The sequence below is a fragment of the Castor canadensis genome, chromosome 4 (assembly GCF_047511655.1).
Source record: "Castor canadensis chromosome 4, mCasCan1.hap1v2, whole genome shotgun sequence".
Taxonomy (NCBI): Eukaryota; Metazoa; Chordata; class Mammalia; order Rodentia; family Castoridae; genus Castor; species Castor canadensis.
The window spans coordinates 114,236,412-114,364,288 of NC_133389.1; the positions used below are offsets into that span (position 1 = coordinate 114,236,412).

General features: G+C 37.2%; 1 protein-coding gene across 2 annotated transcripts; it reads right to left on the reverse strand.

The window, feature by feature from the left end:
* Nucleotides 1-1,952: 1,952 nt before the first annotated feature.
* Ly75 (lymphocyte antigen 75) lies at nt 1,953-90,778 on the reverse strand. 2 transcript variants are annotated; one of them, XM_020181747.2, is made up of 35 exons: nt 90,590-90,778; nt 84,591-84,962; nt 79,924-80,094; nt 76,533-76,697; nt 68,756-68,866; nt 67,367-67,507; nt 61,737-61,928; nt 60,579-60,736; nt 59,231-59,341; nt 58,467-58,555; nt 58,173-58,342; nt 55,866-56,065; nt 53,924-54,066; nt 45,598-45,679; nt 43,071-43,139; nt 40,028-40,142; nt 36,046-36,081; nt 35,153-35,328; nt 34,453-34,520; nt 34,090-34,169; nt 32,690-32,829; nt 30,932-31,037; nt 30,456-30,616; nt 26,420-26,549; nt 25,044-25,270; nt 20,860-21,025; nt 18,794-18,961; nt 17,346-17,462; nt 16,724-16,918; nt 14,587-14,813; nt 12,157-12,325; nt 10,245-10,394; nt 7,395-7,517; nt 5,437-5,604; nt 1,953-3,658 (listed from the first exon to the last, which is right to left on the reverse strand). In XM_020181747.2, exons 1-35 carry the CDS (start codon nt 90,681-90,683, stop codon nt 3,474-3,476), a joined length of 5,175 nt encoding a protein of 1,724 aa, XP_020037336.2. In that variant the 5' UTR covers nt 90,684-90,778; the 3' UTR covers nt 1,953-3,473. The 2 variants fall into 2 exon arrangements, with proteins under 2 accessions (XP_020037336.2, XP_073927018.1); XM_074070917.1 differs by lacking the exon at nt 10,245-10,394.
* Nucleotides 90,779-127,877: the final 37,099 nt, after the last annotated feature.

The window sequence follows — 127,877 nt, forward strand, 5'->3', positions numbered from 1 at the left end:
GAACTTTGATCACAAGATAAAAGCTAGTGTACACAAGGGAGATATGAGGATAGATAAGACAGCTAAAAAAATTAGCTAGCATTTGTTGCCCTTAACGCAGAGAAACTAAAGCAGGTACCTTAAAAGCAACAGAGGCCAATAGGAGAAGGGGACCAGGAACTAGAGAAAAGGTGAGATCAAAAAGAACCTAGAAGGTAACACACATGCACAGGAAATTAATGTGAGTCAACTCCCTGTATAGCTATCCTTTTCTCAACTAGGAAAAATCCTTGTTCCTTCCTATTATTGCTTATACTCTATCTTCAACAAAATTAGAAATAAGGGCAAAATAGTTTCTGCCGGGTATGGAGGGGGTGGGTGGGAGAGGGAGGAGGCGGAGTGGGTGGTAAGGGAGGGGGTGGGGGTAGGGAGGAGAAATGACCCAAGCATTGTATGTACATATGAATAACAATAAAAAAAATATGAATTTCTTTCCCACCTCCTTCAGAAAACAAAAGACCTTTACCCTTACTTGTCTCTCTACCTATGGCCTATGTCAGTCACCATACTTCTCAAAATAGCTCCATACTTCCATTCTCACCATTCTTCTCAAAATCTTGTTTCCCAGTTCTTAATCTTCCTTTTACTTTTCATGTCCATTCCATCTGGATTGTTGTTCCACCATTTTGCTGAATTCTTACTGACTAAAATCACCAATGTTTTCCTAATTCCTTTAGCTGTTTAGCAATTAGATCAATATCAACTTGATCCTACATTGTATTAAAAGATTACTTGGCCAAGGAATCAATCCCCCAGGATTCTAGCCGCTCACCCTCCCTACTCCAGGCTCACCAGTGGGGAAAAAATAGGATGAAAGGAAAAGGCTGAAGCAAAAAGGACAAAGACTTGAAATAATCAGGTTGGCAGTTGGAGATAGTGTGATTCATGAGAATTCTGTGGTAAAACAGAGAATTGTTAGATTGGGGAGATGAGAAGGAATATTTGAAGATGACCTCTGTGTTTCTAGTTTAGAGGCAAAGAGTATGCCTTCATATTACTGAAAGAAAATATAAGAAGAACTGGTTGGGAGATAGGAAAGAATGGAAAAAAGAGAAATATATATATATAAATTTAGTGAAAAACAGATATAGTAAGAATATTTTAATTTAGAATATTCAGGGAATTATAGATAATGGTATAGATGAGGTCTAGTAAAAAAAGGCTTTATTTTGAGAACTAATACAGATTTGTTTTCTTAAGCACAATAGTTGTTTTGAACTAATTAATAACAATTGTATATTTGCTTTTCCAAGAGAATTTTGGGATTAAATGAGACTATGATGAAGGAACCTGGAGCTCTGATTTTCTCCAGAAAAATCTTGGCAGTGAGGTCAGGATTGGGAATTGGAGACTACAAGAGCCACTTGCAGTGAAAACATGTAGTCGAAGAAGCAGGGGGGAAGAAGGGGGAATATGGGTATCACTTCTGTATTTGTCCCCTATGCCTTATCAATTCACTTGCTTTTTAGGTTCCTGGTTTTAAGAGATCAGTTTTGTCAGGCCTTGTGCAGTTGGCTGGATTAGTTAGGGAAGAGGAATGATCTGTCTTTAGTTGTTCTGAGACAGCTGAACAGGGGAGATGAAGAGAGAAACCACCAAGGGGCAGCTGTGGGCTTGTTGAGAAGGACTTTCACATACATCACAGATCCTTCAGTGGGTAGGTGGAAATCTGAGCCTAGAACTCTGTATTTGAACTCAGAGGGAAGGCAGTGAATAGAATCTCCTAAGAGGAGAAATAAGTGGAACACAGATGGGATCTCTGCTGATTCTGATAGGTAAGAGATACTGAGCAAGAGAATTCTGAAAAGATATTAAAATCAAACATTCAGTATGCTTTAATTCAGAATTAAAGAATGCCTTGGTTTATAACAGCTTGACACTTTATTTCTCATAATTACACTGAACACAGTAAGCCCAATCTAGAGATGTTTTTATTCAAGGATCAACTCCAACACTTTTTACTGAAGAGATAAAACAACTTTAATATGGCATCGCCACTATGTACAGATGTACTTTTCACATCAAGTTGGCTGAGTTCTTTGAGGAAACTCTTAATAACTAAAATTTACAGATCACAGTTTGAGAAAACTAAAATCTAAAAGGCATCTTAATAAAATATTTTAAGACAATTGTAGACTACATTAAAACTGTCTTAGAAAATTATTTACAACTTTATGATAGTATAAACATTCCAAACTTAAATCTGTAGATTTTATACAAAAATATTCTAAAGTACAAATATAAGTTAAACACTAAATAAGAAAACATTCACCATGTCTAGTGGATGCTACTATTAAGAATATATTCCAGGTGGTAAAATTAAAAGTAACAACCACAAAACAATGTTTTAATCTTTCAAATTTTTAAATATTTTAGTAGCAATCACAAAGTTTGGAATTTCATTATAAAATTCTCATTTTTACAAATGCAAATTATATAAACAATGTCCTTCACAGACCCCTTCTCTGTTTAGTTCATGTAAAAAGGCAACAAAATAATAAAAAAAAAAGTTAGTCAAAAGATGATGTGCTATGTGAAATGTATAAATTGTAAAACTTTCAGAGTCACATCTCAAGTTGAGTCCTTTAAAAAAAGAGAGTCAAATGTAGTAAATCTGAAAACATAACGCACACTGCTACAGGATACCCAATCTATGCAATCAATAATGTTCTTGCAGTTTAGAAAACATTAACATTAAATATTAAATTTTCTTAAAAGCCATTGTATTAAGAATTATGAACATAAAAATCATTTGTAAAAAAACTATTTGTATATAAATAATCTTGGTCTGAAATATCTTTGGAATAGTATAAAAAGTGTTTTTGCCAAAAGGCACCATCTTACTGTGTAAAAGTATGTCTCATTTCAAAGTAAATTTTCCAAAATGCTTTGATACAAATCACTATTTAGAAACATTAGGATTCTTTACAGTTGGGTTTTTACCTTAAGGTACTAACTTTGCATTTGGCCAGATGCTCTTAAAAACTAAAAGGTAGATGTGTCACCTAGTCATATGCCAGTTTTAATGTTCTAAGAAGTTGTGCTAAAAGATACTTACATTTGAAAAGAAAATACTTAAGTGTTTGATGATGAGTTTGAACTTAATGTTAAAGCTATTAAATAATCAGGTACTTATTGTCTCTCTCTCTCTCTATATATATATCCTAGTTACCAACTACCTTCTTACGGAGAAAATTCATGTTGGTTAATTGTATTACCCTGTAAACAGTTCTAGCTTTGAGTCTTCTCTATTCTATAACTAGAGTTATGGCATTTAGTGAGCAATTAATCATGTGTATCATCGTAAGCAACTAAGCAACTGAAAAAGTACTTAAGCTTCTACTTTGTAACAGAATAAATACTGACACTGGGAAATTTTTAAGTGGCTCATTTTTTTAACACATTGGTGCAAATTAACAAACTTGCAGAAGAATTTAGTCATGGAAAGTAGGAAGCATAATCTCATCTTCATTCACTCCCTGTTCATACCGAACCGAAGAGAAGCCTGCCCAATGGAAACGGTTTCTTTGGCAAAAGAACCAAAGCAGTCCACTGACGAGCGCCAAGACACTCAGCACCACAAATGTGATAGTGATAGTTATTCCTCTGTAATCAGGGCCTGGAATAGGGAAAGGAGTGACACTGAAGGAACAATGCAACAGTGGTGGATACCGTTGATTTTACTTAGTAAGCTGTGGGTCACATACATAAAGACAATAAATACCTGATTGTTTCATAGCTTTAACATTAAATTCAAACACATCATCAAACACTTAAATATTTTCTTTTCAAATGCAAGTATCTCCCTTTTCATTAAAATCTTCTTCATTGCCACAGGAATTTTCTTCCAAAGAAATTAAAGCACTTTCATTATTTTCACTTTCCTTTACCTGCACTCCTTTGGGAACATCACTACTCATATATCATACTCATATCCCATCCTTCCATAGCAAATTGATAAAAGTTATAAAATTTTGTGTTTGTTTTACTAGGGCCAAATAAAGTATTATTTGTTTTAAAAATTATTTAAGCCTCTAAGATGACCTCATTTAGCCCATGGCTATTCAACTTCAAAGTTATCCAAGGCCTGTTTTCTGCATACTGCCTAGATATCTTCATTTCTGTCCTGTATCTTTCTTTGCCAATCCCCCTTCCCCCACGATGGGATGGAACTCAGGGCTTTGCACATACTAGGCAAGTTCTCTACCACTGAGCTACATCCTTGGCTCTTGGCTCACAACTCCTAATGCCATCTCTATGCTGACCACCTATCCCTCTCCTATATTCAACTGCATACTAGACATCTACATATGGATATCCCTTTTCCATGCTGACACCCTAGCCTTGCTGTACCTCCTCCTTCCCTTCCAATCTTCTAGTTGCTTTTTATTACTCAGAATAGAACCAGAACTCTTGACCTTTGCTTCAAACCCCCTAAGTGCCTGGCCTCTGCCTACTTTCCAACTCTTCCCTGAGTTCTCAACCTGGTTCCTCTGCCTGCTGTGCCTTTCTTCTGGTTCTTCTGGGCTGACCTTTCAGAGCTTAGCTTCAGCATCTCCCACTCTTACCTGATAACCTAATCTAGAGTGGCCATCCACCTAATCTTGATCACAGAGTTTATAACTATTTGATATTTTCCTCTCTTCCAAAACTTAACCTGCTTGCGTCCTTCTCTGTCTTCCTCCTCTGAACTGTAAGCTCTGGGAGAACAGTAGCTGATTGGTCTTGTTCACAGGTGCAGCCCAGCATGTGGGAAAGGACACAGGAAATCAATGCTGGTACAAACAGATGCCAGTTACTGCAACTGGATTTCAATCTTTAATGCTCACACACCAAAGAGCAAAGTTTTATGCTAGATGTTTTAAAATGTTAATGAGAAAAAGAGCTCTTTCTCCACAAATGAAGTTAAGTAATATTTTTATAGTTATTTTATGTGGAGAATCATGATAAAAACATAAGTTCAATTTATAATTTCCTACAGAGACTCTGAACATTTTAAGTAGTTAAATGTAGTTTTAGATTATTTTAAAATTAATCATGAGTTTTATGGGACTGGGAAGAAAGAAGCAAAATAACTGCAGAAATAGACCTTTAAGCTTTTGCACAAACTACAGAATAAGAACATTTTTGAAGAAATTATCTCCCCAGTATTCTGGCAGCTTCCATTTTCCCTTAGGAAAGAATTACATACATTTGGAATATTAGCTTCATTTGGGAGCTCTAGAGAATATGTGCATTTCCTGTCTCTTGTTATCTACTTTTCACAGGTAAACTATGATTTAATGAAGATTTTGGATGTATTTTATAAATACTTCAGGACTAAGTACAGAAACTGAGCACCTATTTGAGTTGAGTATTTTTTTCTTGATTTATTCTGCTAAACATTTCCTTACTTACCCAGCGGAACTTTGCAGATGACTCTTCCAAAGCCATGTGAACATTCAACTTTTCTCCAAGTTTCATTTGAAGCTAACAAAACACTACAATTTCCATCAACACTTTTACTTTTATTTTCCCATTTGACAAATGTCACTTCTGATCCATCTAACCAACTCCAAGACTGATCTGAAGAAAAACATTACATCCAACTGTATTATTGCTACTAAATTACTGAGTTAAAAACATGTTGTTCAAATAATTCATTTACTTAGAATGGTGTCCTATGTGATAGCCCCTATTGGAAAATGAAATTCATATAAAGTGAACAAAATTTTAAGTAAGACCTTAGCTGCACTTGTCACATCTGAAGTGCTCAATAACCTTGTATGGTTAGTGACACTATTTGGACAGGGCAGAAATAGAACCCTTCCGACTCTGTAGGAAGTTCTGTTGAACAATGGCGTAAAATATGATGTTTTCATTAACGTGGAATGCTTGCACATTGACTGTGCGAGAGGCCACTTACAGGGATCTGTATTCTCTCTTCTTTTAGAAAACCTATCCTTAAAGGGAGGAGGCCCATAGGGTTTAGGAGGTTCCCCCAACTCCATTTTTGTTTTCCAGCTAAGGTGGCACCACCTTGTGGTAACAAAGTAAACACAATTTACAATTCATTTACACGGCCAAGTTTGAATCCATTCATTTTTTTGAAAAGTATTTAATATTTTAGAATTCACATTTATTTTAATAATTTAAAATTCAACTTTAGCATAGAGCACTATGCTTTAGGGCATAGTGGCTCACACCTACTACGTCTCCAGCTACCCAGGAGATAGCGATCATGAGGATCATGATTTGAGGCCAGTCCAGGCAAAAAGTTAGTGAGTGCACATCTCAATCAATAAGTCAGGTATGGAGTGGGTGCCAGTGGTTCCAACTGTGCAGGAGGCCACAGGCAGGAGGGTCATGGTCTGAGGTCGGCCCCAGGCAAAATGTGAGACCCTATCTGAAAAATACCTAAAGTAAAATAGGGCTGGGAGCATGGCTCAAGTGGCAGAGTACCTGCCTAGCAAGTGGAGGCCCTGAGTTCAAAGCACAGTACTGTCAAAATTAATTAATTAATTAAATACAAAATAGATTTAAACTTTACATAAAGTATGAAGCAGACCTCCTATTCTTCTACCAAATTTGTACTCTTAATTCACTCTGTATCAATTCCAAGTTCACTCAAATTCTTGGCACTTTTACTAAACTTGTTTGAAAAAAATCACGATGAAGACTTCACTTTGATCTGTGGTAAAAATATTCTAAGAGGGAAAGGAACAACAAGGAGATAATCTTCTGAATAATAGTGCTATGAGCAGCAAGTCCATGGGGCAATAGATAGTAGAACTGTAAGGGAAGTAAGGCATGGGTTCTTGTGAGGACATGGGACGCAGGTATTGCTTTAGGAAAAAAAGTGCTGATGGTGATTCAAGGAATAAGACTCTACAACAATTCTTCTTCATTACCAATGATTTACTTACATATTCATTCAAAATTTACAATTCTACTTCATTACCAATAATTTACTTACATATTCATTCAAAATTTACAAGCCTCCAGAACCAGCAGAACTAGCTTAGTGATCAAGAAGCACCTGAGTCTGGGTGAGGTGGTGCAAACCTGTCATCCCAGATATGGTGGAGGTACAAATAAAAGGATTACCATCCAGGCCAGCCAGGGCATAAATGTGCAAGACTCTATTCAAAAAAATAAATAAAGCAAAAAGGCCTGGGGGCATAGCTCAAGTGGTAGAGTACCTGTAATGCAAGCACAAGGCCTGAGTTCAAGCCCTAGTACTATTTCAAAAAAAAAAAGACAGAAAAGAAGCATTTGAATTTGCCACCATTGGACACTTTTCAGCTAGGCTGAGTTGGAATTTAGGACACATTGGAATCCTCTTTGCATACTGCATACACGAATATGACACTTACCAGCAGAATGTTGAAATAATCCAAGCCAAACTCTCATGGTAATATTATTATTTTCCCTCATCAATCTGCTCACAAACTTATTTTCATTTTCATTCTCTATGGTGACAATAGTTGCAGAATGATCTGTTGGAGGAAAACGAATTGCACCTAATTAGCTCTATGTAAACTGGCAAGTACTTTTTTCTGAACTGGCCATTTGAAAAAAAAAAGTCTACCATGAACAAGATCACTGAAAACTCAGACTTTACACAGAGACTGTTTTGAAAAACTGGTATTTATGTCCAAATTTAAAATGCTTCCAAAAATAGAAGTATTTTTTAAAATTGAAATTTTACCTATAGGAATTACATATTTTTCAAAATTTTTACCTGGCAATATTTTTTGATCTTGGAACTGTGTAACCAGAAGAGACATCTGTTTTTAGACAGCTATTCAGAGTAACTGAGACTTGTGATGGTGGAAACATATGTGACCCTATAGATTTTAGCACTCTATCCTCAATAAGCATTTTTTATCACTCAACTTTAGACTTGCTTCTGCTAAACTGAAACTAAACGGAAATAGGTTGGGATATCAGGGAGCAGTAGCCATCCTATAATATTCTTGTGCATAAATGTGTAAGGCACGCTCATCGTAAATTCCTAGAAGTAGTATGAAATTGAATGAATGAGTGAATATTCTTGAAGTTTGATAGGCACCCAAAACCCATGGAGAAAACAGCATTATCACTGCATTAGGCAAGGGATAAAAATAAATAACTAAACTTGGAGGGCTAGTACACTGGCTCAAGTGGTAGAGCACCTTCCTAGCAAGTGCAAAGCCCTGAGTTCAATCTCCAGTACCACCAAAGAAAAAGAAAAAAAAAAAACAAAACAACTAGAATTGTAAAATCAATCCTGTATGGAATCAAACAGTGTTCCTCAACTTCAAGCCTATTTATACTTGAACTAAAGCATTCCTTTTGTGATGGAGAGTTTTCAGAGCCTCCATCACAGTTTTCAGAGCCTTTGCCCCTTTATCGAAGACCACAGTTGCGTAGGTGTTTTATGTTACCTCATTTAATATTATACAAACTAGTAAATAATACCAGGAAGTGTTATCCCTATTTTACAAATGGGGAACCTGACACTCAAGGAGATTAAGTAAATTGTTCAAACTGACATGATTATTCAGTTATAGCATTAGAAACTCATTCTCAATCTTTTTAATAGTAAAGATAATTTTGACAGTTCACATTTTGCAGCATACTGTACTGCATTTGCATATATTATTTCATTTTATTCATTTCTAAAAAACCCAAACTGTACCAACCTTTGAAGTAAGTACTATTTTCATTCTCATTGTTCACATAAGAAAAGAAACAATTATGTTTCTTTTACAATGTCACTTACTTAGGTACATGTGGGAGTTGGGATTTTTTTTTTTCCAATACTAGAGTTTGAACTAAGGTCCTGACACTTGCTAGGCAGGTGCTCTACCGCTCAAGCCCCCACCTCCAGCCCTTTTTGCTCTGGTTATTTTGGAGATAGGAGCTTGCTTTTTGCCCAGGCTAGCTTGGACTACAATCCTCTTGTTTTACACTTACTGCTGATGCTGGGATGACAGGCATGTGCCACCATGCCCTGCTTTTTTCTGTTGAGATACACTCTTGCAATCTTTTTTGCCTAGGCTGGAACTATGATCCTTCTAACTCAGTCTCCCAAGTAGCTAGGATTACAGGTGTGAGCCACCTGCATCAGGCTAGGAGTTGGGATTTGAACCTACACTATAAAGCTTATATGCTTAACCCACATACTATATTTACTGTAAATCATTTTTACTTTCTTCTATAGGAGGTAGAGGCGTCTGACTTTTAGAACATTACATAGATTACAGTAGTGTCCATCATGAGTATACATGTGTAACACACAGTTCTCACCTGAAAGTTCCCATTATGTAGGTAAGCAGTAACTAAAACACTTTTATCAGTCAAATGTCCTCATAGCAGTTAACAAACTAAATTAGCTAAGTGCCATCTGCCTGGTTAAGCTGCTATCTAAGGATATGAATAGTTTTGGTCTTTGAAATACTCCAAATAGTTTCCCTAGAAGTCATTTTATATTTTGACTGAAGGCTAGATTTACCATGAGAGGGAACCAATCATTGTTCCTCCTAAAATGGCTAAACTTGAGGACAAAAGTCCTGTCCCTTATGGTATTAGAAGGATATGGGATAATCCTCCTCAGAATAGATAGGCAATCTGTGCTTTTTTGATTTTATTACCTTATCAGGCTAAGCTTACTTATTAAAAACTATCCAACAGAAAGTCTATAATTTTTTATTTACTTAGCCAGCTTAATAAAAAATTTTGCTTCTCAACAATTTCATCTAAGCCTATCTGGCTATATTTAAAACTGTTCTGGGCAGGAAGCATGGCTCAAGTGGTAGAATACTCGCCTAGTAAGCATGAGGCTCTGAATTTAAACTTGAGTATCAATAAAAAACAAAACCAAGACCAAACAAACAAAAAACCCAGCAGCAACAAAAAACTGTCTCAGTTCATTTGTCACCATTTTTACTTAATAGTTCACCTAGAATTTCTATTTACTTCTTCCCACTTACTTTTACTTTCCCTGTATTTCTTCTCACATTGACAATTTTTAATGACTATTCTAATACTTCACTGAGTTCTTCCATCATAAAATACTTAACCATTTCCCTACTACAGGGCAATTAGGCTATAATACTATTATAAAACAGCTAGTGCTTTAAAAGTATTTTCTAAAATATAATTATGATTTCAAATTACTTCCACATTAAAAAATTCTAAGAATTATTAAGTCAAGGAAAAATCAATGAATTTGAACTCACCAAGTTCTAGACACAATTGTTTGGCCTCTGAGAAACTATGTAATGCCTGGTCAGACATGTAACAGTGATCACCATACTGGATCCACTGTGATCCATTCCCTTTTGCCACTGGGCATCTTGATGAGTATGAATGAGGAGACAGTGCTTTAGCTGTGAAAATGTTAGACACAACTGAAATAATGCATAGAAAAAAAAGTAACCACCTTTCTAAAAATCATGAAGTGCCCCAGTTTAAAACTGTTGCTTTTGTAGGTAAGAAGCATTTAACTCAGTCCACACACCAGAGGAATTCACAGCCATACTCTGTGAATACATTCTAGTTCACTTTTTTGGAATCCCATTTTTATAACAGGATGACAGAGGAGGACAATATTTAGCCTTATAAGAAGGATTTCAACTAAAGTAAAAGCAGCTAGACAGAGTGGGAAAGGAAGCAAATCAGGATACAGGTTGAATAGGTCTGAAATTACTCTGAAATAAAAATTAAGAGTTATTTTTTTCCTTGAATTCCTTTTTATTTTCATAATATAAACCTAAGTTTACCTAGACATATATGACTATTTTTAGAAATCACACCTACAAGTAAAAGCTTGGTAATTTCTTTTATAATTATAATGTATCACCATAGCAAAATCACTCTCAATTCCCCCAAAAAGTAGGTGGTGAGTCTTCTTAGCTTTTCAAAATTTTTTTTTTTTTGTGGTACTGGGCTTGAACTCAGGGCCTACACCTTGAGCTACTCCACCAGCCCTTTTTTTGTGTGATGGGTTTTTTTTGAGATAGAGGCTTATGAACTATTTCCCTGAGCTGGCTTTGAACTGTGATCCTCCTGATCTCTGCCTCCTGAGTAGATAGGATTATAGGTGTGTGCCACAGGCACCTGGCTCCATTTTTAAGTTTTGTAATAGTGTAACATCACCATTATCTGTCTCCAGAACTTTTTTATTTTGTAAAACGGAAAATTTGGGCCCATAAATAACTCCTGAAGCTCCATGTACCTAGAATGGTATCACCATTCTACTTTCTGGTCCTAAAAACTTGAGAATTTTGGGGACTTCATGTAAGTGGAATCATACGGTGTTTGTTATTTTATGACCCCCCAATTTCACTTGGGATACTGTCTTCAAAGTTTAATCATATTGCAACAGGTGTCAAAATTCCCTTCCTTTTTAAGGCTGAATAATATTCGTGTGTGTGTGTGTGTGTGTGTGTACAACATTCTGCTTATCATTCATCCAGTGGTGAACACTGGGTTGCTTCCATCTACTGGCTATTAGGAATTATGTCCCTATGAACATGGTATATCTTGAGTCCTTGTTTCTAATTCTTTTAATTCTTGTTTTCAATTTTTTTTTTCAGTACTGAGGTTTGAACTCAGGGCCTGATGCTTGCTAGGTAAGTACTCTACCACTTGAGCCACTATGCCAACCCTTTAATTCTTTTAAGTATATATCTAAAAGTGGAATTGCTGGATCATACTGTAATCTTATGTTTAAATTTTGAGTGGTCATTTTCCTTTATTCTGTAAAGTCTGTTTCTCTGAGACAGATTTATTTCCTTTCTGCATGCCTTATCATATTTCTAAAAAATTCTACTTATTCTCTGTACCTAACAACTGAGAAGTCAGTCTTCTGTTGTGCCTTTAAAGGAGCATCTCAGTCTGTGGAAAATATTGCTAGATGAAATTTCTCAGATTCTAGAGTAAAATTTTCTTGGTGACAGAACAGCTGAAATTCTTTGGGAAAAATTTCTAGAGAAGATGTACCAAATTTATTTATATTCACAATCTATCAAAAAATTTTTATAGAATTTGTGGATAAGCCTTATTTAAAATCTGTAAAATATTTGTGTATTTAATCATGTGCATAAATGTCATAATTTAGTAAATATATTATTCAAAATGAAGTCTTACATTTTGTAGGTTTGTAACAAATAGCACCATCCTTAACAGAGAAGCATTTTTCATGTTTCCAGATTCCTTTTGGATCCAAGACCACACAATTTCCAGGAGACTTTTGGTCTTTCCATGGGATGTAATCAAATGCAGTGCCATCAGACCATTCGAAACTTGATTCACTTCCCTGTTTTAATATAAAAGAGATAACCTGAGCTCAGATATATAACTTCAAAAAGAACATAAAGAAAAATATACATATTTTAAAAAGTACTGAAGGGAGTATTAATTACTTGATTGCAAACACTGTGGGTCTGGACCTAGCTATAAAATCAAAGATTTGCTTTTGATGCATTGGTTTGGAAAATTTATTTGCTCTGAAAGTTTTTTTGTTTTGTTTTGTTTTTGCAATGCTGGGGTTTGAATTTAGGGATTCATGCTTGCTAAGCAGGTACTCTATCAGTTCAGCCATACCTCCAGCCCCTCTTTGCTCTGGTTATTTTGGAGATAGGGTCTTGCTTTTTGCCTAGGCTGGCCTGGACTGTGATCCTATTTTTTTTCTTCCTTCAATAGCTGGGATGACAGGAGCACCACCATGCTCAGCTTTTTCCATTGAGATGGGGTCTTGAAAATGACACCCCTCCCCTAACTGGTCTGGAATTGCAATCCTCTTGATCTCAGTTTCCCAAGTAGCTGGGATTATAGGCATGAGACACTGGTGCTGAATGCCGTGGCAGAATTTAAGTAGGGCTTTAAATTTAGAGACATAGTTACTATGTGCTGTCTTTGGATTTATTTTTTTTAAGGATGAGTTTATATGACACTTGAAAATAAATAACATGCAAATGGCTTCCATTTATCATAACTACAGATTTACAATCCCAATCCTCATATTGTCCTGAATACTGTTTTCTTAGCTTTGTGGTTTGTGTATCTGGCTACATTTTCTACATTCCAGAGGTCATCAAGCAGCAGGGGGCTAGAAAAGGAAAATACTTCCCAAGAAATTGAAAATGAGAAGACTACTTTCGATATTCCCTTAACTCTATAATCATAATTTGTAACCTTTTCTTTCATTTTCCTCCACTTTGTTCTAAGGATTGTTTAAATGAGGCCTACAATTCCAATCTCAATATATGGTTATTTTTATACACCAGACATTACTGTAAAAACATACATATACTGATTAGTAGGATTCAGATAGTGGCACAAAAGATATGTTTATGAGAAGAATAATTTCTTTTTTTGGCAGTACTGATGTATGCCAATGCAGTCCAAGGATTAATCTTAAGTAGCGCTACTTTGTAGGGGAAAAGGGGGAACAAAGTGTACATTAGTCCTAACTGGGTTAAGAATTTTAGTTGGCCATTTACATAAGTTTTTGTATAAAAATCTCAATGAAAAGGTTGCAGCTAGCACAGTGGCTCAATACTGTAACCCTAGTTACTCAGGAGGTAGAAATTGGAAGGATGGCAGTTCAAGGTCAGTCTGGGCAAAACATTCACAAGACCACATCTCAACCAATGGCTGGACATGGGGGCACATGCTTGTCACCCCCAGCTATGTGGGAAACACAAATAGGAGGATTGTGGTCCAGGCCAGCCTGGGTATAAAGCAAGATCCTATCATTAAAAATAACCAGTGCAAGCTGGGCACCTGTAATCTTAGCTACCCAGGAGGTAGAGATCTGGAGGTTCACAGTTCCAGGTCAGCTTGGGCAAAAAGCTTTTGAGACTCCCATCTCAGCAGGAAAAGCTGGGTATGGTGGTGTGTGGCCTGTCATCCCAGCTACTTTGGAAAGCGTAAGTAGGAGGATGTGGTCCAGGCCAACTCAGGCAAAAAGGGAGAGCCTATCTCAAAAATAACCAGAGGGAAAAAGACTGGCAGTATGGCTCAAGTGGTAGAGTGCCTGCCTAACAAGAGCAAAGCTCTGAGCTTCAAAACCCCAGTACTGCCAAATAAAGTAAATTGAACAAAGAAATAACCAACACCGAAAGGGCTGACAGCCTAGCTCTCAAGTGGGAGAGCACCTGAATAGTAACTGAGGCCCTGATTTGAACCCCCAGTACTGCCAGAATTAGAGAAAGGGTTGCAAAAGTTAAGTGATTTGTTCAAGGTCAATCCAGCACATAAATGGAAGGTGTGCCACTAGTATTGAAATTCAGGTTTGTCTGATTCTTTCTACTTCCTCTTTATGGGCTTTCCAATTGGCTAGACCAAAGGCGATAGAGGTGCTATTGACGTATTAATTCCATTTGTCCTAGTCATTCTACAAATACAGTTTTTAAATGTGTTCCATGTTGTGAAAGGTAAGAACACACTATGCTAAGCCAACCAAGTCCTAGGACTTAATCTGATATAGTGTTTTGAGTTAATATTTTATGTTCAAACTTCCAGTACTCAAAGTAACAGATCTGAGAAGTTTCTGGAAAACAAAGCAAGACTTACGTCATGACTTGAGAGCCCAACCCATAGGGGAAATCCGTCACGTTTTACAATATCTTCCAGAAAGAGCTGGTCATTTTGGTTATGAACACTTGCCAAATGTCCTCCACTTTGAAAACATATGCTTAATGCTTCATACCATGTTACCTTTTTCTGAATAACATTATAGATACCATCTTCATATGGAATGAACTGTGGCAGTGTAGTATTATATTCTTCCTTATAGTTAACTATAATAATTAAAATAATAGTGTTAGTAATTAATCTTAAATTATTTCAAATACATATTTTGGATAAAATGACATGCAACCATTTCAAAAGTTTTTTATTCATAAGTAGGCCAAACACATAGTTTAATTTTCTTATTGTAATAGCACATATAATAGTCTCTTAAATATTATAGATATCTTGTTGAAGTAAAAACGGCATAAACATAGTGTTTCTAAGGAGTTCACATAATAGCTGGAGACAGAAAACAGCAGTGCCTAAAATGACAGTCAAACTATTAACCTCTAGGACATGGAAGACCAACTGTGAAGGCAAGGTTCATCTGTATTAGAGGAGTCAGAAAGCCCCTCATTATTAATGTATGCTAATTGAAAAATAAAATAAAAAATTTAAAAAGAATAACTTTATAATAGAGAAACATAACAAACCAAGTGATAAGGTTAAAATCACCAGTGATAGGACATGTTCTTTTGTTGATCTTGTTTATTTGTTTCAGACAGGGTCTCACTATGTAGCCCAGGCTGGCCTCACACCTACAATCTTCCTGCCTCAACATCCTGAATGCTAAGACATGATGATTGCATATTCCATTTGTATGACATGATGAAAATGACACCTTTCATCTGTGGTCTTCCCCCCTTCTCCAAACTCAAAACTCCCATTTAATCTTAAGAAAAACATCAACCAACTCAAACTAAAAGTTATTCATTCTACAAAATACATAAGGAATGCTTCTTAAAACTGGTAAGGTCATGAAAAACAAGAAAAGTCTAGGGAACCATCCCAGCCAAGAGGAGTCATAAAGTTAATTCCACCAGGTATCCTGAATGGAGTCCTGAGCAGAAAAAGACATGAAGTAAAACTAAGGAAATAAGAATAATGTATGGGTCCTAGTTAATAATGTGCCAATATTGGGTTATTAGTTGTGACAAATGAACCACACTACTGGAAGATGTCAACCATGAAGGAAAGTGGTTGTGGCTTCTATGGGAACTCTCAGTACTGTCTGCACTACTTTTCTGTGAATCTAAAGCTATTCTAAAACAAACATTTTATTAAAATAAAAAGAAAATGCAAGGCTTCTTGGCAAGAAGGAAACATAAATAAAGGTACAAATATGAGGCTGGACATACTCTGTACAGGAGACAATTAAGATATCACCATGAGAAAATGATGCTTGATGAGCAAGAATGGGAAGATGGAGGCTGGGACAAAGCTTAGAAATCAGGAACAGAGGCTGGCTTCTAAAGTCTAAAAAGTTTACCTACACGCAAAGCTATTGATAACAGGGTATCTCTAGAGATGGCTGATGCAAATGGTCTCCAGGATATTATTCTACAGTGCTATGAAGGGAAATTACCAGCAAGGATGCCATTATGAGGGGCTCCATGACAGCAGAGAGCACAGAGCAATGTACTAGCGGTAAGAGCTTTTACACTGTAAAAATTTAAATATAACTTGCTTTTCAAATAGATTTATTTAAGGATTAGGCATGGTTGAAAGACATTCATTTTGAATGCCAAAACTTGACCTCAGAACACTCTCTTATATAGAAATTCTATTCATCCTTCTCTCCATCCTTCAAGGCCCACCAGTGTTACCTTTGGATGGCATTCCTTGTTTTCATTATTCCTATTTTTATTGATTTTTTTGTCTATACCAAATAATATAAAACTAATCTATATTTGATTAAAAAATTAATGCTGTCCTTCCCAATCACATTTTACTCCCAGAGGTCACTACTATGACATCAGTGACCAGACATTTTTGCTCTCTATAGCCTCTGCAGAACCTTGCATGGGACTGAATGCAGAGGAAGCACTCAGATAATGTAACTGCGTGATTCAGAGTGGTGGGGCTAATGGCCTCACACTCTTTCCCTGGAGTGGAAACCAGACCTTAACATACTTACCCATTTCAATCTTACAAGCAAAAATGCTGTGCTGGTGAAAATAAAGTGTTTCTTCAATAGCATTAAAGGGTTGAATATCCCAGAAGCCATCAGTACTCAAACCGGCCAAAAACTTGCCATTTTTTACAGCTGGTCTTCCTGCTCGCCAGTGTGTGTATGACAGTGTGGTCTTATCAAACCACATCAGAGAATTATCTAGAGAAGAACATTTTTTCTATGCTTAGTTAAAATTTATAGTACAAGGTTAATAATTCAAATGGCTAATTTTCTTTCTCCTTTCCCCACATTCTAGAAGGTTGTGTGATTTATGTATAACTCTTTAAAATATTTTCTGATTATAACAGTAAATCATACTTACTTTAGTTTGGAAAATATAAATCATAAACATGAAAATAAAAATTTACCTATAATTATATCATTCAATAATACTTTATTACTTTTCATCAAATATTCATTTCTTTTACATATATGTTTAATTGCATAGAAATGAACGTAAGAATTTTATTAAAAATCATACTTTTGTATATTGATAAAAATGTACTTTGAAGAACTCTACTTCTATAGTTTGATAAGTATGTTATAGTACAGTAGTAATATAGAGAAAATCAGATTTATCACTTACTTTCATAAGTTATTCCTAACATGACCCAAGAAGCCATTGAATTAAAGTACAGAAGTTGCTCAAGAACAAAGTCATTCTCCTTTTCATCTCGAATACTCAGAATATGTGATTTTGAATCTGTTAAACAAAAGTCAGTAATTTTAATAATTACTTATCCATAAGTCATTACTTAATAATACAAATTAAGTAATTAATTAATTACTTAATTTTGTTTGATAGATCAATATTCTTTAAAAACTTAAGTAGTACTGGAAAATTAGAAGGACATAAATTTAAATTATTTAGCCTATAAATGAATAGGCTAAAAAGTTCTCAAACATTTTGATGTTAAATTTGGCAGTGCAGCAGAAACTGGGTAGCTAAGTAGAGAATTTAAGACACGATTTACTTCACTTTCCTTCCCATTTAATGCTCATCTGCAGGTAGTATAAATCCATCCATTATGAATGATATACAAAGACTACCCTATTAAAAAATAAAACTTCTTAGATAGGTCATAACACAGATCTTCCTATTCCTTAGAGGCCACTATTTTTACTTTTTAAAATTTATATTTACTTATTTATTTGCAGTACTGGAGCTTAAACTCAGGGCCTCGCACTTGCTAGGTACATGCTCTACCACTTGAGCCACATCGCCAGCCCTTGGAAATCACTATTGTATGAGTATTTAAAAAGTTTAATATTTCCCAAAGTGTGTTTCTTAGGAAATTAACATGGAGATTTCTCCAAAAAGGTGTACTGGATAAAACATTTAGAAACATTTGGTTAAGCTAGCTCATTTATGTCAGTATTTCTAAAAGCATGTGATAATGTACTTTGATAATGTCCAACAAAAGAGGCATGCAGAGTAGTGTTTCTCAACATTCTTCTTATTTTTTTGTTTTTGTTTTTGCAAGGATGTACATCTCTCAAGACTAGTGCTCTATGGAGAATATTTTGGGAAGTAATGATTTGGTATTTTCCATAAAAATCTTCCACAATGTTTATAGCTCATCAGTTTCATCATTGAAAAGCAGTGAATCTTCAATGTATTTCTTTGGCAATTTCTCCAAAGTCTTGAGAGCTGATAGTATGAAATATGTATTTCTCTTAAGCATGGGTGCTGCTTAGTGGTGCATCTAAGCTTTGGGTTCCTTAAACTAACCTATTTTCACTTTAACCTTAGTCTAACTTGTTTAATGAACATCCAGTTCTCTGCACTCTAGTGATTTCTTTTCCTATTTAAGAGGAATACATCTTGTTTACACGTGTAAAAACAGACTAGGTCTGAAACTGATGAGTAAAGAGGTTATTCCTATGCTCTCCATTGATACACTGTCATTGGTAATATAGAAATTAGAAAATAAATATTTTTAAATTTGTTACTAGTGCTAATTAGAAATATTACAATAGGTGATTTTAAAAATTAGCTTGACATAATATATAGTGATGGTACTATATACTTACTCAGTTTCTGGCATCGAGAATGAACTTCATCCTGTGTTGTGGCCATATGTCTATTCTTCGTTATCATAAAATTGTAGCAAGAGCTCTGAAATGGTATCCAGGGAGTATTTAGAATAGGAGATGGACACTTAACACTCTCAACTGGGTTGACTTCTTTTTCAGTCTCATCTAGAAAAAGAGTTAATGGTAAGAATTCTAATTTCAAAGAACATTTTTTTTCTTTTTTTTGCCACACTAGGGTTTGAACTCAGGGCCTCATGTTTGCTAGGCAGGCACTTTTACTACTTGAGCCACTCCACCAGCAAGAATTGTAATTTCAGATATAAATGTTAAATCCTGTTCATAGTCATTAGGCTTGATTTGTAGGAAATATTCAGGAAGCCAAGAAGTAATAGCCTGGTGATGCTTGTTCCCTGTTTAAACTCAAATATAGTTTATAGAAAGCTGGCTTTCTGTAGGCGGAAGTTATCTGACACAACTTTCTTACCCCTGCTGTGGTGTGGAAGAATATAAACACTGAGATGCTTTTAGGATAAGTACAGCTTCTATCTTCCTGCAGTATCAAATGTCAAGTACAAGGAGGCTTCTTAGAGAAACTATATAAACATATTAATTAATAATAGGCACCTAAGTATAAAATTGAGACTTCTTTGTCAAGTTTCTGCTTATTGATATCTCTAATCTTAAAGAAACACTTTAATGAAATATTTGATATTCTAAGTAAGTTACCACTTTAACCAAACCAAACAGAAATGTCATTTAAAATGTGGTTCTAGGAAATCTGATTTTTTTTTCCTTTTATGAAAAGGCCACATATTCAAGAAGGTGCAAATATAGATATGCTCTACTCAAAATAAATGAAGCTGATTTAATATGCAGTAGAGACCATTCAGTATCTCTACCTCATTAAAAAAAAAATCCCTTCATCTCTGAGGTAGTGTGTTTTTTCTATCACAAATCCACAAATGTGGTTCCCTGACAATTACAAAACCACCTTTCTCTGATTGGGCTAGGATTGCATACCTGACTCTGGCTAAGTCCATCAGATTCTAAGAATCTGAAAAATGGGATTCAGAATCATTAGCACATCTCTAGTTACAAGCATAAATGAAAACTGCAGAGCCACCATGTTCTACTATGAGCAGAGAAAAGCAGAAAGTATGTAAACAGCAGAGTGCAGACACAGAGAGAAACAGAAATGACAGGTGGCAGGGAGTATTTGGCTTGTGTGTGTGTGTGTGTGCAATACTGAAGATTGAACCCAGGGCCTCATGCTGTTAGGCAAGCATTCTATCACTTGGGTCATGGCACCAGCCCCTTTTATTTTTATTTTGTTTTTGAGATGGGGGTTTCAGGAATTCGGCAGCCTCCTACCTCCACATCTGAGTAGCTGGGATTACAGGCATGCATCAGCTCACTCAGGTTTCTCTAGGTTTCTGATTTTGATTCCCAGAAGGCTCAACTCTATCCCTGTTTTTTTTTGGGGGGGGGGAGTCAAAAGACCCTTGTTGGATTAAGTTAACTTAAATTTGTTGCTGTTACTTACAGTCAAATGAATTTTTTTTGTTTGTTTTTGAGACAGTCTTTCTATGTAGCCCATCCTGGCTTTGAACTTGAGATCCTCCTGCCTCTACCTCCTGAGTGCTGGGATAACAGGCATGTACCACCACAACCCAGCCCCAGCTGAATCCTAACAGTGGCTCAGGTAATGTTAGTTATTGGTGTTAAGAATTATAAAAGAAATTCCACATAAATCAGTTTTCTAAAATAATATAAGTACAAAATATGTGGAAAACAAGGCCAAGTAACAATGTGACTCTAAATGTCAATCAATATTGTCAGCTGATATAAAAAAATAAAATACTCCAAAATAAAAATTAATGTCATAATATTTAATAAGTAATAATTCTACTTGAATACAAATTTTGCAACAAACTTTATTGCAAAAAGGACATGGTAATAATTTCTTCATAATTCCAAATCAGATTTTATAAAACTACTCCCTTAAAATTCTGCTACTTAAGAGATTGATAATCTAAGAATTAGAATATTTGAAATTCACATACTTCCTGGGTAGTAGCAAATAGCACCTGATTGGTTATCACTGCAATCAGCTGTTTTCCAGAATCCATCAGTGTCTAACATTACACACTCTTCAAGCTGCTTGTTGTTTTCAGCCCAGCGACTAAAATGGAGTCGTTTTCCATCTGACCAGCCAAAGTTGAGTTCATCCTATAAGAAACAGAAAAGCATTTCAAGTGACAATGCTCACATTATTCCTTTTGTAATATTTTGATCCTTGAGGTCAATTTAATAGCTTTTATTTTATATCTAACATATACTTAAAGAGCATCTACTATGTAGTAAGGACCCTGTCCTAAGTGCTGTATGAACATTGACTTATTTAATCCTCATAACAACTATATAAGAGAGGCACTATTATTTCCATTTTGCAGATGAAGAAAATGGGCCACCAATAACTAGAGTCTCTCATTCTAACCAGTATGCACTGCTGCCTCACACATCATTGGGACTGTTAGTTGTTGGAAACCAGAAAGCTACACTGAAGAGAACACCCACAGAGTGGGAGAAAATATTTGCCAGCTACACATCAGACAAAGGACTGATAACCAGAATATATAGGGAACTTAAAAAACTAAATTCTCCCAAAACTAATGAACCAATAAAGAAATGGGCATGTGAACTAAACAGAACGTTCTCAAAAGAAGAAATTCAAATGGCCAGAAAACACATGAAAAAATGCTCACCATCTCCAGCAATAAAGGAAATGCAAATTAAAACCACACTAAGATTCCACCTCACCCCTGTTAGAATAGCCATCATCAGCAACACCACCAACAACATGTGTTGATGAGGATGCGGGGAAAAAGGAACCCTCTCACACTGTTGGTGGGAATGTAAACTAGTACAACCACTCTGGAAAAAAATTTGGAGGGTATTTAAAAAGCTAAACATTGATCTACCATTTGATCCAGCAATACCACTCTTGGGGATATACCCAAAAGACTGTGACACAGGTTACTCCAGAGGCACCTGCACACCCATGGTTATTGCAGCACTATTCACAGTAGCCAAGTTATGGAAACAGCCAAGATGCCCCACTACTGATGAATGGATCAAGAAAATGTGGTATCTATACACAATGGAATTTTATGCAGCCATGAAGAAGAACGAAATGTTATCATTCGCTGGTAAATGGATGGAATTGGAGAACATCATTCTGAGTGAGGTTAGCCTGGCCCAAAAGACCAAAAATCGTATGTTCTCCCTCATATGCGGACATTAGATCAAGGGCAAACACAACAAGGGGAATAAACTTTGATCACAACATAAAAGCGAGTGTACACAAGGGAGATATGAGGATAGGTAGGACACCTAAAAAATTAGCTAGCATTTGTTGCCCTCAATGCAGAGAAACTAAAGCAGATACCTTAAAAGCAACAGAGGCCAATAGGAGAAGGGGACCAGGAACTAGAGAAAAGGTGAGATCAAAAAGAATTAGCCTAGAAGGTAACACACATGCACAGGAAATCAATGTGAGTCAACTCCCTGTATAGCTATCCTTATCTCAACTAGTAAAAACCCTTGTTCCTTCCTATTATTTCTTATACTCTCTCTTCAACAAAATTAGAGATAAGGGCAAAAGAGTTTCTGCTGGGTATTGAGGGGGTGGGTGGGAGAGGGAGGGGGCAGAGTGGGTGGTAAGGGAGGGGGTGGGGGCAGGGGGAGAAATGACCCAAGCATTGTATGCACATATGAATAATAAAAAAAAAAAGAAAGCTAAATGGAATGAGGATCACTGTAAGCAGGTTTAAATTGGAGACAACATGGCATAGTGGAAAGGCAAAATCACATAATGGCTTAGGGATTAACTGAACTGCGGTCACAACTGGAACCCTGGTCAAGAACAGTTGGATCCATACTGCCTTGCATTCCATCCTGTCCTGTGCTCCCCACCAAATCCTGTCCTTGGGGTTCAGAACTTCCATTCCATTACAGAAAAAATTCTATCACACACTCTCTTTTAAGACCATAAATATCTCTTCACAAAATTCTTCACTTTCACTGATCTTAATTTAAATATGGCTTTTCCAAGGGAAGAATCTCTTTTTAGCACTCACAAGGGAATACTACTCTTCCTTTCTTAGATACCAAAGGGCTATAGGAAGGAGGTAGCAGGTATTTTTACCTCCCTCGAGTATTTCTTGTGAGGTTTATATGCATATTATCATTGCAAACTTCCAGAATCCCTGCCTCTGATCTTCACTGAGGATTTGTCCCCTTGCTTCTTCCTGAAATTCACAAAGATGTTCTGAGGTTTGTTCTGTTTTCCTAGTCTTAATCAATGTTTTGGGGACATTGTAAATGCTTAAGTGACCCACCGCCATGGCCACAGTCTGGACTCTGTAACCCAGAACTGCTGCCCTTAGACACTGTACCATTTTATGTATGAATTTTATATAAAAACAACACGTCTCTCTGTTGCTTTCTCTTCTACCTTTCACTCAGTATCATTTTACTTCTAAAGTAAAAATTTTACATTGTTACTATTCTATTAAAAATTTTTCAATATCCTTCCCACTGCTTTCAACACGAAATGTTATTTATTAACATCCTGTCGTATCCCAAAGATTTAGGACAATTTATGAAGATACTACATAATAAACAACTATATGGAATATGTTAAAATTAAGGGAAAAGGGAGAAGAAAACCATAGGTGGAAACTGAAAGTAAAATATGAAAAAGACCAAAATCATTAAGATGGGGGGAGAAAGTTACTAAACAGTATGACTCCTATTATTTTTAAAATAAACATGTATACAAAGAATAAGCTAGAAGGCATATAGCAAAATATTAAACTACATTTATCTTTAAGCACTTTAATAACAGTAACTTTCACTAATCAAAGGAGAGAGATGGAGGGGGTGAATTCAAGTATGATGTATTTGATACATTGTAAAAACTTTTGTAAATACCACAATGTACGTCCCCACCCAGGATGATAAAAAAAGTGAGTTTAATAAAAGTGACTTGAAGCTATTGTTCAGTGAAAGTATTGTAAGCACATATGTAATATTACAATGTGTCCCCTACAACTATTACATGCTAATAGAATTTTTTTAAAAAGTGACTTCAATTTTGTTCTTTTAATTTACTATATTTTACAAATTTTCTACAGTGACAATATTTCTTTCAAAAGATTGAAGGCAATCAAAACTAGAAAACGTAACAACGTATTACTGCCCTCACAATAGACACAATGACAGGTTTTGCATAGAACTAAATATTGAAGAGAAAGCAAGTAAAGGCAACGTTGTGAAGGAGTGAGCATTGTAAGCCTGGGGAAGCAGCTCGCTGGCCATCTGGCCTGATCTGGGGGTAAATTTTAAAATACTCAGAGACTAGAGACACTACTTTAAGTGACCACTTTAAAACACCACCTTTAATTGAATTTCTGGTAACAATGCTATTTTCTTCATCCATTCTACAGTTCTATTCTGGGTTTGTACTGGAAATAAAGTGTCTTTAGTCACTTTTCTCTATGCATCCCTAGAGCCATCCTGGTATATTGGGCTGTACCAAGGCTGAGAAAAGAGGCAAAAGTGGCCTACAGTCCTATTGTTTCTCAAAAAAAAAAAAAAAAACCCCTATTTGACTACAACCAAAAAGCTCACTTGTGTATACTGGCTCCTATTTGTAGTACACATACATAGGTCAGGGTTAGGAATTAACAGGAGACTGGCATTCTTTAATGGGCTATGAAATGAATAAGAAGTACTCAAGACAGCTAGCCAGCAACAGCATTTGAGATGTGAAACACTATTCTAATGCCTTTTAGAGCAGCTTAACTTCACTCCTCTAATTTTGAAAATTGTCTTCACCATCCACAACTCTTCCACACACCCACCCTAATTGATTTTTAAGTTCTTCCCTTCTTTTCCTCTTTTCTTTGGCTGAGAAAATATGACAACTCCTGATTCCAGCTCAGACTTTGATTAGGGTAAATAAAAAGAAGTGCTTAATTATTTATGTCCATTAGAACATGTTTTTCATCTAAACAAGAAAACACTAGAACTGTACTTGTGGAAAGATAATTGCCACAAAAAAACCCAAACCATATAATCATGAAACTTCCTGGCATAAGATTTTAATACTGGTTCCTTTTGGTCTACAATAAAAATGCTGCATTCCATTGCCTACCCCTGACAGCTGGAACTGAAAACTTACATCTTGACTGGAGAGTCCAATCCAGAAGGAAGAGTTGAGCTGAGCAGCCTGCACAGAGAGGAAGGCCTGCTGGTAAGGGTCTGTGATGCTCACCAGATGCATGTTTTCTTTCAGACATTCCTGTAGAGCGCCATACCAAGTCAGCATCTTCGGGATTATTTTGTACAGGTTATTTAGATACTTTACAGTTTCCGAAGTATTATGCAAGGGCTGTCCAGCTTCAATTTCTGTAATGAAAGAAAACAGTAATAACAACACTGCCTACACACACACACACACACACACACACACACACACACTACAAATCATAGGACTTTTTTTTTTTTTTCCAAATTTCTCCCCTTTACTAATCTGCTTTAGACATTACTTGCCTATATGTGTATTTTAGATTTGGGTGGGAGAATTAGGTATGACATGCTGTATATCTTAGGTAAAACTGATGACCTGTAACATTTTGTTTTTAAAATCACAACAAGATTTTGATTTGGGAAGAAGAAAAGCTGTAAATAAAAGTAGTGTGCAATAAGATTATTATTTCATGTTGACAGCAATAACATGAAACTGAACTGCTCCACCAGAAAGGTATTTAAAAGTGTCCCCTTACAAAGTTTTCATCTGGAGAGCTACCATGAAAAAATGCAGGAAGCCTCTTAAAAGAGAGTACATTTGAATCACTGCCTTATAGTACTTACCTGAATGAGGCAAGTTACCAGTGTGTGGGGGACAGGTGGGTAAAGATTAATTTAGCAAAAGCTCTGCCAAAGCACAGGAAATAGTTACTTAAGATTCCCATTATGTGACTAAAAACCTCTTCTTAAAGTATTTGTTAAAAACTCATTGTAGGCAATATCTTTTCAAAAATACCTTTTCCAAAACATGAATAGTTTCTATTTTTAAGTACACATTTTACTTTTATTTCGATTATAGGAAGACACTGACAATGATTCATAAATAGTGCTTCATATCTTTTTAAAATTAACAGTGAATGCTATACAGTACTGGACTAAATTAAAAATATTGTTTTTATCATTTCCCCAAGATAATTAACTAAAATCTGGAAAATGCCAGAAAGAGCAGAATTCAGCCATATTCACTCTACAAAATTCAATCATAGCTTACTCTCAATAAACAACTATTAACATATTCCATGATATACTGAATTTTTATATTTAACTAAGTATGGTAATGACACTTGAAGAAAAATCACATTTCATTTGAGATAATCTGCTTCATTGAGTCAATACGAATTTATTCATGCTGAAATTTTAAGCTACATGATCACAAATTTATGCGAATTTATTTATATTTTTTTTATAAAAAAAAGAACCATACATATTTATCACATGAAGTACCACAGTTACCTAGGTAATAGATACCTGAGTATTTCTGACAGAGAGACACAAACTGTCTTTCACTGCAGGCAGTAAAATTCCATGTCCCAGTAAAAGGTGACTTTTGGAGGTTGAGTAACAGAGCACAGTGGTAGTGGGACTCCTCGTCAAAGAACTAAACAGAAAGATAAATACATACATGCAATCATGGAACTAATAGTCTGAAGACCCTAGCAGGAAATTTTGGATTCCAAATTGGTGTTTTCCCCCTGTAAAAACTCCAATGAAGGAATTTACCATGATCTTTCTAAGAAAACCCTGACAAACCTTCAAAGCCTGGGAAAAGGCAATTAACTTTAGATATTAAAAAACAAAATAGTGGTAATATTGATAAATACATTTCAAACAGATAAATAAAACTGTTAGAAATAAGACAAAATAACAATGATACTCTGCTATCAGTTTTGACAATTCAAGTAAGCAAAAAGCATGATTATTAACTCAACCTACTAAACATTTATAAACTTTTTGTAATGACAAACTGTACCATATAACAAAGATCTCATATGAAAGTTTTGATCATATACTAGTCACTATAAAAAAACTCTGCATATTAAAAGCATGTAGATTTAATTCTATAATTAATATTATATATGAAAAATATATTCAAAGAACACTGCCCCTATTATTTTTCTGTATGTTTAAAACATATCACTTTTAAAAATAAGAAAAACAAACTTTTACCAAGAGCAACAAAATAAAAAAACAAACAATAAACACCATGTTACTCAATAAATATTGTGTAGATGTTTGCTGAACTACAGACACTGTTCTAAATGTAGTTGTTATATGATGCTTAATGAGGGGAATATTTAATGAGGAGAATGCCTGGACCATGACTCTCCTAATTGTGCTTCCTGCCTAGCTGGGATGACAGGTGCACACACCACACCCAGCTTTTTATTGGTTGAGATGGGGATCTCATGGACTGTTTGCCTGGGCTGGCCTCTAATGGCCATCCTACCTATCTCTGCCCCAAGGGTTACTAGGATTACAAGTATGAGCCACAACACCAGGCTACAGGAAGGACTTGATAAATTTGCAAAGCAAGAACATTCGCACTTGATGAAATATAAACTATTATGTAATTTACAGAAGTTTATTTTCATTAGAAATAAGAAATACAGGGATGGGGTGCAGCTCAGTGGTAGAGTGCTTGCTTAAAATGTGCAGAGGCAGGAGAAGGGTTGGTAGAGGGGAGGAAGGAGAGAGAGAGAGAGAGAGAGAGAGAGAGAGAGAGAGAAAGAGAGAGATTAGTACAAATTTTTAAGAGCTAATGCTCATTAGAGACAATGTGTAGAGGAGCTAAGAACACTGGCTCTGCAGACTCTTGGACCTGGATTTAAACCTCAGTTCTTCTCACACAGGCTCCATGATCCTGTCTGCCATCACATTTCTAAGATTGGATAGAGACAACATACCTATTTCACAGTATTGTACACATTAAATGAAATAATGTGGAGTTTCAGGCACGTATTAATGGCTCAATGCATGTTGGAAAGCATTAGCATGTTTATGAGGATAGAAGGACAATCAGAATCTATTGCTGACAGGAGTATAAACTGACAAACCCTTAAGGAAAGGCAATTTGGTAACCAGAGCAATTCTCTTAAGGAGGTAACCTGAAATATAAGCAATGATTCTACACAAAAATTTTCACTGCAGTACTAGTTATGATTGTGCAAAACTGGAAACGACCTGATAGCCAGCACTGGGTGGGTAAGTAATGGCATTATCAAGAAAAGTGTGCAAATGTTTAAGTGCTTACCACCCCGATGGTGTTAGGGTTTTGAATTCAGGGACTTGTGTTTGGTAGGCAAACTCTCTTCCACTTGACCAATGTCTCTGCCCCTCCCCGCCATTTTTGCTTTAGTTCTCTTTTTTCAGATAGGGTCCCTTACTTTTTGCCCAGGTCAGCCTCAGCCTCAGACCACATTCTTCTTACTTATGCCTCCGATATAGTTGGACTTACAGAGGCAAGAACAACCACACCCAGCTTGTTCTTTGAGATAGGGCTTCACTAACTTTTTCCCCACCAGAGGCTGGCATTGAACTGCAATTCTCTATCTCTCCCTTCCATAGTTAAGATTATAGGCACGAGCCACTGGGCCTGGCCTCAAGTAGATCTTTTATTAGCTTATATAACTACTTATATGATATAACAGTATGTAAGAAAAGTAGAATACATTAGCACTTATGCTGTGATATCATAAATGTCAGGGAAACAACATATAGAAAAGTTCTAGAATGAAATTTGCTGAAATATTCATTGTGATTAGGGCTCAAGTATGATTTGAAACTCATTTAGTAGGTCATGAAAGCAATTCAATGATCCTGGCTGACATATATGATAATGAAAGAGAACAGGATAGAATAGGGTAGGGTAGGATAGGAAATGAGAATGGAATGGAATGGAATGAAAACATCACTATGTATAATCTTTAAAGGTAGGTACTGTTTCCTGAAACTCTGTTTCAATTCAATATTATATCTATATAGGCTGGCCTCAAACTTGCAAACTTCCTACCTCAGCCTAGAATTACAGACACCACAATACTAAACACATACTCATTCCTTTCTCTTCCCTCTCCCTCTTCCTCTTTTTTGAGGACCTAACCCAGGGTCTCATATATACTAGGCAAGTGTACAAGCACTCACCTACATCCCCAACCCAATATATTTCTTAATATGGATTATGACTGAAAGTTTAAAAGCCACTATCCTAAATTTAAGTAGATACAGGGTTGACTTTTCATGTGTGAGAGTGTGTGTCTTTTATTCTTCTTTAACTTCCACATTTTATATTCTAACCAAGTCTTATTTTCATATTTACTTTGTACATTGTTAAACAAAATTCAGTATTCATTTTGCCAGCAATACCAACTTTTTTTTTTTTTATGTTACTAGGGTTTGAACTCATGGCCTTGTGCTTGCTAGGCAAATGCTCTATCACTTGAGCTATGTGCCTAGCACTTTTGCTTTTAATTATTTTTCAAATAGGGTCTCACACTTTACCCAAGGGTTGGCCTGGGACCTTGATCCTCCTACATTAGTTTCCTGAGTAGCTGGCATTACAAATACACACCACCATGCCCGGCTTGTCTGTTGTGATAGGGCCTTATTAACTTTCTTTTTTTTTTTGCCTCAGCTGGCCTCAAATTGAAATTCTCTGATCTCTGCCTCCCAAGTAGCTAGGATTACAGGCATTCACCATCATGCTAGGCCCTCTTAGTTTTTACTTAGGCTATATTTTTGAAAGTTGACTTTTATATTAACTTACCAGTCTTTGTCCTTCATGCAACATGCTCTGAGTCAAGAAAGTAGTCAGGCAAAACAGTGGGCAATAATATCATGATTTCAAACATAACTATTGTCAAAATAGTACTCTGTTTCCTTCTCTTGTTTCTGATTAAAGAAGACATTCACCAGAAATTAAGTCTGTCTTTGTTACATGTAGTTCTTAGGAGAAAATGATCACCAATCACCAATTTTGTCTTTTTTGCCTCAGGAACTGAGGTTGACCTCACACTTCCCAAATGTTCAATAAACATTTATATCTGTTTTTGTTTCTAACCACTACTGCATATGTTTATGTATTGTGAAAGAAGCACTGTGGAATCTGTGTGCTGTGAAAAACCAAGCTATGTACTTCAGGCTGGGTTATGGAGCACATGTTACTGTTCATGTAACATCTTTATTGTGCTATAATTTACACAGGATGCAATTTGCCCATTTAGAGTAACCACTCAATAATTTTTTGTGTATTCAGAGTTGAACAACTGTTACTCCAATCAATTTTAGGATATTTTCACCTCTGTAAAAAAGACATCCATACCCTATGCCGTTATCCCCAATCCTTAAATTGTCCTCATCTTCCAGCAGCCATAATCTGCTTTTTGTCTTTATAAACTTGCCTCCTCTGAACATGTCGTGTAACAGAATCATATCTTAATCGAATCATTTACAGGAGACTCATGTATTTCACAGCACTGTATAGATTATTTACTCAAATAAAATTTACATTTGTTGGTATACTCAGCCTCCGACCAACCAGCAATGGGTGAAAGTTGCTGTATGTCAGCTCTCTGTTATCCATCCATTTGTTTATTCTTTGATAAGCAGTCCAACGCAGACCAATCCATAAATTAGCTTCCATCTCAGGAAGCAAGGATGTAATAAAATCTATTAAAAAAGAGATTTTTTTTTAAAAAAGCATTTGACTTAATTAAAGATATACTTGTACTAAAATGTCAATGAATACCTTTTGCTTATCTTTCAAAATAGCCTACCCACTCTGTAAAAACAGATTATTTTATATGTTACTTCCCCATAGCCTCCCTAAGCTAACGTGACTCCCAGATCAGCATAAAACATGTTTCTTGGTGGATGTGTCTCAGTGTATTGGGTTTGCCTGGAGCTTGTGAAACCCTGGGTTCAATCCCCAGCACTGCAACAAACAAACAAACAAAAAACATGTTTCCCAAACCATTCTGGTACCTTGTTCACTCTGGCTCAACACTGAAGGGAGGGTGCCGCCATAGGAGTGACAGATGTTGCTAGCTTGAGAAAATGTAACAGACTGGGGTTTGATCTTTAGGAAGCACTGTAAACAAAGACACAAAGGAAGCATTAGATTCCAGACACAAAAAAGCACATAAGAAGTAAATATCTCACTTTTAGAGGGTTGTTAATATTCTACTTGTGAGATATGGAATTTACCAAGTAGTACTGCAAGAATTCAGGTTTAAGACTAGAGGTGTGACTCAAGCAGTAGAGCACTTGGTTTGCAAGCACAAAGCCCTGAGTTCAAACCACAGTAGTACAAAAAAAAAGAGAAGGGTGGGGGGAGGGGAGGAGGAGGAGGAAAAGAAGGAGGAGGAGGAGAATAATTCAGGTTTATACTTTAATATAAACAACTGAAGAGTGGTCTTTAAACTATTACAAAATCTCCCACTTATTGAGTACCTCCTATGTGCTAGCTTTGGTAGTGTTATTTAATTTTCACAATTACGGGGAAAACTGGGATACAGGAAAGTTAAATGACTTGACCCGTAAGCAAAATAGCTACAAAGTGGTAGGGTTCTGTTAAATTTGATTTCAAATTCTGTGCTGTTAATCACCTCTCCAAATCAAGAACCACATTTTAAAGGAAGCATCAGTCTTTCTCTGGGCAAGAGATTTAATTCAAGGTGGTGTGTGTGTGTGTGTGTTACTGGATGCTGAACTCATGGCCTTGCACTTGCTAGACAGGTGTTCTATCACTTGTGCCAATCCCAGCCCTTAGCTCAAGTTTACATCAACTATGCAAATTATCAGAGCCCCAGTTCATCTTGGGGAATTAAAAAGATTGTTTTCATTTTTAGAAGTCAAAATAGGGCTGGATGTGCAGCTCAGTGATAGTACAATGTACAAGTTCCTGGGCTAAACCTCTAGCACCAAAAAACCAAACCAAACCATAACAACAACAAAAAACCCTTATATCTAAAGTAAAAATGTACCCATAAATTTACCACAGATGTCTTCAGCTGCCAAACATATCTCTTACTTTTTCTTTTTGACATTACAGTTACTTTAATGTGGAGTGGTATGCCCCAAATGATGTTCCTTAAAACATCCTACAAAATATTGTTTTCACAGAGGGGATTAATCTGATTAAAGTATAATAAAAGTTTTAATATACTGTGGTGATTTCTTCTTAGCAGTCAAATGTATTTCCTAACAGATACATATACCAATATGGATTATGCATCTCAAAGAGACAGACACAGAATGCAGCATTTCCCCAACCTATTTAATCATAAAACTGCCATTTGGAAGCAAAATCAACGACTAATTTTTTGTAGCATATCTGTAGTCTCTGAAGAGTAGTTTGGGAAATGCTGATCTAATTTGATTGGCACATGCTGTTTAGATTTTCTCCTTGAGGGGAAAAAGAAAACAGCAGCCAGAAATTAAGTCAGTTTGCTACATGCCACAGAGATTACTACCCATAGACAGATCAACCTCAGCAATTTGAATGTTGGTAGCAATGGAATAGATATACTGTTCCTGGAAAGACCTACAGGCATAACTAACTTTAGAGTTAGCTACTGATATCACCCATGGTTTCTGGCAGCAGAGAGGATCAGGTGGGATACCAACATATGCAGAAGCCATCTTAGTGAAGCTGTGTGATGGACTGCCCTTCTGCCATAGGCCACACAACCAGCATGAAAGCAATCATTGCTTGCACAATGTAGCAATTCTCTTTTTTACCTTATTCTGAAAAAAAATCCAACTCCCAGAACATTGTACTTTAGCTGAAGAATCTGGACTATATTTTTCTAATGAAGATACATTATATTTTTCGCAGATGAATGGCAACTTGGTATTACAGTCTGTTGGTTTATTTAAGTCTGAGGAAATAAAAGCAGAATTGGAATAGTGAGAATTTTTCATTCATAATTTTTTTTAAAAAGAACTATTACTAAAGAAAGGTTGTTATTTTATTTTTATTTTTTATTTTTGGCTGGAGATTGAAGCCAGAGCTTGCATGTGCTATGCACAGGCTCTACTTCTTAGCTACACCTCCAACCCTAGATCTTTCCCACATGGTAAAATATATTCTCCGTTTTTGCTAGTTATTTCCGTGTTCTATTATTACTCATATTGGTAGTAATATTGCCTATAAAACAATATTGCCTATAAAAAAGTACATGATGGAGCTGATGCGGTGGCCCAAGCCTGTAATGCTAGCTAATTGGGAGATTGGGAGGATCATGGTTCAAGGCCAGTTGAGGCAAAAAGTTTGCAAGATCTCATCTCAACCAATGACTGGGCACTGTGGCACCTGCCTGTCATCCCAGCTACTGTAGGAAGTGCAAATAGGAGAATCGAGGTCCAGATGGCCCAAGCATAAAGGGAGGCCCTGAATTCAACCCCCAGTACTACAAAGGAAGAAGGGCAGGGTGAGGAGGAAGGGAAGGAGGAGGAGGATGGCAGGCTCGGTGTAACTACCACACCACCTGAAGAGTAACAAGAAATAGGAAGCATTTGAAAGATAAGTCTAATGAGGGAGACATAAACTATGTTTTTTTTTTTTTCAGTACTGGGGCTTAAACTCAGGACCTTCACCTTCAGCCACTCCACCAGCCCTATTTTTGTAAAAGGTTTTTCAAGACAGGGTCTCAGGAACTATTTGCCCAGGATGGCTTTGAACCACGATTGTCCTGATCTCTGCCTTCTGAGTAGCTAGGATTACACATGTGAGCTACCAGCACCCAGCACATAAACTATGTTTTAGGACCACAGTGTCTTAAGGCAACTGTCTTAAGCTGTTGCCTATCAAGGAAATTAAACCAGCAATATTGAAAAGCACCTTTATTTGCATATGGAATCTGAACTATTGTCATTAACATAAATCAGAATAAGGTGAAGCTGCCATATATATATATATATATATATATATACTCAAAAAGAAACAAGAGGGCTGGGGGCTTGACTCAAGTGGTAGAGCACCTGCCTAGTAAGCATGAGGCCCAAGTTCAAACTCCAGTACCACTTTAAAAACTAAAAAAGAAAAAGAAAAAAAAAAAGGAAACAAAAGTAAGCTAGTAGCTGAGCCTGAAGTTCACACATTACATAATCAACATTAAAGGATCTGGAGTTAACTTTACCCATAAACCAAGTCTTGGCAGACATGTGCAAGCATTCCTCTCCAAATGTCATAGGAAAGTGGTGCCATGGATGTCGTGAGCTGAAAGTAAATAAGGGATGTGACAATTCATAGTGTATTTAAATCTTCCATTCTTTTTTCTTCTCTAAGCTATTTTAATTTTGAACTTAATGTTAATGCCATCATTTTATACCATCTTTTTCTTGTCATTAACATGTAAAGGATCTTGGTTTTTCTAAAGTAGGCAGTTTATGGATTGGTGTTCAAAATGTTTATAAATAGTAATCCATTTAGTCAAAGGTAATCTGGGACTGCTTCTTTAAAGTGATAAATTTACAAAGGCAGAATCAATGATGTTACGTACTATATAAAATAACGATCGATTGGCTGTTCATTAGTTCTCACCCACCACTTCTGTTCATCACCAGATATCTGAAAAACAAACCAAAAATCCATCCTTACATGTGCTGAATTTTCAAGAAGACTTTATTATCACCACAAATCACTAAAATTTCCAGATATTCTATTATCTGGTCTCAAAAATTACACAAGCCAGGATTTTTCACCAAAAAATTAATTTGACAGACCCTATTTTATATACTTATAGGTTCTAATGCAGGTACAGAAAATATAGTTGCTATCATTGTAGGCATATGCTACTGCAAGTAATGAAACATACATGTTAATTGGGCATGCAGTAAAGTAACTACAAATTTTAAAATATACAATTTTTCTGCCCCAAAGCTATTTTGCATATTTACTTATTATTAGAATCAGAAACTTAACTATGAAGCTTTTAGTTAAAAAAAACATAGTAAGGAATTAGAATCATTTTTATTAGCTACTGACGCTCATGTCATAAACTGGTATTTATCATTAATTGTATACATTTAAAAATATTAAGCAATTCTATTTAACTTTTCAAACATGAAATAATGAATTCAGATGTTAGAAGGAAAATCTTACTTTAGAGAAACATTTAATCTTTGTAGATTTTAGAAATATTTTAATAGAATAAACATGAAAATAAGAACTATATTTTAAAATGAGTTCTTTTAAATTACATTTCCTATTTTGTTTTTGATGGCTTTTAGTCCTGTAAAAGATGTTATGGTAGCAAGAAAGCTGTGATTGCTAGCACAATACAGGACGGCTTCTTCATAGTTCAAGTGAGGATCAGCAACAAACCAATATTCACTTCCTTCAATTATAACTGGAGGCCCATGAATTCCAGCACGCTCTAGAGAAGAAGATCAGAGTTACAACTGTGCCGACCAAACCATACCCTCTAAGCATGGAGTAATGCTCAAAACTAGTCATAAGTAGTAACTGCTATGGTTTACATAGTATCCCCCAAAAGCCCATGTTAAAAGCTCAGTTCTCAGTCCATGACACTATTTGGAGAGGGATGGAACTTTTAAGAAGTAGCCTGGTTGGAAGTCTTCTGATCAGATGAGGTATGTCCTTGAAGGGGATACTGGCACCATGGTGACTCTTTTTCTCTCTTTTGCTCCCTAGCCACCATGAGGTGAAGAGCTTGTTATAGCACATGCTCCTTGCCACAGAATGTACTTTCTGCCTCACCAGATCCAAAAGTGATAGGGCCAACAGACCATGGTCTGAAACCTCCAACATAAATCTTTTCTATTTTTAAGTTATTATCTCAAGTGTTTTGCTAGACTAACAGAAAACTAATGAACATGGTAAGCCATGGAGATTCGTGGCTCTCGTTGGGGCAGTGTTGATTGCAAGGAACTAAGGATTCCTGAGCTAGTGACTCTGCTATTCTCCTGTAGAGAAGGAAAATACAGTCTCATTGTCTCAGCCATTCCATCCACTCCCCTTCATTTTATTTCACATGAAGATGTGATAGAGATGAACCTGGCACTTAAATAATTAACCACATACATTACCAAAAGAAAACAGTTTTGATTAAATTTCAGTTTTCTTAACTCACCAGGATTGTACCAGTCTGGTATCTTTGGAATACTGCCTACATAAGGAAGAAAGCAAATGGCTTAAGTTTAGTACCGGATTACAGATCATGGCTTACCATAACCGGGGCCTTTCATGTAGCTCCAAGGGACTTATAGACTGTAGAGGCTTATTCATTTCTGACCAAACCATTTCATGTCAAATTAAGATCATGTGAGTTGAATTTTATAGATCTTATCCTAAAGCTGCTTCAGTGACAGTCAAAAAAGCAGATCTGCTAAACATTAATAAATTATTACTAGTAGTCTATGGCTGGGGATGTAGATCTGTGGTCAAGAGCTTGCTTAGCATGCGCGAGGCCCTGGCTTCAATCCCTACACACACACACACACACACACACACACACACACACACACACACACACACACAAAATTACTAGTTGTGTTTTGTTTTTTTTTTTGTTTGTTTGTTTTTTGGTAGTACTGGGGTTTGAACTCAGGAATTTGCACTTGCTAGACAGATGCTTGAGTCATGCTTCCAACCCTTTTGGTTCTGGTTATTTTGGAGATAAAGGAGGCCTGGACTGGAATCCTCCTATTTTATGCTTCCCACCATAGCTAGGATGACAGGCATGTACCACTGCCCCCAGCTATTGGTTGAGATTGGGGTCTTGAAAACATTTTGCTCAAGCCGATTTTAAACCATGATCCTACTGAACTTAGTCTCCTAAGGAGCTAGGATTACAGTTCTGAGGCACCAGTGACAGTCAGTAGTCTTTCACTTTGTATCATGGAAGTCACAATCAGGACTAGACAGAATAAATATAGCTAGTAATTAGAAAGAAAAATGAGGAATGATGATATTGTAAATATTACACAGAAGCACTAAGGGGTACACAGTGTTATAGGATTAGGTGATTTAGGAACAAGTCTCTATTCTAATGAAATTTGAGTAGTTGTTCTGTAAAACTGGAGTGATATACTCCCAAGAGGGCATTGGAAAAAATGAACAATGATTCACTATCTAACCTTTTGAAAAGGTGAAATAAAGATAGGAAGAAAATAATAAAATTTCCTTTGGATTCCTGAATGGGAGCAGAGAATTTGGTATGCTAGGTAGATTAAATGTTTTGTTGTTGCTGTTCTTTGGATGAACTATTTAATTCCCTGCCCTTCAATTTTCTACTTGGTGAAAATGAGGCCCAATTCACAGTCAGTGTGAGGATCACATGGCTGCCCCTAAGAAATACCTGGGCAGCGCCAGGCACAGAGCAGCTTACACAACAACAACCCTGGTTACTTCCTGTCCCCTTTCCCTCCTGTTTGTGGATTGCACTGGTTTCAAGTCAAAAGTATAATTAGATTAATCTTAGAAATGACAGGGAAAATAGCTGTTCTTAATTTTGCGGTCATTGGGCCTAATGCATCAGCAGCACCTCTGCAGAGGACTAGCCGTCTATATATCCAGTATCACTGGTTTTTCTCTCTGAGTCAACTCTCTCTGTGTTGGATAATTTCCATCAAGGGGACTTTAAGTCAGTTAAAAATGTACAGTCAAAGACTTTTGTGTGCTCGGGAAGGTATACCTAACCTCTAAGTAACTTCAAATTAGTGGGGAAAGCAGAATGCAAGGTGTTTTTTGGTTTTTTTTTTTTACACAAGATTATGAATATATATGCATAAAGCATCAAGAAATATAATAAAAATAGCTGTGTTTACATAGAGGTATTGTAGGAAATTTCCCTGACACTATTTTTATGAGTCTTATTTTTGACAATTTTCTCAATTAAAAAATACTTAAAAAGAATATATATCCATAGAAATTATGGCTACTTAAAAATTTATAGGCTGTCAAAATATCCCTTTTAGAAAAGAGACAACTAATTAGACTCAGGTAATAAAAAGACAAAGAGAGGCTTGGTGACTTTTTCTGAAAAGGAAATTTTCTTTAAGAAAACTAGAAAAGACAGATTAATACAAGCAGACTTTAGCTGCTCTTATAACCAAGAAAAATATCCAACTATTATTGTATACATTGTAAACACAGAAATTTAGGTACTGTCAAAGGAGAGTTAATAAAATATTTAAACCCTGGATCAAGATGGATGTGGTGGTATGGGCCTATAATCCCAGCTACTCGGGAGCAGAGGTAGAAGGATATCAGTTCAAGGTCAGTCTGGGCAAAAGTACAAGGCTCTGTCTACAAAACAAACTAAAAGAAAAAGGGCTAGGGCCATGGCTCGAGTGGTCCAGTGCTTACCTGGCAATTCCTAGTACTGCAAAAAAATAGAAAAGAAACCAATCCTGGATTAAGCAATCATTGCTATTGCTTCAAATGACTGGGAATTGTTTCAAATGATAGGGAGTTATTTAGTTTTTATTTTGTTTCTTCATGGGGAAAAGGGATACCATACACACACACACACACACACACACACACACACACACACACACACACACACATGTATGTATATATGTATGCTCTTATACTATTAGGGAATAGTATAATAGTTACTGGTTTGTCATTTCTAAGGCTACTCTTGTTTAAACTCTTGGGTCTGATCTACCACTCAAACAGGAGATTGGGGTACCAGCTACCGATGAACACACCTTGGAGGGAACAATGGTTCTTTCTTTTTTCTTTCCTTCCTTCCTTCCTTCCCCCCCGCCCTCCCCCCTTCCTTCCTCCCTCCTTCCCTTCAGGCTAGTTAATCAAATAATCAGGAATAATGAGGCATAATTTCCTCTTTAGGAAACCCCATCAACACACACACTGGCATACACACACACTTTTACTGGTGCCTGACAGTCTGCCTTGGTGAGAGACTTGTCAGTTGTGCCTAACATCACATTGGAAGCTATGCAAAGGCAACTTGATGGTCCTTTTTAGGAAAAAGAATGACTTTGAATAGGCAACTCCATGATGCAAACTGAGTTCTTTGAGAGTTTATAGGAGGAAATACCTTTAGTTTCAATATTCTGCTTATATTCAGTTCAGAAATTCATTTCAGAACTTTGTGTGTTTTCCACTATTTAATTGATCTTATGCTTCCTTAACAATAATTTGTGAAGTAAAATTTTAAAAATATTTTTCTTAATATTTCTATAACATTTTCCTAGTAAAAAGCTAAATAAAAGGATGTCTATTTCTTTCCCTCTCTCTTTCTCTTTGTTTTTTTCCTTCAGTGCTGGCTATTAAACCCAGGGAATTGTGCATGTTAGCCAAAGCACTCTACCACTAAACTATATTCTTGGCCTTTGGTTTTTTGAGACAGGGCCTCACTAAGTAGCCAGACGGTTGTTGAATTTGTAATCCTCCTATTTCAGCCTCTTGAGTGCTGGGATTATAGATATGCGCTACCACACTTAACCTCCTTTTTTTTGGTCACTGATGGCTCTACTACTAATCTAACTGGTTTCCTGAATGTGAACGTCTATAAAGTATCAGCAGTTTTAGAGATCATTGAAATAGCTTCTAAATTTTACATGTACCTGCCAAATTATGATTTCTTGCTTCCTGCCTCATTCTTCTCAATTATTTTCATTTTGTTTTTAATTTTGGGAGAGGGGTATGTCTCAAGTGGTAGAGTGCATGTGTAGCAAGCATGAAGCACTGAGTTCAAACCTCAGTTTTGCCAAAAAGAAAAAAAAAAAAAGGAATGTGCTTCATTTTGCATCAAAGTAAAATTTAAAATGATTCCCTCTACAACATCTCTCCTTTTATTAAAATAATCTTTCATTCTAGTATCTAATTTCCCTAAGTCTTACATTCTATTTCCTATACAAATTCTTCCATGATCAGACAGTAATCACCAAATTGCAATAAGCTAGACTTCTACTAGGAGTGGGAGGGAGTCAGGCAGGGCGATACTGAATATATTAACTGCATCTCATAGGATTTTAAAAATTGCAATTGTAAGCTAAAATGCTCTCATAGGTACTGCTAAGCTCAGCATTCACAATGTTAACATAAGAGGGTTGTGAAAAGGAAAAACAACCACTTACCTTTTGGAATTTGGCAGACCCATTCAAGTTTTGTATCACAAGCAAAAGGCCTCAAATAAATAACCTCCCTGTCATCAAAGAAATGCCAGCTTCTTCGCCATGGCCTGTGAGTTACCTAAAGCAGGAAAAAGATGGCAGATTATCTTGAAAATGATGCACTCCTTATGAAACACTGAGCTGTAAGGCCTATGGGCTTGACCTCTACTTAAATTGTAGCACCTAAGACAGTTGTGGAATAAAGGAACAGATGAATTAATGGGATGTTTAAACAGGAACAGCCTGAGAAAAAAGCTTCAAAGAGAACTGATGAAATATATTATAAGGTCATGTTTATGTCCAAAATTCTAATTATTGTCTTTTTCCCTCCTGGTTTTGTTGACATGAAATAGTAGAATCTCGCACTTTTAAAATTCGGGAAAACCCAAACTAGAAAAGAATATTTCAGTGGTATTCAAGCACCTGACTAACCAGAGCAGATCATAAAGTGACAAAAGTCTGGGCTCATGTATATGAAAAAGAACAATGAAACCTGTTGAAATTTGTTCTATGAAGTAGGGAGGGGAGAAGAGCCAGGATGGAGGGAGTGAATCTAATTAAGATACATTGTAAGCACATATGCAAATGTCACAATGAAACCTTCTTATACAACTAATACATGCTAATAATAATGATAAAAAAATGTCTGGGCTCAGTAGCTCACACTCCATCTTTGGTGTTGCTCTATCATTTCTAGGTTTCTCATCCCAACATGACCCAGTGTGGCTCACTGCAAATTCCAGTCAACAAGTAGGAGAGAAAAAAAAGAGGAAGGCATGACCTGGGAGGGATACCCACTACGTTTTGGACTCTTTTCTCATACGGTCAAAATTCTGGTGGGTATTGTGGCAGGTGAGGTAAGAGTCTCCTTACAGAATATTGCCCTTGCTGGGCTTGTTCCTGATGCAGGTTGCATTGGTGTCCCTTCTGTTTAGTTTTTAGTAGGTTTTCAAACCTCTCCATATGTGTAAATTCTATTTACATAGGACATAGTTTATTGTCTCAGTATTCGTGACACTCCTGACAACTTCCTAAACTTCTATGATGTTTTTATCTTTTCTGTGTTTCATTAGGAAGTCTTTAAAAATGGCATGATACTGTAACAGTTTAATATGGAAGAGTTACTTTGAAAACAGTGTTTTCCAATGGCTTTCTCAATTTTTATTTGCCCCAATCTTTCTGTAATATTTCTAATCTTCATTCTTGGGCTACAGAGAGATAGTATCATCAGTGTCTCCTCCCTCACTTAACTTTTACTTTATATATTGGTAGTTCCCTCAAAACTACTTCTTTGCCCTTTGTTTTTTAAAATATTCATTTTTTTCTTTAACTCTAATCTCTAGACTTCAACTTACTATACAATATATCTTATGCCTAGGTTGGATTTGAACTGTTTAAGCTAAAATATACCATATTCTTTATAAACCACTATACCTTCTGCCTATTTCTGTCTAGTCACACAGCACAGTGGTTAGGGTACTGCACCCAGACATGTTTGAGTTTCAATTTTGTCACTATCTAACCGTGGGGAAGTTACTCAAACCTCATAAGGTTCTGTAAGTATTAAGTGAAATAATATATGTAATATGCCTAACTCAGTGCCTGGCTCACAAAGGAGTCAATAAATTATCACTGCTGCCAACACTGCCATCATTATCGCCATCCTTGTTATTATTCTCTCATTAATAACTTTGTTCTGGCATATGACTTGTGTTTTTCCTGTCAGATCTCTTACCCATTGCTATCACGGCTTGTTTAATTGCCCTTATGTTCTGCTAGACTGAAAGCTCTGTGACTATGCTTTATACCTTGTCATTGTTATATTCCCCAGAGCCTCACAGACCCTAAACGTACTGCTTATGAAATGGATAAGTGAGTGAATTCTGCAACGAAAGATGTCTAGTGAGTCTTTTATGTCTTCTAATCCTATCCGCTGCATCTTGAAATAGGTCTCAAGGTAAATCTCTTCATACAAGAGTATGAAGAGTGTGGTTCATGTCACCCTCCCTCAGAACTTTTTTTTTTTTTAAATGTCCTGTTGACTATCAAAAAACATTCATCACCTTAACCTGGCACTGATTTAATTTCCCAATGTTGTTTTTAACACAGCATCAAATGAAACTTCTTGATGTATATTTTGTTCTCCTTACTGCCCTACCCCCTTCCTTCCACTCCCACCTTATTTTATGCCATCTTCTCATACCATTCCCCACTAGAAAGCTTTGCCCTATCTCTCCTGCACAAATTTTGTTTATCCTTAGAGACCCAGTTCAAGTTCCACCTCTCTTTCTGGAAATAGGTCACAGAGATCATTTCCTATTCTGAGTTGTATTAGCCCTTATAAGCCCACTCATTTAAAACTTGTTACTGCATATTAATGATAAAGCTGTCTTTCTTGAATATGAATTTTATTTTCTCAAATTAAGTACAAGTTAGGCTGCTTCAGGATGTACTTATCTCCTGTTCTTACACTGTACCCAACATCATGCTCCACACACAAAAATCACCCCATGGATGTGCTGCCTGACTTGCACACAATGCCAGATTTTTTTTTTTTTTTTTGTGGTACTGGGGATTGAACCCAGGGCCTCAACCCAAAGCATGCACTTTACCACTGAGGTACAACCTCAGCCCCTGGGATGATGGTGATGATGATGATTTGGTGGTTCTGGAGTTTGGCCTCAGGGTCTTGCAAGCAAATGCTCTGCCACTTGAGCCATGTCTCTAGTCTTTTTTTTTTTACTCTTAACTTTTAGGTTATCTTTCAGATAGGGTCTGACGTTTTTGCCTCGGTCCTGGCCTGAACTACATTCCTCCTACTTATGGCCATCCACGTAGCTGGGATGACAAGTTTTGTTTTGTTGAGAGGGAGGTCTTGCTAAATTTTTGCCCAGGCTGGCCTCAAACTGTGATCCTCCTGCTTTCCACCTCCTGAATACCTGGGATTATAGGTGTGAGCCACCTTGCCCTAATGTTTTTAGTGCAGATTTTCCAGTTCTGTACTGACCTTGACAGCAGCACAGTCTCTGATGTCATAATCCTGCTGAAATTCATTTTCCATGATAATAGTAGACACCTGGGAAGATAAGCGAGCCTTGAGAATTTAAGACTGATGTATAAATATTTGCAATTTAGATGTAATTTTAAGCTGCTTTAATAAGTCAAGCATGTTCATCTGCCTCAGAAAAAAAATTTTCCCTTTTTTTTTTAAATCGGGATGCTAAATCATGAGAGGACTTAGAAAATGTCATAAATTTCCAAACAAGGGAAGCCACAGTTTCAGAAGTGGAGGTTAATGGTGTATTAAGTTCACTGTTGGAGTCAGAGAACCAACAGCTTGCTAAAGAGCCTTTTTTTCCCCCCCTTTGCATGTGTTGCAATGCTGGTCATTTGATCAACTAATTAGATTCACTCCAACTTGAAAATAAAAGCCAGGAATCCTGCATTAAGAAAGAATACAAAAGGAATTGATGCAATGATGGTACAAATATTGAATATGTGAAAAATTTACACCTATAAGTGTTATGTAAAACCTCTCTTTAGGATAATACAAGCATTTGAAATAATATGTAAGGAATTTTTTAGGTTTCCCCAAGCAAATTATTTCTTTGAAGAAAGATCCTTTATTTTTTACATAGCTCATGTTTTTAGATAATAAAAATAAAAGCTTTTCATTATGAAAAAAACAATAAAAAGCAATACAAAGAAAAGCTTGGGAAAAAAGTCATTTGTAGTACCCAAAGATGACCTGTGTTTTATCTTTTTGGACTACAGAAAGCGAAACTACACATATGGTTTTTTGTTTTGCTTTGGGTTTTTTGCTTCCTGTTTTGTTTTTGGAGCGCTGGTGTTTGAACTCAATGCTTTGCAATGCAAAGCAGGCGCTTTACCACTTGAGCCACATCTTCAGTCCATTTTGTTCTAGTGATTTTGGAGATAGGGTCTCATGAACTATTTGCCCAGGCTGGTCTCAAACCATGATTCTCCCAATCTCAGCTTCCCAAGTAGGATCACAGGTGTGAGCCACTAGCAGCTGGCTTGGGATCAACATTTTTAGAGTCTACATGTGAATGAAATCAGGCAGTATTTGTCTTTCTGTGCCTGGCCTATTTTAATTAATACTCACACCTCAAGTTCACCCATATTGTTGCTAGTGGTTGAATAGCATTCCATTGTATATATATATGCACCACAGTTCTTTTATCCATTCATCTGCTGATGGACACTTAGGTTAATTCTCTATGTTGGTTATCGTGAATAATGCTACCATAAACAAACATGGGAGCACAGGTATTCCTTCAAATACTGATTTTATTTCCTTTGACTATACTTCCAGTAGCGGGATTGCTGAATCATATGGTAGTTCTATGTTTAATATTTTGAGCAATGTCCACACTGTTTTCTATAAAGGCTACATTGACGTTTCCACAACAGTTTCTTCACACCCTTGCTGAAACTTTTTATCTTTTGTCTTTTTGTCAACAGACATTTTAACAGATGTGAGATGATATCTAATTGTGATATTGATTTGTATTTCCCTGATGATTAATGATCTTGGGAATGATTTCATGTATCTCTGGGGCACCTGAATATTTTCTTTTGAGAAATGTCTATTCAGGCCATTTGCCCATTTTAACAGATTTATTTGTTCTCTTGTTGCTGAATTGCTTCAGTTTCTTGCAAATTTTCGATATTAACCATTTGTTCTTTTTTTTTCAGTACTAGGGTTTGAACTCAGGGTTTAAAACTTGAGCCACTCCACCAGCCCTTTTTCATGAAGGGTTTTTTGAAATAGGGTCTTGTGAACTATTTGCCTGGGCTGGCTTCGAACCATGATCCTCCAGATCTCTGCCTCTTGAGTAGCTAGAATTACACGTGTAAGCCACTAGAGACTGTCTCTTTGTTGATTGTTTTCTTTGATGTACAGAAACTTTATAGTTTGATGTAATCCCATTTGTCTATTTTTGCTTTTGTTGTTTGTGCTTTTGTAGTCATATCTAAGAAATTACTGCCCAGACCTCTATCACAAAACTTTCCCTCTATGCCATCTTCTAGTAGTTTCATAGTTTGAGGTTTTATGTTTAAGTCTTTAATCCACTTTGAGTTGATTTTTTATATGGTGTGAGATAAGGATCTAATTTCATTATTCTGCATGTGGGTATCCAGTTTTCCCAGTACTGTTTATTAAAGGCATTATCCTTCCTCATTGTGTGTTCTTACCATTTTTGTCAAAAATTATTTGGCTATAAATATGTGAGTTTCTTTCTGGGCTTCCTATTCTTTTCCATTGGTTTATGTGTCTGTTTCTATGGTAATACCCTGATATTTTGGATTCAATAGCTTTGTAATACATATTTTGAAGTTCCATGAATGACTCCTTCAGCTTTGTCCTTTTTACTCAATACTGCTTTGGCTATTCAAGGTCTTTTGTGGCTCCATATGAATTTTGGGTGTGGATTCATTATTTAATAATCAACTTACTTGCTATTCAAACTTGCCTTCCATATCTCCCCAATAATTAAGTTTTAACTTACAGGTGTACGATCACTCCATTGCCAGGACCCTTGTAAATCTGGGCTCCTTTTATTCAAACCTATCCACAGCCAACGCTGGTCACTATGTAAAAAAGAGGCATTATTAAAATTTAAGGACAGCACTTGGTAAAAATATTTAGCACTCACATGTTTGAAGTGATTTAGCCATGTAAATTTATTCAGAAGCTCTTGTCACTAACTGAAAAGTACAGCTTCAAGCTATATAAAGAAATCTTTTGAAATGAAACTGAGGCCTTGGCATAGAGAAGCTACAGAAAAAACATACTTTTAAAAACTAATTTTTAAGGGATTTTTTTTGTATAAAAAGAAAAAAAACTATTCTGCTTTAAACTTTAAGAGGAAAAATAATGTGATTATTCCAAGCTTTTACTACAGTGCTACATATTAGATAATATTTTTAGATGGAGTCAAGTACAATGATGAAATTTTTAAAGTGTTTGTCTAATAACACTACCATATTTTTTTCTTCAAAATGCAAACTATTTGGCTGAATTTTCATTAAATAAAATTTAAAAATAATTAAATTCTTATTGCCCATTAAGTTTAAGGTAAGCAAATACTCAAGTATTTTCTAAGTAGCAAAGAAATATACCAAAGAAATATGATGTAATACTTAAGTGACTATACTTAATACTCATAAGTATTATACGTGTATGGCCACTGCATTGAGCTAGGTGCAATGAGGATACAGGTAAGCACGAGACCTAATATCACAGTCAGTGAGACAAGATATGTATTAACAAGGAAAATATGTAAGATCACTTATGAGAGCTACCAAATACACTGTTCAGAGAAAGAAGTGGTCATTGTGGACTATAGGAAATGACATGAGGTTGGGAGGATAGTCTTCAAAGTATGGCTAACATTTCTTTCTAGCCAAAATCTGAGAGATTACCATGTGCCAGTGCTCAGATTGGCCCAAAGGAAAAAAGAATAGACATCCAAGCAAGAATATGTACACAAACATGGATGCAGGAAAACATCCATGTGATCCCTTCTTCTCAAATAAAACTGATATGCTAGACAGGAAAATATATACAGTATAAATAAAAGTTAAATAACTGAAAAAAATTTCCATCTCCAACTCTACTTGAAATAGACCTTAAAATTTATACTTTTTAGGCTTTAATAAGTAGCTCAATTATATTTCATGTAATTTAACTTTCTGTTGGCACATGGTATCAATGACACATGGGTCAGTACATACATATATGTACATATGGATATATATACATCATATGTATATATACACAAGTATAATATAAATATGATACATATTAAAGAAGAGGTAAAATCCTATCTGTACTATCAAGTTCAGTATAATATATGGAACATATATGAGACTACTGGGAAATATAATCAATGCAGTGTTTTATAAGAGTTTATAGTGAATCAAAGCCTAGAGCAAATTTAGTTTTAAATGAATTTCTTACTTTTTAATAAAATAATTGCTTTCCTTTATCACTTTTCTTTGTTCAACATTCTCTGACAGTTTAAAATTAATCCATACTTATTCATCTTTTCAATCTCACCTTTTTCAACTTATTGCAATGGACTGCTGGAGGTATTTGCTAGCAAGCACAGGCCCTAAGTTCAAACTCCAATATCAGCAACAACAAAAAAATTACTGCAATGGAATATGAGGACTGTCCCTTTTTGTTTTTCACTATTTCATGTATCGTTTTCTTTCACAGAGAAAGATCACTAATTTCTGGGCTTCAGAAGTTAAGTCCAGTTTAAATTTAGTAGCTAGAAAGCAGAATTTGCAATTTGTTGCTTCACCTAATCAGAGCTCTCTTGCAGGCTTCTGAATGTATCATACTGTATGAGTATTGGGTTTCTAAACCACAGGGTCTCAATAATTGCCATATACAGCATAATTAAAGCCAGATGGTTAAAATAAAGAGGAGATTAAATTTCCTTCCTCATACTTACTTGGCAATAAAACTTCTTTTCTCCCAAATCTTTGTGTATTTTATTTGGCCTGGGGAATTAGTAGAAAGTTTTGTTTTTCCCTAATGTAATCATTAAATATTTTACCTTCCTTATACAATCAACAGTACAACTGGGAAGATGATCAAAGGGTATCCATCACCTGCATTCGAGCAGCCTTTGTAGAGGCTGGGCCCCAAACTTTCTAGGTTTCTCTGCTCTCACCCAGTCTCCTATCAGCCAATGCTCCCCCTCCCACGGAGAAACTTCTCTGCCCTCAAGCTCATTTCTGGCTCCTTTGCTAAGTCTCAGAGGATAGTCTCCTAGGGAAAAGAATTTGCCCAATTGTCCAAAATATCTGCAGTGTCTACTGCTTTCTGAGATTAAACTTCATTTCAACCCAGAACTTTAGTTCTCAGCTTCATTTCAAGAGATCCATCAGTATATCAAAAATACAGAAAGGAGTAGCTACTGTGTGTGTGTGATCAGAGGTGCAAAATACTTCCTGAATTATAACTTATTTTGAGTTTGACCAGCTTTAGTTGTAGCCAGATAAAAGGAAGAATAAATTGGAAACCATATTAATCACCACACACCTGTATAACTGGAGGGGGAAATGTGTATCTTGTCATAAATGGTGATCAAACGAAAACATCTCTTTCTCTTTCTAGTTTTCTTCTACTCCAAACATTAAGTATATAGTTTTAAGGCTATTAGGTTGAAGAGATATTGCATAAAAGGTTAATAAGTATAAATGTGTTAAAATTCTTTTTCTCAATCCAATTTCCTGCTGCATCTGGTTGCTAAGGAAAACAATGTATCAGCCATAACCCCCAATAAATACTATTTGATGAGGACTTTTAGTCTGCAAAGCATAGATTTATATCTAAGTCCATTCAAGCTATTCAAAGGAGGTAGTGTACACAGCAGCAATGACACTACAAACAAAGCTTTCTTCTCTAAATACTAGGACTATTTTTGCTCTACAATGGCTTTCCCTGTTAAGCTGCCATTAAGAGTTGCAAAGATCTTACAGTCTTTTTTTTTTTGCAGTACTGAGGCTTGAACTCAGGCCTACACCTTGAGTCACTCCACCAGCCCATTTTTGGGATTGTTTTTTTCGAGATAGGGTCTTGTGAACTATTTGTCCAGGCTGGCTTTCACCCTCGATCCTCCTGATCTCTGCTTCCTGAGTAGCCAGGATCACAGGCATGAGCCACTGGCACTCAGCAGATCTTAAGAGTCTTAATGACTTGGTGTACCATGAATCCTTTTCATTGAAATACAAGTAGAGATGTGGGACATAGATTCTGAGAAGTATAGCAGTAATCTGACTTAACTCCCTGGCATGCAATATAGAATTTGGGTGGCTAATGGACTTCTTGCTGAGAAGGGTCAATTCCTGCAATAAAAACTAAGGCATTCAAGGAGTAAACTTTATATTTTCTAATATAATTGGGTCTGTCTCGTTCCTTTCCTTTAAGTTATGGTTACAATTTCAGTTTTGAAATATGTTCTCCTTCTAAGTACAGTGTAGGTAAATGGTTTCTTTGTTAATGGGGCATTCACTAAGCAGAGTATACAGTCTGTGTAATATGGCATTATGCTGGCTGTTGGGATGAGAGTACAGATAGAACACGGTTCCTGTGATTGAAGGGATTATGGAGATTTGCTTTTTCTCTCTGCATCTCTGTTTTTGAAATTCGATATGCATTACTTCTTTTGTGGGGGAGATACTGGGGTTTGAACTTAGGGCCTCACAATTGCTAGGCAGGCGCCCTACGACTTGAATCACTCTGTCAGTCATTAGTAAGAATTACTTTTGTGATCAGAGAAAATGAAAACATTTTGTCCTGTGAACAAAAAATTTTATAAAATCTATATGTATAGGAATGGAAGAAAATGGGAAAGTTTTTACTAAATGTTAAGTATAACCAGGATTTGAGGTGATGTTAATTTTTTTCATTACCCTTTTTATATTTTCCAAACTTTATATATGAACTTTTATCAATTTTTTAATGGAAGGTGCTCAACAAGTGTGAAAAAAAATAAACAAATTAAGAGAAGTAATTACCTTTCTTTCACGTTAGCTGTTTCCTAATGTAATTCATTCTGTGTATAGATGTGTTTAATGGTTCTATCATACATGCTATTACAATGTTTTCCATTAATTTGATTCCTACAAATATCTGTAACATTATTGCTTAGTACTTATCTATGGCTGCCTGTTCTAATTAGCTACTAACTCCTTGCTTGGAATCTAGAGTTTGTTTGTTCTGTCAGTATTTTACTGAAAGTGACTTACTTTAACAGTGTAATATTGTATGTGTCAAGCTTGAGATCTTGGGCTCATTAGGTTTCCTTGCTCAAAATCCACACTTCAGGGAGGATTAGCATTGTATTTTTAAAAGGTCACCACAAGGACTTTTGTGATTCAAAGGTACACCTGGAGGCTTTATTAGTCTTTACTGAATGTCAGAAATGGGTTTATACCAGTGAAATTAGAAGCTTGTTAATCAGCATGATGTTAGAAATGGGCTCTTATTAGTGAAATTTAAATTACTGAAGATATGGGGATTAGCTAAAATATTTAGAGACACTCTCATAAGGGTATAAGGGTTTGTGAGACCAAAATTCTGTGTCTTTAGAAAAGGTGCCTATGGTTTGATTCCTAACTGGTCCCATGTTCAGTCACTGAGTCAGGTGATTGTTGTGGCCTGATGTCAACCATAATGGGAACAAAATTCTGCCTCTGGTACCTTGTCGCATCTGCTTCAAGTTAACTTGCTATGCACTCAGAACACTTAAAAGGACAGATTGCTGGGATGGGTGTTGTCAGGCTTATAAAGTAGGTCACATAAAATGTTTTGTGCCTGCTTCAATGAATGACTTTGTAGTAAAGACTGCATTTGGACTGAATTTCATTATAGTCTACTCTCAAGTTTGTGAGGCAATAGCTAACAATCTTCTCAAAACACCGAAACAGCAACAACACAATTCCTGTGAGTGAGTATATCCAAACTGTATGCAATGAAAATTTGTACACTGGATTTCTGGTGTAAGGCGATGAAGTCTAGAATACCCGAAATTCTACAGTAGATGCTTAATGCATGCATACTAATGGAACACAGGAATTGTATCTTACATCAGGTTCCCAGCAGACTATGGTGAAACTACTTTTTTAAATGAGAAAAATATAATAGTGGCTATGATAAATCATATCTGGAAAATGTGATTTAAAAAAAAACATTTTAAAAATAGCTCAAAAATATTAGCTCCCAGAGGTAACAACCTTGCCTTTTTCTGATATATTTTTGCAGCCTAGTTTTTAATGAAAGTGTTTTTTATTTTAAAATCTTCCTTTCTCTTCACTTAATATATTATAAACATTTATACAAATAGTATTTTTTTATCTTAATGCAAAAAGTACAAATTTCAAAAAAAAAGATCAACAATAGTACTGATAATAGGGATTGTTAACCTTTTCTGATTTTTGTGGAAATGCATTTAATAATGCTTCATGATTAATTATGATATGGCTATTGATTTGAGCTACTCCATTTTTAACTTAATAAGAATTTATATATTGATCCTATTCATTAAATATATTAAATATATGATTCATTTAAGCTAGAAATAAACAATGGATTTTACCAGATGAGTTTTCAGCATCTATTAAGACAATCACAAGATATTTAATTTATTAACTCATTTGCTATTTGAGCTAATGTGGGACAAGTCCATAATATAATCAATTGACATAGACACTGCAAGGGACTATGGCAAGTTGAAGATGTATATTGTAATAAAAACATGTTGTCAGTTGCTTTAATTTTTAAAGAGACTGATTTTTATTGAAGTGAAATTTTGTGACATTTTGTGTCATCTTTATTCCAGGAAAAGAACATCATACTCTTTGGGCTGGATAGGTACTAATTTATGGCAAGATTTGTTTTAAGTCTCTTTCAACAACACAAAATTGGACTTCATTACTGAATATATTTGTAGATTTGGACTTAACACTGATAATTGATCAAAACTAGTAATGGATAAATTGGGTCCTTTGCCAACTTTATGTTGGGTTTCATCCTTTGTTTCTACTTTCTTTATAATCATCTATATGGGCCTTTCCCCTTCTTCTATCACATATTTAGTAGAAAGATGTACTCATTAACTTAAGTTTTAAAAGTTTATATATTTTGTGTTTCTAAAACATGATTTCCAGAAAAAGTGAGGAATTTATTTTATTTTCATTTTTCTTACAACTGTTTTAACTTTCTACATTCCAGTTTTTATTTATGAACATGTAAACATGGTTTTCTTAAAAAAGTATTATGTTTCTCTTTCAAAGTTAAGAATCATTTCATTCTGTTTATAATTATATCATTCTGTTTTTAATCATAATTATTTAGACTTGGGGCTATGTTTTTGTGTTATATTCTTGCTCTTAATCTTTTTAATAAACTACCTATTCGTGTATTCTTATTTTTTTTATTCATCTTTCAGCTAAAATTTATGGTTGAAATTTTTTTTACAGAAAGGAAAAAGATGGTTCTTTTTTTTTTTTTTTTTTTTTTTGTGGCATTGGGGTTTGAACTCAGGGCCTCACACTTGCTAAGCAGGCATTCTTCCACTTGAGCCACTGCCAGCAAGAATGTAGGTGGTTTATATCGATTAATTTTTTTTTCTGGTACTAGGGCTTGAATTGAAGGCTTCATGCTTAAGAGGCAGGCACTCTATAGCTCAAGCCATACCTCCAGCCCTCAATCTCTTTACCAAAGAATTTACTGGGTACTAAAAATAATACACTGTAAACATTTTCCACCTCAAAACTCTGAAGATATTAGTCTTTAAATGTCTTCTACATTTAATGTTCCAAAGAAGGATAGTTAGATTTTCTTTGTTTTGGTAAGCTGTTTCATTTTTTGCTGTCTTCTCTGAGGCTTTTGTTAAGATTCAAAATGATTGGGAAAATATTCACGTATGTTTCACTATGTTAATTAATCCTAGTATACACTGAATCTTTTAAAAAATATACCCTTGAGTCTTTTTAGTTCAGATAAGTGAGGGAAAAGAAAAATAATTTTGTGGAGTTGAAGCTCCTAAGATCCATGTTTTCTGTATTGTCCTTAACATCAGGAAAACTGGCTAGGAAGACTCCTTCCATCCTAACATTAAAATCACAATGACTGATACAGCTTTGACCACTCTGGAGTTTTGTTTGTTTGTTTATTTGTTTGGTGGGACTGGGGTTTAAACTCAGGGCTTCCCACTTGCAAAGCAGGCAGCTCTATCACTTGAGTCACATCTCCAGTCTAGCTAGCTTTGATCACTTTGGGATTTTCCCATTCCTACTTCTCTTCCTCCATGTAGGTTTCCACCAGGGCGGTTGCTGATAGTTTTTCTAATAGTTTGCCCTACATCTACCTACAAACCCCATACCCATTCCCTTCTGAGTCCCGTCTGAGTGCAAGTTTATGTTTTTTTTTTTTTAATTTGTTTTGTTTGGGGATGCAAATGAAATCCATGCTAACAAAACACTCTATTATTGAGCCACACCCCCAGTCTTGTATGTGTGTTTGTATGTGTGTGTTTATATCAACTAATCTCTTCATAAATGAAGTTAACTGGGGCTAATTAACTTGCTTATTTGTTTGTTGCTATTTTCTGAACATCAGACTCTTTCCTTGATAGGCAAAGATATTCCAAACTCATATCCAAATTCCATTTTCTAGAACTGTGAGCATAGCACAAGTGGCAGAGCCTAGCATGCACAAGGCTGTGGGTTCAATCCCCAGCACCACAAAAAATAAACACAACAAGAGGTCCAAATCCCATTTTCTAGCCTAATTGTATGATTCATTTCTTCTTTTTCTAAATTAATGTATATTAATTATACTAAGGGGTTTCATTGTGATATTTCCATACATGCTTGTAATACATATTGGTCAAATCCACTCCCTCTTACTCTTTCTTCTCCTCCTTCCCCTTATCCATTTCTCCTTGACCATAACTGTACATCCTGTTCTAATATCTTTGCTTATCCTATCTTACCTTTCAAAGTACTATCTACCTTTCTAGAATCAGCCTTCTTCCTGACATTTCCCTGATATACCAGTAACACTTCCTTCCTCCTCTGAGTCTTCCTCATCTAAGTTCTAGATTTTTTGCTATACTTTTTTTTAACCCTGTTTTTGGGCAGGGCCTATGTCACCCTCATCTTCAAATATCTCATAGCATCTTGTACAGAAGAATTCTTGATACTACATGACTGCTAAGCACTAAGTGGCTTCTTAGATGATTAAACATGTCAATTTGCATATCTAGAAGATATCAAAGGTAGCACAGAAGTTGTCATTCTAAGAAGTATTACCTGAACTGTTCCTTCAATAAGTGAAGAAATTCCTTTATTTCATCTATATGACTGAAGCTAGGCAGGTGTGCTCCGAGTGCTTGGCAGAATCTTTCAGCTTCTTCCCAGTTCCTCTTTCTCACAATTCTTTCTATATGGAATATCTTAACAGAATATAATGTTCATTTGTTTTTTGGCATAATATTAAAAAATGAATAGTTTTAAAGTAAATTATAGTTAAATATGTGGGCCCTTGAAATTGATTCTTAGAGGAGTAATGAAGACATAGGTAAATATACTAAGACACATGTCCTTCTCAGAATCAACAGGTGGGCTGCACAGGTGCTGACCACCCGTCAGTGGGATGGCCTTTCTCAGCCATACTGGGGAACTGCTCCAACAAGATACTATGACTTCATGCACTCCTTGAAAGTTAAAATGAACCAGTAGTCAAGTCAGTAAAGTATACATATGAATGCTCTAGAAGTAGACTTTTGTAAGAAATGTACCAACAATACAATTTTGAACATGAGACACTGAGATCTACACTAGAACAGGCCTATTTCAGATGAAGAAGAATCAAAGAGCAAACTATGCTGGTGTATGAACATTGACAGAGGAAGAGAATCAAAACTTTCCATCTTGGACTACTTCTTTGGTTTATGCTAGGTAAGCTTAGGTCAAAGGAACCACAGTTATTTCAAAGAAGAAGAAAGGGGAGGAATGGGAAGAGAAGACAGGACCATATAGGCTGATTATTGGTCCTGTTCTTTAGTTCCCTGTAATAAAATCACAAATTCTTACTTAGCCTCCTGGTGTCTGGCACATACTTCTCTGTACACAGCATTTGGACATGTGACATGTGACTGATGGAATGTTAGTGGAGGTAAAGGCGCGCAGGGGCCTGAAATGTGCTTATGTGGGTGGATTTGTCTTTTTGGAATATACCATGAAAAAAAACAAGTTCCTCTAAAGCAGATACCTTAAAAGCAACTGAGGCCAATAGGAAAAGGGGACCAGGAACTACAGAAATGGTTAGATCAAAAAGAATTAACCTAGAAGGTAACACACACGCACAGGAAATTAAGGTGAGTCAACTCCCTGTATAGCTATCCTTATCTCAACCAGCAAAAACACTTGTTCCTTCCTATTATTGCTTATACTCTCTCTTCAACAAAATTAGAAATAAGGGCAAAAGAGTTTCTGCCGGGTATTGACGGGGTGGGGGTGAGAGGGAGGGGGCGGAGTGGGTGGTAAGGGAGGGGGTGGGGTCATGGAGGAGAAATGACCCAAGCCTTGTATGCACATATGAATAATAAAACAATAAAGAAAAAAAGAAAAAAAAACAAGTTCCTGACAGCTACTGCCTCTTAGCCTGAGCCCTAGAGTAAAGAGCAACAGACCACAGGTCATCGCCTGGAGTCCAGCACAGCTCACCTGCAACTGGAAGCAGAATCAACCATTCATATTAGATCAAACTCTAACTGAGCCAAAGATCTGTGAATGTGAGACTAAATGTTGTTACTACCACTAAGTTTTGGGGTAGTATCTAATGGTTCTTTATGAGACCAGATGACTGATACAGATCCAAATTTATTTATTTATTTTTTTACTTAAGAAGTGACAGAAATTTTAACTTGACAATAATAATTAGAAATTTATGGAATTCTAAGCATAGTGTCAGCATGGCATGCAGCTCACTCAACTTCCCAGAGGGAGAGAACCCTAGGAAAGAGCCCAATCTGGCTCTGTTTCTGCTCTTTCAGGTAGGACATGGGCAGGGTATAAGGACTGAGCTGTCTGACACTACAGATCTTTGATGCCTTGCCAAGGACTCTGTGTTCCCAAACACTTCTGTTAAGTTACCTATGTCCACAGAGAGGAGCATAATTTGTACAAGCACATGAACTAAGATAGTAGAAAGATAACTCTATCGTGAGACTGAATGAGAATGTTACTTTACCTTGTAACAAGAAAGACTGGAGGGGAAACTATGCCAGCCTGCAGGACAGGGGTCATCAGGCTTAGGGGATGCTTCCTCAGGCTCCAGGGGTCCAATTATTTTCTTGCAAATTGAAAGTGCTCTGAAACTTCTGCAGTCCTTCACTTCCCACCTGCCAAGAAACTTTCCAGTAGACATAGCCACGCACCCGCCTGGAGATGCTGGGGTTGAATAGGAAAGTTTAATTAAAAATTAAAACTTTATGTTAAAGTTCAAATATTTTCTGGTGTTTGTTTCTATGCTTAGAGACAAGGTGGGGAGGAAATGTGTTATTAAGAATAATAATGATGATAGGCTATTGTAAAGAATTATTTACTATCTGCAAAACACTATTCTAAAGGGATTAAGTCAATCCCTTACAATAAACTGATAGGGTGGATTTTTTTTTTGTCATAACTGAGATACAGTGAAGACTAAGGGGCTTGTTCAAGCTGTTGACCCTGGATTTAAACTCAATCAGTCTCCTTCCAGGGCACCCCAAATCACTATGCTGGTTCAAAGTAGCCTAACAACTCTGAGCAGTGTTTAAGCAATTTAGTAAGCTTCAAGACAAAACCTTCCCAGACACAGATCCAAAGGAAGGTCTGGTATAAAAATGGTACAAGACATGTGGAAACATGCATTTTTTTACTATTTATGTTATGATAGTCACAATTTTATTTGTTCCTAACAACATTAGAAGGTAATTTGTATTATCAGATCCATTTTTCAAGCAAAGCCTAGATGACTTTGCTTGAAAACCATGCTCATAGTTAGTGAGATGTGAAGTTAGGATTTGAATCTGATTTTTTTCTGAAAAAGACCATGCTATGCTCTCTTTCTTGTTATATCACACTGCTTGAAGTGGGCAGAATAGAAGAAGAGTCACATACATTGGAAAAGTAATGAGGATAACTTCTATCCCTCCAATCAGAGAAGCTGTATGGTCGCATGCCTTATGTTTATACTGGCAGCAAGAGGAACTAGGAACAGAGAAAAGTAGTACCATATCACCCTGGATTGGTGTGCTATTTTTCCTTGTTCAGACTGCCTATCCATGGCTTGCTTATGATAGACCAAGTTGGCTAAGGCTGGGAGTTGTAATGGCAAAGAGCTTAATGGCAGTCTTTCTGACTACAGAACCATGGGAAGAGCTGTGCTAGCTATTTCCTGTGTACCTCTCCAGCCACTGAGAATCCATGAAGAATGTGACATTCACATTCTAAGATGGTTGAGTAACCATTAAAGAAAAAAATTTTTTGAGACAGGCTTGCTATGTATTGCAACTTGGCTTCTAATTTGCCATCCTCCTGCCTCAGCCTCCTGAGTTCTGGAATTATAGGTGTCATCACCATATCTGGCTCTAAGAAATCTATGTTTTATCTGTTAGAATATATCTAATTTAAGTGGAATTTAACCAGGATTAGCAACTATATACTCCATCTACTTCTGTAAGTAAAAAGATGATTTTGTTATTATTAATAACCACTCAAATTGATGGTCATGACCATGTGTCACAAATTTTGTGGGAAATCATTATTTCAAATATTGTGTTCAATTATAAGCTCACACGTTCCAATTTCCATGTTATAAAAATGGTCTTCATGATCACATTTACACCAACTTAAGAAAATATAAATTTGAAGGGAGAAAAGTAGAATGCTTTATAATTGCTATCTTATTCAAAACTAAAATCCTCCAAAAAGTCAGGAGAGGTGGTTTTTACTAATTCAATAACCAGATGAATTTTCCAAGTAAACCACCTTTCTCAGCTGCTGTTTTCTCAACTCTAAACTCAGGATGGACTTCTGAGGCCCCATGTCAAATCTTTTGATTCTATGGCAAATTATGACCAATGCTTCAGGCTGGTTTGGAGAAAGATAAACTAACTTTCAGAATAACTGATTGCACAATATCTTGCCTTTTTAATTCTTACTGAAAATAACAGAAATAAACATTCGATTTTGGAAAATGAAGATAAGAAGCATAGAGATGAAAACAAAGTGTTTCACAATGAAGCTTCTAGATTCTGTTTGAGACTTGTACTGGTGGTTCTAGCTCTGTGGGGTTAGACAGTGATTTTGGAAAAATGAGTCTCCTAACTTTCTTTCATTGGATTATTCTCAAGGATTTAATAGGGAAGACAGAGACATTGCTTCTATTTATGGTCTCAAAGACTCCAGTCTTAAAAATCATCAATTCCCACACATTTTAAAAGTAGGTGAAGGACATATTTGGGAGGAATGCTGTGCTTCAATAGTCACTGTTCTACTTTAAAGGCTCACTCACCTGGCTCAAGAAAATTCCAGTTGGAAAAGGTTACAGCTTGCTTTATTCCACCAACAGTTGCCCAACTATACTCTCCACGGGAATCTACATCTCTCAGGCCAGTCCAGAAGTATTTTCTAAGAGATTTATCATACTTTTTCATCATATCATTCAGGTATTCTTGCTCAAATCTAAAAAAGATGAACCAAACTGCCAATGTTTCATAATCAATAAACTAATTTAAAGATGAAGACTGTTTAGTAAAAGAACCCAAGAGTTAGAAGTTTACTAGTATGTGTTTCCTGATGGTTGTACCTGCTAGTGATAGTCAGGTTGCAGTTCATTCCAAAAGGGACCTCATTCTCATAAATCTTGTAACAGGTTTCTCCATGTCTCTTCCAGTCCTAAGTCAGAGGCGAAATGTCATTATACTGTTTCCCAGACTTAATGATGCCACGCTCTGATAAGCAGGCTTCTGCTACATTGATAACATTTTACAACTTGTGGAAAATGAGGACATAGCCAGTGCGTTCATACATGTGATGGGTGTGGGATACACTGTCATAGGTAACTTCTACAAGACTATGGACCTGGGTCAGACAGGTGTGACATAGTTCTCTTTACCCTTACAGCATAGATCACTATAAGAGTATAATGGTTGTTAATTCAATTATTTTTGAACAGTAATAATATTATTAGAGGAAATAAAGATATCCGCATTGAGGGTAGAAATAATATTTTTATAGAAATTCCTAAGTAGCTAAGTCTCTTTGCTTCTATAAGAACACCAATATGGTATTATTCCTTTATGGCTTACTCTAATGTAAATGAAGAGAAGCTAATAATTTCTTTTCTTTTCCAAGTCTGAATTGTTTTAAGTCTCAACTGCTACCTCTAACCAAGAAGGTGCAATTCTGCTTATGAAAATTCACAAAGGGGGCTGATGGAGTGGCTCAAGTGGTAGAGAACCTCCCTGGCAAGCATAAGGAACTGAGTTCAAACCCCAGTACCACACACACACACACACACACACACACACACACACACACACACACAAATCACAAAGGGATTTTACATACCTCATCTGGAGGACACATCTTATCAGACCTTGCATCATTCATTTTTTCTCCCTTTTTCTTACATACATATTTGAGTTTCTCTTCACATGATTGGACTTTCCATTGACCTAGCTTTTTAAAAAGAGATATGCAGTTCACAGCCTGTTATCTCCCTATCACCTATAGGTTACAGTGTGGATGATTCTATTTTCTTGTAATTATAACAATAAAGCCACCAAAGAATACCTAGTTGAGAAACTGAAGAGAGAAAACTGCATCCCACAGGATTCTAGTCTTTTTCTTCATGACATGGTTAAGAACTTTGAGATACAACTAACCTTCCTGTCTCAGTTTCCTCACATGTGGTGGTTATAAGGGCTGCTCTCTGAGAATACTAGAGTCAAAAGTTTCTTTCAACTCTAGCCTAGACTTCAAAGTTATCTGATATGCTATTTAAAATTAATTTTTCTTAACCAAGTCACTTTACTTTTTTTAAATTAAATTTCAATAAATATACTGTGATAAGGGTAATTTTGAACACTGGAATTCTGTCTAGGTATGCCTTCAGTTCTCTTTTGATGGGACCTTGCTTCCATTTTTGATGCTTTTCTAAAGATATCTTAACTATCCTTTTAAGAGCACCAAATGTGACACCTTTCTAAATACATTTTTACTATGAAACACTTCTGAACACACATCCCATTTATTGTTTCCACTGAAGTCTCTCTAGATGTCTGGGTGACATGGTTGCCCTTAGAATCAATAAGAGACAACTATTCACAGGAAAGTAACACAAAGGTACATATGAACCTATTGGGGGCTCTTAACCTAACTAAGTATGTTCACAAAACATTCAGGCAAATTACAGGAGTAATATTTTTTTTCTGAACGAATTTGGTGCTGTTTTAAAAATTAAAATATTGAAAAAATTATTAAAATATTTATTTAAAATTGAAATACAAGAAAAAGTATTTTCACTTTATCCTCAAAGTTGGACTACTATAAAACTTAATCTGAACATGAAAAGATAGGACTTTTTAAACTGTTGCTACTTGCCAATTACTAGGTAGAGACCGAGGCTCTGCTCCTTAGAGAAAGGAGGGTATTAGAACCAGTCTAGCATAGGAATCTGAGTTCTAAAGAGACTCTCTGTATGTTTCAGAGTAGGTGTTCTCAGACAGGAAATGTGTTCTTAGTAATTGTTCTTTACCTTTCTTTTTTTTCCAGTAGCTATCTGAGTGGCAGCCTACAGGGCTCTTACCTTTTATTTTCTTTCTCAATTTACCCACAAATAATTTAACCAAAGTAATCTTAGTATTTTTATTAGGTATTAAATAAGACTATAAATAAACCACAGGAGGCTTCTTACCTTTCCTAAATAGGAAACACAGTTGGGAGTCTTATTGTAGGGAACATTTGGTTCATTCTCATCCCAGTATGTTAGAGTAACTTCAGTATCATCTGACCACTGAAACAAAGTTGGTTTATCTACATTCCTAAGGCCTGTCCATATCTCTTCTTTGACATCTAAAAGAAAAATGTTTTATTTGTTTGGTTTTACTCAGTAACATTCTTCAATATATACATTGTTATTGATTTTTACATACTGGGGTTTTAAGAAACTTTATGGTATTCTTAATTAGCCTATTGAAATACTTGATGAAGCAGGCAGATTGGGAAATGAAGCCTTCTTTGTTTGACTGTTTTTTTTTTGTTGTTGTTTTAAAGACAGAGTCTCCTTAGGTAGCCCAGGCTAGCCTTGCACTCAAGAGATCCTCCTGCCTCAGCTTTTCTTAGTACTAGGATTATGAACACCAGCCTAGCTTAATGAAGATTTTTCATAGCACTTATGCAAGTAGAATACCAGGAAGAACAGCCATACCAGGATCTGTAAACTGCGTGTTCCTGACATCTGCTGCAGACAAACTTTGCTTTGTGGGGTTAATGAAATTCTATAAATACAATCACAGATATTCTAATTAGAATAGAAATATTGTCCACTGATGCCTTGGAACAACCCCTCTGCCTTCACAAGAAAACAATTAGCACTGTGCTGGCTGGCACAGAACAGGTAACTAGTGTTAGCTGTAATTACTACAGAATCCTAGAAAGAGAGTATAATATAGGCAGATTAGTATATTTTTGTTTACCAGTCATTAGCTTTCACTTAAGTTTTTGGAGGAACTTAAATAGAATTTAGCTTATGGGAAGAAGATTATTTGACCAAGAGTTGTAGTAGCCACTGGGCGTATTATAGCTATTTAAACTCAAATGTAAAGAAATTAAAATGAAATAAAAGTAATAATTTGGTCCCTCAGTTGCTCTAGCTACATTTCAAGAGCTCAAAAGCCTTATGTGGCTGGTAGCAACTGTACTGGACAGTGCAGGCTATAGAACAATGTCATTGCCACAAACAATCCTGATCTGTAGAACAGATTGTAAACTCCTTATTCCCACTAAGAGTCTGAAAATAGGGATATTTCTAAATGTCTTAAACATCTAAGAGAAGATATTTTTAAATACTTACCCCCACTATGGAGTTTTGTGACAACCACCTCCACATCAGCTAAGGAATGAATGCTGATTAGGTCACCACTGAAGGTTTTGCATTTCATATGTGCCTCATTCCAGGAACCACTTTCATTTGCCAACAGATAGCAAAATCCGTTATTTGGCAGCCAGTCTGCATCACAGTGGGTATCTGAATATGTCCAAATGTCTGGAGGAAAAGCGGCAATTTACATTCCAGTAAAGATGTATCTGTTTTGAATCAGCAACATTGCAAAATTTTCTTTCCTGAATCACAAGCTTCTTAGAAAACTTCACGATATGATGGCAGATATTAGAGTGACATGAGTTTATGCTGTGCCTAATGTATATATGGCATCATAAGACTCCCTGCAAAGACTCAGCTAATGATGTGACCTTAATGTGATATAAACATGCCATATGGGTGGATAGACTATTTAAGGGGCACAAACACAGTTAAGGGAGAGATTGCCCTTATTCCTAACAGACAGATGAAGGGTGTGGGGTAAACCAGTTGCTGACAAATCTTTTCCTGGGTCTAGGATTTGGTAGATTCATCTCCAGTCTCTGCCTTTGACATTATAATGAGGTTGAGCCTTGTTTTCTCCTATGCTTAGTTAGGAAGGGAATGGGGATTAATGCTTACTGTTGAGCAGAGGACAGGCAGAGATTTAAGGAGTAGAGTAAGACATTTGTACACTCCACACTCAAGAGATGGCAGCAATGGAGGTAAAGGGCAGAGGGCATCTCTGGACCTCTTCTTTCATCCCCTCTGCTGTACCTATCATGCCCATGGACTAGTGATTCTAATTTTGACCATGATGAAACTCACAAGTGAAGGTTGTATCTTTCCAGATTAGAGGGGGGAGGAAAGAAAGAGGAAGGGAGATAGGGAAGAAGAGAAGGACAGAGGGATGGAGGGAAGGAGAGAGAGAGCGAGGGAGAGAGAGAGAGAAAGACAGACATAAGGCCACACAAAATATGTGTACTCTTGTTAACAATTAGAAAGTAATGTAGTTACTTGGACTTCACTGATTCAGAACCACTTGGAACATTTTACAAGAAAACAGCCATCTAAAAAATGGATAGTTTGCTACTAAAAGATAAAATTCAAGTATAACTTCCCTCTCATACTTGGAAGATAACTAAATTAACCTTACGGATCTGAATAGCACTTATATTACTATTAGATTTTATGGCAAAGGAGCAGAGGGGAAAAATAACATATAATTGAACTTAAAATAATTGTTATCATATTATAGTCTTAGTCTCTATGAATACGTATTTTTACATGATTAAAATAGTAAGCAGACATTTCATTTGTTTTGTTCTTTGTATTTTCCTGCTGGCACAGTTATAATAAATGTGTATAATTTAATCATGTGAAAACATCATGATTTACTTAATAACTGCTACTTCCAGATATTTACTTAATCTATTATCAGTTGTTCTAGTTTTTCATTCATGCTGGCTTCTCTATTATGCTTTTTTGTTGGATGGATTACATTTGGTTTGCATTAATTTGGAAGATAAATGTTCATATTTTCCTATTATCTTAAAACATTTGCCTAGATTCTTTATTGTATATAATTTTTTCTTTAAAAATATGCTATATGCTCCTTTTTGGATAAGAAATTTGGTAGCTTTTTCCCTTTCTCCATAATTCCTTAAAGCAGGGCATTTTAAAAAATTTCTTTTATTCATATGTGCATACAATGTTTGGGTCATTTTTCCTCCCTCCCCTCCCCATCCATCCCCTCTCTTCCCCCCCATCCCCTCTCTCCCACCCCCACCCCCTAGCTACCAGGCAGAAACTATTTTGCCCTTATCTCTAATTTTGTTGAAGAGAGAGTATAAGCAATAATAGGAAGAACCAAGGGTTTTTGCTAGTTGAGGTAAGGATAGCTATACAAGGAGTTGACTCACATTGCTTTCCTGTACATATGTGTTACCTTCTAAATTAATTCTTCTTGAACTAACCTTTTCTCTAGTTCCTGGTCCCCTTATCCTATTGGCCTCTGTGCTTTAAAGTTTCTTCATTAGTTCCTTTATATTGAGGACATCAAATGCTATCTTGTTTTTTTGGGGTTTCTTGCCTATCCTCATACCTCCCTTGTGTGCTCTCGCCTCATCATGTGATCAAAGTCCAATCCTCTTATTGTGTTTGCCCTTGACTTACAGTCTGCATATGAGGGAGAACATATGATTTTTGGTTTTCTGGGCCTGGCTAACCTCACTCAGGATGATGTTCTCCAGTTCCATCCATTTATCTGCAAATGACAATATTTCATTCTTCTTCATGGTTAAGTAGTAGTCCCTTATGTATAAATACCACATTTTCTTAATCCATTCATCAATAGTGGGGCATCTTGGCTGTTTCCATAACTTGGCTATTGTGAATAGTGCTGCAATAAACATGGGTGTGCAGGTGCCTCTGGAGTAACCTGTGTCACATTCTTTTGGGTATATCCCCAAGAGTGGTATTGCTGGATCATATGGTAGATCTATGTTTAGATTTTTAAGAAGCCTCCAAATTTTTTTCCAGAGTGGTTGTACTAGTTTGCATTCCCACCAGCAGTGTATGAGGGTTCCTTTTTTCCCCACATCCTCGCCAACACCTGTTGTCCGTGGTGTTGCTAATGATGGCTATTCTAACAGGGATGAGGTGGAATCAGTGTGATTTTGATTTGCATTTCCTTAATGGCTAGAGATGGTGAGCATTTTTTCATGTGTTTTTTGGCCATTTGAATTTCTTCTTTTGAGATTTTAGTTCACTTGCCCATTTCTTTGTTGGTTCATTAATTTTGGGTGAGTTTAGTTTTTTGAGTTCCCTATATATTCTGGTTATCAGTCCTTTGTCTGATGTGTAGCTGGCAAATATTTTCTCCCACTCTGTGGGTAGTCTCTTCAGTTTAGAGAACATTTCTTTTGTTGAGCAGAAGCTTTTTAGTTTTATGAAGTCCCATTTATCTATGCTATCTCTTAGTTGCTGAGCTGCTGGGGTTCCATTGAGAAATTCCTTACCTATACCTATTAGTTCCAAAGTATTTCCTACTCTTTCCTGTACCAACTTTAGAGTTTGGGGTCTGACATTAAGATCCTTGATCCATTTTGAGTTAATTTTGGTTGATAAACATGGATTTAGTTTCAGTTTTTTGCAGACTGTTAACCAGTTTTCCCAGCAGTTTTTGTTGAAGAGGCTGTCTTTTCTCCATCATATATTTTTAGCCCCTTTGTCAAATATAAGTTGGTTATAGTTGTGTGGCTTCATATCTGGGTCCTCTATTCTGTTTCACTGGTCTTCATGTCTGTTTTTGTGCCAGTACCATGCTGTTTTTATTGCTATTGCTTTGTAATATAGTTTGAAGTCAGGTATTGTGATACCTCCAGTGTTGTTCTTTTTACTGAGTATTGCCTTGGCTATTCGTGGCCTCTTGTGTTTCCATATAAATTTAATGGTAGATTTTTCAATCTCTGTGATGAATGTCTTTGGGATTTTGATGGGAATTGCATTAAACATGTAGATTGCTTTTGGGAGTACAGACATTTTTACTATGTTGATTCTACCAATCCATGAGCATGGGAGGTCTCTCCACTTTCTATAGTCTTCCTCAATCTCTTTCTTCAGGAGTTTATAGTTTTCCTTGTAGAGGTCATTCACACCCTTTGTTCCTTGTAGAGGTCATTCACACCCTTTGTTAAGTTTACTCCTAAGTATTTGATTTTTTTTGAGGCTATTGTAAATGGAATTATTTTCATATGTTCTGTGTCAGTTTGTTCATTATTAGTGTATAGAAATGCTAATGATTTTTCTATGCTGATTTTATATCCTGCTACCTTGCTGTAGCTATTGATGGTGTCTAGGAGCTTTTGAGTAGAGTTTTTTGGGTCTTTAAGGTATAGGATCATATTGTCTGCAAATAGGGATATTTTGACATTTTCTTTACCTATTTGTATTCCTTTTATTCCTTCTTCTCGCCTAATCACTCTGGCTAGGAATTCCAGTACTATGTTGAATAGTAATGGTTGTAATGGGCATCCTTGTCTCGTTCCTTATTTTAGAGGGAATTGTTTCAGTTTTTCTGCGTTAAGTATAATGCTGGCTATAGGTTGTCATATATAGCTTTTATAATGTTGAGGTACTTTCCTTCTATTCCTAGTTTTCTTAGCGCTTTTATCATGAAATGGTGTTGATCTTATCAAAGGCTTTTTCTGTATCTATTGAGATGATCAAGTGGTTTTTGACTTTGCTTCTATTAATGTGGTTTATTACGTTTATTGATTTGCGTATGTTGAACCACCCCTGCACTCCTCGGATGAAGCCTACATGGTTGTGGTGAATGATATGATCTATTTTAGAGAAGGTTCTGTGGGCTGCTGAGAAAAATGTATATTGTGTAGAAGTTGGATGAAATGTTCTGTAGACATCAAGTAGGTCCATTTGATCTATTGTATATTTTAGATCTTGAATTTCTTTATTGATTTTTTGTTTGGATGACCTGTCTATTGATGATAATGGGGTGTTAAAGTCTCCCACAACCACTATGTGGTTGGTAAATATATGCTTTTAGGTCTTTCAGGATATGTTTGATGAAACTGGGTGCATTGACATTGGGTGCATACAGGTTGATGATTATTATTTCCGTTTGGTCTATTTCTCCTTTTATTAGTATGGAATGTCCTTCTTTATCTCATTAGATCAATGTAGGTTTGAAGTCTACTTTGTCAGAGATTATTGCTACTCCTTAAAGCAGGACATTTGAAAATCACCTTTCTCCTCCAAGTTTTGAGTCCGAGTTTTTCTAGTTCAGTGAAAATTTAATCAAATATCTGATATACATCAGGCTCTATGCTTGACAGTCCTGGAGCTTCTCTTCTCTATTCTTGCAAAATATCCCTCAAACCTCCTCCAGAACTTCAACTGTTTTCATATTTCTTTCACCTCTGGAAAGAGGTGGAAAAATCCCCTCCTTGTACATATTTTGTCCTGCCACTTCTCATTTTTTACCCAATTTTTAAATACAAAGACCTAAAGAATGAGCCTGACATAGAAGAATAAGGGCTGGGCATCGGCGGGCAGGGCTGGGAAAGCCTGGGAATACCTCTGCATCCACAGTTTTTGACTTGTTATAGGCATGCAACACCTACAACCTGAGGACCTACAGCACTGGTCCTCAGACTTGAGCACACATCTGGGTCCCCTGGAGGGCTTCTGAGAGCACAGATTCCTGGGCTGCATACCTACAGTTTCCCATTTAGTAAATCTGGGGTAGGCTCTGGGAATTTGCATTTCTAACAGGCATAAGCAATGCTGATACACTTGGTCTGGGAACCACTGTTCTAAAGGAAAAAGAGCCACCTATGAATAGAAACACATTTTCTATCAAAAATATCTCTGCCATCTTATGTGCCATTATGTATTTTTACTTGATATTCTTTCTTGCCTCAACCAAAGATGTATTCATGTGCACTTGGTAATATCTAACAAAAGGGTCAAAAATCAAATAGTTTTCTGCACTGGCAGTATCAGGTGATGGAAAGGTGGAAATAGATATCTGAAATGGATTTACTTGATTTCACAAAACTGTGGTTTTAAGACTTCTTTGTATGCAGGAACAAGGAAGATACCTGTGAACTCTGCTGTATTATTTAATGGTTTCTTGCAGACATAGGGCAGTTGAGCTTCACACGAAATGCTCTGCCACAGCCCAGACTCGGCATCCATTCTTGCACAGCTTGATCCACCTATCATAGGTGCACTCGGCATAGCTTAAAAAGTAGGATTTTCAAAGAGTTAGAAGAAAGACATTAGGGCCAGGGTGGTAGTTAGAAAAAATAATTCGTATTTATAATTTTCTGCCTTTATGGGAATTCAAAGCATAGTTAAAGGCTTTAACTAAATTGAAATGTATAATCCTCAAAAGCGAGTATCTTTGTACTGAGGTTAACATTAACTTTTAGGTTTTGCATTTGTCAAATAATGTGTTTACATACTTCTTTCTTGTAGATACAAGGGAAAACATTCAGATATATTATAGCAAGATCATAAACATAAAAAAAAAAGAAAAGAAAAATGAAAAACAAGTCTTCTGTCCTTAAACAACTTCCATGTTATGTATCTGTAGCTAGGAGCTCTTAGCCCATTACTGTATAATAAATATTTATAAAATGGTAAATTTTAAATTATGATTCCATAAGGCCCTTAAGGCCATAGATTAAAGGTTAAATTAAAGGCTAAGGGTGTAGCTCAGTGATTGAACACTTGCCTAAAATGTACAAGGCCCTGGCTCAATCAAAAGAGTAAAGAAAAAAAGAGAGATTTAAATTTGCTTCAGAGTCTATTCGCTCAGCTAATAGAGTATTAATTTACTTATTAATTAATCAGAAATTTTAGTTAACTAAAATGACATTTGTATTTTTCCTGGGTGCTTACAGAAAATACTTTTGTATAGAAACTAACTTTAACTTTTAGGTTTTTGCATTTGTCAGATTTTATTTTTTAAAAGGTATCTTATCCTTTTTTTTGTGGATAAGTTTTTAGCTAAACAGGGTTTTATTTGTTTTGTTCACTACAAAATTTTCTTTGAGGTATTTATTTGCATAATAAAACAGAACCATTATTTTGTCAATACTTGGGCATTATGGTGGGAAAAACCCAAGAATTTGAAAATGAGGGAGTATCTCTGCATTAGAGTTAAGTTTCCAATGAAACATAACATGGGTTAGACCTATCAAGTCCCCCCATGGGACACAGAATGGCTCCTAGCTTCATGGTGGGGCTCATTCTGTTCTCATCTAAAAATATAGGGTTGCTCCAAACATCAGGGACAAATGCTCAGTTGCCCATTGTACAGCTCAAATTGGCCATAATGACACTACAGTCAAGAATAGCTTAGGAAAAAAAATCTTCTGAGAAGTATCATAAGATTTGTCAATACTTGAAACATTTATAAGCTCCCTGTGATACATTTGTTTTTTGAAACATTTGATCTGGGCAAAGTCGGTGGAGGGATTTACCTGGATCCCAGTTAAGAAAGTTCAATGGCTTGTGGTCTGACCATTCCCAGCCTCTAGCAGAGTACAGCTGATTTAATCCAATCCAGACAATTCTAGCAATGTCTTCTTTTCCTATAAACATTACATAATTTTTTAGAGTAACAAAATTACTTAAGTTCTTATCTGAATCAAACTAGGTTTCTACTAACAGCAAAAAAACCTGGAGGACTTGATTGTAGGCAGGAATCCCTACAGGAGGCTGTCTAGGCAACAAAGGTAGACAAGAAAATTTCACAGACAAGAAAAAACTTGACAGAAAAACTTCATACTATTTAGAAACCCACAGGCTGATAAATTTATTTAATCCTGCTTTCCCATTAGCTTATCCAATTTTTTCTACAGTAAGAACAAAAGCTTCTCAGATAGCTGTTTTACTATTTTTAACCCTCTTACAATGATTTAGAAGATTCATCAAAAGCAATTTCCATTGCACTTCTGGATTTTGACTGATTGTATTCCAGACTGACAGTTTAAATTCATGAAGCACATACTATTTGCTAAGGATATATAAACAAAATGACAAAGTCCCTGCCCTCATGAAAATTTCAATCTAGTAGAAGGAAACAGATATGGATCCTTAATATGGTAAAGCATTTCTGGTACTGAGTCAGAAATATGTGCCAGAGCTATTTCATATGGCACCAGAATCCAAAGGATCATTTAGGCTGGAAATGAAGAATGAGAGTCAGTCAGTCAGTGTCTCTCTCCCTTACATCAAATTTATTATTTGATAACTAGATACCATCAACAAAAAGAGATAGGAAGACAGAGAGGTATAGCTAATTTAAATAGTAAGGCTGACTGCTGTTATGCCATTCAGTTTTCAAATGTCCACAAAACATGGATACATGCTTGCATGATCCCATATATATTGGGAAAAGAATGGAAAGAATGTATGAATGATTGTAAGGATTTTCACCAATGTCTAGAGAGTCATTAGCAAGATTTTACCAATTCCATGAGGATTAACTGAAGGTCAGGTAGAAGAGATAGAGCAATTGATGAGATGATATACCAAAGACAAATAGGATGCTGACAAACAGGAAGAGCTAACAGGTTGGAATCTATATAAATTTGATTTATTTACAATAGTAAAGTACTTGATAATAGTTTCTTAATTACTCTTAGGGAATTATATATGATGTATTATTACAATATATGTATTATATATAATATGTTTATAGCATACATTTTATTTATATATATGTAAAATATATATATATATATATATATATATATATATAAACTATGGGGCTTGCATAGAGAAAACCATATCCATACTATAAGGGATTTTCAAGGGTAATCTTTGCCTGTACTAAAAACATTAGAACCCAAATGTCTAAAACAAGACTTCCCTGGAACTGAAACCCAAGGAGTGGAAGAGTTTTCCTGGAAGAGGAGAAACAGCAGCAGCAAAGAGGAAAAGGGGTCAAGAGGTGCAACCAGACACCAGTGTTCAAGGGATGGCAGGAGCCTGGGAAGGGGCAGTGGGGATAGAGGTTTAATGATTACTCCACAAGAAGCAAGTGTGAGGTTAGAAGGAATCTTCCAAGAAACCCAAAAAAGACAGAGGCAGGACTGTAGGTCCCAGGAAATATGTATACATTTAATGGTGGAAGTTTCTACAAGTTGATGGCCAGTTGAGGAGGAGTCAGTAAAGAGTAAAAGTGGTGAAAATACAAGAGAAGAAACAGCTCTTGGGGAAAGGAGGAAAACTTGAAGAAGTTGAAGGGGTGACAGCACAGATGCAGATACACTTGTAAGTATGACAGTAAGAAACTTTTCTCCAGGATGTAGATGGAGAGGATGCTCTACTAAGGAAGAAGAAGATGTATATTTGAGCAAATGCCTTGGAGAACACTGAAGGTAACTTTGTATTCATCCTTCTCTTTTACCTCATAAGCACACGCAAGGGCTGCCAGCACTGCTATACAAAGACTGAAGATTTAATCTAATGCAAATTATTCCTCATTAGGAAATGCAATGGATTTTTCAGCATTCCTAAGGAAGTCCTGGAAACCAGGTCATATAGCTGGTACTCTAGAGTCAGCCATGCCTCCTGATATTCAGAATTCCTTTTCTGCATTTCTACCTGGGACCAGTTCTTGCTATCCACTGCAAATTCAATCCCATCCCTTCCATGAAGGCTTTTCAGACATCCCTCTTCTGAATAATCCTATCTACCAGTTACCTGTACATGGCAAATATACATTTAAATAATATCTTTTGAAGATGTCCTCTTGATTTGCTTCATTACTGTGTTAGCTTTGTGATTTATACTGATTAGAATCACAGGATTTTAAAATTGTGACTGTGATGGCAAACATAAATAATCTTTTATTTTGGTCTTACTGGGGTTTGAACTCAGGACTTCAAGCTTGCAAGGCAGATGCTCTATCACTTGAACCATGCCCTCAGCCCTTTTTTGTTTTAGTTATCTTTTGAAGGGAGTATTGTATTTTTGCCCCAGGGACCAGCCTTGAACCACAATCATCCTACAGAGCCTCTCATGTTCCTGAGATCATAAGTGTTGGTCACCATGCAGGGCTTATTTGTTGACATATGGTCTCACTAACTTTTTGCCTGGCTGACCTCCAACAGTGATCATCCTGATCTCTATCTCCCAAGTAGCTGGAATTACAGGTGTGAGCCTCTACACCTGTAATCTGACACACAGATATTCTTAATGTGTCTATTACCCTGTGCATGTCAATGAGAGACAGGTAAGTTCTAAATGTGCTTATTAGATAAATATGAAGGGCAGAGATTTCTTATATGCCCTGGGTAATCTGGAGCTAGATTTTTTTCTCTATATAATATTTTGTCCAGGCAAAATATTAACCAGTTTGAAACTATGCCTACCCTCACCTTTGCCATTAAGAGTCAAATGATTGCTAGCATAAAAACCTCGAACCTAATCAAGTGGGTGAGTTCACTGAGGTAGACATTTCCACTTTTCTTCTTTGATTTTTAATTGATACATAGTAGTTATACATATTTATGGGGTACTATGTGGTGTTCTGATGTATGTATATATTGTGTATGATCAGATCAGGGTAATTATCATATTCTTCACCGTAAACATGTATCTTTTCTTTGTGATGAATACCCCAAATCCTCTCTAGCTATTTTTAAATATACAATGGATTGTTTTCAACTATAATCACTCTATAGTGCAATGGAACAGTAATTTTGTATGTACTGAACAACCTTTCCCTAGGACCCTGCCTTTCCACCTCTCCCTGTTCTCCTTAGCTTTTAGCAACCAGTATTGTACTTTCAATTTCTATGAGATCAACTTTTTTAGATTCCATATATGAGTAAGAGCAAGTTGTATTTGTCTTTCTGTGCCTGACTTATTTCAATTAATGTAATGTCCTTTAGGCTCTCCATGTTGTCACAAATGACAGAATTTCATTCTTTTATGGCTTAATGATATTCCACTGTGTATAGATACATTTTCCTTATCCATTCTTATCAGTTGATGGAAATTTGATGCTATATCTTGGCTGTTGTGAATAGAGCTGTAATAAACCTGGAAGAGCAGATGTATCTTCAACATACTGATTTCATTTCCTTTGGCCATATACCAAGTAACGGGATTGCTGGATGGTTCTATTTTTAAAATTTTGAGGAATCTCCCTTTTGTTTACCATAGTGGCTGCACTACTTTAAATTCCCACTAAGAGTGTCTAAGAGTTTTCTTTTCTTTATATTCTTACCAACATTTGTTATTTTTTATCTTTTTGATAACAGCCAATATAATTGGTAAGAAGGGATACCTTATTGAGGCTTTGATTTGCATTTCCCTGATGGTTAATGATCCTGAACATTTTCAAATATATGTGTTGGTCAGCTGTACGTCTTGTTTTGAGGACTGTCTATTTAGGTCTTTAGTTCATTTTTTAGTCAAACTGTTTGGGACTTTCTGGCTATTCAGTTGTTTGAGTTCCTTATCAATTCTGGATATTAACCCCTTGTCAAACATACAGTTTGCAAACATTTTCTCCCATTATGTAGATTGTGAAGTAGATATTTCATGACTGTCTCAGACATCCCTGTTCAGGCCTAACTATTCTTCCCACAGTCAGAGCCTGTAGTCTGACAATGGTCATACAACTGGAAAGAGCCAGAGATTTCTGTGGCATCCAAAAGGCCACAGTTAGGAAAGGCCCTAACTTAGAAATGTCCTAGCCATAGGGCAATGGTCAAGGCAGCTGAAAATGAATATCCCTTAAGTATGGAAGCAAACTAGGAAGAATGGAAATGTGCTATTCCTGCTGTGCTATTTGTTGGATCCTCTTCTGTAGCTCTAAGGTGTATCAATTGGTTACAGATCCTGAAGGCCAGAGATATAGGAAATCTGATTCTCAAACAAAATCTGATGAGTGCAAAGAAACCAGATCTATTACTTGTAGGCTCTAGGTATTATTAAAATCAAAACAAAAACTAAATAGGTGCAGAGCAAATAGAAAGTGGAAAAAAACCCAAAAACCTCTTTTAGACTGCGAGGGACTTACCAAGGGGGCTACTTCTGCTTTTTTGTTTTAGCAATAGATTCCGTAGTCTCACTCAACTACTAACTACCAAATGCAAAGTTTGGAATAACATTCGCCATTTTGTTCTGCATATGTACAACTCTTACTTCCCTAATGAAATCAAGTACTTGGCTTACAAAGTCTGTGTGTGATGCACAATTGTTGGTCCCATTATTCCTATTCCAATGTTTACACATGGCAGCCTTCAGTAAAGGGGAACTTAATGGAGATCTGTTTTCAAGTTTTAGATACTGTGAGTTTTAGAAGTTAAAGCACAGCTTTCTTGAGTCTTGGGGAACCAGCAATCATAAGATATATTGATATGCCTTTTATATGGAAAGAGGAACTTGGAACATTAGAAACAGTTATACCTCTGAAATTACTGCTATGCAAAAAAAGGTGGAGAGTGTCTAGCCAGGGGTAAAGGACAATATGGCCCTCCACTTACTATGTCATTTCATGAGTGATTAAAGAAAACTGATGCATAAAAAATCATGCAATATTGATTATTCCAACTGTGTCATTAGATTGTGTTTTATAGAATGGTCAGAGCCACACTTTGAACTTTTCTCCTTCATTGAAGTAAACACTTTTAAAAAGTCAGTATTTTATGAAACTTAAAGTTAATGGCACCATTCCTAGATATTTTTTGTAAGGCTTTAGTGAAGTCTGGAATAGACTTCTACTGCTAAACGCTACCTTTTTAGGCTTACTTGGCAGATTTCCAAACAATACAGGAAAAGGATAAAGGAATAAGTTAAAAAAAAAAAAAGGAGTCTGAATAAAGCTTTAGCAAAAAAGCATGAAAAAGGATCAGTGGACTTTTAATGGTAAAAAGAAATAAAGAAGCTGGGTATGGTAGTGCATAACTGTAATCCCAGTTACTTGAGAGGCAGAGATAGAAGGATTCCAAACTTGAGGCCAGCCCAGGCAAAAGTAGGAATGGGACTCTGTCAAAAAAAACAAAAGTGAGGGGCTGGCAGAATGGGTCAAGTGATAGAGTGCCTGCCTAGCAAGCGTGAGGTCATGAGTTCAAACTCCAGTGCTGAAAAAAAAAAAAAGCAAAAAATACAACAGAAAACAAAAACAGAAGATCTGGCAGATTAGCTCAAGGTACAGCACCTGCCTAGGAAGTGAGAAGCCCTGAGTTCAAACCTCAGTATAGGAAAAGCAAAGAACAAAACAAATAAATAAAAAAAACAAAGAGGGGAAGTGAGTAACAAGTTGTGGAGCATTTGCCCAGCATGTGTGAGGCCCTAGGTTTGATACCCAGTATCACAAACAACAACAACAATAAATAAATAAAGCCCAGGTGTGGTGACACATACCTGTAATCCCAGCACTCAGGAGGCTGAGGCAAGAGGATCACAAGTTTGAAGCCAGCTTGGCTTATATAGAGAGATCCTGTGAAAGAAAGAAAGGAAAGGAGAGGAGAAAAAAGGAAAGGAAAGAAAAGAAAATGTGAGAGGAGTAATAGTACAGTAAAAAATGTAAGCGTTCTGTAGATGTCTATGTTAAATTTAAATCCCAATTCTGGTACTTCTTTGCCATGTGACATTGGATATATCATTTCTAAGCATCACTTTCCTAATCTGGTGATGAAAATGTTTGTGAGGTTGTGATGATGACTGGCTTCTTTGGAGAAGAAGCCTTGCTTATAGTTAGCATTTATCAAATATTTATACTAATTATAGAATAGTGTGATAGGATCTGCCTGAAATACTTAATATTTTCTGTTTAAGTAGAAAATTGTTTTCTGTAGATAAATAATGCTTAAAATTTTGTACAATAGTAGCTGGGTGCTAGTGGCTCACATTTGTAATCCTAGCTACTCGGGAGGCAGAGATCAGGAGGATTACAGTTGAAGCCAGACCAGGCAAAATAGTTCATGCGACCCTATCTCAAAAAAAAAAAAAAAACACGTCACAAAAAAAGGGCTGGCAGAGTGGCTCAAGCAGTAAAAGCTCCTGCCCAGCAAGCGTGAGGCCCTAAGTTCAAACCCCTGTGCCTCAAAAAAAAAAAAAAAAAAAAAAAAAAAATTTCTGCCTGCAAAGAACTTGCAGTCTTACAAAAGCGAATACAGGTACGTGCCTGATACAACTTTTTTTCACATCAGACTGTTCAAATTCAGGCTGTGCTTATTACTTGTGAGTTATACTTCCTCTCTGAGCCTCACATTCCTCATATGCAAAATGAAAATAATAACAGCACCTATGTCATAGAGTTGTTAAACGGGATTAAATGAAATAGTGTATGAAAAGCATTCAGTAGTCTGGAACATCATTACCATCATATATTACTATTTTTTTTCATGCAAAGAACAAATCATTATGGACCCAGAACTTAGGTTTCTTGATTTTTGAAAATGAGATAAAATTTTCTGTTTATAAACTTTCTTTTAAGGCATATGCAAAAATCTTTTGGGGATAGTTATAAAATTTTACTTAGTACATAGAAGAAGTTCTAAATAAATAGAAAGGCAAACTATTTTCATGGATGAGAAGAATTAATGTAGAGAGAGACAGTAATGCCTTCCTAATTAACCTATACTTCAAAATAATTCCAAAGTCTCCACAGGGGTTTTCACTGAAATTAATAAAGTAATCCTAGAATCCATATGAAAGAATAGATGGTCTCTTTTAGTTTATTTTCTGCTCTTACCTATATAGTTTAAATTTTCAAAATTAAAAATATTTTAAATTCCCACTACTACCCTATAAACAAAAAAGCCCCACAATCCTATCCCCTCTACATATCCACATCTTAAACCCACTCTGAGATTTGTTAAAGTTGTCCTTGCCCCTGAAGACTGTTCTTCACTCAAATGTGAGGACTTACTACTATGGCCACCTGGTATGACCCAGCCATATGTTTTATCTTCTTTGAATTCTCCACTTATTCATGTTCAAAGAGTGTAAAGTTCACTTTTTAAAAGACTTTCTTTCAGAATGAAAGCAGCAACTTAATCTTGCTACTTTAACTTGTTTTCTAAACATCAATCTGTCTTGAGCTCCACCACAGGAGGCTATTTCAACACACAAAGTATGTTTACATCCAGTACTGTGGGTTTCAGTGCTGAGGTTTAAATCCCAAGAGAAGCTATAAAAGATATATAGAAACAACACACTGCATATGAAAAGTAGAGGAAATCACTTTTACAATTTCAGCCATGTACTCTGCCACATGCAAGTTAAGCCCACCTGTAAGATAAGTTAATTCAGCTGCACTGCTGATGCTAAGCAAGTCAGCTCCTTGGTTCTGACAGGAAACATAAGCTTCTTTCCATGAAATAGCTGCCTGAGTATTAAATTGGTAGCAACTTCCAGTCTGCTCATTCTTTTCCCAATTACCTTCACAGCCATTTTCTGTGGATAAAAAGGTAAGTGATCATAAAATAAGCACATGATGCTTGTTATTACTTAAAATGCTTACAAATACTACACTTTAATTCACATAGCCAAAATGGAGGCTGCCATTGCTTGTTTAAACCATATTTTGATCCTCTGGTTACACAATGAAATTGAAGCCAGAGGACACCAAATGACTCAACAGATTAAAGTTTCTATTCTCCCTTTATCCTGTCAACTATAATACCACATTTGCACCCCTGCCCCTGGGTGTCCTCTGCCTTGAAGGAGTCTCCATGTGTACAGTGTAGAACACTGAGTGAACAGAGAACAAGCTCATTTGAAGATGGTGCAGAGGGTTTCTCCGCAGGCTTCAGAGAAACCACCGTATGTGTATACATGGCTAAGATATAGAGTACAATGATTACCACATTTCAGAAACTAAGTTCAAGTTGCTCTTTAATACTTTACTGAATGATTGAATATAGGATATAATTAGTGTTAGGTAATTCACATTATATTTGCATGTATTGTGTACACATATAGGTACACAAACCTGAATGTACAACACATAACATAGAATGTACATAGCGTGTTCTTTAACAGATATGTAAGTAGGTTCCCAGAACCTTCAAGCTTTGTTGTGAATGAGTTATGTAAGTCTTGAGACAACTGGCTAAAATATTCTCAGAGTTTCTCACATGCTCCCAACAAGAGGGAAAAACCAGTATAGGCTGTGTCACATGTGTCCCAGGTTCCATTCAGGGGGTTTCCAAAGGGCTTTCCATAACCAGTTATATATCAGATGGTAGACTAATGAATCTATATGCCAGGAAGGCACCTGGGAGATCCTCCTGTTGAATGCTCTCATTTCACAAAGGTAAGCAAAGACCTTACAGATGTTTGTGGCAGAGCTGTAATCAGAGCACTGATCTCTTCTGTGGTTTTCCTGAATGACACACTTTTTTTTTTCAGCTACTTTTCTATGGTGCAAAAAGCAACAAAGATCATGACATTTGGTGAAGACAAAATAGAGTGAATTTGCAGGCACAGTTATTATTACCACTGAGGTATTCTGCTTGTAAATTCAGAAGCTTCCAATGGGATGGCAATGTGTTTGCGATATAACACCACTTCCATGGTTTAGGAGTCCTCAGGTTTGAGAAACTCACAACCTTGCTTCGTCCATAAAATGTAACTCTGGGAGGCTGATGAAGCATTAATACACACAAACACACTCCGCTACCTAAAAGAGGCTAGAGACCCTAAAGACACATTTCAGTCACAGCATTGAGGCAGAGTGGGGTAAATGATCATCAAGAATTCTGGGCTCTCCATTCAGCTCCACTTGAATGTGGTCTGACCCTGATAGGTCATTCCATCAACCTGGACCTGCTTCGTCTCACCTGTGAAACAAGGGCTTGCACTAATAACCTCTAGGAAATTTCTGACTCAAATTACAATAAGAGATAAGTGAAAGTTACAAGGTTGACCTCATTACCAATTACAGCTGAAGCAAACATTGGCTTTTCTACATTTCAGCAGAATGCAGGCATTGAAAAGCCTGGTCTTTGACCAACACAAGGAATTCTCAAAGTGTGGCCCCTGTTCAGCATCATCAGCACTACCTAGGAACTTGTTAAACAACTAATTTTTGTACTTCATCCCAAACCTACTGAATCAGAATCTCTAGAAGTGGGCCCTAACAATCAGTGTTCTAATAAACCCTTGAAGTGTTCCTGTTGCACTCTGAAGTTTGAGAACCATTGGCCCAGTCTAACCTCTTCAAGTAGCTCAGAACTCTGTAGTTTGAAGCTGAAATTCCCTCATGGAGGGATGAGCATACTAATGCCACCAGACTGGCTACGCAATGAGACGGTATTGTAGCTATGTGGGGCAAGATCTTCATGGCAGATTTCCTGGGTTTGAATCCTAACTCTGGTATTTATTAACTTTGTGACCTAATATTTATTAGTTATGTAACTTACCTGTGCCTCCCTATGCTCATCTGAAATAGGGACAATCATGGTTCCTATCTGTAAGATGCTGTGGGACTGAGTTATTTAATAATGTTGATGGCTTAGAACAGTGCCTACACCTGACAGGTCTGTTTAAGTATTAGCTGTATCATTTAGGTCTGAAGATCTTTAATTTTTCTATAGGTTCTTTCATCTATTGCCCATTAAATAATATTTACGAGGCACCTATCACATCAGGAGCTGTGATCCTTTGTAACTCTCACCTAATTGGTAAGAAACTGTGTCTCAATTATATACCAGATAATGACACAGCTATTACTTGAATCTTTTCCTCTCTTCATAAGGAACAGTGAATTCTTTAGTACACTCTGAATAGTTTGCTTCTAGTAAGAAGCAACTAGATAGATCAACACACAGGAAATAGCAGAGGAAATAATAACATCAATTTGGAGAGGGCAAAATATATTTGTCTCCTTTCTTTCTCACTCTTGGCTTTAGGCCACAAACATATTTAAGTTCTCACCATATATTTTCTGTTTTTTTCGTTTGTTTGGCAGTACTGGAGTTTGCACTTAGGGCTTCATGTTTGGAAGGCAGGTGCTCTATAGCTTGAGCCCCATTAACACCCCAGTCTTCACCATCTTAAAAGTGTTTTTTCAACCTATTTCCCCCCTCTAACTACCTATTAAGATTAACTTTCTTCTGTTTATGCTTCAGTCCACAATAACTCAGTTTCTTCTCCTTTATCCTACTAGTCTTTTTTTTTTTTTTTTTGCAGTACTGGGGCTTGAACGCAGGGTCTACACCTTGAGCCACTCCACCAGCCCTTTTTTTGTGATGGGTTGTTTTTGAGATAGGGTTTTGTGAGCTATTTGGCTGGGCTGGCTTCAAACCATGATCCTCCTGATCTCTGCCTCTTGAGTAGCTAGGATTACAGGCATGACTCACCAGTGCCCAGCTACCTACTAGTCTTCTGAAACTACAATTTCCTATCTGCTCACACCTTTTCCACTAATTCTCCCTGAGGTATCTATGCTATCCAACCACTCCCCTCCTCCTGTCTTCCATGATGCAAGCTGTCTTGGTTCTCTTCTTAACCTGCTTCTGAAAGCAAATTCAAATATTTCTCTCTCTTCCTCCAAGCATAAACTGCATATCTAGGATGCTATTTTTGTGAACATTTTGAGTCATCTTGAATTCTTCCTTCACTCTTTTGCCTCATATACATAGCACTCTCTTCTTTCCAGACATAAAGTTCACCATACCTGGTTTTAAGCAGATACCCCACTTTTGATCATATTTATAATTTAAGGTGGTGGCACACCATGGCTCACTATGTTCTTCATCAATGATGCAATCATGATGCCACATCCCATCAATTAAGAATGGAAATTCACAAGGTCTTCCATAGGAGTTCCCATCTCTGGTATATATCTCTGTGGGTCAGGGAAGAAGTACAGGAGAGTTAAAAACTGGAGAATCACCTTCAGTTATCTAACTTTTAAAATTGTTTTAAAGTAAGAGCATTGCTTTTATGTATGAGAATACCTGAGAAGACTTCATAGTGTGGAAAACAAACAGTCTAGACCTGAGTTCTGGGGAACCCTGTGTGGCTGTGGACAAGCTTAGTTTTTACATTTGCAAATTTGGAATGACAGTATTTACCTCAAGGGTTGTTCATGAGGATTTGACAAGACAAACCATGTAAAGCTTCTTTTATTGTGGTATGAGAAAGTGCTAAAAGATCCTGGCTTGATCAAGTAAGAATCAACTTATTCCACTGTGGTGGAAGAGAAAGTGCTTCATCATAAAGCATACCTTGACTGACTGAGATTAAATTCACTTCACTTTTCTTCAGTAAGTATGGGGCCAGAAAAATAAGATGGCATCACTGAAGATGTGTGTGGACTTTGGAACACCTATGTATTTAGAGACACGGACAAATAGCCCGATTGCGTAATGGAATTGAGACTGGATTTTGAGGAAGTAAGAGGAAGAGCTGCTGTATTCCTGAATAGATTCTTAGGGAGGTTCAAGGCATAGTAATTCAGGTTACAGAAAAAGAACTGACTTCAAGAGGGCAGTCATAGGAGTAGCTAGGATCAGTAAGTAAGGTAGCACATCTATTTTTTTATTTTAATCATTTTCTCTGGTACCAAGAGAGGCACTGAAAAATGATTCCAAATGCACAGATGCCTGGAAATGATGGAGGACATGCTCAATACTTAGGTCAATAATAGTTCTCTCGAAAAAAGTGTTTTTATGGGCCAGCTAACCCTGTGTCTATTTCTGTCACCTTTTTCTACATACTCAATTTATTTAAAACCCTGGTTACTATCAGATCCAATAATGGCTATTAGGTAAAGCATACTCATCAAATTTCACCAACCATTACCAGACTATTAGGGTCCCTCAAAATGTCTCACAGATTTGCTTAAAAGTGTGCTTAAGACAGTATTTGATTCTACATCCTTTTTCATTCTCAAGTGTTCATCTGACTGAAGTGTGGGACTTAAGCAGTTTGGAATGAATTAACAGTTTGGAATGTATTAAACAGCAGTACAAAAGGATTAAGAATAATCTAGATGATTTTCTTTGCAAACAATCTTTTAAGGACCATTGTTTTAGTTTTCCTATGTCATTTAAATGGCTTTGAACAGAGTACTTCTATTAAAGAAGTACATAAGTGCCCTTACGTTTTATAAGAATTCTGCTCATTTGGTTTTGACCACTGAAAAACTCCCAACAGCACATGACTGATTTCCCTTTCCTGTTACAACAAGAGGACAGTCCCTGAACACAATGACTGACTGGTAGGACCATCAGGGTATGATTTTCTTCCTAGAATCTTTTATTTTGTAATACAAAGAGCCTTCATATACATTCCTACTTGTTCCTTACCATAAACCCAAGAGATTAGTAGAGCAAGCACTATACTTGTTTTTGAAATCCCCATTTTTTGTGGCGTAGTTAAGTGAAACATCTGATGGCTCAGCTGTGAGCCACAAGGACAAGAACAACTCTGATTAGAGTCCTTAACACACAAGGACAACTTTGATACCACTGGCTGCCTTCGTAGGTTTCAAGTTATGTGTCCTAGTTCAAAGCAAGGCTTCATCCAAAAAACAAAAAAAAAACTCTCTCGGTCACAAAATGCTTTGAAGATGACTAGCAAACAATAACTATGATGGAGGCAGCTAAATGACACTCGCTGTTCACTAAAGAGCTTTATTCCCACACATCCTTTGCTGTTGCTGGACCCGTTGAATCCTCTGAACTTTCTTCCCTTCATTTCCTTCTTTCCTTCCCTCCCTCCCTTCCTTCCTTTCCTTGAACCCAAGGCCATGTGCATGTTAGGCAAGAACTCTACCACTGAGCTACCTCATCAGCCTCCCCCTGCCCATCCTTAAACAACAACTTATTATGTAAGAGACATAAATTGTCAGGTGAGGTGCTTACACGGAAAATGAAAATAACATGAGACAAAATAGCTCAATGGTTAAAGAAGTTGGGAGACTTCTAAGAGTTCCCCCAAAGCTCAGTTCTACAGCTACTTCTCCACCAATAGGCCATTCCTCTGCATGACTCACCAAACATTCATGTTTGAAGAGCACTAGTCAGATCAAGGTATTTTATGATATGATGCTTATCTAAGTGCTAGTCAAAGGCAATTCCTTCATAAACTCTAAACAATTAAAACTTTCTCTGAGAAAGGAGAAATAAATGTATTATTATTTGGGGAATGGAAACCTGGTTTGACCCCGAGTTTTGCTATAATAAGTTGGTCACCTTGGACTTCATTTTATTGGGACTCAGGTATCTTACTTTCCACATCTCTACACAGAGAGATGGGGTGAGGCAGGGACCACAGTTAGGAGACAAAGAGAGTAGTAGTCTTGGAGAAGGTCCCTAACTTAAGTGAGAAGCCCCTAACCTAAGAGCAGGAAGGGACTTACCTAAATTTAAAATAGCTAGGATGTCATAACTGATTACATTTGAATGGTAGGAAAGGAAAGCAGGATAACTTAAGGAGGCTTGTACATTTCTGACATTAGGAACTGGATGATGCCAGTCACCTAGAGAGAGACAGAGAAAGGGTGGCAGCTTTGGCCTTGGCTTCTGTGCAAATGAAAATTTGAAGCACATCTTGACTAGACAGAAGTATATGTGCCTTTTAAAAAAAGTTAGCATTTCAAATATTGTATGTGGAAAGGTCAAGAGACTTGCGCTGTGCTGGGTCTATCCAGCTGTTTTAGCCTTATACAGAAAAAGGTTCTTAGACTTTTTTTTGTTCCACTGATCACTTTGGCACCTGTGTGAAGCCCATGGACCCCTTTCCAGAAGAACACTATAAATGTATAAATAAAACAAATAGGATAAAAAACCAAAAAGCTATACTGAAATAAAGCTATACTTTGGGAACTGGGGGAGTTTAAGATTGCATCTATAGCCTCAAAAGAATTGGGGGCAGTAGAACCTCTGCAAAGAAAACAATCATTTCTGATCTCTCAACAAATACAAAGCAACAAATTCCAAAGCCATTTTGTTAGGTTCCATGTTTTCTCTTAGTTATCAAGTTAGAGAGAGGCTTTTACAGCACAAAATTTGTTTGCCACTAAGTAGTATTCAGAAAGTAACTGCTTTAAATTTAAGCCCTTTTAAGTTTAGGAGGAAACTAGCTGACAAAAACAGATTTGTCCGGTTATTCAAAGGCCAACTCTAAGTTTTAATGTTTCTTCAATAGTTGTAGAACCAGACCTTTTTCAGAAGATTTTCTGGATTTCCACTAAGAAATAGAGGGTCCCAGCCAGCTGGGCACCGGTGGCTCACGCCTATCATCCAAGCATTCAGGAGGCACAGATCAGAAGAATTGCAGTTTGAAGCCAGCCCAGACAAATAGTTCAAGAGAGTCTATCTCGAAAAAACCCATCACAAAAAAAAGACTGGTAGAGTGACTCAAGGTGTAGGCCCTGAGTTCAAGCCCAGTACTGCAAAAAAAAAAAAAAAAGAAAAAGAGTCCCTCAGAAGAGAAATGTGTGCAGATTATGGAAAGGATGGGAACAAAGCTGCTATCCTGAGTCTGTAGCCAGATTTAGCTTAAATGAACTTTAAGGAAAAGGAAAACTTCTGCAAATCAATGTAAGTTTTTAAAATAAAGACAAGAGTAAGACAATAGGACTTAGCTAATTTTATATATCTATATCTATATCTCAACATTTGATGTGATTTTGGGCAACTTAATGGAAAAAGGTATGCTTGGGTGATAGCTAATTACATTTAGTGGTTTAAAAACACATCTACTCATTCTTTTTAAACTTGGAGATACATTGCAATCCAGTCACTAGACTCAGAGCAGAGGTTATGGCAATATTCATACACTTATTTTTGGAAGCAACCAAGAAAAAGTCCACTCTTAAAATGTTGAGCCATAAATACAGAATCCAATGTATGATATAAAAAGTAAAAATAAAAAAAACTACATGAGACTTTTTAAATGTTCCATTATATCAAATTTGCTAAGCAAGGAAAAATACATTTCTTTTTTTCCTCCTCTTTTTAAAATCCAGGATATAATCATTAGATCACTTATCCTTTAGTCTGTATTCTAATGTTTCCTTTCTCCTAGGGTTCAGATGTCATCATAGGAGGTAAATATGCGCAGGAATCAGATTTTGAATCCCAGGTTTTCCACAACATGGCTGGGTGACCTCTGACAGGCATTTAACCTCTCTTACCTCTGTCTATGAAGGGGTGGAGATGGGGCAAATACCACTAACATCACAGGTATGTGGTAAGAATGGAGCTCAAAGTAACTACACAGTCCCTGCTCGCTTACCCGTACATGGCTTTATTTTTACTCATTGTGCATGTTCAATACCAAATTCAACAAGTAACTACAGCAAGTACGTCAAAGTTCCTCTCCAATACTCACCATAGTATGGCTGATCACAAAGGCTTTCCTTGGAGCCTCCCTTCCTCCAGACATCAGATGTATTTGAACTGGCTATGGCATGTCCACCCTCCAGAGCCAACCTGTACTGGGCAGCACTATATAGAGAGTGATGCTCACATTTCCACCACAGCATGGCATCAGAATCACAGCTGAACATCCTCAAGGAATCCACGGATTTGGTAATATCTAGGCCAAGGCACTTCTGGGATTGCAAATGAAAGAGCCGGTGCTGGGATACCCACTTCCATAACATGTCTTTAGTTTCATCACAATCTGTTGCTACTATCCAGGTATTCAGTGGTTTGATGCATTTGCCTGTGTTTTCATTGACGATGGTGAATGGATCATTACCTAGGTCAAGACAGGCAGTAAAGGAAGACATTTCAGGATTCTGAATTATGTGGTCAATGTACTTCCTTCCTTGCTTGTTGAGGGGAGTCTGAACACCTCTGAGACTGCTCCCACCCTCAGAACTTGATACACTGTAATGTCCTATACAAGGAAGGAGGACAGTGAAGGCCAGAAAGGCAGCACAGTGTACAGTAAGAACATGGGCTCTGGAGCCAGTCTGCCTGGGCTCATATTCTACCTCTAGGCAAACCACTTAACATTTGCGCTTTTGCTTTCCCATTTGTAACATTCATCTACTTCCTACTGTGGATGTGAAGATGAAATGAGCCAATACTCTCGGTAAAACACTGACAGTAGTATGCATATTTATTTTTGATACTCTATGAAAGACACGTCCATTGTTTAATAAGATAAAGAAGCTCCTTAGTTTTCATCTTACTTAGACAGGTAAACTGAACCTCTTTTGAACCATACTCTGTCTTGCTTACACTTTAGCCACCAAGGCAGGGGTAATTATTACATAAGAAGTCAATGCTTTCTTCTCACTTTATGCTCCTTCCCCCTGACCTGAGTATGAAGCGCTGCTTCTGTGCTTCCCTGCCTCAGGACAAATCAGTCAAAATGAGAATTTGCTTTGTTCACTTTCCCTGGATCTTTTATGGAAGCCTGACTCATTGAGGTGTCTAATTGGACATGGGGAGACTTCTGAGAAGGCAAAGGTAGAATAAGAGGAACTAGAGGTCTGGGTTCTGAGGAAAGGGGAACCTGTGGCCGGCTCCACTGTAGCACTTTCAGGAGGATGAGCGGACCTGGGGAGAGACTGGGGGGATTCACTGTGTGGATTATCTATAGACACTGGCCCCAGAGCTCCAAGAATCACCTGGACCACCAGATTCAAGATCCAGCATGTTTTCACAATAAGAAACTGAGAAGGAACCAGTGTATGCTACTGACTAAAGAACAGATCTCCCCATGCATTCTCCTGCCACTCTGACTGAGCTGGAGAAGACCCCAACAATGACAGAATTTGAAATTCTGCCAACTTAGTGGAAGGGAACTCAGAATAAAATTTCATTTGATTTTCTGAAAATAAAGTAATGCATTATCTTTTACACCTGAGTATGAGAAACAGCATTCACATCTGTTATAATAAACTATAATTGAACAATTTGCCCAGTTATTTTACAAAGAACTATTTTTAAAGTTACAGCACAGATCATCACATCAATGAAAGAAAATCTGAAATATTTTAGACAAGCTTAAACAATCATCGCCAATGAACCAGAGATCAGCAGAAGGACCCGAAAAAGTTTGGTTCCCAAAAGGCACTTTCATTTTGATGCCACTTTTTCTAACAATAACTCACAGGTTTTAGAGTTTAAAATCCTCATACCAGGGACTGGCAACTTGAGGGGAAATTTCACCATATTCACAATAAATATAAAATAAAATCTGACTGAAGTTGGAATTCTGGATGGGTTTTTGTTGTTGTTTTAAATACCAGCATTGAGAAGGGAAACAATAACAAAAAAGATTTAGAGACTGAAATTATTTCTGCTTTCGAATTTGAATTTAAAACATTGTATAGGGTTACAGCTAGGTGCATTTGGTAAAGCAACATTCATCCCTCACTCTTTCTTCTTGGATATCTCCCGCCATTCTTTCTTTGATGGTCATAGAGGTAGGAGGATAGTCAATAGAAATGGGAAATGTACTATCTTATAAGACAACCACTCTAATTTCTCTAATGTCCTCTCTCACATTTTTAATAGCCACTCAGCCCTGATCTACCCCTTTCCCAAACTATTCTCTCTCACCGCTCCAAAATAATTCTTATGTTCCAAAGCATCAGGAACTACAGCAGAAAAAAAGAAGTCTGCTCCTCTTCTTAGAAACTTCCTCTCTCCTGCCCTGTAGTCTTTGCTCTTTCCCTGACACTTTGTTCTGTGACCCTTGATCCCAAACAGGTAACCCAGGCAGCAGCAGCTTTGCCTTCCTCTACAATTTGGAGTTCAATACTTTTCAAGCTGCCTTTATAGAATCTAATGGATTATGTGCAGGTCTTAATACAGTGGAAAGAGCCATGGAACAAGATATTAGGGGTCCCAGATTAATGACCCACCTTTGCTACCAGTTAACTAGGAGAAATTATGGAAGCCACTTAATCTCTCAGTCTTCTTATCTCTACATGTTGGATGAAAGCAGTGGAGTATATACAAGCTACTTCCAGACATAACAAGCTATGCTTCCATTAGATAACAGTGTCCGTAGCCTTGAGGTTTTACTAGCTTTTGCTAAAGTCATTGCATATTGCTCTTGAACCATTGTCCACAAATTTATGTCATGCTACCGCAGGTGGCATCTGAGATCATTTTAATTTCTCTTGTGTTGGACATGTGCAGTTAGGTGACAGTTCTGTTTTATAAACACTCTTTGGAAGAGAATAAACTTTCATTTTCTTCTCATTTTCTACATGTGTTGCTTCCAGGACACCTGTGGCCTTAACAACTTGGTAGGAACTAGAGTGCAGAAGAGGTGTGGAGTAGCATGGAATAGCAATGTTAAGAAACAGCTGCCAAGTCTTAACAAATTGCAACATCTCTGAATGTAGACACTTGCCTCTGTCTAAACCTGTGTTTGAACCAAGTATGTATCAAAACCAGTGTTTGACATTCCTCATTAAGTGATAGATATTTCTCATTAAGACAATTCAAGGGAACTTGTTACTAACCTTCACATGTAATGTACATATGTATAAGCATTCATACATAAAACACTAGCTAGGGAGAGTTTTGTTCTCTCATGTTTTTCTGTATGTCTCTTTACCTCAGCAAGGACTGTTTAGTTTGCCTCAGTCTTGTGACCCTGTGGGGATAATAGGTTGAAGAGTGGGAAGGACTGAGAAACTAGAAAAATAATTCCTTACTTAGAAAATATGTTGTATAAGTGTATATAAGCAATTTTAGAAATGCATCACAATTTGAAAAGATAATTACAGAGCAATTTATAAAGTGGAATCTTTATTGATAGCTTATATTGTATCTTGTTCATGCTACAACTTTACATCAGTCTTCAATAGGGTTTTCATGTCTTCTTCCAAATACAAGATTGGAACAAATCTAAAAGGCAGAGGTTGATGTCTCTTTGAGGCAGTGCTTTGTTTGCAATACTGAGGTTTAACTCAGAGTCTTGTGCTTGCTAGGCAAGTGCTCTACCACTTGAGCCATGGCTAGCCCTTTTTGCTTTATGGTTTTTTTTTTTTGTTGTTGTTGTTGTTGCTGTTTTTTCAGATAGAGTGTCATGTTTTCAGGCCAGTCTCACACCATGATCCTCCTATCTATGCCTCCCCAGAAGCTGGGATTATAGATATGTAAAACTTTGCCTGGTTAATTTCTTGAGATGGGGGTCTTGCTAATTTTTCTTTTTCTTTTTTTTCCATGGGCTGGGCTGAAACTATGGCTCCTCCTGCCTCTGCCTCCCAAGTAGCTGCAATTATAGGCATAAGTCACCATGCCTGTCTAGAAGCACTTTTTATACAATTCATTTTCTACAAATACTACAGTGGTGTTTGAGAGAAAACGTCTGAGTAGCATTTTCATACGTTGAAAGTGAATTTTTAGTATTTTTATATCAAGTGAAAACCATCTCTTTCTGTGTTTTCTTTTTGTCTAATCACTAAATAAGTCCCGTCTTATAAGCCCTAGATCCAAGAGCTCTACCCATTCATTCCATAAGAGAAGCCAGATATTGACATTTTATAATCACAGACCAATGGAGAGAAGAGAAGTGGCTAGGAAAATGGGAAAGATAAAGACTGTGAAATTAAGAAGAACTTCTGCAACTTAGTCTGTCAAGCATTTTGTGGTCTCTGCTAAGTGTACAGAATGTACAGGTGCAGAAGGAGACAATTAGAAGCCTGGTTTGCTGGGTCAAAACCAGGTCATGAAGCGACACTGGGTCCAGAGCTATGCAGTGGGAGTCAGAAAGCCATTAAGCCCAGATTGGATGCTGTGGACTAGTAAGAACCTCAGAAGTCCTGGAAAGATCCATTCACTTCAAGCTGTTAGCTCTCCAAGAAGGCAAAAAAGTAAACTAGGCATTTGGCTTCTCCCCAAAGACACAGAGGCACTCCTTCAGCATTTGGGTGATCAAGACTACCTAGCCAAGCCTAGCTGTGTACATGACAAGGTACATGCCATTACTAGCAGAGTGATGCTGACACTCTGCCAAACAAGCTACCACAAATGACTAGGTGTTCAAAATTCCAGTGATTCCCCTAATAAGGCCACAAGTCTGGTCTGAAGATGAGAGAAAGCTGCCCAGGGCAGCTGCTAGGAGCAAGGAAGGAAGCAGGGCAACAAATATGTGTGGGGACCTAGTGCAACAAGAATAAAGTTAAGCCTGGGGCTCTTTGCTTTGGATCAATGAGACAGAACCAGGGCTGTAGAGACTATGAGAATTTAAAAGAAAATTAAATTTGTGAAGGAAACAAAATAGAACTAAGGCAGAGGGAGATGTAAACCAAGAGATAAGCGATTGAAAGGTTAGTGTACTTTCACTGTAGTAAGCTGCAGCAGTGAGATGTCTCTCCTTGGATGGTGGGGCAGGCAGAATCAAAATCTCACATTAATAAATTTTACCAGTACTGTCTCTTTTGGTAGTTCCCGGGACAGAGGGTGAAAGGAGAATGGAAGGAGTGAGTCAGAGCAGGGCCCATTAAAAGAGCCTTGATGTAGACAGGATAATGACACCCACACTTGGAGCAATTCTTTCCATCACTCAGCTGAGCTACAGAGAAAGTAAAAGCCATCAACTTAACGTTTTTCAAAAACTGCCTTTGACCAACTTTTCCTTCCTTATACAGGCAAAACAACAGAAGTGGTTGGGGGGGAGCAGGGACTGCCCATTATGCAGATTGAACATAAAGCAAAGTCCAAGACACACCTTTTGCCAAGGCAAAAAGAAAGTAAAAGCAAAATATAGTTGCTGCCAAGTAGGTTGTGGGGGACGGGGGGCTTGCACCACCCTGAGCATTAGCAAAGGGCATCTGTTCTGCACTGAGAGGCCCTGGGTCCCCAAGCAAGCAACATGCGCTTCCGGGGGGGGGGGGGTGTCATTTAGTGTTGATGACCCAATCAGAAGGAAGGATTGTTGCTCTAGGTGGTGGGGAGGGCATCTTAACATATCTCTTGTAGGTGCACTGTAGAACGGTGATGTCAGAAAATCACTGGGAATCCTAGGCTACTGAGGGGCCAAGGGACCAGAGGGCGAGAGAGAGTTGAGAACAGGAGAACAGGCAAGGTAGGATGCAGGGGGAAACAGGGAGCCCCAGGGGATGCCAAGGAGGAGCGGGCAGAGGACCATCCCAGCACAGGCTGCGGGCCTGCTTTTGGCAGACCGGTTCCCCGGGCACCACACAGGCCTTGCGCTCCCACACCCCACCGCGCCCTCCTTCCGGCCCCCGAGGGCAACGGGAAGGCAGACTTCCCCTCGGTCAGACTTCCTCGTCGGTTCCAGATGTCCACCTCCAGGCCCCCGGAGCAAGGCGACGGTGACGGGAGCCGGGGGCGCAGCAGAGGAAGTCGGTGAGCTGCGGCGTCGAGGCCCGGACGGGCGGACGCGGTTACCTGAGCGGTCCGACGGCTCCGCAAGCCCGAAGCAGCGGAGGAGCAACATGAGGAGCCCCGCCGCGCGGCGACGGCTCGCCCAGCGCGTCGTCATCCTGAGGAGGCCGGAGCGGTCCCACCTGGCCTCGGGTCGCACGCTGCACCCACGGCTCCCGGGAGCGCAGCACACACGCAGCACCTTTGCGTCCGACCTCCTGGTCGCGCAGGCCCCGCCCCCGCCGCGCTCGGCCAATCAGACCTGCGTCTCCCGGGTCCCTGCGAGCCGGCCGGGCGGGGCGGGGCGGGGCGGGGCGGGGCGGGAGGCGCGGGAGGGCGCTTCGGTCGCTTAAGAGGGCTTGGGATCTCTAGGGGCTGAAAGCGCGCGTCGAGGGAAACCACTGCGCTAGGGGCCGCGGTCCCCAGCTACTCTTCGGCAAAGTTGGGGAAATGCCGGACTTGCTGGGAATTGGCATTGCCCTGGTGAGTGGGTTCCATCAGTTCAGGACCTTGTCCTCCATCCAGCGCACCTCAGTCACGGATGACTGCATGCCATGGCTGGGCTGGAAAGCACCCGTATCCCTTCCTACTCCAGAGGGAAGTGCATATTCGTCATGTGGCAAATGTGGCCAAGCCAAAGAATTCAGTTGTCTTTGGCCACGTCTTGGGTATTTTGATAGTGCAAACAAAAGTGGGATAATGATACACTAGGGTTTGACCCGCAGTTGTTAAAGAATTAAAAGCAAGAGTTACTCCAGTGACTAACATTTGCAACTATGATTTAGGCTTTTAACATTTATAAGAAAGCTCTTTTCTTAATTTATTAGTAATAATAATCCAGAAGAACTGTGAAGTCTGTGCCTAGAGTCTGAAACTCGAGTTCTATCTGTTCTCCTTGTGGACAACACTATCACAAACAGGACAAATTCCAAAGCTGTCTGAGTGTGAATGTCCCATATTTTAAACTCATATTTACTGAGCATGGGATGTGTCCTTGGGATACCCTTGTTTCCCAAGGGGGATTGTTTCCATGAAGGCGTGTCTAGTTTGCCTTTCCTGATTCCAACTACCAAGCCTTTGCTGGTGACTCCTCCGTCGTCTCCCAGGCTCTGGCCACTGCATTTAGCATATACAGTAAGTACTTATCATTACAGGCACTGGGTACTCCTGAGATAGGAGGATGAAGAAACAATACCTCTGCCCTCTTGAGTGCTGAGTACTGGGGAGAAAGAGGTCCACACAGTAACTCAGGGCAAAATGAACAGCGAGGTCAAACAAAGCTTCACGGAAGGCAGTGTGTCAAATGGGCCTTGAAGAATGGTAGGAATTTGACCAGGTATAGCTGGGAGAAAAGAGTGACATAACAGAGGCAGAAAGTAGAAAACAAGGTCAGAAGACAGTCAAGAGTCCAGTATAGCTGCTCTGCAGGATACATGTGCATGCGCGTGTTCGCGTGTGCAATTGTGTGTGTGTGTGTGTGTGTGTGTGTGTGTGTAGGGATGGGGGGGAAGTAGTGGTGGTGATGGCCTAAGTGGAAGTGACAGCAGAAAGGTAAGTTGTGACAGTTTTGTGAAGGGCCTTGAGAATGAAACTGAAGACTTCACTTAATTCTGTAAGGAACAGACAGTGGAAAGTTCTAAGTAAGAGGACCTGTGGCTGATGCCATCCCCTCTGCTTCTGTAGCTTGCCTTTCTTCCTGATCTTGCCCAGCTTGGAGTTCCCTGAAGGCAATGGTCTTATCTTACTTATCATCATGTCCCCAATGCTAGGCACAGGGCCTGTCCCAGAGTAAGCTCTAAATAAATTTTGGTTTACTTGATGAATGAAATCCTATAGCCACCACTTTAGCATGGATGGATAAGGGCTCCTGCTTGCATGATCTCATATTGCAGTAGTTTCTCAACTGCCAACAGTCCTTATCCTCTTGGGCAAGAACCTACCACTGTTCTACTCAATTCTTTTCAGTGTTATTTGTTTCCAACTGGGAGTTCAAGGGAATTGTGAACTCTTTAAGTTGTATGCAATGTTATAAATGCATTTTTTATTTTGAGGGGGGAGGGATTCAAGGCTTTTGTGAGAGCCTCAAAGAAGCCAATGATACAAAAAGAAAACTCCACCTAAGATAAAGCAAGACCCTCTAGGAGTTAACCCTTGTTCTTTTATTCCTATCACACTTCACTCCTTGATTTCAGCAACCTGTTTGAACTGTCTTGCCTTTTCGGTCCGTGCCCATATACTCATTTCTAGAGTGCTTCTTTTCCCCATCCCTTGTCTTAAGTTTCTGCTGAGAATTCACATTTTTTGCAAACCTTTCTGAAGGGCCTTTGCGATTGCCCTCCTCCAAACATCTGTATTATATTGCACATTGGGTTCATTTGACATCTAACATGCGTTACCTCCTGCTATTTGTTTCTTTTGGGATACTTGCATCTAGGTTATAGAGCCTCAATAAAAATTTATTGTTAATAGTGACATTAGAAGTCTAGGTCTCACCTTGAATGTCACTTTCCCCAAAAAATTCTTTCTGGACTGTACAGTCTATGTGAGGTCTCTCTATGACATGTTCTGAAGACATCCCACACTTTACCCTAATAGCACCTAGTACAGCAGGACTAGGTAAATTGTGTCTTTGCTTCTCTCTCTGTCTCTGTCTGTCTGTCTGTCTCTCTCTCCCTCCCTCCCTTCCTCCCCTGATTCCTCTCCCTTCAGGCTATAAGCTCTATGAAGGTAATGACTATGTCTGCTTTATTGGTTTCTATATTCCTAGTACCTGGCAAGATTTGCTGGCTGAATGAATAAATAAATATATAGCAGATGTCTTATAAATGGTGCAGGTAACAAGAGGTTTGGCATTTTTAAAAAGGGGAAATGGGCTTGGGTGAGAGGGAGGATCTTCAGAAACTGGACTGGATATCCTTGAATGAGAAGCACTGAGTAGGCAGAGGGAGTGGGAAGGAATGCTCCAAGCTGAGGCAATGGTATGAACAAAATAACAGACATCTGTAGGCTCCTGGGTGTCGGGCAATTGTGCTAAGCATTTCCCATGCATTCTCTTGTTTAGTAGTCATCCTATAAAGTAGGTACTACTACTACTATTCTCTTTCTATAGATTTGGGAAACCAAGACAACACAGAGAGGATCAATAAGTGGGCCAGGGTTAATAGCCACAAATGCAGATGTTATGATTAACATCTCATCTCACCAAAGAACTAGCATGGTGTGTGAGTGTTAATAATATTTTATTCCCAATGATACTTAGGGAGGAGGGAGAAATGAGCCTTAGTGCCTTTAAACTGATGCTTTTTATTATAAATATATCATACATATATTAATAATATATAATATAATATAATATTATATATTATAATATATAATATAATAATAGCTGTGCTGTGTTCTCTTACCAATCATACCCATTTACTCCCACACAGAGGTGACCACTTTTCTGAATTATTTATCATCCCTTTTTTTTTTCTCAGTGCTGGGGATTGAATTCAGGATCTCACACATGCTAAGCATGTGCTCTATCACTAAATGACACCTCCAGCTCATCATTCCTTCCTTTACAGTTTTCTCATATGTGATTAATTCCTTAAACAGTATGTATAATTTTGCATATTTTTAAATTTTGTGTAAACAGAATTACTTAAGGTTATTTTTTGCTCAAAATTATGCCTGTGACATTCATTTGTGTTGTGTGCAGCTATAGTTCATTCCTGTTTATGTAGCATTCCATTATAAGAATAAAACACATCCTTTCTGTTGTTGGTAGACATTTGAGTAATTTCCAGGTGGATAGTTTCCTTCTGGGTAGTTTGCTGTCCTTAGAACTGCATCTGTGAACATTTTTGTAGCTGTCTCCTGGTGCACATTGCTAGAGTTTCCTGAGGGCATGTTTCTAGAAATGGAATTACTTCAGCATCAATGTTATTAGACAGTGCCAATGTATTTTCCAATGTGCTCTCCCAACAGTACACACAAGCGTTCCCACTACTAAATATCTTCATCAACATTTTGCATTTAAATATTTCTGTGTTTTAAAGTTTTATTTCCTTGATTATAAATGAGGTTGAACTTATTTTCCTATGTTTATTGGATATTTGCATTTCTTTTTCCCATTCTTGTATAGTGTATTTGCTGTTGTCTCTTAAATCCATTTCCTGCCCTTCTCTGCTTTGAATCCCAAGGGTTTACTTTGTATTTCCCATATTCCCTTGCTCATTTCCTACTGGATCAGTTCAGCCAGTGGAAGTTCCTGGCAAGAGATGGGAGTCTGAGGGGAAATTGGGAAGGGGAAGAGGAACCCAGGGTATTTTCTTTTCTCTTTGCTTTGGGAGTTGTCAAGTAGAGGCCTTGTCTCTTTTGTGGTTTCTGCTCCTACCTGGGAACCTCTCCATTTGTGTTCCAAATCCTGTCAGGCACCTTGCCATGCTTCCAACTCCATTTGGGTGGTTCTTTTTTTAAGGTTCTAGCTCCCACAGGACAGCCCTAGCTCCTACTCTGATAACATCATCCCTGACCTGACCCTCAGGCCCAAAGGATAACAGTAGCTTTTTATAGTTGTTTCTTTCTGGGTAGCCTCATTAATGCTTATTTTCAGCTCTTGGAACACTTCTGTAATAGTTACTTCCCTATATTAAATTTCTTTGATTGAAGTACCCAGCATGGATTTTTTTTCCTCTTACTGGACTTTGATGATTCACAGGAAAGAACTATACCTTGAGACAGTATCCAAAATTGAGTGAGATATGAACAAGAAACACTATACATAAGGCATATTTAACTACATGAAGAGCTCTGTTATAAAGAGGGTTGGTGTGGGATGTATTTAAACTACAGTGGTGACAACACCCATAGTATCACAACTTTTTAGTTCCAGTTGTGGTAAACAGGACCCAGGAGGCTCAGATAAAGGCTTGGTCTAAAAATAAATTTTAAATAATTCCCACTACACTATGATAATAAAGATCTGCTTTTATTCCTGGTCATAACTAAACTCTTGAGGACTATAATCAGGGCAAATAGAAGGTTGTATTTCAACCACCTAAAAACTAAAAGCAAAAAATAAATTGAACTTCCTCCAATAGGTTTTAAATTGTAGAATTCTCAGGTGAGAAAATGTTCAACTAGGGTAACTACAGAACATGGACATAAGAGACTGGACAAGGAATGGCTGAGGCTGAATCTAAATCACCTTGCCTTTCTGCACAGGCACCAAGGAATGCCAGAATTACAGAACTCAGAGAGCTTGGAGTCTGGTCTTGCCTTCTCTCATTATACACGAGGAAACTGAGACCCAGAGGGTTCAGTGACCACCATGGATATCACCATTGTTAAATGCAAAATCTTGAGAATAATAGGAAGAGTCCAAAAATACTTATGAGAGCAACTTAGGGCTAGTTACCTGCTTCTGATGGGAACAAAAGTGAAATTTGGGCATGTGAAAATGAAGCACAGATCAGAGCCTTGCTGGTGTTTATAGGAGGTGTTGCAAGGATCAGTAATGGGTTTTGGGCAGAGCGCATTATCTCACACATGGTAAGACTTCTCTTGGGACCATTTTCATCATATATGCAAGCCTGAAAGAATAAGGAAATAATTTCAGTGGTACAGATGATCATCTGGATGGGAGAAATGTGATAAAGGACAACTTTTGACACGTGTTCACTAGGTTTTAGCAAAGAGGTAAGAAGTGGGGTGATATGTTTACTTTTACTGATGTAATTGGAAGTTCTTCCTCAGAATTAATGAAACTTATTGTCAAAGTCTGTTCTAAGAAAACAACAGTTAAAATGATAAATAATCAAATCTCAAGTGTCTTGGCTCCTCAGGGAAAATGATCAGGTTTACATTTCAGAGCAAATATTTTCCCGACTTTAACAGAAGATTAGAGAAGGTCAGATTTTCAGCTTTGGAAATCAGAATGTGATGTGACCTTCTGCCAAAGCTGACTTATAACCCAGGGACAAGGTTTAGGACCACCTAACCTGTTAGACAAGGGTAAGTTTAGCAATGCTAAGTTCTTGATTTTTTGAAATATGTTTGAAGTGAGAGTCCTACTAAGAAATTTTATCACTGAGAAGTATGACATCATGTCACACACTGTATGTTCACCAGTGTTAACCATTTATTGACTTCTTGTCATCTCCTCAATATCTTCATGAAGGAGATGGTCCAAACCTTTTTTTCTTCAGTACTGTATTATTCAGTTTCTGTTGCTATAACAAGATATCTGCATCTGGGTATACAAAGAAAAGAGATTTATTTAGTTCAGACTTTTGGAGATTCAAGAGCATTGTGCCAGTATCTGCTTGGCTCTGGTGAGTGCCCCTTTCCTGCCTCACATGCTGGATGACATCATGGCAGAAGTACATGTGGCAGGGAGAGATTGCATGGGTAAATAAGAAGCCAGAGAGACCAGAGAGGGCCAGTCTTGCTCTTTTATAACAGCCCTCTCTTGAAAACTAACCAGAGTCCCTTGAGAACTACTTTAATCCCTAATGACTTCCTGTAGGCCTCACTTCTGAAAGTTCCTGTCTTGTACATTGCCACACTGGGGACCACACTTCCAACACAGAAACCATAGCAAGGAGTCAGTTCCATCCTCCCATGGACTTATCCAGGGAGAAGAATGTACCTCTTACTTTGCTGATCAGATTACAGTCACCTGATGTTGAGTTTACCATTTCTCTATTTTTCTGACTCTCACCTCCTTTATGTCACAGCCCCTTTTCTTAACATAACTCCTTCTGTATTCCCAACCTTGTTCCTTCTTTCTCTGATATGTTTAATTTCTTCCTTTCAGTGAACCAGAGAAAAGAGACCTTGAGCATGTTTCAAAATTCTTATTTTTATTTTTAACTTTTTACTCTGGAATTTAAGAATTACACCAAAAGTAGAGACAATAATGTCATGAACTTGCTGTCCCTGTGACGGTCGTTCATCAGTTTACTGTGGGTCAATTTTGTTTCATCTCTACTTCCGCCCACACTCTGTTCCTCACAGATTATATTGACTCAAATCTCAGATGTCAAGTATTTTATCTGTAAATATGTTAGTATGCATTGACAAAAGATAAGGTATACTAAAAATATAACCACAATACATGATTTACCTTCAAACATTGGCCATTTGTCAATCCTGTTAAATAGCCAATCAACATTCACATTTCCCCAATTATCTTAGAAGGGTGTTGTCTAGCTTTTACAGTTTGTTTGAATCAGAATCTAAATTGGGTTTTACTTTGAGTCTGGCTGCTAAATCTCTTAAGTATCTTAAAATCTCTAGGTATTCTGTCCTTATTGTTTTCCCTGTAATAATGTGAGAAAAAGCCTGCTCATTGGAAGAGTTTCTCAGAGTTTGAATTTTGATAACTACATCGCTGTTGTGTTGTTTAGAATGTTCTATTAACCGTTGTTTCTCTTATAAATTAATACCAGACTTCATTAGGTTCAGGCTAAATTTGTTCTTCACAGTACTATTTCATATGTGCTTTTTAATCAAAATTTACATGTCATTTTTCTCATTGTTTTGTGATGTTACCAGCCATTGATGACCTAGACTCATTCATTTATTAAAAGTTAGGAAATAAAAATATTCTATTATCTTTTCATCAGCTAGATGCTTCTTTAAAAAGAAACTTGCATCTACTTGCTTATCCAGAAGTACTTCATACAGAAAAAGTAAGAAAATATTTGTAATATTTTGAAAATAAGAAGGTGGTTCTTTAGTGTCTTTCAAGGTGAACAATGAGGTTTTCAATTGTTATTATCATTTAGACATACTTGATGTGTTTCAAATCCCTTGCAGTTGTTATATTTTTTCATTCTCCCATTGCTCCATCCATAATCAGGGGAGACACAGCCATAGGAATCTTTTACCATTTCCTTGTGACCTAGAATGGCACATATTTCAACCTTAACCTGCATATTTCCTGTCCCAGACTTGTAATTAGCCATTTCTTTGAGTTTTTGCTTCTTTTTAGTATGCAATGGCATTTCCTACTAAAGAATAGCCAAGATAAATTTGAAGAGGAAAGCAGGTAAAATGCCTTACTCAACCAGAAATTTAGAATTATTTTCATCATGGATTTTGAAGTCAGACAAGTATGGTTTTAAGTCCCTACCCCACCACTTTCTAGATATGTTCTTAGGCAAGATACTTAATTTGAGTCATTTTCTTATTTGAAAAAAGGAATATATCCACAGCCTTTAGTTCATAAGATTATTGCAAGCCTTAAATTACCTAGCATAAAATAAACAATCCATAAGTGATAGCTATTAATATTTTATGTTTTCATTAATACAGATGTTCATATTTTCAAATAGAGGGTTCTCAATAATCTGACCCAGATAAGGAAATTGAGATTTAGTGACATTAAAAAATTTGCCCAAGGCTAGATGGCTAGAAAGTGGCAGAATAAGACTCAAAGTCAGGTAAAAGCCACTATGGAGTTGTATACTTGTATGCACTACACTTGCATGCAAGTGCAAACTTAAGGGTTCAAAATCATTTCTCTCACACGGGCGCACCTCACTGCCCTCACCCCCCTACAAAGGGGTGAGAAGTAGAGGAACTCAACACTAAACAAATCAGTGGAGACAAGTCATTATTTGGTGGACATGTGATAAGGACACTGGTGGCCACACAACTCTTCCAGCACATACTGCTTGTTTGTCTTTTTTGTTTGAGTTTTTAGAAATTATATATTCCAGGTATAAAACTGTTGTCATTTATATGTATTATAAATAATTTTCCAAATTTGAAGTCTATCTTTTTTCTTTATGATTTTTTTTATTAATTTATGTATATGTAAATTTCTCCTTTTATGATGAATTCTTTTTCATTCTTGTTTAAGAAGTCCTTGCTTATTTTAAGATCATAAAATTCTTCTCTATTTTCTTGTAAACATTAAAAAGTTTTATTTATACATTCCACCTGGGCAGTACATTTAAGTATATGGTGAGAAATAGAAATAATTTTTATGTTTAGTTAATTGTACCAATATTACTCTTACCATGTAGACTCAAGGTGCCACCTCTGTGATATTTACTCATCCTAAATTCATGGGACAATATTTAGGTCTTGTATATAGCTTCATTAAAATTTTCCCCATTTTTGCACCAGTAATAGCAAAACATTTTTATACATTATATCTGTATAACAGCTCTAAGTTTCTGGGAGAGTAAGGAATTTTACCTATTTTTCCTCTTCAAATTTATCTTGGTTTTTCTTTTTTTAATTTAGTGTATATTAATTGTACAAAGGGGTTATACCGTGGTGCTTCACACATGCATATATTGTACATTAACCAGATAGGTGCCCTCTGTTGCTATCTCTTTCTCCCCTATTTTTCAACAACTTTCCGTTGGTTGCCTTGTATGGTCTTCATACATAGACAGAATGCATTTTGACATTTTTCTATCATTCTTTTTCTTCTTCCCTCCCGATAGTCTCTTGACTATAGTCATGTTTATATATATATATATTAGGTCTAGATTCTGCACATGAAAGAGAACATACAAACTTTTTCCTTATGAACCAGTTTACTCTGCTTAGCATGATTATCTCCAGTTCCATCCATTTTCCTCTAAATGCCATAATTTCGTTCTTCTTTATGCCTGAATAATACTCCAGTGTTTATATATATGTCACATTTTCTTTATCCATTCATAGATTGAAGGGCATCTAGGCTACTATTATTGTGAGTAGAGCTGCAATAAACATGGGTGTGCAGTGTCTCCATTGTATTCTGCCTTATGTTCCTTCAGATATATGCCCAAGAGTGGTATTGCCAGGTCATGTGGTAGTTCTATTTTTTTTTTTTTGAGGAACCTCAAAAAAATGAGTGGCTGCACTCATTTATATTCCCACAGAAGTGTATAGGGTTCCATTTTCCCCCACATCCTCACCAGAATCTGTTGTTGTCTGAGTTCTTGGTGGTAGCCTTTCTGACTGGGGTGAGATGAAGTCTCAATGTTGTTTTGATTTGTACTTTCTTGATGGGCAGGGATGTTGAACATTTCTTTTTGTTTTTGTTGGCAATTTGTACTTCTTTCAAGAATTGTCTGTTCAATTCATGTGCCCATTTATTTTAAATGGGTTGTTTGTTCTTTTGGAGGTTAGTTTTTTGAGCTCCTGTGTATTCTAGATATTAATTCCTTGTCAGACATATAGCTGGCAAAGTTTTCTCCTATTTTATAAGCTGTCTCTTCATTCTAGTTATGGTTTACTTTTCTGTGCAGAAGATTTTTAGTTTGATGAATCCCATTTGTTAATCCTTGCTCTTATTGAGGTATTGGAGTCCTGTTAAGGAAATCATTGTTTATGTGTGTATCTCCCAGTATTTTCCAGTAATAATTTCAAAGTTTCAGGTTTTAAATTAAGGTCTTAGATCCATTTTGAATTAATTTTAGTATAGGGAAAGAGACAGGGATCTAGTTTTAGTCTTCTACATATGGATATTCAGTTTTTCTAGCACCATTTGTTAAAGAGGCTGTATTTTCTTCAATGTATATTTTTGGCACTTTTATAAAAAATGAGCAGGTTTTAACTGGGTGGCTTATTTCTGGGTGTTCTATTCTATTCCATTGTTTTTCCTGTCTATTTTTGTTACCAGTATCATGCTGTTTTTGCTACTATGCTTAATTTATAGTATAATTTGAAGTCTGGTGTTGTGATACCACCAGCATTGTTCTTTTTTGTTCAGTATTGCTTTAGCTATTTGAGGTCTTTTGTGCTTCTATATGAACTTTAGAATTGATTTTTCTACCTCTGTGAAGAATGTCATTAGAATTTTGATGGTGATTACATTGAATATACAGATAACATTTGGTAGTATGGTAATTTTCACAATATTGATTCTGATGATCCATGAACATAGAAGATTTTTCCATTTTCTGGTGTCTTCCTCAATTTTTTCTTCAGTGTTATATAGTTTTCAATGTAGAGGTCTTACATGTCCTTAGTTAAATTTACTCCTAGGATTTAAAATTTTTTTTAACGTTTTATTTATTTTCCTTTCTCCTTTTATTTTATCATTTTTACATTTACTTACGTGTGTATATATTGTTTGTGCCACCTCCTCCCCCTGCCTTCCAGGCAGAACATGTTCTGCCCTCTTCTTTTTTTTTTAATTGTTTTATTATTCATATATGCATACAAGGCTTGGGTCATTTCTCCTCCATGCCCCCACCCCCTCCCTTACCACCCACTCCGCCCCCTCCCTCTCCCCCGCAACCCCCTCGATACCTGGCAGAAACTATTTTGCCCTTATCTCTAATTTTGTTGAAGAGAGAGTATAAGCAATAATAGGAAGGAACAAGTGTTTTTGCTGGTTGAGATAAGGATAGTGATACAGGGAGTTGACTCACATTAATTTCCTGTGCATGTGTGTTACCTTCTAGGTTAATTCTTTTTGATCTAACCTTTTCTCTAGTTCCAAGTCCCCTTTTCCTATTGGCCTCAGTTGCTTTTAAGGTATCTGCTTTAGTTTCTCTGCATTGAGGGCAACAAATGCTAGCTAATTTTTTAAGTGTCTTGCCCATCCTCATATCTCTCTTGTGGGCTCTCGCTTTTATCTTGTGATCAAAGTCCAATCCCCTTGTTGTGTTTGCCCTTGATCTAATGTCCACATATGAGTGAGAACATACGATTTTTGGTCTTTTGGGCCAGGTTAACCTCACTCAGAATGATGTTCTCCAATTCCATCCATTTACCAGTGAATGATAACATTTCGTTCTTCTTCATGGCTGCATAAAATTCCATTGTGTATAGATAGCACATTTTCTTGATCCATACGTCAGTGCTGGGGCATCTTGGCTGTTTCCATAACTTGGCTATTGTGAATAGTGCCGCAATAAACATGGGTGTGCAGGTGCCTCTGGAGTAACCTGTGTCACAGTCTTTTGGGTATATCCCCAAGAGTGGTATTGCCGGATCAAATGGTAGATCAATGTTCAGCTTTTTAAGTAGCCTCCAAATTTTTTTCCAGAGTGGTTGTACTAGTTTACATTCCCACCAGCAGTGTAAGAGGGTTCCTTTTTCCCCACATCCTCGCCAACACCTGTTGTTCCTGGTGTTGCTAATGATGGCTATTCTAACAGGGGTGAGGTGGAATCTTAGTGTGGTTTTAATTTGCATTTCCTTTATTGCTAGAGATGGTGAGCATTTTTTCATGTGTTTTCTGGCCATTTGAATTTCTTCTTTTGAAAAAATTCTGTTTAGTTCACTTGCCCATTTCATATTGGTTCGTTAGTTTTGGGAGAATTTAGTTTTTTAAGTTTCCTGTATATTCTGGTTATCAGTCCTTTGTCTGATGTATAGTTGGCAAATATTTTCTCCCACTTTGCGGGTGTTCTCTTCAGTTTAGAGACCATTTCTTTTGATGAACAGAAGCTTTTTAGCTTTATGAGGTCCCATTTATCTATGCTATCTCTTAGTTGCTGTGCTGCTGGGGTTTCGTTGAGAAAGTTCTTGCCTATACCTACTAACTCCAGAGTATTTCCTACTCTTTCCTGTATCAACTTTAGAGTTTGTGGTCTGATATTAAGATCCTTGATCCATTTTGAGTTAATCTTGGTATAGGGTGATATACATGGATCTAATTTCAGTTTTTTGCAGGCTGCTAACCAGTTTTCCCAGCAGTTTTTGTTGAAGAGGCTGTTATTTCTCCATCGTATATTTTTAGCTCCTTTGTCAAAGACAAGTTGGTTATAGTTGTGTGGCTTCATATCTGGGTCCTCTATTCTGTTCCACTGGTCTTCATGTTAAGTATAATGCTGGCTGTAGGTTTGTCATATATAGCTTTTATAATGTTGAGGTACTTTCCCTTTCCTTCTATTCCTAGTTTTCTTAGAGCTTTTATCATGAAATGGTGTTGGATCTTATCAAAGGCTTTTTGTGCATCTATCAAGATGATCAAGTGGTTTGCTTCTGTTAATGTGGTTTATTGTGTTTATTGATTTTCGTATGTTGAACCACTCCTGCATTCCTGGGATGAAGCCTACTTGGTCGTGGTGAATAATCTTTTTGATGTGTTGTTGAATTCGGTTTGCCATTATTTTGTTGAGGATTTTTGCATCAATGTTCATTAAGGAGATTGGCCTATAGTTCTCCTTTTTGAAGGTGTCTTTGCCTGGTTTTGGGATAAGTATAATACTGGCTTCATAAAATGTGTTTGGCAGTTTTCCTTCCCTTTCTATTTTGTGGAACAGTTTAAGGAGGGTTGGTATCAGTTCTTTAAAGGTCTGATAGAATTCAGCAGAGAATCCATCAGGTCCTGGACTTTTCTTTTTGGGGAGACTGTTGATTGCTGCTTCAATTTCATTTTGTGTTATAGATCTATTCAGGTGATTAATTTCCTCTTGGTTCAGTTTTGGATGATCATATGTATCTAGAAATCTGTCCATTTTTTTAAGATTTTCAAATTTATTTCAATATGGGTTCTCGAAGTAGTCTCTGATGATTTCCTGGACTTCCATGGAGTTTGTTGTTATCTCCCCTTTTGCATTCTTGATTCTACTAATTTGGGTTTTTTCTCTCCTCATTTTAGTCAGGTTTGCCAGGGGTCTATTGATCTTGTTTATTTTTTCAAAGAACCAACTTTTTGTTTCGTTAATTCTTTGTATTTTTTTTTTTGGTTTCTATTTCATTGATTTCAGCTCTTATTTTTATTATTTCTCTCCTTCTATTTGTTTTGGGATTTGCTTGTTCTTGTTTTTCTAGGAGTTTGAGATGTATCATTAGGTCATGATTTGGGATCTTTCAGTCTTTTTAATATACGCAGTCATGGCTATAAACTTTCCTCTCAGACTGCCTTTGCTATGTCCCATAGGTTCCGGTAGGTTGTGTTTTCATTTTCATTGACTTCCAGGAACTTTTTAATTTTCTCTTTTATTTCATCGATGATCCATTCTTCATTAAGTAATGAGTTATTTAGTTTCCAGCTGTTTGCATGTTTTTTGTCTTTACTTTTGTTGTTGAGTTCTACTTTTACTGCATTGTGATCAGATAGTATGCATGGTATAATTTCTATTTTCTTATATTTGCTGAGGCTTGCTTTGTGCCCTAGGATATGATCTATTTTGGAGATGATCAAGTGGTTTTTGACTTTGCTTCTATTAATGTGATTTATTACGTTTATTGATTTGCGTATGTTGAATCAACCCCTGCACTCCTCGGATGAAGCCTACATGATCGTGGTGAATGATATGATCTATTTTAGAGAAGGTTCCATGGGCTGCTGAGAAGAATGTATATTGTGTAGAAGTTGGATGAAATGTTCTGTAGACATCAAGTAGGTCCATTTGATCTATTGTATATTTTAGATCTTGGATTTCTTTATTGATTTTTTGTTTGGATGACCTATCTATTGATGATAATGGGGTGTTAAAGTCTCCCACAACCACTGTGTTGCATTAATATATGCTTTTAGGTCTTTCAGGGTATGTTTGATGAAATTGGGTGCGTTGACATTGGGTGCATACAGGTTGATGATTATTATTTCCTTTTGGTCTATTTCCCCTTTTATTAGTATGGAAGGTCCTTTTTTATCTCGTTTGATCAATGTAGGTTTGAAGTCTACTTTGTCAGAGATAAGTATTGCTACTCCTGCCTGTTTTCAGGGGCCATTGGCTTGGTAAATCTTTTTCCAGCCTTTCATCCTAAGCATATGCTTATTTCTGTCGGTTAGATGGGTCTCCTGTAAGCAACAAATTGTTGGATCTTCCTTTTTAATCCATTTCGTCTTCCTTCTTTTTATTTGAATTCTTTTTATTTTTCTTTTGCCTTATTGTTCTGACTAGGAATTCAAGTACTATATTGAATAAGAGTGGGAAGAGTAGACACTATTGTCTCATTCCTGACTTTAGAGGAAGGAAATGGTTTCCGTTTTTCCACATTTAGTATGATGTTGGCGAGATGTTTATCATACATAGCCTTTGTTATATTGAGTATGTTCCTTCTAATTTCAGTTTCTTCAGGGCTTTTATCATAAAAGGATGTTGAATTTTGTCAAAGACTTTTTTTCTGTACCTATTGAGATGATCACATGGTTTTTATCCTTAATTCTCTTTCTGTGTTGTATTACATTTATTGATTTGCATATGTCAAACCATTTTTAGATCCCTGGGTGGGATGGAAACAATTTGATCATGGTATATAACCTTTTTAATGTGTTGTTGGAGTCTGTTTGCAAGTATTTTGCTGAGAATTTTTGCATCTATATTCATCAAGAAAATTAGTCAATAACTTTCTTTTTTGTTGCGTCTTTACTCGGTTTGCAATTAAGGGTAATATTGGCTTCACAGAATGACTTTGTTAGTATTCCTTCATTTTGTAGTTTTTGGAATACTTTGAGGAACCCTTGTGTTAGTTCTTCTTTAAAGATCTGGTAGAATTCAACAGCAAATCCATCCAGTCCTGGGCTTTTGTTATTGTTGTTGTTGTTGTTAGAAGATTCTTATGACTATTTTATTCTCATTACTAATTATAGATCTGTTTAAGGTGTTTATATCCTCTTGGTTCAATTTTGGTGGGTGATACGTGTTAAGGAATTTATCCATTTCTTCTTGCCCTTTTGTTCCTGCGTATGAACAAATTAGAATCTGTGTGAAAAACCCAGTTTGCTTTTTCATTAGAAATGCATTTAATTTAAATACTAATTTGAAGGGAGATAACATCTTAATGGTGCTGGTCTGTCCTTCTTTGCAGTCATGGGGTTGCTCTTTTTTCAGTCTAGATGTCTTTTGCATCTGTCTCAATGCTTAGATGGGTGATATGTACCTGATTTGGCAGTTGTTTGGGTCTCATTAAAGGTTTTTGAGTGGAAAGAATGAAGTAATGAGAGCCTTGTTTGGATAATGTTGATCTGAAAGTGATAGCAATTTAGAGACTAAAGATAGAGAAATTGATCAGTACGCTTGCAAAGATCTAGGGAAATAATAACAGAAGTCTGAATTTTAGTGGTGGCAATGGTAATGGAGATGAGATAGCTTGCAGATGCTTTTTTGGAAATGAAATAATTACTCACTTTTATAAGAACAAGTCACCTTTGGGTTTCTTGCTTCTCTTCTTAAAAGATAGTTGAATGAGAAGCTCTGAAAGAGAAAGGCACTAACACTTGTAGGGAATCACATTAACATGTGGAAGAGAAAAATGGTACACACCAGAATAAGTCCTTAGAGAATCCCATTCCTGGCCTCTTTTGGAGATCATATTGTTCCTGAAATCTAGTTAAAATTGACCTCTTTCATGAAGCCAACCCTGATTCCATCAGTTAGAATAAGGATGCCTAACTGGTTTTTCTTTGTAATATAATTATGTGCATACTTATCATCCCCGTGGTAAGCTGGCACCAAGTCTTATGCTTTTATGCCCTACTGTCTGACACAATTACTCTTAATGCAAGAAAAAGAATACTGTCAGGCAATGATGGATGGTAATTTAAGAATAAAAAATAAAACTCTTTATTTGTCCCATATAGGATACTGGGTTTTATTTTCCCTGCTGGGTATTGGGTTTGTAACACTGAGCTATATGAGGTCACCACAAATGAATTTTCATAGAGTCTTTCTGTCCTCAATTTCTCCGAAGACACCTTGTGTGCTTTGCCATCTCATTCACTAATAGCTGTTTTACAGTGTTACCAGTGTTATGATACCTGTGTGTGAATTAGGTAGTTACTGAATTTAAAGTATTTTGTTGTTATTATGGCAAAATAATTTCAGGTAGAAATCACCTACCAGTTTACTTCATGCAATTTGCAGAATGAAAGGTACGTACCTAACAATTCAACATTAAAAGCTGAATTCAACTGTAAATAAAGGTATACCTTTGCTGCCTTGTAAATAGCTATAATAGGTTTTTGCCCCATGGGTGCTCAAACTTCCCCCTGTGAGTTAAAACTAAGGAAACATTGTTAAGGTTCTTAAATGTGATTTAACCTCCCAATGCTCTGAGAGAGAAGGGTTGATTTCTAGTGCCTGCCTTTATATGTGTGTGGAGGGGGTACAGATACACACTTGCATATCTGTGTGTGTGTGTCATATATTTACCCTATTCAAGTTAAACACTTGGGTTTGTTTCTTGGGTTTCATATCTTAAAGTACTGCTTTATGATTTCAAATGACACATTGCCACTTCCACATTGAGTACAGAAAGCACTTTAGTTCAAAATTTGACATACATGACTTCCAACCTTTACCCCTACTTGCTATCACCTTGTCACATTTATTCCCAGCATGTATTACCTAAATGAATATGAATGCATTTTCTGAAGTGAATACTTGCTCTCAGTTTGTGCTTCTCATATTCCAACAGGCTGCCATGACCCATGGCTAAAGTTCCTGATGAAGGGCATGTACAGGTTATAATGCCCTATTCTATATGGCCCCGGTCAACTCTGGTCACAGTTCATTGGATCAGGGATGGGCACTTGCCTCAAAGACAGCCAGTATCTAATGGCTTAGTAAGACATACAATCACATTCTCTGAGATGGGTTCCCCAGAGCATGTACTGGGATGAAGATTTGTGTCTAAGTGCCCCAGTGAAGAGAATGAAAATAAAAACCAGGGCATTTGTATTGTTGCCACAGGACTCTTAAAGTGGGTAGTATTCTAGAAACAAACTAGCATGGTAGTCGGGGAGGGGGAATGGAGCATGAGGAAAAGAAGTAAGACAAAAAGGGTAGGATATCAAGCAAAGTCCCACAGAAGGATGGATGGGGACAAATGGGTCACATCACAGGCAGGGGTGAGGGAGCTGGGTTATTCATACTTCCATATGTGTCAGTCATTAACTAAGGGAAAAACGTGAGGGATATTAATTCCCAGGTTCTATATACTCTCTATGAGTGCAGAAAAAGCTGGCCTCATGCAATCTGAGGGTAGCCCTTCAATAAAGAAGCACTTGTGTTAGCTTTGAGAGTAAAAGTATACCAGAAGTGATGTGTACAAACATTACAGTGATGAGAGGGGATCTATAAGGAGCCCTGCCTTTAGGTTCTACAGGTTTAATATGAGAAATTGCTTAATAGGAAATATTGGGATTAATGGAACAAATCAGATCCTCTCTCTTAGGGATTCTAGATATGAGATACACAGGGAATTAGCAAGAATTCATGAGGCAGTAGATCTAGAAGCAAGAAAAAGCAGAGGGCACTAAAAAGAACTGAAGTAAAAGTGTGCCATTTGTGTCTGTGTTCACCATAGCTTCACTCAGCTGCACTCACTCAAAATACCATTGATAAATGGTGTTTTCCTTACTCTATCACTGCCTTTCCTAATGATAGAATGAAGGGCAACAGAACCAGTGATCAAAATTTTGTGTTCCCCTACTTCATTATTCTGCTCCCTTCTATTTTTTGCTGTCCTTATCTGTCTATGTCAGGTGAGGTATGGATTCCATTTGGGAGGACTGACTGGGTTATTATTAAGCTCAACCTTCTGTAATGTTCAATATGGGTCATGGTGTCTCTGATGAGTTAGTGTAGAAACTTAAGGTGATGTTCACCCCTGTCTAGCTCACTGGCAGAACCAGCTTCATGATGGGTACTAGGTGGTTGTCTACACACTTTGCAGTTTGGCATTAATCCTTGGACTACAAGTACTTCAGCCTCTCATCTTTCATCGACTCCCAGTTCCTCCATTATGCATTTCTGCTCAGCATATTGGAATCTATAAAATTAAAATGTTTTCTGGAAAAAAGCCAATCTGCTTTAGTTCATGCTTGTGCATGATGATGTAGCTAAAGAATTACAAAACTATGTTTCCACAGAACAACACTCTCTTAGAATCTAGGATAATTCTCAAATCTGTCATAGAGATGACTTGGAGAGAGAACTTAAACCAGATCAACATTCATTTAGTAGAAGAACTACCTTATTAGTGGTATGGAGATGAACATCTTTTGTCCCCAGGTCTAGTAACCTTATTTCTATGTCTAACATTTTAAGAAAATGTACAAGTAGGACTAGTACCTACAATTCATGTAGATAATGAGTGGTTAGACATAGATAGGAAGCAAGAAAGGGAAAAATGATTTCCAATGACAGTAACATATGAAAGGAAAAATAAAAACAAAAAAATTAACCTTGAATCCCAGTATATGCAGAGCTTCAGAATGGCAGATAATGTAGCTCCTTCTAAACCAAATATCTGTATTCACATTACCTGCAAGAAGACATCAATTTCCAGTTGTAGTAATATCTAAGAGCTCACAGAAGCAATGATGATATTACTACATTTTTTTTAAAAAGCAATGACATTCGCTAACATTTATTGAGTACCTACTCTGTGCCTTGCTTTTCTTATATATAAAAATGGGGCTAATAATAACACACTTTATGCTATTAAGAGAATTAAATGAAGGAAACATTGAGATTAGTATCTGAAATGTAGTTCTATTGCATAATAACCAATATTATCATCATCATCATCATCATTATTATTGTTTTATATTTAGGGTGATATTGGAGATGAAAGAAACAGACAATATATGGTCCCTTTCCTTAAGTAGCTCTGAGGCTAAAGGAAATGAGACACATAAAGAAACATTTAGGATTTGGTAAAATTCAAAACATTTGGTAAATTTGATAAAATTTGGAGACTGTTAAAGCCAGGATCACAACTTAAAGGAGGACATGGTTAATTTGCTTGGGTATGTTATGGCAGATTTCCCAGAGTAGGAGGCCATGGGGTAGCATATTGACACTGGGGATAGGAGAGATTGCTATAAAAGGTAAAGGGCTTTCTAGTAGTTAGAACTGCTTTTGCAGTGTTATGATGACATGACAGAGTGTAGTATATCTGGAAGCTGTGAGTGGCTGAGTACTCAGCAATGGAGCAAGATCTGCCTGTACAGGAGCTGCCAAAGTGATGCTGGAAGGTGAGGTAGAGCATGTCAAGAAAGGTCCTGTATGCTACATGAAAAAACTTTGACTTTAACCTGTGCACAGTGAAGGGTTTGGCAAAGAAAAAAATCCAATTTATATTTTAAAAAGATAACAAGATGACTCTGGCAGCTGTGAATAAATGTAAAGTTAATAAGACTGGGAGAGCTGCTAAGAAAAAGTCTTAACAGGTGTTAGGCAAAAGATGGTAATAGTGTTAACTAGGAGAGTAAGAATGGGACAGAGGGGAGATAAATGATCAGGGAGATCTTACAGGATATAATACAGAATAATATAAGAATATAATAAGCTGCAACTGGAAGGATTAGAGATATAATTGTATTTATGGTACAATCTCACCCTCCCAAAGTATTCTAAAGAAACTTCTAATTTTAGTGATTCCTTGTACAACTGAGATTCTTTGTACTTTTCTTCAAATGGTACACTGCTGGTGTGACTGGCTACATTTTCCAGCTAAACTCATTGTCTCCAATTAAACAGCAAATATTAGAAGAGGAGAATAAGGTCCCTAATCTCTTAATGGTCATTATAGCTTAACTTGTTTTTGCTGTAGCCTGTTGTCCCTGATGGGTGTCAGAAAGAAGAATTTAGGAATTGAGTCAAGATAAAAATGGAAAATTCTGAAATTCTGGTAAAAATGGGATGGCAAAGTGGTAATATATAAGGATTATATTGATAAGTGCTAGTGAACTGCTCTATTAGAATATCAGCACTGTTTGGAAAGCTGTCAATGTCATCTCATATTTAAACTATTAAGTGCATATTTAAACTGTGCAAATCACTTCCATTTATTTCATGGCTAATCAATCCAGTCTGAAACCGTTTGCCAAATAGTAATGGGATTTTCTCTAACAGCCAGATACTTAAGTCACTAGACACCAAATTATGGGATAAAAAATCAATTCAGCATCCCAGGTAATTATAGGCTTAAAACAATATTGTGTTGAGTCCTGGCACACTCTGTCTAACAGCAGATGTCTTTGTTTTGGGCCATTTTGATGATCCCGTAACTCTAGCATGATAAACTAATGATGCAAATTATTTTTTCATTTAAATTTTACATTGTAAATGGAACTATTGGCCTTTAACATAACATAGTTTCTGTTTCAGCCAGGGCCTAAATTAGAACAGTAACAGTGGAGACGGAGAGCAGGTGACATTCTAGAACTATTGGAAAGTATCACAGTACCTGGAAGTAAAAAGTGGGAGTTGAAAGAACAAATTCCAGGCTTCCAAAGTTGAGCAACTGGCAAATGGTGGTACCATTTTCTGTGATGAGGGATTCAAGAGGAGGGGAAGACTTAGAGGGAATCAATTTTTTTTTTAGATTTGATGAACTTCCCCCCATGATATGAATGAGGGGGGGAAAATCACTGATCTTTTCAGCCTGCAACTCAGGAGAAGTCTATCCTGAAGACAGAGATTTAAACATTATCAATGTATAGGTACTAGAGTTATAAGAGTGTCTAAGCAAGCAAGAATTTGGGGAATATTAACATGTCAGGAAAAGGAGAAATGAAGAGTGGGTATGAAGGCATCCAAGAAGAAAAGATCAGAGTAATTTTGTAGACTTGCTGGAGGGCACTGAGAATGAACCTAGGCAATAGACGAGACACAGGCAAAATCATGCCATAGAACAGTACACCACTTGCCACTGTCGAATTCAATGGTGAGTGTGCCTAGCTGATAAACCTAAGCCATTTCCTATGTCGTAGACTTGAAGGTGGCAGGGAAAGTGAGCCTCTAATGTATTGGCTTTTAGACTAACAGCTCTACCTCATAAGATGGAGAAACTTCAAGCAAAAGTTTCAAGCAAAAGACTCTGGGAGCCTCACAATGAATACATTTCTACTGTGATATCCAGTGTGTGTGTCCTTTTCCTTTGTTTTTTTCTGGCAAATCCTCCAAATGCTCAATGTCCCCACTGTTTCTCCTTATCCTTCAGGATTCAGCTTCCTCTTTGAAACCTTGCAGCTGGAAGTGTTTGCTTCCTGCCCTGAACTCTCATAGCAATGGATATCTCATTTTTATTAAATTCTCACTTATTTGTATTGATATTTGCAGTTAAAAATATTAAAGTTCTAGCATATTTAAAGTTGAAAGAACATTAAAAGTCATCTAATCTATGGTCACTACTTCATCAGCTCGTTGAAATCATCACCTTTCTTACTCATATTTGTATGTCCACAATTTCCAGCATAATACTTGCCTTTGGTATTTTATATTAGTTAAATTGAGTTAAAGGAACACTCCAGGATTTGCTTGTCCACATTGCCTTTCTTCCTTCCTGCCACGTCCTCCAGCACAACCGCCTCTTCCTTTATCTCTACCCTTCCCATATTGTCTAGGATCTTATTTTATCCCCTTTTCTGGGATCTTCAATCACCATCTTTTTACTTTTCTGCCCACCGGCCTGTAATATTCTCAAATGTCCCCTATCAAAAACAACCTTTCTTGTGGGTCTTCCCTTGCACCTCCACACACTTTTTAAAAAGAATAGTGCTCACTTTGGTTGTCCTCCGAATAGACTTGAACCATGTGGTCAAGATTAAATTTCCCAAAACTTAGGTCTGGTCATATCACCCTCCTCCTGTTCCTTCACCCACCTTTAGTGCTTGAGGCTACAGGCAAGACTCTCCAACTTGACCATCCATAATTTAATCCTAACCTATTTGCCTTTTATTTTTCCTTTAGGATTTACTTGTTTACACTTTTATTAGCATATATTAGTTGTACAAAGGCTTTCCATTGTGATATGTCCATACAGACTTACAATGTACCCCAATCAAATTCACCCTCTGTATCACTCTTCTCATCCTCCCCTTCTTAAAACAACCTCAACAGTTTTCATTGTTCTATTTTTCATACATGTGGATAAAGTATTTCAACTATATTCACCCCCCTTCACCCTTTCCTTTTGCCCTCCACATGCCTACTGGTACTTTCCCCCAAACAGAACCTGTTTTACATTCCTGTCATTTATTTTTATGGACTAGATTCTGCATATGAGAGATAACATGCAGTATTTATCTTTCTCATTGGCTGTTTCTCTTGTCATGATGATCTATAGTTTCACCATTTTCCCACCAATGATGTAATTAATTCTTCTTTTTAGCTGAATAATACTCCACTGTGTATATATGCCACATTTTCTTTATCCATTTATCAGTTGATGGGCACCTAGGATGATTACATACTTTGACTATTGTGAATAGTGCTGTTATAATATGCGTGTGCAGTCATCTTGACTGCAGGTTGACTTACATTCCTTTGAATATATGCCCAGGAGTGGTATAGCAGGATCACATGGTAGTTTTGTCTGTAATTTTTTAAGGAACATCCATACTGATTTTCACAGTCCCTGCACTAGTTTACATTCCCACCAACAGTGTTTAAGAGTCCCTTCCCCCCTCTCCCATCCTTTCTAGCATTTGTTGTTTGTTTTCTCAATGATAGTCATTCTGGCTGGGGTGAGATAAAATCTCAGTGATGTTTTGATTTGCATTTCCTTTATAGATGTTGAACATTTCTTCATGTATTTATTAGAGCTTTGTACTTCGTGCTTTAAAAACTGTTCATTTGCCTTTTTATTAATTAAATTAGTTGTTCTTTTGATGTTTAATTTTGGGAGCTCTTTATATATTCTGGAGACTTGTCCTTTATCTATTGAATAACAGATAAAGATTTTCTCCCATTCTGTAGGTTTTCTTTTGATTCTGGTAATTGTTTCCTTTGATGTAAATAAGCTTTTTAATTTGTTGCAATTCCATTTTTAATTCTTGTTGTTGTTTTTTTTTTAAGTTAGCATTGAGGGTTCTATTAAGAAAAGCATTACCTATACCTATATCTTCAAGGGTTTTCCCTGTAACAGTTTCAAAGTTCCTGGTCTTACATTAAGATCTTAATGTTAAAAAACAAAAAGCGAACAAACAACAACAAAACCTTAATGATCCCTGATTATGTTCCAAACTTTCCTACCTCCATGTCTTTTTCTGTAGTTCAACTCAAGTCCTAAGTCAAGTGCCACCTCCTCTATAAAGCACTCCTTCTTGTCCCCCATAAAGTGCTTCTTAACCTTCAATACATATGAGTCATGTGCACCTCATGATAAAATGCAGATTCTGACTCAGTAGATCTCAGAACGGTCTGAGATTTTCTACCTTGGACAAGGCTGCAGTTCCCTGATCCTCACCTTGAAGTAGCAAGACCCTAGATGAAGCGTGAGCTTCAGTTACTACAACCAGGCAGAAACTTTATGTTAATCACTTACAACATTTTGTAATTTTTAAAGAACCCATGTTGCCTCCTCAAAGGCATCATTGAGCCATCATTAGTTTGATTAAATACAGTGACTTGATGAGTTTATTTTAATTAAATTGAATATGCTTCTAACATCACCTCCTTTTCCACTTTCTGATTACACATACTGGATTTCACATGGATAAACATGTGGGGGCAGGGAGTGCCCCACATGGATCTGCTGCAGGTAAGGATGGCCCTATGTTTTAAGATAAAGATAATGCAATTATTATTATTATAGACAGGGCTCTGAGCTGCAGTAAAGGTCACCTACTCTAGTTCAAGCAGAAAAAGTAATTTATGAAAATCTATTAAATAGCTCATGAGATTGTTAGGAGGATGACAGACTGCACAGCAAAACAAAGCACAAATTATATAAGAGCACTTGAGAGCCACACCCTCTGGGGAGAAACTGACACTCACTGTGAGCTAGAAAGTAGTCATGGAATCTTGGCTCCTCAGCTTGTGAAAGCTACATGTATGTGTCTACCATCTTCCTCACCAGAGTGAATTTTGTGAGGGGATTACTTTTTCATGTTTGTATTAGTTATCCGTGTGTAATAATTATCACCTAGATGGTCGCTTAAAACTACAGAAATTTATGCTCTCACTCTTCCAGAGGCCACAAGCCTCAACCCAAATCACACTCTGTGAGCAATCCCCTATCCTATCAATAAATCCCTTTTCTATTTAGGTGTGCCAAGATTGGGTTCTGTCATTTGCTGTCAAGATCCCAACAAGTAAATTTTTTAAAAAATCTTCCTTTCACATCTCCTAAGTGAAGATATTCCTCACTGTTCCTCCAGGTTTCACCACTGAAATCAAGGTATTACAGGACCGTGCTCCTTCCCGTCAGAGGTAGGAGGAGAGAATCCATTCCTTCTCTCCCACCTTTTGGTGGCAGCTTTCTTTTGCATGTGACTGCATTACCAGAACCTTCTAGGCCAGCATCTTCATGTTGCATCTTTGTGTATGTCAAATATCCGTTTGTCCCTCCCCCCCACCTTAGGATACATGTGATTGCATGTAAAGCCCACCTGGATAATGAAGGATAATCTCCCTGACTCAATATCCTTAGTCACATCTGCTGAGATGTTGCCATAGAAAGAAACATTCATGGATTCCATGGATCAGGACCTGATGCCTTTGGGGGCTATTGTTCAGCCTATGATAATGTCGTTTGCATCTGAACTGACATCTCATGTGTGTATATTTCATTGGTCACATGACTGATCGTGATCTGCAAGGGAAGTTGGGAAATGACCTTCCTGTCAGGAAAAGTACTCAAAGATGATAGGATATCAACTATAATAATCTCCAAAGCATCATAAAAATGAACTTCTATGTTTATCCAGACTATACTGAGAGAAGATTCCTATTGCTGAATGTTTTGGGCATCAGATTTCGAGTCAGTCAAGTATTGACAAGAAAAATCCATCAACCTAGAAAATAGTTTTCTTTGACTTGGGGGTAGGGTGAAAAAGACAAAAGAAAACAAAATAAAAACATAAGGTATGGATTTGGGTGGTGTATTCTTTCATTTTTTTTGTGGGACTAGGGTTTTGAACTCAGGGCCTCACACTTGCAAAGCAGGTGCTCCACCACTTGAGCCATACCTCCAGTCCACTTTGCTCTAGTTATTTTGGAGATGGAGTCTCATGAATTATTTGCCCAGGCTAACCTCCAACCATGATCCTCCCTGATCTCAGCCTCCCACGTAGCTATGATTACAGGATTGAGGCACCATCTCCTGGCTGTATTCTTTCTCTGATAACAGGAAAAATCTGTTCTGGTTCTCTAATATAGACAATCCAATTAGATCCTATAATTAATGAAAAATAACATTTGGTTACAATGTCATAGAAATTTCATTTCTTATCTGGTCTGATGCATATTACTCCTTTGGTGCCTACCATTATTCAATATGCTTAAGGCAGTAAGAACTTGGACAATAAAAGCAACTTTTGTTTCTTCAACTCCCAAATATATGATTTTCCAACAAACCAAAATGGTCCGTCTTGTACCTGCCTTTTTCCCTCAGTGCACGTGTGCTTCTCTGTGTCAGCAATGAATTTTCCCTGTTTCACTTACTTGGAAATAGTGGTACAAAGTCTTCTTTTCCTAATCAGTCTGTTAGGGGAAAAAAAAATCTATCAAAGAATCTTTTAGGATCTGACATGTCTTAATAGTAGATAGTGACAGTAGGCATTTTCTAGAGTGCATAGTGTCTAAATTACTGTGGTGGGAACAATAATTCTACATTTGGATGTGTGTATATTTAAGAGAGGGAGAGAACCATGTAAAAGATTACTGAAATTAGCGTTTATAGCAACTACATACACGTCACTATAAATAAATTTGGGGCTCTATGTGTAAGTAATCATCTGAGAACATTATTTTTTGTTTTTGATACTGAGGCTTGAACTCAGGGCCTATACCTTGAGCCACTCCACCAGTCCGTTTTTGTGAAGGGTTTTTTCGAGATAGGGTTTCATGAACTATTTGCCTGGGCTGGCTTCGAACTGCAGTTCTCCTGATCTCTGCCTCCTGAGTACCTAGGATTACAAGCGTGAGCCACCAATGCCCAGCAAATATTGTTTTTATTGTTGACATTTTCCTGTGGGGTTCTGAGACAAAATCCAATATGTTCCCTTGAGTGTTTTTGTGAGTCTGGCAGCATAATAGAAACTTTCTTTTAGAAGACCCAGAATCAAAGCAATGAAAAAAAAAAAAATGAAGTTGTGAGGGGAAATGTTTTTTTTTTCTTCAACCTTGGAGCTTTTTGTTTCTTGTTGAGAGATTTTCTTCAGGAAGGGCCTATAGTATTAAGATGTGATTGACAATGATCCCAGCTTCCCCAAACACATTGCTGAAAGTTTGGGGCAAACTCCTGACCCTTCTTATGCTCCATTCCTCATTAGAAGATGAAAATAATAACCAGGTCATCTTCTTATTTCACAGCACCAGCCATTTCCCCCTTTCTTAGACATGACTGGCATTTTTAGAAAAGTCTATTTTGGTGCTTGTCTTTCCTTTGTTTCTCAAGCAGTTTTGTATATTTCCAACAATCACAAAATGCCCATCTCTCTCTTGTCCCCAAACTCCTGATTGTATGTGACCTTTTTGGTGGGGGGAGAAAGGATGAAGGAGAACTCTTGACGTTTTGGAAGCTTCACTCTATGAATTCATACTTCTGCTTCAGCATAATGTTGGTATTTGATCAAACATAAAAAGCTTCAAGCTTTTAATGTCCTGCTGATACCAGTATCAACAAAGCATTGAAGCGGAAGCATTCTGGCAGCTTATTAGAGGGAGATTTTATTTCACTAGCTTTAAGACTAAGTATACCTTTTAGTAGATCTTTCTCAAGGATAAGCTACATCCTGCATTATAAATCAAATTCAAGAGCTTTATTAAAGGACTCTTGATAATTTGGTAATATATTATCACTCTGTTTTGGAAAGACAATAAATGACTGCTTTTTATAGTGTAATTTAAAATAATAATATGGATTACGGTTGTGTTCAGTCATGAAAGTATAATTTAACAGTTTGGGCATCTAACAACCTTTTTTTTTTTCCCTTGAGAGTGTCCACTCTTATTTCTGCTCATGAATTGCTTACTGGGGAATGACCTACCATGCTAGCTTTTAGAGTCTAGTAGGGCTGAACACGTGTTTAATTGGAATTTTATGTTGTGTTGGAAAAGCTTCATACAAAAATGAAGTTGAAAGCTGGAAAATAAAGACTGCTAAACAGTGAACCATTCCAACATCAAAAGCATATTCCATGTTTGCAAGCTTGCTGTAGCAGCAGGGGCTCTCCAGGAAAAAGTGGTTCAGAGAAGTGGTGACTGAGTTTAACAAAGGTGTGAGAAGGGTAAGGGAAGCAAGAAGGGAGGAAGCCTCTACTCTCCCACCTCCTTGCAGCAGAGAGCCTTTCCCACCTCAGGTCTGATTGAGCAAGTGTGGTTGGTGTTTCTGGACCTGCAAAACGCTGAAACTATGAGAGAGGAAAGTGAAAGGCACTAGATGCCCAGTGGAGAAATGTGGCCTCTGCTGAGTTGCAACAGGTGAGGAGGGAGCCAGGGGGATTAAAATCCCCAACCTTTCTGTTTTCTCCATTTTAAAATCTCCTTTCTGGGCCAATCAAAGCTAGATGTCATCTGAGGCACAGAGAAGGGTACAGAAGGAAGCATGTGAATTTGGAGGAACAGCCAGCCCACAAACCAGGCTGGGAGGGAGGAAACGAACAAAACTGGCTAAAAGATTCAGCATTTAGGCCCGGGTGGATGTTATGTCTGAAATCCAGTTATGCAAGAGGTGGAGGTAGGAGAACTGTGGTCTTAGGTAAGTCCAGGCAAAAAGCTTGAGATTGGATCTGAAAAAAAACTAAAGCAAAGAAAAGGCTGGGGATGTGGCTCAAGTGGTAGAGCACTTATCTGGAAAGTTCAAGGCCCTGAGTTCAAAACCCAGTACTGCCAAAAAAAAAAAAAGACAGCATTTATATTTGATGTAAATAGAGTCAAACCAAATGATTTTCCAGTTCTAATTATTTTGCTTTACAGTTACTACTACTACTAATGATAATAACAAAGGCTCCTTTAAATTCTCTCTTTTTTTTTCTGGGTTTATGTGACCTTCAGAGCTGTTTATTTTGCATCTTTAATCAGGTTCGAATGCAACTCACCTGCCTTCAATAAGAACGCACCATTTTTTAGGAGGACAGGACAAAACAGAAACAACCACTTCTTGCTACTATCCAAGGCCAAAGGAGGAAGTTTTACCATTTATAAGATTCATCAGAAAGTGCAAAAAGGTAATTTTGCTTTTAATTGCCAGGTGTTCTGTGTGGCTCTTCTCAGTTTCTATTCCTCCTTTTCACTTCCTTGCTTCATCTCTTTTTCTCAGAACTGTGCAGAGGTCCTTTTCTGCCCTATACCCTACTTGGGTTCTAAAGCATAATTGCAACTGTCCCACCTTCTAAGGTGTCTGTATTAGGCGAGGGTCCTATTTGCCCTTTTCTGATTTTCTGGTGCAGTACAAGGCCTCTTTCATGGTCTCTGTTCTACCATGACTCCCCTTCTTTTGCTTCCTCCTTTTTGCAGTGTTCTGGGGTCAGTAATTCTGCAGGCAACACATTCTACCCATGAGAGCTCAGCACTGACTATTACGAGCTTAGGTGCTGATTCCAGCTTTGCCATGAATCAGCTATGTGTCACTTGTAAAATCAGAGAAGATTTCTAAGTCTCACTGTGTCATCTGTAAAATGATGCTTCATATAGATAGTGATCTCTCAAATACTGCCATGATATAGGTAGAATGAGAGATGGAGGAAGGAGGTAAAAGGGAGGCTGAGTGGACCTTAAAGGTCACCTCTAAGACCCAGGTCCTGGTTCATGGTTTTAAGTCACAGAAACTTGCTCTTTTCTGGGACGAGGGGAGGTAGTACCTTGGCTCACTCTGGCTACATATCCACGGCAGCTGAGGTAGATACTTTAAATGCCAAGTTCTGACTGTTACGCCATCTAAGTGAGGATGACACACTTGTTCTAGAGTCACAGCAGCAAGACAAATTCCTGGGGTCTTGCTCACACCGGTGGACAGTACCATGCCAGAGCCATCACTGCCCCAACAGTCACACATGAGACCGAGGGAGATATTACAATACTAGCTTACTAATTTCAATTAGAAATTCCAGACAAAAATATTCACACAGCTGGGCACAGTAGCTCATACCTGTAATCCTAGTTACACAGGAGGCAAAGATTGGAAGGATTGCTGTTTGAGGCCAGCTTGGACAAAAATGTTCACAAGATCCCCATCTCAACCAATAAAAGACTCAGCTATGTGGACAACATAAATAAGAGGATTGCGGTCCAGGCCAAACCTGGCATAAAAATGAGACCCCATCAGAACAATAGCTAAAGCAAAAAGGGCTGGATGTGGCTTAAGTGGTAAAGCACCTGCCTAGGAAACCCCAGTGGGCCACAAAAACAAACCAACAATAACAAAAGTACAACCTCTCACAATCTGTTCCTCTGCTAAACTGCATGGGAAATGTCATGGCAGTCACAAGCTATTTTTTCAACATGGATAGTCACTCTCCTAGGACGCTTAACAGTCAAAGTCTGGGAGATCGGATGTTCTCTTTGTAGCAGGCAAACCTATACTGCAGACCTAAGGCCTAACTAGGGATTTTGGGAGCATGAAAACAGAGCAAAGGAAATTATGCTTACAGAAGAAAGTAAGATAGTCTAATGATGCATCCATTTACCAAAGTGGTGTCCTTAGAACCCTAAAATCCTAAATACTACTAGGAGCCTTGCCTTCGGAAGCCCAGGTACTCTTTCCTCCACACTGCTGAGGATGTCATCCCTGGGCTTACTTTCAAGGGGACTGTTTCTCCTTCCATCCACTTCCTCATCATCTCTTGCCTTCCTTCTTTAGACATGTTTAGTCAAGTTACTATCTGGACAGGTGGCCTAGGTAGCTAGTCTCTTTCTGTCTTATTTATGCTCTGATCCATTTTGTGTGGAATTCAGGGTTAAGTTCTTCAGGAAAGTCTCACTGACTGTATTTGGAGTAAGCTTCAAACACTAACAGCCAAAACGCATTTGATTCAACGGTCCTATTTGATCAGCTAAGCCTTCTGCAGAACAAGGTGCAGCCCAGCTGCTGGGCTCACTGATTGCTTCATAGCTAAATAGGGTTGGTTGTGTTTGTCCCCAAATCTATGTACACCAATTGCACGAATATAAAAAGAGAATTCCTTCATGAAAACTAAGCTAAAAGCTTTGCAAGGATTCAATAAATGTGAATACCTAAAAATTCTGTTACCGAGCAAGACAATTCAACTGTGGGGGAAGATTATATAAATTTAGGTCATGCACTCAAATTGGTCTACAGCCATCTTTAAATTTTCACTTGGTGAAGACCCTGAAACTAGAGATTGTGAACAAAACCTTTTTGATATGCTTTATGCATAAGGCCAACTACAAACAATATTAGAATAAAGGATGTACTGTCCCTGCACCAAAATATTTGATAATAAATGTCTATATATGTGTTCTAATAGAAAATAAAATGAGTATGTTAAGTATCTATATATGTGTTCTAATAGAAAATAAAATGAGTATGTTAAATATGTATCTATTAATTTTTAAGATCCTTTGTTATAACTGATCCCTAAAGAAGGTCCCAACTGAGTCAGACATGAATGCTTGAAATGTAGTATGAATAATAACAATATGATAATTACAATGGCTACCATCCATAAAACTGTATTTATTATTATTAATGTGTAACATTAAGTTTACTTACTAATATGCAATTCAGGTTATCTCCTAAAGTGATATATAAACAGGTAGTAATTCTAGTGCTATATGTCTCTTTATTCCCTATAATTCCTTTAGAAAGTTTAGGACAAGATATAGTAATCAGCTCTCGGGAGTTTCTACTATGAATCCCAGCTTCCCCAAACCCTCTAATCCTTTCCTGTAGCCATGTTCTCTCTGTTGGTGTGCAGAGACTGGTTTTCTTTTGCATCTTTAGGTGTCATCCAGAGTAGAATGGTAGTAAACAATTTCTTGTCTGATCAGAGTAGCCCTGTCTTAAGGACTCCCAGTGAGCATGGCTTGGGTAAACAGTACCTCTATTAAGGCATGCTCAGTCTTGAACAACTCTTTCAGGGCGGGGGGGGGGAGTTAGGGAGGGGGAGTATAAGAAAGTAATAGGAATGAATTTGATGCAAATACATTATATGCATGATTGGAAATATTACAATGAAACCCCTTTGTACGATTAATATAGGCTAATGAAAAATAAAATAAATCAAGTCCAGATCTTTCTGTTCACCTTCAGGTGTTCAAACATGATGAACAAAGTAGCATCAAGTGCTATGGAGGAAAAAAAAAGTTCACTTTGAATCAGGAACTCCAAAACCCTTGCTGACTCCCTGAAATAACACTTACTTTTGCCCCCAGTGGTCCTGACTCCTTCTGTGAGACTTTCTTTGTTCTGTCTTCTGCTATATGTGTTCTTCACCTGCTGATTCCCACATCTGTGAGTTGGGTTTCCAGCTCCTACTAAAGGTCTTTCTCAGAGGTAAAGAGTAAAGTTCAATAATGTCTGAGGATGTGACCTCATTTAGTTGGGACTTAAGTAGCTTGTTAATTCACAAGTGACCATGTAGAAAAATAATAAAGTCACAATTTCAGGGCTGGGAAAGGGGAAGGAGAAAATGTAAAAATGGTCTTTTAGTAATTTATTATTTAAATTCAAAATATATTTATTGAAAACTATTCAGGAAAATATACACTGAATCTAATGTAAATAGGAGACATACTGAAATTAATGGAAAAGAGCGCTTATTAATTTTGAAAGTCAATTTCCATTAATAAACAGAAGCACAGGAAACAAATTGAAAATAGCATAGATCAGGATGTTGTTTTGGAAAAAATATGGTATTGCTGCTCTTAATTACATGAAATGGATGATAATATTTTAAATGTGTTAACTTTGGTCCATCACACTCACTTCATGGTGTGAATAAAACAGCACTTGAATGATTTTCCCCTTAATTTGTTCTAAATTACAGCAAAGTGCTCTGCAAGAAGCAAGTGCTTATGTTAATTAACTCTGAGTAGAGAAGGTCACTGGGATACAGAGGGCTCATTTTGTGGCTTTAGTTATAGATTGTCCTCCACAATCAGAATGCATCATTAGGAATTATGAGCATTGTGGATTTTCACTTTTTTATCCAGCACTTCAGAAATGAACACATAAAACACTTAAAATTCAACAATAATGGAATTGACTTATGAAATGAAACAAATGTACAATACATTTATACCCAAAATGCTAACATTTTCTCTGAGCCTAAAGATTACATCTGACTTTTTAAAAACTGCATATAAACTACTGTACAGTACTTCAAATTTTACAACATAATCGACAAGTCTGAATGTTAGTCATCTTTTGTTGAGCTATGTGTCTGCATTCCATCAAGACCAACTCTCATTCTAATTGGATACTGTATCTATTAAAATCTACTAAATAGATTTAAAAAAAGAAAAAAGAAACAAAATTATAAATGCTGTAATTTCTTGTAAACAATTTAAGATATTCAAAAACTTCATTATGCTTTAGAGAATCATCAACAGCTAACTCAATATTTTTGAAATAGTTATAACTTTTAAATGTTTATTTCTTCTTCTTTTTTTTTTTGGCAGTACTGGGGTTTGAACTCAGGGCCTACACATATACTAGGCAGGTGTTCTGCCACTTGAACCATTCTACCAGCTCTAAATATTCATTTCTAATGTTCACTTAGTTTTAGTTTCTTTGAATGTAAGTCATTATTTTAAGAATTATGAGAATCATAGCACAGGTTAATTATGTTCCTCATTAACACATGACATAATTTAGATTTTAAACTGAAATTGTTTATGTAAGTTAATATTGAATGACATGTATGATCAACAAACCAGATTTATATGCTTCTTCTAATCCACTCCTGTATTAACTAGGAATAATTATAAGTAAGTTAGTTTTGAATGGATTTAACCACAGTATAAAGGTGCTAACGTGTCATTCCTGTGCTTGACTTTTTTTCTGGGGATTCAAAAGTTAACAGTAATGTGGTCCATCTTTTCTTTGTTGTTGGCACAAAGATAAAACTTGCTTTCTAACTCAAAAAAGATACCAAGAAGCCTGGTGTGGTAGTACATGTCTATAGTGCCAGCTACTCAGGAGGCAGAGGCAAGAGAATCAACTAGTCAGTCCAGGCAAAGTTAACAAGTCCATTTCAAAAACAAGAACATCAAAAGTAAAAGGGCTGGAGGCATGGCTTGCATGTGTGAGTTCTTGTGTCAATCCCCAATATTGTTAAAAAAATAATATCAAAGACAGCTATTTTATCTAAACATTTCCAATTAATAGGCATCACTTACTCTGTTAAGTCTTTTTCTTTACCTCTGACAGAATTAATTAGTACCCTTTTTTCTTCCTGATTCTGTTCCTCTTGGGTTTTTTTTTTAATTGGTTTTGTTTGTTTGTTTGTTTGGGGTGAGTAAGACAGGGTGTCACCATGTTGCCCAGGTTGGCCTTGAACTTGTGATTCTCCTGCCTCAGCCTCTTGAGTAGCTGTGATTACTGCCATGCACCATCATGCCCAGTATCTTCCTGTTGTTATTTGTATTGCTTGAGAAGTGTTCTCATTATTAAGACAATGAACCCAATAAAACAACGTTCAGAAAAGTCTGAATTTATTGTTTAACTCAAATAAGAACATTAATTCTCATCTTCACTACTCGTTTAGAAATCTGAGATAGATAAAGCACAGAACTTTGCTATGAGATCTTCACTGGGTAGTGCAAGATGTCAGGTTCTTAACAATACTCAGTCTCTCTTTGCTTTGGCTTCACCAGATTATCTTTCTAAAAATATATTCTTTGACAATAGTCAGGGGATGGACAAATAATGGCTGCAAACAAAGGTAAGTCAGCACTCCCACTGTTCCCCTGTACAGTACACAGTAATTCTCTGACTCATTACTTCATCCTTGCCAGAAAAATGCATGAACACAGGGAAAGCCATGAGGTTCTGCAGCAGGTTTATGACACCTTTACTAAAGAAACTTCACCGGTAGTATATTTTGAATTTTTTTTCTTTGGTGCCCTGGAGGAGTTTCCCAAGATAAGCCAACACAGCAAGATTTAGAGTGGAAGTCATGCTTTTTTTTTTTTTTTTAAAGAAAGAGAAAAGACTGCCTGCAAATAGAGGAAGGAAAGAAGAACCAGCATGACACCTTTTTTTAATTTTTTTTTTCATTTTTCTTTTATTATTCATATGTGCATACAGGCTTGGTTCATTTCTCCCCCCTGCCCCCACCCCCTCCCTTACCACCCACTCCGCCCCCTCCCTCTCCCCCGCCCCCATTCCCTCAATACCCAGCATAAACTATTTTGCCCTTATCTCTAATTTTGTTGAAGAGAGAGTATAGGCAATAATAGGAAGGAACAAGTGTTCCTGGTTGAGATAAGGATAGCTATACAGGGAGTTGACTCACATTGATTTCCTGTGCGTGTGTGTTGCCTTCTAGGTTAATTCTTTTTGATCTACCACAGAGCTGTTCTCAGGTAGTCAGTTCTAAGAAGTAACCATACAGGAAGGTTAAGTCTCTAGAAACTGAGATCCTGAAAAGTGTCCATGCACCTGTGTCCCTTGGAAACTTCTGCACCCTTAGAGTATGTGTCCCTGTTTGAAGATTACTGACTTAAAATCGTTCAGAGGTGCACGGGGGCTACAGGATGTGGCTTGGTGGTAGAGCCAACAATCAGTGAAACCCCGGGTTAAATTCCCAGCACCAAAGCAAAAACAAACCACAAAAAAACTCCATAGGAACTAAAAAACTAATCAAGAATAGATCTCAAGTGCTCGGCATGCTGGTGCACACCTGTAATCCATCACCTGGGAGGCAGAGGCAGGAGGATCTCAACTCCAAGGCCAGCTTGAACTACATTGTGAGGGTGAGGGGTGTGTAGATGACTGAAGTACATTCTATGCATGTGTGAAAAGATCACAATGAAACCCATTTCAAAAGATTGTAAAGTTTTTTTTTTTAAAGGGGTATGTGGGGGAGGCAGATAAGAAAGAGTAATAGAGCGGGTGAATATGACCAGATGTGCATATGGAAATATCACAAGGAAGCCTCTCATGTTGCACAATTAATGTACACTGTTGTCAGCCAGAGATAGGAGACCCATTAGAGGACTCCAAGGCCTTAAGAGATAGATGTCCAATTACCTAAGAGGGGTCTGTCCCCAGGAACGGCTGAATAAAGCAAGTCCTCTTTCTGGCTTATGTAGATGTAGATTCCCAAAATTTTGGAATTGTTTGCTTCAGTAGGTAGACTTGCCTGAGACATGGAGAAGCTGAAGGTGCTGGGTAGGGTGTCACTACTACAGGGTGAAGTTCTCGGCCTTAAAGCCAAGAACTGCAGCATCCTGGGAGGGCAATGAATTGGAATCACAGCCAGTTCTCATGAAATGAGGCCGTGCCAGAGAGAGCTGGGATAGGGCCAAATTAGAAAGAACAGACTACAGGCTACCTAGCTGTTACCAGTAGAACTCCCAGGAGTGGGACCAGAGATCTGTTCTCGGTGAACACTATGTAACAGACCTCCCCGTCAGTTGTGACTTTTCCCAATACTTACAAGGATGTAGCAAGTTCTCCTAAATCCAGTTCCCATTTCCAGGAGGAAGAAGAACTCTAAGACTGAATGCTTATCTGAAAAGATCATCTAATCTACACTCAATAGGGAGTGGAACTTCCAATATGAGAAGCATTTAATCTGGAAGAAGACTGTGGGAGTCAAAAGAATATGAGATATCATCAAGTGGAAAATGCAAGATTTTCTATTATCCAGAGTCTATAAAGATGTGAAAGCTATTCATAGGAAATATTTATTAATTATGTGTGTGTTTGTGACCCTGCTATTTTTTTTTCTTTTTATGTTATGGCTGTGATATCTAGTTCAGATTAAAAATAGATTGGAAAAAGGTTTTAAAGGTGCACATATATGAATAAAGCAGAATATTTCTGAAACTTCAACAATGGAAATGAGTGCATGATCTGAGGTTTATGGGGACAGACTCTCTGGACTCGTGGTTCAATACTAAATATCAAATACTGAATACTGACAAGGAATGCAGTCTCCATAAAACCACTTCACAAATGACATACTTTGTCAAATTATTATGCATGACTACATACTTTGATTTGAAAACTAATTGATTATGGTTTTTAGCAAGCTCTCTGAAATGAACAGAACTTTAATTTCACTTGGCAGATTGTTAGGTTGAGATTTTATACCATCTGGTTAGTTCAAACCAATTATTCTTTTGAGTCATAAATGTACAACTGCCATATATAATCCTTTAAAAAATGAAGTCCTAATACTTAGAAAAATTATCAAAGTCGATTGTCCCCATATGTAAACCAGATCACAGTAACAAAGAGCTGCTATTGGGAGTGTATTAACTTTCAAGCCACATGACTCCATTCTTAAGCATGCTCAAGTTGTTTCTAATGATTCTGGTTT

Coding starts and splice junctions, on each gene's coding strand:
- Ly75 (XM_020181747.2), bottom strand. CDS start 90,683: ATGACGACGCGCTGGGCGAGCCGTCGCCGCGCGGCGGGGCTCCTCATG. Junction 80,095..84,590: donor TTGTGATCAGCCATACTATG/GTGAGTATTGGA, acceptor CCTGACCCACAG/AGATATATACCAGAGATGGG. Junction 76,698..79,923: donor GGGTATCTGCTTAAAACCAG/GTATGGTGAACT, acceptor TTTTATCCACAG/AAAATGGCTGTGAAGGTAAT.